The following is a 144,179-nucleotide window of genomic DNA, read 5'->3' on the forward strand; positions in this document are numbered from 1 at the left end:
TTGAGGTCCTGTGGCCTTTCTCCCATCCACTTTAGCATTCTATTGTTGTTCAGCTCATATTTATGCTGTCATATTGGTGAAAGATTCTGAGTGTAACTTCTAACATCACTAGGATACACAGTCTCATAGCAAACTCCCTGATCCTCTGGCTCTTACTTTCTCTTCTCTCTTTCTCAATGCTCCTTTGAGACTCAGATTCAGGAGATGCTTTGTATATATATCCATTGGGAGTGTGCTCCAAAATCTCCTAATTTTGATTGGTTGTGTTTTTCTGTAATGATTTCTCTGTTGCAAAGAGAAGTGTCCTTTGTAAGAGGTGAAGAAAACACTTATCATTGAGTATAAAGACAATTATTTACAGTATAGTTAGGGATTGTGCTTTTTTAGTGAACTAGTTAAGTGAAGGTTGCATGTTTCCTCCAATATCCACAATTTCATTAGCTCTGTGTTGTTGGATCGGGAAGTAGACGTGATTTCCCTCTTGTTGAGCTGATCTTAAGTCCAATTATTGAGCTTTTGGCTACAGTTAAGGTATACATGCCACTACTGTATCCTTAGATCTTTTTTTTTTTTTTTTTTTTGGTTTTTCGAGACAGGGTTTCTCTGTGGTTTTGGAGCCTGTCCTGGAACTAGCTCTGTAGACCAGGCTGGTCTCGAACTCACAGAGATCCGCCTGCCTCTGCCTCCCAAGTGCTGGGATTAAAGGCGTGCGCCACCACCGCCCGGCTTTATCCTTAGATCTTGCCATGCTGGTCATTGATATCGTTCATAGGCATTCTACCTGGGGAGGGCTACTGGTTGATTTTTCTCCTTTGGAAGCTTACATGGCACATTATGATACAATTGAAATCTAGGCCTCAGGGAGAAGCCAGTCAGGTCTGGTCCAGCTCCAGGGTCTCTGGGCCTTGGTCTGAAGTATATGGTGTCTTCAGCAATAGTGATTTACCTTCCCCCTCTGGAATCAACCAATGGCAGCAGCAATAGGCTGTATACTTTGTCCGTTTCTTGGACAATCCTGACAAATAGCTCAAAAAAGGTTTTCTCATGCTTGCTGTTGGGATTTTTATTAGCCTTCAATGAAGTACAAATGAAATTACATTAATATTATATGTTACCACTGTCACAATGGCTATTATTAAAGAAACAAATAACACAAAATGCTGGTGAGAATGTGGGTTAAAGAGAACACTTACATACTGCCTCTGGGAATGTAAATTATTACAACCAGTATGGATATCAGTTTGGATGTCCTTCCAAAACTAAAAACTGAATTCAGGCAGGAAGAACTGATTTCAGTTCCCACAAAACCAACAAAATTTCTGAGTGTACCTTTGCTCAAAATCCTTTAAACACATCAGGACTAATACACATATGAGCTCATGGAGACTATGGCATCATGCAAAAGACCTGCACAGATTTAAGTCACATATGATCCCACTACTGAGATGAGGATGTAGACAATGGATATGTGTCTTTTTTTGAATGAGAAAGCCCCTACAACATCCATAGGCTCATATTTTTGGATACATGGTCATGTTGTCAATCCTGTTCTCAACATTGGTCAGAGAAAGTTCTGCAGTAGTCAGTGGTTAATGTAGAGACTCATAACTGGTCAAAATATTAATAGTAGGTGATTGTGCATTCTTAGCACCAAGTAGGATATCTATATCAGTGTTCCACCACCAAGGCTCGGAGAATATCATGAAAGAAAGGAAGGAAGGAGCCAAAGAATGGGAAAGATTGGTGTGAAACACTATGAGTCTTTTGAATCTTCTGAATGTGACATGACTGTTGAATGCATAAACTAACATTAACTGAGATTGCCTTCACAAAAATAAGCCAGTTAAAGTCCAGCATGAATGAGGAAAGATCTCAAGAGTCCCACACCTATTTGATGAATTATTGGCAGTTGATTGTTGCTGAGGAAAAGAGAGTCATTTTTCTTTCAGACTGTGGCCACAAATAGATTGCCCATACTCCAGTGGATGATTCAATACCTAAGCACATATGGACAACACTAACTGGATCCAGTGGGCTCTAAATGTAGAAGAGCTCTTGAAGCATGGGGGTAGGGGAGAAGTACTTATTGGAAAAGTGTCCATGGAGAATGGGAGGAAATAGTATGGATATGACAAAAATATTTATTATATATGTACATGTGCATTTCTCAAAGAAAAATAGAAACATTAATTTAAAAAATCTATTAATTTTAGTTGTATACACCTATAATCCCAAACCGTGGAGATCAAGACAGAATGATCACTGGGACTTGCTGGCCTGTCACTTAAGCATAATTAGTGAATCCCATTCCAGTGAAAGACGCTGAGTCATTGGAAGTGGATGACATTCCTGAGACTGACATGCAAAGTTTCTGTCTGTCCTGTACATGCATATGCACACATATGCACTTCTACTTATATACATATGAAACTACATGCACACATCTGTACACACACCCATCCACATAAACACATACAAAAGAACAACACAGTGAAAACAGAACTACCTCATAACATAGCTACAACATTCCTAGCTATACACCCATAGAACTCTCAGTCAGTATACACAGAGATATTGCACTTTTATATTTATTGTAACACTCTTCACAGTTGCCAACTTATAAAATTTGCAAGCATATCAATAAATTCATAAATGAACAAAACCAGTGATCTTAATCAGCAGGTTGAGGTACTTGCTGTCAGTTTGATGACAAGAGTTTAATCCTCTGGACCTACATGGTAAGAGGCCCAAATTCTACAAGTTATCACCTGATCTCCACAGGTGCACTGTGACATACATGTGTTACCCATACAACTAAAATATAATAAAGATCAGAAAGATAAAATTTATATTTATACATAAACAGTGGATTTTTATTTTGTCACAAAGAAGAATGAACCCTCATTATTTGTAAGAAAATGAATATAACTGAACATTATCATAATATAGGAAATAATAAGAAGGTCAAGTGTTGAATGAATTTCTTATTTGTGTATATCCTATATTATCCTATATTTAATGTAGTATACATAAAACACACACACATGTCTGGAGAAGCAAAGGGAGTTTTCAGAACATACTCATGGGGAGAAAGTACATGATATGCTCGTACAAAAGTGTCTTTAGGAAATACATCACTATGTGCAATGTATGTATGTCAATAAAAATTAAGCAAATGAGATGTTTTTAGAAAGTAATAAAATGTGTTTGTGGCTCTTACTGCAATTGCTAGAGGGAAATTTACAAATGACTCAAAGATATAAATGCAGTTTTTCAAAACAATTATTCTGGAAAGGATAGCATTGCTTTCACTGTGTGTGTAAACATGCATCCCATTATGTGCTTGTGTTGATATACTACAAACATGCACTTTCCTTGTAGGGTTCTCCATTGTAATAAATCATTGTATGTATTCACACAAGAAATGTGACTGTCCATGAAAAGAATAATAGCTGTTATGAGAAAACTACTTTTAAACAGATTTAGACATATTAGTTTATCCACACTCATGAACTATTTCTCCATAGGCACATAGGAACTGACATAAACACTTATATATATACATCATTTTTCAATTTCTTCTGGTTGGACAACATTGTCATGCTGGAATTTACTTATGAAATCATAGACAAACCAGTGGACCTGGACATTGAAATATTATTCATATAAAGTCAGTAAAAATCATGGAAGTCTGTTTTCTAGGTTTCCTAACAGTGCTTCTCTATATGCTACTTTTTAGGAGGGGTCACAAAGTCACAAAGTGTTTGACATCTCATTTCAGAGTTCCTCTGTCGTTAGATAGTGTAAAATCTGTCTCTCTTTTGGCCAGGAGAGGGCACTAGCGGTTCTTGAGTCAGGAGCTCCGTAGTGGTAAGCTAAGGGAATTTAGAGACTTTTTAAAAAACTTTTTAAAATTTCTAGCACTCTCGCTACTTTTTACCCTCTTGGAACTTACATTTGTTATACACATGAATAGCTTAACAGGAAAACTTGGCAGGAGCTAGAATCCATTAACAAATAGTTCTGTGTGTCAATTATAAGGAAACCCTTTGTCTTGACTCATTAAGAACTCAGCCATCTACACATTTGCTAGAGTGGAAATCACATTAGATCTCAAAGGTTCCTTGATGTGGTAACTTGTTTTGGAAGGACTGAGAAAAGCCTTGGAGAAACCTGTCCAAGCTGGACTAAATGACGACATCCACCAGAGTCCTTTATACAAACAAACAAATTTTAAATGTCTTAAGTGTTATACAAGGTCTGAGTATTTAATTGGTGATTTCAAGAAAAAAGTCTGCGGTCATTTGGGGTAATTGGTCAGAGTTCAGATAAGCATTTTTCAGACTTAGCAAGACATTTATTGGCAAAGTAAAACTAGGCTTTTGTTTTTAAAAGCAACCTTTGTTTGTTTGTTTGTTTCAGATGATCTGTTTATTGTTTGACACTATGTTTCTAAATGGGTGCCAAAATCAAATTGCGCTTTATTTGACTTCTGTTATTAACCCAGTGGAAAGACACTTCAATCTCAGTCAATGAAGAATTATGAGGGTCAATAAGGGCTTAGGTGAAGTAGGCAAACAGACAGATGGTAGGATTCATGGGGCAAAAAAGCTCTCAAATCCCAATTTCTTATTATTAGAGTAATCTCTTTAGGGAATTTTCTCCAAAATTATTTCACGGAAATGTAAACATCTGAACCAGGAGAAACAGATAAGCACTCTATTAAACCATATGATCTGGCAAGATCCAAAACATATTACAACTGATACATGTAATTTTCATGAAAGGAAAATCAGAACGTGGTGAGTTGAGACCACAAGACACTGCATAGAGTTGTAAGGCCATAATTCAGCCCCCATATATAACAGGAGCATATTTGATGTTTAATATGTTTGATGCAGTACTCAAAATGAAGTTAAAGATATATTTTGTTTATAGTTGTCTATTCTTTACCCAAATACAATATTGTCTTTTAGGGAATGCCATTTTACAATGGTAACATCTACTTTATTTTCATGTGCTATGTATTTCCACTTGGACTTAGACTTATTTTTAAATGTTTTTTGTTGGATAGTTTTATCTATTACTATAATACATTTTAGTTATCTTAATTCCCATTCCCCTTCTTCATCCCTTGCCCTCCTCTGCTGAAGCCTTTCTTCTCAACATTTCCTGCTGTTACTCACAAATATTTTTTGTGTAGTCACCTATTTCATTAGAGTTTCTTGTCTGAGTGTGGGAGAAGGTTATTTATTGGAACAAGAATCTTATTAGTGGCTACATTACTGAAGAAAATGACATCTCACCCCCAACTACTATTAAATGCAAACAACCCCTTACAATATCCATCCCCCATATATGGTCTCAGGGACAGAAATCACACGAGTATCTAAATAAATAGAGATAAGGCCTTTGGCAAAACTCAAAATTCTTTCAGGATAAAAGCTATGGAGAGACTAGGAATGGGGATACTATATCTCCACTCAGGTTTACGAATGACATTAGTTTTGACAGCATAAGCTGTATTTTAAAAGCGGATTCACAAATTGTCTCAAATACTGAGTTCATGGAGGTTAACTTGTGAGATAAAATAGAAAATATTTCTTATATTTATTCCTCTTATTCTAAACCACTTAAATTTTCTGCAATTGTAACACTTTAACATTTATCAGATATATTCTTTGTCATATGTTTATGGGCTTATAAATGCTAAAATGACTGGTTAAAATTTTTAAGTTTAAAGATAATCTAAACCTTCAGTAAAAACAATTTTATTATCTCAAAATTACTAAGAAAGACCATTCATTTACTAATATTCAGACTTTTTCAGGTGTCTGTCTTACATATCTAAAATTTAATACTTTGTAGGAATAAACTAATGAATACTAATTACAATTATGGTTCATTTCTGAAAAAGATTCAATGTTAGTTTATAATTCTAATTTTAACAAGGCCTTTAAATATTACTAAAGTATAAGCAAATATGATATGGGCCATATTCCTTAGTGAATGACTATACTAATCAGAATACCACATGCTTTGTTGTGTTGTCAGTTATACTGTTATCATTTTTTGTGTATTACCATGTTTGCCTTACCTACCTTACTCTGGTGTCATAAATGAATAAAAAACAGAAATAAGAAGGAAAGGAAGCATAACTGTTACTAGGTGTGGTGGAGGAGAAAGTTCATTATAGAAATGTGGGAAAGTACAGTCAAAATCAGGGACACCTGGGGGAGTCCAGAGTGGGCATGACACTGAGCTGTGCCTTGTGGGAGAGAGGGAGGAGAAGGAAGAGGAGAGCAAGGGGAATCAGGTGCAGCAGCCAGGAGGCCCAAAAGCACAAAAGAAGTGGTAATTAACATGGTTGGGTTATAACAGGAAGAGCAGTTCAGCCCTAAGGACTGGAAAGTTTAAGATATGGGGTAGAGTATGCCAGAAAGGAGGGCCCTGTAACAGGTAGGGACTAAGGGAAACAGGAAAAACCTGGCAGCCAGGTCTACTTTAATATGTTAAATAGGCACCTCAGCCTTTTGTCCCAGGTTTGAAACCTAAAAACAATGCATACCAATGCATTGTCAACTTAGCAGGGCTGTGCCATATAAAAAGGCTATTTTGTTTCTGTGGAGGCAGCAAAGCGTGTGCCAAAGATTACAAACTATAATGTTATCTGTTAGGAGAAATCCTAAGCCGAGCCACTCGGCCAGCCCAAAGAAATCCAATCAGGTCCAATTAAACCAAATTAATATGCCCATGTTTTATTAAATACCACACTCTCCGATGGCAAGAGCATGGCAGGATTAACAAAAAACTGAGGAGCACATGCAAAACCCTCGCCCACTTAAATACCCGGTGGGAGTGGTACTGACCCTGGCATGTTGGGATTTGGAGTCCAGACCAATGCAATTCCCAGGCTAGGGGACTGGGATGGATGCCAGGGGCTGGGGTGAAGCTCCCAACTTAACATCACATTATCCTGTTGTTTTGTTTTCTGTAGGAAACATGTGCACCCCCACACACAAGAAAACACTTAGATGTAAATCCAAAATAGTGTGATAGTTGTTTTTAAGATGAGTTAGTAAGAAACCCAAGGTAAATGCAAGATCTACAAATGTCATTCTTGTGAGATATAATTTTTATAACATTGGAAAGTTTTGCTATAGCAACAAGATAATTTATTAGGACATTTATAACAAAATAAAGACCATAGAAATTGGAAATGAAGGATCTTCATATGCTTAAATTGGACCTATGTTTCTGTTTATGAGACCTAAAAAGCAGAAACAGGTACATTAGAATTGTAAGATTTTGCTTCCAAATTAGCATCTCCTCTGGTTTTTGATGTTTTTCAGTCATTGAGAAATATTATACACATTTTGGTGCGAGAGAAGAAGGCTGTAATTAACCAACTCCAATACATACTTTCCTGCTTGCTAAGCTGAGGTGGCTTGAGCTTGTGTTGACAGTTTACAAAGAGCTCTGTTAAGGCCTGTGTGCAGTAGCTGTAGATGCACAGCCATTAATCAGAGCCATCAGCTGGCTTCCTAGAGTGCTTTACAGCAGCTTTTAATGTATGTTTTGCTAATTGGACGCTGCAGTGGTGCTGTGAATTCTCAGATGAATAACTGCTTTGGAGCTGCCTTCCTGTGGATGAAAAGCCCTCTAAATTTCACTCTGTAAGTATAGCTTAAAATTGAAATATTCTCAGATTGACTTCCAAGACCCCCAAAGTTAGAAGATTATGCTATCATAAAAACAAAGCACTATGATCAGAATGTTGTAAAAAAAAAATCATACCTTTATTCATGTATTTCAAGACTTGTGTTTAAAATGTTGTCCTTAACTCTACTTAGGGCTGTGTTTAATGCATTTCTATGTGTAATTCTTTGACAGAGACTATTTTTCTTGCCTCTCAGGTGGCTCGTATAGAGATATTTATGCCTATTATGCAAAAATTCCTTGTTGTGTCACAAATGTCTAATGAGTAAAATGTCTCCGAAAGCAAAAACCTTACCCCAAGAATCAAGTCATTTTGGTCATTTTCGTTGTTTATACTTTCTTTAGCTGTGATAAAACACTATAACCAGAAGTAACTCCAGAAGGAAAGGATTTATTTCATCTTAGAGCTGCTAAGTCCATAACTGAATGAAGCCCGGCCAGAAACTGAAGAGAGTGATTGAAGTAGAAGCTATGGGGGGAGTGCTGCTTACTGGCTGGTGCCCTTCCCCAAACTCCAGTTGGCTCAGTTTGCTTTCTCCTATATCCCAGTACCACTTGCCCAAAGTGCTGGGCATTCCAACATGAATCATTAATCCAGAAAATACCTCAGAGTTTTAAAAACACAGTAAGCAAAATAAAACACAATGTCCACTGTTACTATTATTTTATAATAAAATAGAGCCCTATATAGTAGGTTGTTGCCCATACCATACCTTGTCTGACCACAAAACTTTCTAAGTTTCAGGACTTGCACTAATTTATGCAGGATAGTATACAGTTTTGTAATTTCATGAGAGAATGTCAAGAGGCCCATACAGACCTAGCATAGGAGGCCATAGCTGCTGTGAGTTTATGCTGCAATTGCTTTGTTGTGCCTAGGAGATAGTAGCACTTTTGTATCTTCTCTGTATTTTACATTATTTCCTGATCTTCTCTGAGCTTTGGGAGGGTTTGGTAAATGTTTTGTTTAGGGCCGAGCACTCCACCATCCCTTATTTTCAGTACCTTTAGAGTCATCTACTGTCATTAATTGCAAATAGAAGATTCTCTGGTTAAAGCTGATTTGATGGAGGTGGGTCTTGTATTAATCTGTTGCTTTCATTGGTTAATTAATAAAGAAACTGCCTAGGCCCATTTGATAGGCCAACCCTTAGGTGGGTGGAGTAAACAGAACAGAATGCTGGGAGAAAGAAGCCGAGTCAGTGAGTCGCCATGATTCTCCCACTCCAGACAGACGCAGGTTAAGATCTTTCCTAGTAAGCCAGCTCGTGGTGCTACACAAAATATTAAAAATGGGTTAGATCAATATGTAAGAGCTAGCCAATAAGAGGCTGTAACTAATGGGCTAGGCAGTGTTCAAAAGAATACAGTTTCCGTGTAATTATTTTGGGACATAAGCCATGCGGGTGGCCGGGTGCCGGGGACGCAGCCCCGCTGCTCTTATTACAACACTGATTGCAGCATTTGTCTATGGATACAAACAAATATTTAGATTGAAATTTGATGCCATGTCAATTTAGTTAGACTGTAGTACCAGCTCTCCTTATGCTTTTCCTCCCCCATTCCTATAACCTACTCCATCATGGACTTTTGATTGTACTAAAATTAGCATTATCACTTATGGATTAGGCCTCAAATCCAATCAGGAAGTGATTGGTTGTATCCATAACTGTCCAGTCATACCACTGTTGAACCAGGGGGCACATGTCACCTGTCAGGCTGGTATTACAGTTTGTAAAGTTTGTAAGTGGATAAGAATATTGATATCTTTTATCTTTCATCCCTGAGTAATACCTTTTTGTATCATGAAATCTACCTAGCAGGAAGAAAGCTTCCAGAACTTGTGACTTGTGGTTAATCTCTCTCTCTCTCTCTCTCTCTCTCTCTCTCTCTCTCTCTCTCTCTCTCTGTGTGTGTGTGTGTGTGTGGTGTCTTCAGCAATAGAATCTTGTCATCTAATACTGGCAGAAAATGAAGAAGAATGGCAAACTCTTATCTATATTGTTTTAGGGGTTGAATGAGCTTCCCTGATCGGGACTTCATATGGAGGTATCCCATTTCTGATAATGGTATTAGAAATTTTCTTTAATAATCTCTGACTTTTAAAAAACAGCTTTATGAAATACCTCTCTTTCAACTCTGATTTTTTTAACTCATACTTTTAGTTGACATACAAAACAGTATTTTCATATGGCTTTTTCATGAGCTGTTTATGTTAATTCACCCTCACTCCTCCCCTTATCTCTGTCCCATCCACGCACAACTCTTTTCTTGCAGGATATAGTGACGTTCCCTAATACTGATTTAGTTTGATGAATTTTGTCAGTTTATGCTTTTTTCTCAATGAAACTATTTTTTTATTTGAAATTTTACATTTGTAGATATGTATACTTCCCAGTAACCTAGTTGGCAGGCATTTTAGCCCAGTGATGAAATGTGTCGTGTCATTCCCTTCTGAGTGATAAGTATTTTCTGTTATTGTGGTATGCTTTCCTACATAAGTGATTTGACATTTATTCTCAAAAATTTTTAAGAGCCTTTCTTTTAAACTCACTGTTGGGAAGTTAATAAGAGGACATGGAGAAGTTCTTCTCTGATCATGCTGATTTGGGGAGTGGGAAGTGAATGCCCTATATGGATGACTGTATCTAATTAAAGATTTGGGAAAATTTCTTCTGTTTATTTCTCATTGAATATGTTTTCTGTGCTGTACCTTTTGCACATAGCGAGACTCCTTCTCAACATACTCATTTAAGTATATCATCTTAATGTCTCAGAGATCATGTGTGGAATTCTGATACATTCACAAAAGTGTGAAAAGTTGACTATAAATAGGCAAATTATGTTTGCATTTCTTTCCATGGGTATATTTATTTATTTTTAGTTAAAACAATTTATTTAAAAGAAAGTGAGAGAAATAGTCTTCTTCAGGGAAGCATATATCAATTTATTATCTAATAGCTAATGGTCAGTTCTAGAAACATAAAAACAAGTAATATTATACAGACTAAGCAAGTTTTATTTATATATTTAGGAAAAATTCATATACATTCACATATACATATATGTACTTAATTAATGGGGGGAAGTCCATGAATTTAAGAAAGATCAAGGAAAGGTATATAGGTTTCAGAGGGAGGAAAAATGAGGAAAGTGACTACTTACATTATAATCTCAAAAATAGAATTAAATAATTAAAAAAGAGGGAAAATTTACATATCCTGTTTGTTATGAACATACTTGATCACTGATTTTTATTTCTATACATATATTGTTCTGATTCATCACAGACAATGCAGTATAGCAAGCTTCAGGATACTCCTTTGTTGTCAAATTGTTTTCCTGCTGCTTACTCACCCTCCAGAGCTTTAATCTTCAGCTATGTCATCTTTACACCCCTGATCCAGAAGAATGTACAAGCGCCACTGTTTGATATGGTAATCATTTGTTGGCAGCAACTCACAGGTGTAAACCAATCTTTTTAAAATTATTATTACATTCATTTTAGTTAAAACAATCTTTTATCATTTTACATACCTATCCCAGTTCCCACTCTTTAAAAATATCTTACTGATATTTTGCTTGCATATTATGGTTTCCCATTCTATAGTTTTATGCTTGTTTTTGTTTGTTTGTTTTAGTGAGTGTGTGTATATGTGTTTTCTTTGTGCTATATCTTTGTTATTATTGTTTGTTATTGCTCTGGCTTGTCTGTTCTATTTTTCTGTTTGTTTTCTAAAAGAAAGAAAGAAGAAATGGAGTTAGGTCAGTGGGAAAGGGGCAAGATCTTGGAGGAGCTAGGGGAGGAGAATGGTGATCAGAAAATAGTGTCTAAATTTCTTTTTAACAAAAATATTCAATAAATTTTGGAAGCAATATGTGGATATAGATTGATGTCTCCCCTCCAAGAGCACGCGCACACATGTGTGTGTGTGTGTTTGCTATTCTGGGTGAATAAATACAGAGCAAAGCCCTTTGTTAAGGACAGAGAACACAGGCAGCAGGGACATAGGTCAGACACACAATGGACTGGCAAGTCTGACATGCCGTTAATTACCAACTACAAACAAAATGAAGGCACATAGAAATAAATGTAGAATTCAAATTTGAATTTCCTTTGGTTTAAACTGCACCAAGATGCCACATTAAAAAAAAAATTAAAAAGATGTGTATATAGCATTCACAGAATTTATAGTTAATTATAGCAAGCAGGAGATTACTGTGGGTTTATCTAAAGAATTTTTTGAATTTTTGGTTGGAACTTCGTAGATGGTAACAATTGGGAAATAATCATTTTTTTCTGGCCTGATAGAAATTTCAAAGTAAGGGATGAGTCAGGTAGGGTGGGGACCCTGGCTTCCCTGAACACTGGTGTCCAAAAGATTCAAAAATGGTTGTGGTTGAAATATTGGATAACACAGCATTAGTTTATTTAACTTAATATTTGTATTAATTTTTACAGAATTTCATACAACATATCTTAATCATATTCACCCCCTATTCATATACCCAACTGCTTCCAGAAATAATCCTCCTCTTCATTTTTTTGATTTTTAAAGTAAATTAAATTTTTTAAAAAGACATGGTGTAACAGTAGATACCTTGGTCTTGTGGGTATTACTATCTTTATGTATTTCCTCTTCCACAAAGTTCCCTGAGCTTTAAGTGTAAGGGTTGTGTTTTAAATATATTAATTGAGGTTTGGAAAATTGTCAGCTGATCTCTGTAACTTTTAGTGATTTTTTTCCCACACAATAAATTTTGATTATGATTTTGTATTCTGCAGTTCCTCACAGATCCTCTCTACCTCCCTAACTACCCACTTTTATTATGTTCTTTTTAATCCTCTCTTATAAAAACAGAGAGAAATAAAAACAAAATGAAACAAGCAAAGCATCACCAAAACACCAAAATGAAAATTAAAATAAACCAGAAAAAGACTGATAGGACAAATATACACAAAAAGCAATATAAGAGAAAATGTCTACAAAAATATGATTGGGTTCATTTTGTGTTGGCCAAATACTCCTGGGTATGGGGCCTGCCTCGAGGTGTTGTTAGAGATACCACTGAAGGAAAATAAATTTTTCTTTTCCAAAATGTATCAGATGCAATTAGCTTTCTAGTGACAGGTGATAACCGTATTCATTTCCCCTGACTGAGACTACATCTGGCTTAAACCTATGCAGATCTCGTGTGTGCTGCCACAGTCTCTGTGAGTTCATATGTGTATCAGTCCTGTTGGGTCTGGAAGATACGATTCCCTTGGAGTCATTCATCACCTCTGGTTCTTACAACCTTTCTGTCTCCTCTTCTTTATCTGTGAGCTTGAGGGGAAAGCTTTAATGACGATATCTGGTTTAGGACTGAGGCTGTAAAGTCTTTACTCACTGCAAATTGCCCAGTTGTGCACTTTGGTGTTAATTCCTATATACTTCAGGAAGAAGCTTCTCTGATTATGGCTGAGTGAGGAAATAGCCTATAGGTATAGCAGTATGTCATTAGCAGTAACATTATTACTATTTCACTTTAGCAAAGCAACAGTAGTAGGTTTTCCTTTGGGCCCATTACCAGTATCTTCTCTGATTCTTGACCATATAAAATTGAGTATTATTTTTCCAAGATCTGTAAAGAATTGTGTTGGAATCTTGATGGGGATTACTCTAATATGTAGATTGCTTTTGGTAAGATGCACATTAATGTTAATTCTACCAATCCATGAGCATGGGATTTTTCCTTCAAAGACTTCAAATGTTTTTCATATAAATCTTTCACTTGCTTGGTTAGAATAACCTCAGTATATTTATATTATTTGTGGCTATTGTGAAAGGGGTTGTTTCCTTGATTTCTTCCTCAGTCATTTTGTCATTTGTATGAGTTCTATTGATTTTTTTGAGTTAATCTTGTATATAGCCACTTCAATGAAGGTGTTTATCATCTGTAGGAGTTCCCTAGTAGAATTTTTGGGGTTGCTTATGTTTACTATATCATCTGCAAACAGTGATATGTTGGCTCCTTTCTTTCTAAGTTGCATCCCTCTTGATTTCCTTTAGTAGTCTTAGTGCTCTAGCTAAAACTTAAAATGCTATGTTGAAGAGCTATGAAGAGAGTAGACAGACTTGTCTTTCTAGGGAAAGAATACTGGGAGAAATGGCCAGAATTGGAGGGTACTTGGAGGGCAAGGTAGAAACCGAGTGCAATGGAAACTCCCAGGAATCAATGAGGGTATCCTTAGAGAAGACACCAGTAATGAGGGATATGGAGCCTGAACTAGCCATTTTCAAACAAGGCCACCAGCTCAGGGATTAGGACACCAACCCAGCCACAAAACTTTTGACCTATAATTTGTCATGCCTACAAAATGTGTTCTGGAAAACCTGGTGTAGAACTGTGGGAGTGGTCAACCAATGATGGGTCCAGCTTGAGACCCATGCCATAAGAGGAAGCCCACATCTGACAATGCCTGGAGGGCCAAGACCCAGAAGCTGGCTAGCACAGAGACCTAGGATAGAACCAATCATGACTGGCAAAAAAAAAAAGTCGAAGAAATGATTCCTAACATGCTATATTCATAGACTGGTGCTTAGCCAGGTGGCATTAGAGGAACTTCACTCAAGAACTGATGGGAGCACATGAAGACACCTACAGTCAAACATCAGGCAGGGCTCGATGAATCCTCTGGAACGGGGAGGAAGGAGCCAGATGGATCAAGGACAACACAAGAAAACCCACAGAATCATCTAACCAGGGCTCCTAGGGGTAGAGAGACTAAACTGACAGCAAGTCTGCCTGAACTACACACACATATATTATCTGTGTATATATTATGGTTGTGTAGCTCTTGTGAGACCGCTTACCAGTGGGAGCGGGAGCTGTCTCTGACTCTTTGCCTGCTTTTGGCACCTTTTTCCTCCTACTGGGTTTCATCAAGTGATCTTAATATGAGGGTATGTTTCTAGTTCATTGCAACTTGATATGCATATTTGGTTGGTATTCTTGTGAGACCTGCCATTTTCTGAAGGGAAAGAAGGCGAAATGGATCTGGAGGAGAGGAGAGGTGCGGGGAGGTGAGGAACTAGAAGGAGAGGAGGTAGAAAAAATTTTGTTTGTGATGTTATATATGCAGAGACTCTCAGAAAGGAATAAATTATAAAAGAAAATACATTTTCTAAATGTTTGATACTTTCTTTTTGTCATATGGTCTATATATGAGAGTGCCTTAACTCTTAGTAAGAAAAAGGAATATATTGGTAAATTTTATTTTGAATCTTCAACAAATCTTTATTAGGACCATTTGATCTAAACTGAAGCCTTTGATTTGTTTAAAAAAATTTGTCTGAGTAATCAGCCAATTTCTGAAAGTGGGTTGTTAATGTCTCCTTTTATTGTAATTATTAAAAATATCTTACCCTCTATTCTCTGCCTTCTACTCCCATCAAGCCAGTGTCTTCCTAACAAGTCTCCATCTCTCTTCCTGCCTTATTTTGTTTGGTTTTGTTTAACTAGCTTTCACCAGAGCTTCCAACATGGATGTAGAGTTACCAAATGGAAAATGGAAAACTCACTAGTAGTTATGTCAGAGAAGATGATTACAACCTTGTCCTATTGTTCATCATCTGCAGATAGGATCTCCACTCTTCTATAGATTCTGTAGTAATATATTCTTAGAAAAGATGAGAATAGAAAGAAAGGTATAACAAAATTATACTAACATGAATACCACTTACTTCATCCCTCCATACATTATGAATTTTATATATCATTTTCTATCTTGATATTTCATAGAGCTTCTAACATAGTAATGCACTTATTATTATTCTAAGTTGTAGTGTTTAAGAGCTGTTCATTCTGAAGATTCAAAATGTTTATGAATTATGCTTATAATATGTATTTTTATTTGTGTATTTTATTACCTTTGTCAATGAATTTAGACCTTGTTATATTTTCTTTGTATTCAGCAAGGCATCTTCAAGTCTGAGCAGCTTCTTTTATCATTTCATATAAAGAAGATATGGTGGAGGTTTTACTCTCACTTTGCTGTTATATCTTTTTCAATTTTAAATGGTAGCTTTGCTGGGTACAGTATTCTCACTTGGCAGGTATTTCTTTCCTTCATTATTCTGAAAATGTCATGCTATTGTCCTTTTTATATTTCAGTGTAAGTGCTTGAATATAAGAAGCCCTGAAATGATATTGGTTAGATTTGATTTTATTGGTGACCTTTCACTTTACCGTATTTGAATGTGCATCCTTCTCTAGTTTGGGGATATTTTGTGTTATGATTGCTTTGAGAAAGTTTGTCTCTTTTCTATTCTTTAACTCAAAAATGACAATTATATGATCTTTTAGTACAGTCTTTGATAATGCATAAAGATTGTGTGTTTTAAAGATATGAAAGAAATTAAAGTAAATAAAAATTGGGAAGTTCTCATATATGTGAAAATTAAACAATTTGATTTGGAAAGCACTTGATCATGGAGAAAATTAAGAACAAATTTGTAAATATTATGACAAAAATGAAAATGTAAGACTGCATATCAAACCACCTGGATACAAGAAAAACAGTAAAAGTTGTAACTTTACAGTCATCAATCACTTCATCTGAATGACAAATGCTCTATATATATTAAGATCAAATCATGTAGTCTAATCAGTCAGACACTAGTGTTTCTACTAAGTTAAGTCATATAATCATGTTTATAAAATTATTGCTCTATATCTCATTAACATCTGTTTCATTGCATGATACTGGTTTATCTTTATCACCATTTTCTGCAGCTTCTTTATTCACATCGTGTTGTTCCAACGTATATTAATGATGCAACTCTGCTTGTTTTCCCAAAGATTGAAACTACATGTTTGTAAAAGTCCCTATTTTCTTTATGACCTTCATTTTCATTGACAGCCACATCTTTTTTACCTAACCATGACATGTTAAATAAAGTATAATCTCAATTTTAAATTAACACAAGCCAATACGCAGCAAGCGTATTTCAGCACTTGTGTTCTGTAACATAGGCTCATAGTCCTGGCAGAAAAAAAGGCTAAAATTAGTTTCACATAACTTTTTCCTCAAATTTTCAGATGGATATTACTTAAATTATTACTCAGAAAAAATGCAGTTCAATAACTATGAGCTGAATATGAAACAAATTTATGGTAGCATAAGGACACAGATCAAAGAATGGAGTTTAAATTTTATTGATGTTATTACTAGGAAGAAGCAGTTATAAATGTGATTAGTTTGTTTGTTTTTGTGTGCATGCATATATGTGTTAATTTGGTTATACATTAACCTGGGCATGCCTATGGGAGTGTTTAATATATTAACATTTTGGCAGGATTAACAAAGTAGTTTATGGAAAATCCCCATTCAGTTGGTTCAAAATCTAAATGTAAGAAAAGTCTTATTAATAATAAAATAAATGAATCTAGACAAACATGACAAATGAAGTCCAACAGTATAAACTACAGAATACTTCATTTCTCTCATATAAATGTATTTTTCTATTTATATAATTTCTATAGCAATTCTGAATAATTCAAATTATCAATGATTACCTGATGTCAGTAGTCAAAATGTGTATTGAATCTCAATTTTTGTTGTCAAGGTTGGCTTTCTGTCTGGGCTTGGGCTTCTTCTTGGGACTATGTCTAGTTTTACGGCTCTGTTGCAGGCACTGTCTGTGTTGATAGCTGAGGCTTTTGATACCAGCAAAGGCAGAGACATTAAGGCTATACAGAGTTTGTCCCACCTGTAAAACTAGGGAGAACTGGTCCTGCCCCTCACTGACTAAAACATTCAAGAGAGTGCTACACTTCACCTAGGCAGTACAATAGAGCTGACCCTGCTCACAGGGGCATGGGAGAGCTGGTTCTGAGGGCATGAAAATGGGACAGCAGGTCGTGCCCCTCTCATCTGTCATGTGATGGTGTGGAGGAGGAAAGATGCCCTCCTCCCTTTGTCCCTTGCCACCTGCGCAGGAGGGAACCCAGACCCAACCCTTCACCAGCTGCAGCACTAGGGAGAATGAGCTCTGCCCCTTGCCTGGGCAGCACAGATGAATTGACCCTGTAGACATGGATGTGGGTGAGCCATCCCTGGGGGGTGAGAGGGCCATAGCTGGTACCATCTCCATCATCTGCAGTGTGGTGGTAGCGGTGAGGGAAAGATGCCTTCCTGTCTTGCCCCTACCACCTTCAACTGGCCAGAGAGCTGGCCCTCTTTTTTACCAGCAACAATACTCTGGAAAGCAGGCCCTCCATCTCATCTGGGCATCCCAGTAGAGCCGACACAATTGACAGTGTCACAGGTGAGCAAGCCCCAAGAACAAGACCGTGGAAGAGCTGGCTGTGCCCCTCATCTGCCATCTGACAGTGTGAGTGGGACAGAGATGGCCTCCCACCTTGCCCCTCAATGCCTGAGGCAGGTGGGAGAGCTGGCCTTGTGGTCATAAGAGTGGGAGAGCTGCCTCTTCCTCCTACTATCTGCAGCACTTAGAATAGACCCTTTCCTGGGCAGCACAATAGAGCCAACCCTGTCGACAGAGGAGAGGATGAGCCAGCCCCAAAATCATTAGCATGGGAGATATGTCACCACAACTCATCTATCATGCAGTGGTGTGAGTAGGGGAGAGGTGTTCCCTTTACCCCTTATCCCTCACACCTGCAACACACAAGGGAGCTTATCCTCCCCCTAGCCACTCACCACCTGCAACAGATTAGGGACCCTCCCCCTTACTAGTTGCAGCACTCAGGGAAGCAGGTCCTGCTCCTTGCTTGGGCAGCACAGTAGAGTTGACCCTGTTGGTACAGGAATGAGTAAGCTGGACCTGAGGGTGCGAGAGTGGAATAACTACCCACAACCCCCTCATCTGCCATGTCATCGTGAGGGCAAGGGAAAATGCCCTTTACCTCTTACCCCCTCGCACCTGTGATGGGCAAGCAAACTGACCTTCCCTCTTACCAGTTGTAGCAATTGGGAAAGTGGACCCTGCACCTCGCCTGGGCAGCACAGTAGAGCTGACCCTATTGACAGGGATGTAGGTGAGCATGAGAAAACGGTTCCCTCATCATGGTGGTGTGGACTAGGGAGAGATGCTCTTCTTCCCACCCCTTGCCGCCTATGGCAGGTGGAAGTGCTGGCCTTGAGGTTATGGGCAGGGGAGCTTTCCTTGTCCTTCAGCAGCTGCAGCACTTGGGAGAATGAGCCCTATGCTTCACCTGGGTGACACAGTAGGGCTGGCCCTGAAAGTGTATGTGTAGCAGAGAGGACCGTGAAGATATGAAAGTAGAACTGGCCCCACCCCTTGCTCACTGTTGCCACTGTCTCTTAAATTTTATCTTTTATGGAGTGCGGTTACAAGGAAGGAAAATGAACGGGATCGAGATGCATGATGTGAAAGTCACAAAGAATAAATAAAAAGAAAGTTTAAAAAAAAGATTGTACCTTGGCATTATGATTAGTCATAAACCAGCAAAGAAAAATGTTTAATGTATGAATCAATTTTAAAGAATGCAATGTTACATGTAATGCTATTACAACCAGTACTATTTTCAAAAACTGGCTAGAACACATTTGTGTTACTTTCTACAATATAATTAAAATGAATAACTTTGTCTGTTAAAGCTATAAACTTTTTAATAAAACTGAGATTAAAATAATTTAGACAGAGATAAATGAAAATAATCTTTGTATTTTGGATCAGGTATGTTTCTTTTTATTTTCCTTTTTTATGGATATTGTTTTCACCTTTAATTATTACCTTATTGTTAAACATTATTATCATAGATAAATTATATTTAATAATATAATATTTAATATTTATTTATAACATATTTAATAATATAATATATTTAATAATATAATATTTAATAATATAATATAATTTAATAATATTTTAATGAGTATATTTTAAACATATGTATTTTATGATACATCATCATCCTCTCTGATCCCCTTTTATTCCCACAAATTCGCTTCTTCTGAACTAATTTCCATTTTATTTTTTCCTAAGAAAGATCCAAGCAATGACAATGCCAATAGACATCCTAACATGGAAAGGAGAACTATCAAGGGGTCCCAGCTAGACAAAGAGCTACAGGCAACTAAGGACTGCTGAGAGAGGTACAATTAATCTTCCCCACTGATGAAGTTTTTAATTAGTTATCCAGTCTTAAGTACACATGCCTAAAAATATATAATCACATAAATGCAACCAACACTAAACAGACTCAGCAGATTACACTTATTATATATTTTTGTGTGTGTGTGTGTAACAATTAGGGAAAAATAGACACGAATTTTTGAGAGAGTAAGGATGATGATGTTCGGGCTTGGAGAGGGTATGGCAGAAATTAAATTATATAAAAATATTGTCTATTATGGTTTGATAATTTCACACATGCATATAATGTTTTGATAAAATCAATCTCTCATTCACTCCATCACAATTCTTCTCCTATCCTCTATAATTTCACATATTTATATAACATATTATTCCATATTCACCCCACATTACCCTCCTGTATTCCCCTCCTGCTCCTTTTGAGACCTTTCTTCTGAGAGAGTCTTCTCTGTCATGCCATTTTTCATGATCCGGTGAGCTCAATTAGAGTTCCTGGAATGAGCTTGAGTGTGGGATATTTGCTGAAGCACAGGCAACTTGAGTAGTTATACCATTGAAACCATAAAAGATTCCTTTCATAGAGTGAGGAGTTAACTTCCAGTAGCTTCACAAGAAGAGGTGGGTCCATATGAACCCAACTCTCATCTAGAACGAAATGTTGGTAGGCCCAATCTTGTGCTGATCTTGTGAAAGTAACCACCATTGGAATGAATTCATTATTGCAAAAGCTCTATCCTTTTTAGAAGATAGAATTTCATTGCACTCCTTTTTATCCTCAGCTCTTAATTTTTTCCAGCTTTGTTCCCTGATATTGCCTGAGACTTTGATGGAGTGATATGGAAACATCATTTAAGGATCGCTTCTCAGCAGTCATTTATTCTCAACATATTGACCAGTTATAGTCTTCATTAACCATTGCAGACTGCATAAAGAAAGTTCTCAAATAAAAGTAGATGTAAGTATTAATTTATGGTCATAAACATAAACACTAATAAGGTAGTTTGGGAACATTTTCATTTAGCAGATTAACAATAATCATACTTTGTTCACCCTAAATCCCCAAATACAAGTCATAAAAATTAAAACTTGAAAACTTGAAAATAATCAAGATGTAAAATGTATGACTTTGAAAAACAGTATTAAACTATAAAAGATATGTCAAGACATATGAAAATATTTCATAATCATATTCAATATAGGACATATGCCTAAAAGTTAAAAATATTTTCTAAATCTTAAAAGAGATGAGCAATGCTTTGTTATAAAAATAAGCAAAACCAAATCAGAATGATAACAAAAATTATTTACAACAATTAAAAATGAAAATAAGTTTGTTATCACTTACTAGAAAAATACAAATAAAGTCTCAACAAAATGAAATCTCATGCCACACAAACTACAATGACAGAAATAAAACAAATGCACACTAACAGCAATCCCACGCTAAAAACACCAATGTGTTCAAGAATATGGAAGAAATTGCAATTTTATATATTGCTTGTAAAAGTATAAAATACTACAACTTATTTCAGAAAAGTTTCTTGGGTAAATTCTTAAGAGATTAATTGAACAGAAAATATATGTTCCAAATATCACATCTCTAAATAGTTTAAAACCTATATGCAGTGCATCTTAGAATGTAAGTCAAGTTTGATTTGGAAAGTACATTTTCAGTGTACATATTAAAGGTTCAAAAATGAAAATGTCCATGGCTGAGGGCAAGTACGGATCTAATAATATTTTACTGTGAATGATATAATGCCAGTTCCCTTTTAAAGAGAAAGTCATTAGAGAAGAAAATTGTAAAAATAATGTCATATAGACATGTGCTTTAATCTTGTCTTTGCCACTTACTATCTGATATTAAGAAATTAATGATTCCTTGTCGTTCTTAACTTTTAACTGAAAGTTATGATTCTACATCTTTAGAAAGTGATTCTGAGTATTATGTAAATGGAGACTACTAGTAGCTAATATTTGTAGAGAAGTTAATACATGATTAGTATTTTGTTGAGCATATTTCACATATTATTTCATGAATATTTTGAGATGACTGTGGTGTGAGAATTACAGTTTGAGTATTGACTGATGACAGTATAAAAGGAAAGTTTTTTATTTAGTCTACAGTAGCATTGAGAAGCATCTATAACAGGGACTGAGAACATGATAAAAACAACTTTTCCCTTAGCAGCAATAATAGTTAAGTGACTGTAACTTTCACCAACCCAGGTGACATTTTTCTTAATGCATTTAGTTCCATCTCTATGCAGGTTGAGTAGGTGGTGAAGATATGAGACACTGTAAACAGTACTATTTTCAAGAAGTTTTACTAACACCATAATAAAATGTGAATTAAACCTTTCGATAGTGGTATCTGTTTTGCTAGTTTACTTCTTTCAATATGAATACAAATACTACCATACCCACTTAAGTCGTTATCAGTAATAACAGTAAGTAGCATTCTATATACAATTACCACTGCAGCTCACCTGAACCATCTCATTAAGTCATGAAGGGCAAAATTTTTTGCTTGAGGCAATGAAGACCTAGCATAATAGTTGACATATTCAAAGTCTCACAAGGAAATATATAAATGAAAGATTCATTCCTGTGATTAGTAGTAACCAAACAGATTAATTTAATCACTATCTATGAAGACCTTTAATTTTCCTGCTTTGGGATCTGGTAATGGGTAAGGAATTCAAAGATCTTGAAATAAGATGGACATAGTACTATAAGTTTGCAATCCCATTAAATGAGAGACTAGGCGACGATAATTTTAGAGTCCAAGGCCAGGCTAGGCTATACAGTAGAACTCTGACTCAAGAAAGAAAGAAAGAAAAAACCCAACAAAAGAGAACTTGATAACAGAAAAAAATTGAATTACTTTAACCATTGGAATATATTTCCTCCTAGAAGCCTGGAATTTAATTTCCAAAGTTACTTTTTAAAACATAAAACTGTCTTGACGAAATTTGCTTAAGGTTTATGAAAAGAAAAAAGTCTGTGTGCAAGTTGATTTACTCCAGAAGACAAAAGGCTAATGAAAATGGAATGAAAGCAAAGACACTGACTTGTAGAAAATTTTATTAAATAGGCGTGCTTAGGTTACTGCCTGTTCTGTACATATTTGTCTGCATTTTTAGTAGTGACTGTGGCTGGTAGACATCTAACCCTTTGCTTCGCTCTCGTTTTTCAAAATGATACAAAGATTATCTTTCTGTTGATGGGCCATTATCTCAGGCAGTCATGTTATAATATAATTGATTAGACCAAAGAGTTCTTTACATTTCAGCTTAATTATAATCTAGTCTTAAGATACACTTCGGACTGATTGACAGTATGATTCCTTGATTACAATGGCACACACTCATATCTTTTAACTATGCTCTGGTCCCCATAATAGCATAGTTACAGACATCTTTTGTTGGGAGAGGACACAGATCTTTTTCTTGTTTTCTGTTAATTCTATTAAAGGCACATTTCTGACATTTCACTGAAGTTCAGAATGTGATTCTAAATGCACTTTCTTTTTCTTCTATGTAGTGTGGGAACAATCTTTGATTAAACAATAAGGATATTTCAAGGGAACATGTAATAGAAAACACAACCAATGGAAATGTAATGATGACTAAAACACTTGCTTTTAGAAATATGCTTCAAAAATAAACCCAAGGTAATTAGTTATACTTTGCTATCTGTGACCCTTTTGATAGGATTTGTGCTTCCTTATGCTAATGCTTCCCCTTTCCTTTCGTTTTTAACTATTTGTAAGGCATTTGCTTGCTTTCTATGAAAATAGGAAGAACAAGCCATGAGAATTACACAGAAAATCAAGAATAAGCATAGAAAATCAATGTCTAAACTTATGTGCTCTGTAAACCTCTTCAAAAATGTCTTTCTCTTCCTCTGGTAGATTATCCAATCCCAAGTGATCAAACTTAAACATATGTATATATAAGTAACACTAATATACATAATTATTCTATTATAATGCATCTTATTATTATATATAATATATATAACTATAGAACAAACAGATTCGAGAGGAGAAAAGGGAGACATGCAGAATTTGGAACCAAGAGAGGAGAGGATAGAAATGATGCAAATGCAACAAACTTCAGGGAGAGAAAAGTGTAGAACCAAGCTCGTTCTATTAAATGATATTCAGTCTTAAATAAAGGGTGTCTAAGAGTGAAGAAAATAAGTAGGTGTGTCTATGGAGTGAGTTGGCAGCTTCTCACTCGGTTTCAGTTACTGGTCTTATCTCCACAAGGTCTATAGCACACTGTTCTATGGAATGATCCTTCGAAGATTTTAATTCCCTGGTTTCCTAATGCTAATCATCCAATCACTAGTCTTCCTTGGTTTATTTCCTTCCATACATTCGCTTAACTGATGTTTCACTACACACTGTTTTGTCCTTGTTCCAAGAATATAGTATTTTTCTAGCAGCATCCTTCTATGTGCCAGTCTCTCTCTCTCTCTCTGTCTCCCCCCCCCCCCATAAAATTACCTTTTACTAAAAATACAGAAGCATTTTTTTCTGAGGCTATTTCTTGATCTTGAATAATAATTTAAAATAAACTCTGCATTGCTCTTAAAGCTAAGGGAAGAAAGTACTCCCTAGTTGAGGTTGAGCCCTCGATTATCTCCCCTTCTATTCTTGTTCCAAAAGTTGAATTCCTTGCTATGGAAACCAGCATTCACCAACTCCCAACTAACTTATAGGATGAGTGCTCTGCAGCTGCCTTTTGTTCATTCCCCAGAGATTCCAGCAGTTCATGCATGGGCATTGCAGCTTCATAACTCCTAAAGTTTACTTCATTCCTTTTTATCTTTTATGTGTCTATCAGTGTATGTATTTTCACATGTGCCATGACTGACAGTTTTCTTTCAGTTATGGATATATGATTTCATTAACTGTCTTCTATAAATCTAGTCCAGTGTCTGGAATCCTGTTATTTTGCTCAAATTGAAAAGATAATCTTTATTTCCTCCTTGTTTCTGAGATAAAGCTTTATTATGTACAATATTGTTGATTATGAGTAATTTTCATTTATATGGTGGTTTTCAACCTTCTTAATGCTTTGGCCCTTTAATACAGTTCCTAATGTTATAGTGATCCCTAACCATAAAATTATTCTTTTTTTTTTTTTACTTATTTATTTATTTTTATTCTTTTTTAATTAAAATTTCCACCTGCTCCCCATTTCCCATTTCCCTCCCCTCCTCCCAAATATTGCCCTCCCCCCACTTCCCTCCCCCTATCCCCACTCCTCTTCTCCTCCCCCCACTCCATTCCCCCTCCCTCTCGATACTGAAGAGCAGTCCAAATTCCCTGCCCTGCGGGAAGACCAAGGTCCTTCTATCTACGTCCAGAAAGGTGAGCGTCCAAACAGGCTAAGCTCCCACAAAGCCAGTTCATGTATTAGGATCGAAACCTAGTGCCATTGTCCTTGGCTTCTCATCAGTCTTCATTGACCGCCATGCTCAGAGAGTCTGGAATTGCTGGTGGGAATGCAAACTTGTGCAACCACTTTGGAAATCAGTGTGGCGATTTCTCAGGAAATTTGGGATCAACCTACCCCAAGATCCAGTAATACCACTATTGGGAATATACCCAAGAGATGCCACATCAAATGACAAAAGTATCTGTTCAACTATGTTCATAGCAGCATTGTTTGTAATAGCCAAAACCTGGAAACAACCTAGATGCCCTTCAATGGAGGAATGGATGAAGAAAGTGTGGAATATATACATATTAGAGTACTACTCAGCAGTAAAAAACAATGACTTCTCGAATTTTGCGTGCAAATGGATGGAAATAGAAAACACTATCCTGAGTGAGGTATCCCAGACTCAAAAAGAGGAACATGGGATGTACTCACTCATAATCGGTTTCTAGCCATAAAATAAAAGACATTAAGCATATAATGTGTGATCCTATAGAAGCTAAAAAAATTATTCTTATTGTTACTTAACAACTGTAATTTTGCTATTGTTATGAATCATAATATAAATATCTGTGTTTTCTGATGGTCGTTCAACATGTAAATTGTTTTCGATACACAGACTGAGAACCACCGATATAATGGTATTCCAAAAATCCAAGTCTGCCCTTTGTTTTGTCTGACTAGAATATTTCAACTGACTTATTTCAGAAAAAAACTTATTCTTTCAAATACTTAAAAAATTGGGAGCCCACCAAGGCCAGCTGGTCTGGGACTGAATAAGCATGGGTTGATTCCGGACTCTCTGAGCATGGCGGTCAATGAAGACTGATGAGAAGCCAAGGACAATGGCACTAGGTTTCGATCCTAATACATGAACTGGCTTTGTGGGAGCTTAGCCTGTTTGGACGCTCACCTTTCTGGACGTAGATAGAAGGACCTTGGTCTTCCCGCAGGGCAGGGAATTTGGACTGCTCTTCAGTATCGAGAGGGAGGGGGAAGGGAGTGGGGGGAGGAGAAGAGGAGTGGGGATAGGGGGAGGGAAGTGGGGGGAGGGCAATATTTGGGAGGAGGGGAGGGAAATGGGAAATGGGGAGCAGGTGGAAATTTTAATTAAAAAAGAATAAAAATAAATAAGTAAAAAAAAAATCACCTATAACTAATGTTTTCAAGCATATTTTTTCATTGGCTAATATTGAGCCTTCTATTTCCAAGATTTTGTTTGGTTCTTTTTTTCCTTATCTGTTCATATGTGATGAATCTGGTATATCATGCAACTGTTTTTCTAATTTTATTCATCTGTTTGCCTGTATTTCCTTCATTTTCACTAGGCTTCACAATTTCCACTTGAATTCATGACCTATTTCATGTGTATCATTTTATATGTGCTCTTTTCCTGGACAGTTGTTTTCCTTTGAAGGGGTGATGTTACTCTTTTTCTCTCTTTGCATGCTTCTTGTGCTTTTACATTTACACTGACACTCGTGTATCTGATGGTTTTCTACTTATCTCTACCAACTTTATGCAGGGGTCTTTTACAAAAAATAGCTTACTAATGTGGACTTGTCTTGGGATATAAAATTAATATGCAGTGATGGCTTTGATTATGGGAATTGTGTTTTTACCTCCTATAGCTTCTTTGGTTGTAATAAGTGAATTTGGGCATTATGTAAGTGTCGTATAAAAATTATATATATATATATATATATATATATATATATATATATATATACACACACATACATACATGGTGCCCATGTATGGTTACTTTAACAGTTAGGGGTGTAAACTATTTGGGAAGTATACATTCCTTCAATAACTTCTGAGTTAGTTGTTTGAATAACATGGTTTTGTGGTGCTGACAACCCAAATAGTGGTGAGTGATTGATAAAAAGAAAACAAAAATTTAAAAAATACTATTTTTCCAGGAAATGCATATTCCTACATACTGTATATGAATAATTGGCAGTGGGAATTTGTTTTCTCCACTCTGTGGTACTCTCATTGAGCCACAGCAGTGACATGTATATGGAGACAAATCAGCAATGAGGCTATTATCCCTGAAATAAAGTAGACTGTACAGGCAGTGAAAATGAAGTCATGGGATGAAGATAGAACCTTTCGTGTTGGCAGCTATTTAAAATGGGAATGAAGCCACACAGTGGACTTTTGTTTGACCAGTGAAGGCCATGTTGGTGCCTGTGTACTGTTGCATCATTGGCATGAGTCCATTTCTTTCTGGACTTGATCTTTTCCCCAGTAGACCTTTTTCTCTCAGTTCTTGAGGAAGGCAATCTTCATTCTGTTCTGCTCTGAAATCTCTATTTTTTGAAATTATAAAGGCAAATCAAATTTGAATGCTGGTATTGCAGTTGGTCTCTTGGGTCAAGTTGCATTTGTGAAGCTTAATTCATACAATAGCCTCTGTAAATGTAGATACTTGGGCAATTATAAATATGGTCCAGCTGTGCTCTCACAGGCCTCTGCCTCTTCTCAACATTCTGTTCCAGCAATGTTCATATCTGCCCTATTCACAATAACTAGCAAATGGAAACATTTAAATGTCCTTCAACAGATGAATGGATAATGAAAATGCGGTACACACACAAAAAATATTCAGCTCTAATGAAAAATTAAGCCATTAGCTTTGCAGGTAAATGGATGGACCTAGAGAAGATTATATTGAATGAGATAAGTCAAAGCCAAAAAGAAGAATCAAATGTGAATAAGCAATGTGGAGCAACTAGAGAAAACAGAAAAGTGTAGCTACCACTCCTCATCAAAGAAGCTTCGCATTATGATTTTGAATAACATCTCTGACGTTGGTTGCCAGTCACATCAGTCCATTTTCTCTTTTAAAATAGATAATGTGACTTTTTCTTCAAAGCCTAGTTCCTAGGCCTATTATTCCAGATTCCTCCTTAATGGGACTATAAATCACGCATGTCTGTGAAACTACCTTATTTAGACTGTTATTTTCAATAGTGATGAATTTTGAATGTATTATTCCATTTATTCTTTCATTTGAAAAAGAGGATCCTGTACCCATTTAGGACATCAAGGAAGAAGGTACAAGATGCTCTGTTTTCTCTCTATGGTGTTGTCCCAGAATCTATAGTATTGTAAGCTCTAAAATTTTCATATTTCAAAATTACCTTTATTAGTTGTAATATGTTTGAGAAAAAGTAAATATTATTTGGTAGTACTTGGGCTCAAACTGAAATCCTAATGACTGCTGAACATGTCCAGTACAACATCTGGGGCTACTAGATTAATTTATTTAAGTTGAGCATTATACTAGCCTTATTCATCCACATTTTATATAAATACTCTTCCTAGTTATAAAAGTATTTCAATCTCCACCAAAGTGGAACTCAGAGCCATTAGCAATTCACTTTCAATTTCCTACTTTAATCAGTTCCTAGCAAACAATATTTTTTCTGCCTCTTCATTCATTCTGAATATTACACACACACACATATATATATATATAACTGTATAAAACCTTCTCAAATTTTTTAACTTGATTAAAGCAGATAACACAAGATCAACCAAGAAATGAGCCATTTTCCTATGATGAGGGAGACCCCAGAAGTATTTCAAACATGACAGCTTTCTATTATCTTTGATGACCCACCATAACTGTATGGTAAGACCCTATTGCTGAAGACATATCAGTGTTTGGTTATAAAATGTAGAAAAATCAATCTCAAATTGATTGAAATGTCTAATCTGCTGGCTAGCTTTCATACTGCTTGAAGGTGGTATGCAGACGACTTGAGAAGAAAAGACAATTTTACCCAGCACTGGACCATACTTCTTGCAGTACTGATCTGCCACGCAAGATGTACCCATTTTTGCAATAGTGGTATGGTTGCTGGTAAGTTCACTCCCTTACTGGCATTAGAGCCTACTTCTTCAGGTTTCTGGCATGTACTGAAGACCAGTTGAGACCACCAGCCTCATGGAATGAACAGCTATCTTTTGATAGTAGACAGCTATTGTTGGGCTAGTAGGACTACAGCCTGTGATTACATATATTCCCCATATATGAATACATACACATTCTGAAAGTTCTGTTCCTATAGAAAACTATGACTAATACAGATGTGTCAAAGATGCTTGGGTAAAAAGAAAAAACAATTGTTTTAAGATAATCCATCTAAACAAATAGGATCAAAACAAAGTTCACAAGAGCAATTCCGTAGGGCAGATTGGTGCTACAGTGCACAGTGTTTTAATAACTCTTTTAAAATTACTAATCTCATTTGAGCTTCAGCACACATACTAACTGAAATTTATTTTATGTGATTCAGATATTTCGGAAAAGTTATTCGAGTGTTATTTGCATGTTCCTTTAGATTATTTCTATCACATAATATAAGTATTTGAAAAGATTATTATTGCCTTCTTAAGATAATGTAACCCCTAAATTTTTACTTTGCTAACATATAAATAAGTACTTTTTATGTATCTATAATACAGTAGAAATTATGGAAATATAATAATTATGGAAACATATGTCTCAATGTCACAGGAGATCCATAGACAATTTTCTTACATATGAATGCTTTTTCTGGGATAATAAAAAACTATGTAGGACTATGTAGGGAACCTGCTATGGAAGGCAGATGTTGGTCTTCTTACCACCCACTAGAAATTGAAAGCCAGTTTATATGTACACAACTAATATTTTTGGAATTATGACTTTGTAGGGGAAAGATCATAGTGAATAAATAACATGATGCTGGCTTTGCAGCATTTTAACTTTGGACAATTTATAATGCTCCAACATGAGATAAATATGAAAGAAATAGACAGTTACAGTAGCATTGGAAGAGATAAAATCTACATCTCCAATGCTGTCTAAACAGTACTGAATAAACCAAATGCTGGACAAAGGCAAATGTTCATTGTTAACATTGCCAGAACAGCATTCTATGAACAAAGCCAGAAACCACAACATGTAGTAGAAACAAGATTTGATGATTTCAAGAAAGTTGGGTTATAATTCATTTCATAATTCCTCTCATTTTTCTTTCTAAATTTCAAGTAACAAATTTGACCCTTGAAGGCATTGGGACTGAATCACAATTTGTGCCAAAGTATGGCTGAGTTCCAAAAGGCTTAGGCATATGACAGAAGTGGTGGTGACAAGGACTTGCTCTTGGGAAACTGGGCAGCACTCCCTTGTAGGAGTGTTTAGTATACTGCATGTGGGAATAATCAGAAGCAGACAAAGCAGACCCAGACCTCAAGGGGAAGAAAGAGGAAAAAATGGGTCAAACTAGAAGTCGTTGCCAAGAGCTTGCTTGAAAACATGGCATTGATAGAAATTCTTTCTCTGAAAGAACAAGCAGGAGGTTTGGAAAATAGGTGGATGAGCTCCAGTTTTGGGTTCATAAAATTGTGATGGAGTACCTGGAAGTAATTAGAAGTTCTCTTTTTTGCCAGGAAAGTAGACTGGGAAGATTGTTTGAGTCTGTTTTCACATTGTGCTAAGTGTCTTATAAACATATGCAGTTGCATGTTCAGAGGATGGAGAAATAATTAATTTATTGACTTGTTCAACATTTGTTTAGTGGTTTTTCTTGTCAGTCAGCAATTAAAATATTAAGAGCTTACTCTGAACAGTGCACTGTGGCAATAAAGAAGTTTTTAAGTGGAATTTGATATGACTCTTGCATACAAGGATTTAAGGACTAATTAAAGCCACAGGAAAACATGCATATACTGTAAGCCTGTTGAATCTAGATGTCAGGAGCAGAATATAAACAGAATTTCTGAGAGAGAAAGAAAATGAGCAAAAGTATTACTTAGAAGATAAGATCAAAGAACAAATATAGATAAAAGGTTGGCAATATGTGAACAAAAAGGATAAATTAGACCAGGAACATTGTGGAGATGGGAAGAGGTATAAATAGGGTATGGGATTCAATGATATATCTAATATGATATCTAAATTTCTGAAAATTAAAATGGGAGACATGAGAAGGCTTTGTACATTTGAATTGCACTATGAAAATGTTATAGAAAAAGTTTTATGATATAGCATACAATGGAGCAAGGAAGTAAATGGGAGAGTTGGAGACAGAAAGATGTACTTGGTGATAGTTTAGTGGTTCAGACATTTGAGCTATGATCTAAGCCATAGGCATTACAAAAGAAGAGTTGGAATAAGTATGGAATACATTATGCAGATAATCATAATTTTATCCTGGACATAGATCGTAGTATTTGGAATAAGTAATCGGTGCTTTAAACTAATTTGTAAGTCATACAGATATGAGAATATGTTAAAATCCCTGAGCAATAATTTTATCACTTTAAAAGTAAAGGTGATGAATACAAAAGCCTCAAATATATTTTTTCTTCTAAAACTCAATTATTCTATAATTATACTGTACTTGGATTAAGAAAACTGAGGGGAAAAGTTATATAAATTGATTGCTAAATGCTTAATAATTTATGGATTGAATGTATTACTAAACAATATAGGGTTTACTAATTAATTGTATAGAAAAACGGTAAGTTTTTATTTGGATAAAACAAGAAAATTTGCATATTATTTTATTAAATAAGGAATAGGAAATACAGGCTTCAGATTGAGACAGATGCTGAAAATTAAAAATCAATAAAATCAGTTCTTGTTTCGCTTTCTAGGATATGAGATAATAATATTATTTGTATAAATAACAGCCAGGTATAAGGCTATTACCAATCAATAGAGAGAGTACAGTTCTTCTGTGATATTTACAAAGGAGTGATGTAACTGAGAGCCAGAAAGACAAATACCACATGTTTCTCATCTTTAGGTCTGAGCTCTGGAGGATTGGAGCATGGATGCATGGAGGAAAAAGAGCTCTAGAGAGAGCGACAGTAGGACACAGGTGTTGTGAAGGGAGAACTGAGAAAAATAAGGGTGAGACTTTAATTGGGGAGGGGAGGGTGTGTAATACACCGGGAGAGCAAGGAAAGAGAGAGGAAAACATCAAGAATATTTATTTATTTATTTATTATGTATGCAATATTCTGTCTGTGTGTATGCCTGCAGGTCAGAAGAGGGCACCAGACCTCACTACAGATGGTTGTGAGCCATCATGTGGTTGCTGGGAATTGAACTCAGGACCTTTGGAAGAGCAGGCAATGCTCTTAACCTCTGAGCCATCTCTCCAGCCCCCATCAAGAATATTTGAAACCAGTTACCCCACACTCCTGCATCTACCATTTCCCTGCCATATTATCCTCAGTTCGTGAAGCGAAAGGAAAGACTGAACTAAGATTGTCACTGGAGACGTTCCCTTAGGTGAACAACCATAGAGAAGTATTTTCTCAGGGTTAGTCACTGAAAGTACACAGAAGCCACTAGAGCTGAGGTAGAAGAGTCCTGACTACACAACACATCAGCAGAACTTGCCATTATCCTCTACATGATATTGGCTTTATAGGCATATAAAACTGGGTTTTGAATCTAATGCATGTAATGACTTTGTGGGAGCCTAGCCTGTTTGGATGCTCACCTTCCTAGACCTGGATGGAGGTGGGAGGACCTTGGACTTCCCACAGGGCAGGGATTCCCCCACTGCTCTTTGGACTGGACAGGGAGGGGAAGGGGGATGGGGGAAGTGGGAGGGAAATGGGAGGAGGTGGAAATTTTTGATTAAATAATAAAAAAATAAAGTTAAAAATTAAGCATGTTGAAAAAAAAGAGTTACATGGTCAAGAAGGTTTCAAACAAGCTTTCAGACATATGATGGGGATGAATACCCTACAAGTAATTTGTGCTGGTGAATTTTTTTTGAACATTTTATTTATTTATTTATTTATTTTTTTATTAATTAATTTATTTAATTATTAAAGATTTCTGCCTCTTCCCCGCCACCACCTCCCATTCCCTCCCCCTCCCCCAATCAAGTCTTCCTCCCTCCTCAGCCCAAAGAGCAAGCAGGTTTCTCTGCCCTGTGGGAGGTCCAAGGACCACCCACCTCCATCCAGGTCTATTAAGGTGAGCATCCAAACTACCTGGGCTCCCACAAAGCCATTACGTGCAATAGGATCAAGAACCCATTGCCATTGTTCTTCAGTTCTCAGTAGTCCTCATTGTCCGTTATGTTCAGCGAGACCGGTTTTGTCCCATGCTTTTTCAGACCCCGGCCAGCTGGTCTTGGTGAGTTCCCGATAGAACATCCCATTGCCTCAGTGTGTGGGTGCACCCCTTGCGGTCCTGAGTTCCTTGCTCGTGCTCACTCTCCTTCTGCTCCTCCTTTGGATCGTGAGACTTCAGTCCAGTGCTCCAATGTTGGTCTCTGTCTCTGTCTCCTTTCATCGCCTGATGAAGGTTAATATTCAGGAGGATGCTTATATGTTTTTCTTTGGGTTCACCTTCTTATTTAGCTTCTCTAGAATCACGAATTATAGTCTCAATGTCCTTTATTTATGGCTAGAAACCAAATATGAGTGAGTACATCCCATGTTCCTCTTTTTGGGTCTGGCTTACCTCACTCAGGAGAGTGTTTTCTATTTCTGTCCATTTGTATGCAAAATTCAAGAAGTCATTGTTTTTTACTGCTGAGTAGTACTCTAATATGTATATATTCCATACTTTCTTCATCCATTCTTCCATTGAAGGACATCTAGGTTGTTTCCAGGTTCTGGCTATTACAAACAATGCTGCTATGAACATAGTTGAGCATATACTTTTGTTGTATGTTTGGGCATCTCTTGGGTATATTCCCAAGAGTGGTATTGCTCTTATTTATTTTTTGTCATCTTATAAATAGAGTCATAAATTATATACTTTATTCTAACATTTCCATAAGCCATTAATATTGTGACTATGCAGAAGTTATACATACCTTGACAGTAAGATCATTACTGGTAACAAAATGGAGAATAGTGGTAACAATCTTTTTCTCCTCCCTTCCTCTCCCCTCCTCCTCAACCCTTTCCCCTGGTTCCCATGCTCCCAATTTATTTGGGAGATCTTGTCTTTTTCTTCTTCCCATGTAGATTAGATCCATGTATGTCTCCTTAGAGTCCTCATTGTTGTCTAGGTTCACTGGGATTTTAGCTATGACTCCCTTCCTCACTTTTCGAATGGGAACGATTATTCTGTGTCATTGTATATTAGAGTTATGTACCTTAAAGTTTTGATTTCACAGCACCTTGCATTTAATTGACCCAAGTCTCAGAAGCAACTTTAAACTTACTGTTTTGATCACTTTAGATCTTATGATTTCAGCTTCATTTTCACAGCTTCACAAATGTCCTCTCAAATATTTCAGAAATATGATTTGCCTAAGGAAATGATCAAGTGGCTCATACAGTCATGTGTAAAATATGATAATTCAATTTGATAAGGAGTAGATTTGTGATATTTGGTTTTGGTTGTTAAATGGGTGGAATTTAGGCTTATCAAGGAGATAAACCTTTGGATTTGTCTATGAGAACTTCACAATTGAGATTTAATTATGGGAAGATCAACTTGAATGTTGGCAGCACTGTTCTTTGGGCTAGGGTTCCAGTATGAATCAAAAGGAAAAATCCAGTGGTATTGTGTGACATTTTATTCCGTTGTCTTTTTGGGGAGCCCACCACCCAGTTCCCAAATAAACACAAACGGAGGCTTATTCCTTGTTATGAATGCCTGACCTTAGCTTGACTTGTTTCTTTCAAGCTTTTTTTTTTTCTTCTGTCTTCGTGGCTTGTTGTGTAGCTGGGTGGATGTCCCCTGTTGTCCTCTCCTTGTTCTCTCGTTGCTCTTTGTTCTCCTTCTACTATGCTTATATTGCTCCTGCACCACTATTAGCTGATCATCTCTTTATTGGGACCAACAGGTGTTTTAGACAGGCACAGTAATGCAGCTTAAGCTAAAGTCACACACCTGAAAATAATATTTCCCTACACAGTGACTCACCATCACTCATCTCTCTTCTTTCTGTGGATGCAATGCCTAACACTCCTGACACTGCTCCTTCTCTGCTGTGATAGCATATACTTTAAAGCTAATGTGAACTGTACTCACAAACTGGGAGCTAAAATAAACCCTTATTTTGTTAAATGGCCTCTTGCCATATATTTGTTTGGGTAATAAGAAAAGTAACTAGCTGTTGCCTCCATTAGATCCTGAAATGTGTTCATCTTGCATAAGTGCAATATTGTATACTCTGAGCAACATCTCCCTAGTTCCCCTTTTACTGCCTCTGGTAATCATTATTATATTGTGTCTAAATATGATTTTAATTTTTTATTGCTATATTCTACATAAATAAAGGATCAACAGTATTTTTTGTCCTCTGACTGATTTCACTTACCATATACTTTAAAGTTTTATCCATGTTGCTTCAAATGACAGGATCTGTATGCGTGTACATGGAATGTGATTGAGGGTTGGGGTGATGTGTGATTTGTGTGTAGTGTGTGAATGTTAATGTATCTTCCTATATTGCTCATCGCCTGTGGCCTAGATATGGTCTTTCACTGAAGCAAAAACTTACAATTTTGGCTAGGCTGACTGGCCAGTATGTTATCAGAATCCTTGTCTCTACTTTTTGATTCTGGGTCATGGACATTCACAGCAATCCTCAGTTTTTAGATGGGTGCTGGTAATTCAAACTCAGGTGCTTAACCTTGTAGAGCAAGTGCTCTTACCCATCAAGCCATCTCTTTAGCCCACAATTCGTAGTTTTGTAAGTTGAAAGTGTATTTTTCTTCAGTTACTTATTAATGTTAACAAAACTTAGTAATTTAAAATAATATTTTAAAGAAAATAGAAGTTCAGATCTCTCTATGAAGTGATAATTTCAGGTCTTTTGGTTGTTACCCAGGAGCAGAATTTCTGAGTCAAATGACAGTAATTTCCTTAATATTTTGTAGAATATTCATACTGTTTTCTACAATGGCTATTCCACTTCATACTCATGTCCCTTCATATTCATTTCTCCCTGCCATTTACTCCTTCCAAACCCTCTCATATTTCCCTCCTTGCTCTCTTTAAAATTCATGGTCTTATTTATTTATTTATTTAGAAATTTCAGCCTCCTCCCTGCCTCCCATTTCCCTCCCCCTCCCCCCACTCTCATCCCCCTCCTTCTCCAGTCTGAAGAGCAGTCAGGGTTCCCTGCCCTGTGGGAAGTCCAAGGTCCTCCCTGCTCCATCTAGGTCTAGGAATGTGAGCATCCAAACAGGCTAGGCTCCCACAAATCCAGTACATGCAGTAGGATCAAAACCCAGTGGCACTCATGGTCTCGTTTTGCATTAATTATTGTTACATGCATACATATTATATATATGTATATATATATAACAATATGTGTTTATAGCAATATATGCATATATACTTTCATAAAATAAAATAGTGCTTGTTAAGTATCCTTTTATGTGTATTTTAAGGACTGACCATTTGATGTTGGAGAACCAATTGGTGTACTCTTTCCTGGGGAAGACTTTTCTCCTACTCCGAGTATTTCTTCATCACCTGCTATTCCTATTGTGTAGGATTGAGGCCTCATGGACTTTCCCTAATCCTCTTTGCCATGTCTATTGCTATTTTCCTTCTTGAGCTCATGTTCAGGAAGTCACATTTGAGGAACTTTATGGATATATTTTCTGACATTGCTAGAGACACAATCCTATAACTAACTCCTTGATCCTCTGACTTTTGCAATCTTTCTGCACCTCTTCTTCAATGTTCTGTAAGCCTTAGGTACAAGAGTTGTTTTTATATGTGTTCATTGGATTCAACTCCATTACTTTGCCCTTTCTTTTATTCATTTTGATTTTCTGTAGCAGTCTTCATCTGTTGCAGGGAGCTGTATCTTGATGATGGGTAAGGACAATTCTTGTCTGTAGGTATAAGGACATGTATTTAGAATATATTTAGGCCTTATACTGCTATAACAAAGTATTATTATTACACTTCAAGATAAACAACTTCACTAGACTCAGGTAGTTAACTAACTTTCTAATACCAGGCATGATTTCTGTCTTGTTGAGTGGTCCATAAGTCTAATTTGAGAGTTACTGGTTATCACCAAGGTAGTATGTCACTAGTGCACCCTTAGGGTTATTATGCCATACTGGTCATTGATGTAGTTCATAGATGTCATAGCTGGGTAGGACTGGTGTTTGCTTCCCTCTTTTGTAAGCTTGCATAATACCTTCTGGTAGCATGAAAAGCAGCAGAGAGTAGGCATTCATGGAAGTTCCAGCTCAGGGCCCACTAAGCCTTGTGTATGTGGTACATTGTGTCTTCAGGAATAGGAACTTAGCTTAACCTCTGGGAAAAACCAAGGGCAATAATAAGAGCTCATTTGTTTTGGAGAGTCTCCTGGACAACCCTATTCAACAATTCAAAAGTGGTCCCTCATGCCTGGTGTTGGGATTTTTCTTAGGTGGTCTTTGACTCTTGGAGGAAGCATTGCCAGGCTGGATGAGAAAATTTCATTTACATTATACATGTGTATTTATAATGTGCCATAGGCTCTTTTAAGTGAATAATTAAGAGCATGATTTCTTATGACTATTCGAATGTCCTTATTTTTATTTTATACTCCCCAGTCTTTATGTATTTATCTCTCCCCATCCCTAATTAGTGCCTTCCTTTCCCAGCTCTCCAGTAAGATCAGTTACACCCTGTTATTCCACTCTCATTTGCTCTCCACTCTTCTATTCAGAAATGGTCCCTTTTCATTTTTTAGTTTCCGTAGTTGCTCTAAGATATGTATATATATCACACCTGAAGATTCCGAGCTAGGAACATCAGATAAGAGAGAACATGTGACATTTATCTTTCTGTGTCTGGGTTACCTTAATATAATATTTTATAGTTTCATTTATTTTTTGCAAAGGTCATGTTTTTATTTTTTTACGTCTGAGCAACATTCCATAATACATATATGTACTGAATTTTTATCATTCATTCATCAGTTGTAGGACATTTAGTTTTTTCTGTTTCCTGGATATTGTGAATAGAGAAACATTGAACATGGCTGAGTAAGTATCGATGGAGTAGCATGTTGAATCCTTTGGGCAGATGCCAAGCAGTGGTATAGGTGAGCTATATTTTTAGTTTGTTTAGAGTTCTCCGCACTGCTTTGCATAGTGGCTGCATCAGTTTGCAGTCCCACCAACAGTGAATAAAGCTTCTCTTTCTTGAGTCCCTTCCCACACTTGGTCATTGTTGCTTCTTTGAGCTTGGGCATTCTGACAGGGGTAAGAAGAAGTCTCAATGTTGTGATCTACATTTCCCTAGCTGTTAGTGAAGATGAACATTTTTTGAAATATTTCTTAGCTTTTTTTCTTCTTCTAATTACTCTCATGTCTCTGGTCCACTTTTTGACTTTTAATAATTTTCCTTGCTGGGGCCCTCTATGTGTGTCCCTTTTATGGTTTCCCTTTCTACCTAGCTTCTCTGGGATTGTGGATTGTATTTTGGTTATCCTTTGCTTTACATCTAATATTCACTTGTGAGTGATTGCATACTGTGTTTGTTTTTCTGGGCCTGTGTTACCTCACTCAGGATGGTTTTTTATAGTTCCATCATTTGCCTGCAAATTTCAATATGCCATTTTTTTTAACATTGAGTCATATTCCATTGTGTAAATGTACCACATTTTCGTTATCCAATCTTTGGTTCATAGGCGTCTAGGTTGTTTCCAGGTTCTGGATATTACAAATAATTCTGTTATTAACATAGTTGAACAAATGTCCTTGTAGTATGATTGTGCATCTTTTGGGTATATGCACAAAAATGGCATTGCTGGGTCTTGAATAAGGGGTGTTGAGATGTCTTTTTTTTTTAGCAGCTTAGTAATACTCCATTGTGTAAATGTACCAAAATGTATTTACCCATTCTTCTGTTGAGGGACAACTATGTCATTTTTGCTATGGGAAATACTCTTGTATGCTGCATGATTTGTCACTATATTGATTTAATAAAACACTGATTGGCCAGGCAGGAAATGTAGATTGGGCAACCAGACTAAGAGAATTCTGGGAAGAGGAAAGGTTGAGTCAGTCACCAGCAAGATACAGAGGAAACAAGATGAGAATGTCTCACTGACAAAAGGTACCATGCCACATGGCTAACATAGACAAGAATTGTTAGTTAATTTAAGTTGTAAAAGCTAGTTAATAATAAGCCTGAGCCAATAGGCCAACAAGTTTATAATTAATATAAGCCTCTTTGTGTTTTGTTGAGACTGAATAGCTGTGGGGCCAGAAAACCGAAACTTCCAGCTACATTTTTCCAGTTTCTGTCTATTGTGAATGATGCTGATGTGAATACAGTTCAGCAAATGTCCTTGTGGTAGTATGAAGCATCATTTGGTTATACGTACAGGGGTAGTATATCTGGGTCTTGAGGTAGATCAATTCCCAATTTTCTGAGAAACTGCTATATTGATTTCCAAAGTGGCTATACAAGTTTGCACTCCTATCAGCAATGGGAAAGTGTTCCCTTTGCCCCATATCCTCATCAGCATGAGATGTCACTTGTGTTTAGTATCTTGACAGGAATAGTATGGAATCTTAGGGTCATTTTGATTTGAATTTCCCTGATGGCTAAGAATGATAAACATTTCTTTAAGTATTTTCCTGTGGTCATTTGAGACTCCTCTGTTGAGATTACCCATTTAGATCTGTACCCCCATTTTAATTGGATTATTTGGTTTGCTGATGTCTAATTTCTTGAGTTCTTCATATATTTTGGAAATTAGCTGTCAGTCAGATGTGGAGTTGGTAAAAATCTTTTTCCATTTTAAAGGCTGTCATTTTGCCTTATTTACAGTATTCATTGTCTTACAGAAGAATTTTAGTTTCATGAGGCCCTATTTATTAATTTTTATCTTAGTTCCTTTCATATTGGTGTTCTCTTCTGGATGTTGTCTCCTATATCAATGTGTTGAGGGATGTTTCCCACAATCTCTTTGATACTCTGCTATATTTGTAGACTGGAGTCTAGCATAATCATCCTCAGAGATGCTTCATCCAGCACCTGATGGAAGCAGATGAGGAGACCCACAGTCAAACATTAGACAGAGCTTGGGGAATCCTGAAGTCGAGAAGAAGGAAGAATTGTAGGAGACAGAGGGGTCATGAACACCACAAGGAAATGGCCCACAGAATCAACTAAATGGCTCATAGATGCTCACAGAGACTGAACTGACATTCAAGGATGCTGCATAGTACTGATGTTGGTCCTCTTCATATGTGTTATGGTTGTGGAACTTGGTCTTCTGGTGGGGCTCTTAATTGTGGGAAATTTATGCCAACTCAAGTTGGCATAAAACTAGCCACCACACTGGTTCTATTTATTTACTGTGTTACATTTATTAATTTACATATAAAAACCATGCTAAAAATTCCTGAAATAAACCAATTTAGTAAAGTACAGTATTTTAGAAGTGTGGTTGAATCTTGTTTATGTGTATTTTACTTTGAATTTCTGTATATATTTTCATTAGGGAAATAGGTACTTAGTTTTTTTAATGTATTTTCTTTATTTGACTGCAACAGCCCTTCCTCTTCCAACAAAGTGTCTCCATGGATCATGGCTAGGCGAGGACAGTGGTTGCTGTGAGGGTTCTGGCTCCTGGGGTCTGCAGGAGCCATGTGTGAAAAAAAAAAAAAAAGAGAGAGAGAGAGTAGCGGCAACCAGTTCAGAAAGAAAACTGGCAGATAATTTCCTTTAATAAAGATTATCAGAATGAAAAAGGTTTCAAGGCTGTGATTGAGACTCAATGTGGGAATGGGGGTATTAAAAAGATCCAATGCAATCTACAGAGATTTTAAAATGCTTGAGACTTAAAGGAAGGAAATGCTTCATTTTAAAGCTTTGATAGGAACACTATAAAGAGTGAGAATGGAGAGTATGCCAAATCCCAAGCACTAGAACACCAAGGAGCAAGTCAACATAATTCCTAATGATATTTTGCTATACTCATAGAGCCTAGCCCAGCCGCCATCAGAGAGACTTCCTCCAGCAACTGATGGGAACACCTACAGAGAAAAATTTACAGCCAAACATTAGGTGCAGCTATGAGAATCCCATCGAAGAGGAGGATGAAGGATTTAGGAGACAGAAGAGTTTAAAGCAACCAAGAAAACACAGCTCACAAAATCAACTAAACAGAGCTCCTAGGGGCTCACAGGGCCTAAAACTGTAATTGTGGAGCCTGCCTGAGTTTGTGCTAGGTTCTCTGCAAACATGTTGTGGTTGTTCAGCTTTTTGGCCTCCTAACAGTGGGAGTTGGGGTCTCCCAGAGTCTTTTGTCTTCTCTTGAAACACTTTTACTCCTACTGGATTGCTTTGTCTAGCCCGCGTACGAGAGTATGTACCTGGTGTTATTGTAACTTGTTATGCCATGTTTGCTTGATATCCCTTGAATGGCTGCTCTTTTCAGCAGGGAAACAGAGAGAGAGAGATAAGTTCTAGGGAGAGGCACCGGGAGGGGTAGAGAGAAGAGAGTAAAATTTTAAAAATATTTTAATTAAATAAAATAGAGTAAAATTACATAATAAAATAAGAAACAAAAATGTAATATAAAGTCAACAATAATCATGAATTAAAGTTAAAATGTATCCTGACTTATTTTATGTCAATTTGACACAAGCTAGAGTCATTAGAGAGGATGCAGCTTCAGTTGAGAAAATGCTTCCATAAGATCAGGCTGTAGGAAAACCTCTAGGGCATTTTCTTAATTAGTTGTTGATGGGGGAGAGGCCAGCCCATTGTGAATTTTGTCTCCCTTTGACTGGTGATCCTGGACTCTATAAGAAGGCAGGTAGAACAAGTCTTGTGGAACATGCCTGAAAGTAGCACCTCTCCATCAATTTCTGCCTTCTGGTTCCTGCTCTGTTCGAAGTCTTATCTTGACTTCCTTCAGTGGTATAGAAGTGTAAGCAAAATAAACTCTTTCCTCTGCAAGTTGCCTTAGTTATGGTGTTTCATAAAAGCAATAGTAACCCTAACTAAGACAGGATGGAAAGGTAAGGAAAGAGACAGAGGGTTGAAATGAATGTGCAGATTCATTGAATATGCAAAACAAATAAGCAGCAAGTGATAAACTACAATCACTATACAATAAAGAATTATAATTAAACTACACAAAGGTAGTAGTGAAAGTTTGTGCATGCAAAAATATTTTAAAACTAAAACAATCTATATTTGATACCAATATATGAAAAAGTAAAACACAGACAAGAAAGAAAACAGTGAAAAAAACTCTTAAAAATGTAAAAGAATTGAAGATATATCTATCTATCTATCTATCTATCTATCTATCTATCTATCTATCTATCTATCTATCTATCCTCTAATATTAGAATCTGCCCAATACAGAGGGTATTGCACAAAAGCTGGAGATTTTTGTAATTCCTAGCATTCAAGGTAGTGGAATATATGGACTGAGGTCAGCTCAAGGGGCAATTGTCCACCATAGGACCACCACATTAATTCTGAAGATTCCGTTCTTTGCATATTTGGAGCCATTGTTCACTGCTCTGAAGTTTGCGTTTTGTGTGCCAAACAGATTCTCACTCATTCCAGATTGAGTGGTTCCTTTTGGGCATATTAAAGATAGGAGGAAGTTGACAGGGCACTAAGATATGTACTGCATGGCAAAACCAAGGGAACATATCAACTGCTTCTAGGATCCCACCTAGCAGTAAATCAATTTGAGGGAAGATGGAGGTGTTATAAACTGAGTTACTTTTTGAATGCTGAATACTCATAGTTCCAACTATAGCAAACTACATGCAGTAGGGAGGCGGTTCTGGAGTCCATGCTACTCGTTGATCATAGTCTCAGGGCTATCAGTTCCCATTCATATACAGGAAATTGTATTTGCTCCTCACCATAAAAGATGGGACCATGAAACAATTTGCCTTATACATCCAAATTTCTGGACTGCCTGATGTGGGAGTGACTTCTTTCTAATCTGTTGCTTTTATTGGTTAATCTGTTGCTGTGTTGGCTCTGATGGAACAGAAAATTAGGTAGGCGGAGTAGACAGAACAGAATTCTGGGAGAAAGAAAGTCGAGTCAGTCAGCCGCCATGATTCTCCCGCCGGACACAGACTCAGGTTAAGATCCTCCCTGGTAAGCCACCAGCTCGTGGTGCTACACAGATTATTAGAAATGGGTTAATCAAAGATGTGAGAATTAGCCAATAAGAGGCTGGAACTAATGGGCCAGGCAATGTTTAAAAGACTACAGTTTCCGTGTAATTATTTCGGGTAAAGCTAGTCGTGTGGCGGGATGCAGCCCACCACTCCTCCACACAACAGACTGCCTGAACTTCTTAGTGTGTCATGTTCTCCTATCCAACACTTTCCATTTTCAGTACCACCTCTTATACATAGCTTAGCATTCTAAGTGTCTCCAGGCTATTTGATTTGTGATTGCTAACATTATTTAGGTCCCTGTAGTGGCTCAATATCAAGGAATAAGTTCCTTCTCAAGATGCTACTTGAGTACAACGTTGCATATAGAGAATGTTAAAATGGATCTCTTCTTGAACACTGGTCTGATCCATAGGAAGTATCATTTTCTTAAATTTCCCCATTTGATTTAAGGCTCGAAACCCTGTAGTTTTGTCTGTTTTTCCAGCAGCTGAATGACTTTTCTTGTGGTGATGGCTTCAGCTTCCCCTTTCCTCTGGAGATCTGAAACTGAAGTTGTGGGCAGGTCCCTGCTTCATACCATGCCTTCTTTGTGTTTCACGTCAGCCCTATTACCTCTTTAATGATGTCTCAAGCTTTTTTTCACTTTCTCATTTCAGAATAATTTATTTCTGTTGTCACCTTGACTTTTCTTTTTCACAGATTCATCTTGTAGTATTTTCTGTCATGTCACACACAGACATATTTATTTATATATGCATCTGTGTGTGTGTGACATGTATGTGTATGTGTACATAAATCCTCTCTCTAATCTTAGTCTTAATCTCCTGGCAATACTGGAAGAAACAGTATTCCTGAGACAAAGTATATATCTCTGTGACTAAATCTGCCACAATATATAGCAGTTTCAGAGACTCAATAGTGAGGCTTTTTCAATAGGATAGAACTAAGGACATAAAGGCTCTGGGACATATTACAGTTAGGATGCCAATTCACAAAGTGATACTTCCTATAGATTCTATCAGAGCCATAATATTTCTGTCTACGCCTCTGTCTTCCCCTCTCTCTTTCTCTCTCTGTCTCTCCTCTTTCTTTTTAAAGCATTAGGCAGAGAACTCAGACTTTTTAGAATGCTAGGTAAGTGCTTTATCAAAGAATTACACCCCATTCTTTTTTTAAAAATTATTTGAGTCAGGGTCTCACTGATTTTGACAGATTATACTCACTCTACAGGCAAGCCTTAAAGTTCAAATCCCCCTACCAAAACATTATAGGTAGCTGAGATTATGGGCTTGCATCTTTAGCCTTCCCTAAATTTTATTTATACAATCAAGATTTTTAACAATTTCTTAAGAGTTGCTTTTTGAGGACCAAAATATTAACTGTAGCTACAAGTCAAAAAGACAAAACTGTAGGCTTTAGCAGTGAAACAATATTTTAAAGCGTGTATATAGCAGCTATGTTGACAATAGTCCAAATAAGAAATAGCCATCATATCTATCAATAGGATAAACACCTTGTTGATTAAGACAGTGGATATTACTCAACAGTGAACAGGAATAGATTTATACCTTTAATATCCCAGATAAATTTCAAAAGCATTATGAAGTATACAAAACATAAATTGTACAAAAATTATTGTGGTTAGAGATGAAACATTTTGATTCTTGCAACTTTAGAATGTTTTGAAAATAGATTGATGAAGGTAAATGTGTGACAAAATATATCCAACAAAATGTCAAGAGCAATATACCGAGAATGGAGATTTATGAGTTTTCACTATACAGTCCTTTCAAGTTTGTTTGTAAATGAAAATTTTCATGATAAAATTGTTTAGGATGAACTCACAATAATCAATGTTTTGAAACAATATTTTAAAATAGTTTTTGCAGATTCTTGCTCAGGTTGTTAACAATCATATTTTTACTATTGCTACACTGGAAAGATCAAACACTTTTCATTGGGTTTTATGTGCCCAACTTCTAATTTCTGATGTGCCCAATGTGTCAAATAACCTCAGACTTAAACTTGTTGGTAGACTGTGAAATAATTCTTCCTGTTGAGATTTGGCACAATCAGCCAGAATATTAAAAACAGATGAATCAAAGTGATTTGAGCACATGATGATTTTAGGGAATGATTCATAATGTTGACATATCATAACTTTAAATGCATGCTGTGCATCATCCATTAATGAGTACAGACAGAATTTAATAGATCCATTTCAATGATTATTACTGAAAATTAAAAAATCCACCCTTTAGTGTTTCTCATTGCTTCATATTTATATTTATTCTCCCCCTTTCAGTATATGTCTATTTAGGCCAATCTTGAATAGTTTTGACTCTACCAGGCTATAGACATGTAATTAGATTAGAGATCAAATTCATTCCAGAAGTCATTCCTGTAAATATATACAAAACTACAGAAAGTTGCGAGAACTGCTATTTTTGTTTTGTGACTTGTGAAAGAAGCTGATCAAAATCTCCACAGTTGAAAAATGAATTGCCAAGGGGATTATTTTCATCTAATCCATCATAATTTTTTTCTATAAATGATGGTAACTGTGTATATTAAATTTGATTATACACAATATGCCATCCTTGAAAAGAAAATTCATTCCCAATAGAATGTGTTATCTGGGCATTGTTTATCCAGACAGGGTGTTGACCATTAGGAAGACTTCAAAGAACTTGAAGGTAGCTGGCCCCCCACCCTCCTGTTTCTTTCTCCACAACACCAGAGTCACAGGAAATATGCTTCTGTGACTATTCCCATATGAGTGAATGCTAACACTCAAACTCAGGTCCCCATCCTTGTGTACTCAGCCATCCCTATATTCCCAGATTTTTATGGAAGATTTACTATGCTTGTGCTTCCAATTTATAATAAATAAAGGTATAAAACTAGTTAACAGAAAAACTGTGCTTCCTCCATTACATTCTTCAAATTACTAGGAAGAAAATTTATTTACAGTACACATTTAAAGAAGATGTTGATACTCTTGGTAGCCACTAATGTATTGCATATAGTTTCTTATACTAGAGTTATCAACAGCTTAAACTGAGGGTTGTTGATTAAACAGCTGAAAGCATTGGTATTATTCTATTGGAAACTTCTAAAAGCCAATTTTAGAACAACAACAAAAAACTAGGAAAACAAAGTAGTTCAGTTAGTATTGCTTTGGATTTCAGTAGTACAAAAATTAACAATATTACAAGCCACAAATATATCTACATGTAAAATATTTTTTTTGTTTTGGATACCATGAAAGATAGCCTCCTGATTTCTATTTTTGTATTTTTAAGTTGCTTCTGTGTTACAACTTTGTTATTAAAGTATTATTAATAAAGAAATGGAAGGGAAATTTATAGCTTTATTTCTTTAAAAGCTAAATATTGGAGAGAATTCAATTCAATCAAAGTGGATAAACAAGTCTTAGTTTTTTGTCTCTTCAATATTCAAACTCTTCCTGTGTCTCTTATGAAATGCAATTATAATTTATTAATTTTTTCATATATATTTTATTTCTCTCATAAGAAAAAAATCACTTATCTATTTTTTCTGAGTCTTTCAAGAAAAATAGAACATACTTGTTTTAGCTTTTGTGATTTCAGTGATATCAGAGAATTCAATTTAAAGGGTTCTTTGTGATTTCATTTTAACGCATGGTAAACATCATGTCCAAGAATGTTGATAGTGAAGATGACCACTACTAAAAGTTCATCTTGAAAGAAGCAGCCATAATTTGACCTAATTATGGGTTACCAAACCTTTGTAAAATCTTAGAAGTTTGCCTTGTCAGTTTAGCCTAACTGCAATTAGTTTTTTTTATTTGAGGTAAAATGTATGTAAAACCTGCACTTAAAAGGGATGTAAAACAGTCAAAGAAGCATAACACTTAACCTCTATTCATCTAAAATATATATTCCTTTGCAGAGAGAGCCTGGACAGTGTCAAATGAAACAAGCAATTAGTCGCTTTCTAACAGTGAGCAGTTCAAACTGTAACATCATGCCAGACGTGATTAAGAATGATACAGCACATCATCATTGTCAACACTATTCAGCCAATGTAAACCTTAGTTAGAAATGTACTTGTCAGAGAAAAATGCGCCTTTGATTTCTATTGCACTTTCCCAGTAATTGCTGTCATCAGTGGCAGGTTATTATTACAGTTGAATAGAGTTTCAGTAATTACTTTTCCACAGATTCTAACAGCTTTTAGATTGAAGGATATTCTGACAGTTTGAATACTCTTGACAACAATTACCTTTTTCCTGGTTAACACTGATTCAGGAAAATTAAAAATTAAATCTGTTCAGAGGAAACACTTATGTATGTCACTAGTAAGTGCGTTGATATAAAAAAATGTGTAAATTGCAGAATGACTTAGATTTTTTAAAAGTTCTCTTTCACTCAAGTATTTTTGAAAATCAGCATTTAGGGAGATACAGACTATGTTGGTTAGTTTTAAAGTAAATGATGTGGAAAGGCTGAAACCAATCCCCAATCCAATTATTAATACAAACCACTGTACTGCTTTGATAAAAAATGTACATGAGAATAGAGCAATATTATAATATATTATGCATGTCTATATCTACCTATGCATGTGTCTACATGCCTTAGGTAAATGGAGGCCAAAGTGCTTTTATATCTCTACATCTTTAAGAAAGTAAAAATATGCTTTTGCAAGTTTGCATTTTATGATATTAAAATGTCTGCTTTTAGGAAATGGAGAATAAATGTGACTAACTGGAACATTAGGATGAAAACACTTTGATTTGAGTTATTGCAAAACTATAATCGAGACCAGATAATATAGGATTTAAGGGTTCATCACTCTACTTTGTATTTAAGTTAATGAGGACATATTTAAAGATTCTTTTTAAAAAATTTCTTTTATTTTTATTAACAGAAAACAAACTATGTTTTTTTTCATTCTACATCGCAAACTAAGTTCACACTCCCTCCCCTTCTCTCATGTACTACACCTACCCCTCACCCTACCCTCATCCACTCCTTAGAGAGGGTAAGGCACATTGCTTTGGGGAAGATCAAAGGCCCTCCCTATGTTATCTAGGCTGAGCAAGGTATCCACCCAAACAGAATAGGTTCCCAAAAGCCAGTACAAAAAGTAGGGATAAGGCATGCTGCCACTGCCAGTGGCCTTATTCTGCACCAACCATACAACTTCATCCACATTCAGAGGGACTAGTTTGGACCTATACTGGTTCCTTCCTTGTCCATTTGGAATTGGTGAGCTCCCATTAGCTCAGGTAAACTGTTTTAGTGGGTGTCTTCATCATGGTTTTGACCTTTTTCCTTATAATCTCACTCCTCTCACTCACTCTTCAACTGGGCTTTGGGAGATCAGCCCAGTGCTCCATTGCAGTTCACTGCCTCAGTTCCCATCAGTTGCTAGAAGATTCTATGCTGATATTTAAGATATTCATCAGTCTGGCTACAGGACAAGGTCAATTTGAGCACCCTCTCCTCTGTTGCATAGGGTCTTGTTGGAGTCATCCCCGTGGATTCCTGGGAATGTCTCTAGTGCCAGGTTTCTTGCTAGCCCCGTTATGGCTCCCTCAATCAAAATATCTCTTTCCTTCCTTTGTCTGGTCTATCACATTCCCTCAAGTTCTCCTTCCCCCTCCCCTTCTCCCCTCTGTCCTCACTTTTCCTCTCACCCCCACGCTCCCAATTTTGTCAGGTTATCTCATCTATTTCCACATTCTAAGTGAACAATCTCACACATAAATATTGACGCAAAAATATTCAATAAAATACTAGGCAAATCAAATTCAAGAACTGTAGTGATGAGGTGAGCAGGCCTGCTTTTCATTCCGTCTGGCTCCTGCATTGTTAGCTTTACACCCAAAATAACAACACATAAATTGTATTCATTTAAATACTGCCTGACCCTCTAGCCTCTTACTGGCTAACTCTCGCATCTTGCTTAACACATATTTAGTAATCTGTGTAGCACCTGGCTTACTGGGAAGATTCTAACCTGCATCCATCTCGGAGAGGAGGGCTATAGCATCTGCCTCACTTCCCTTCTTCCCAGCATTCTGTTCTGTCTACTCTACCTATCTAAGCTACTGTCCTATCAAAGGCCAAGGCAGTTTCTTTATTAACCAGCAAAATTAACACATAGACAGAAGACCCACCTACATCAAAGAACACATCAGAAAAATCATCCACCATGATCAAGTTTGCTTCATATAGAGATACAGGGATTATTCAACATATAAAACTCTGCCAATGTAATCCACCATTTAAACCAACTGAAAAATAAAAACTACATGATCATCTCATTAGATGCTGGAAAAGCTTTCAACAAAATACAACATCCCTTCATGATAAAGATCTTGGAGAGAGCAGGGATACAAGGAACATACCTTAACACAATAAAGGCAATATACAGCAAGCCAACAACCAACATCAAACTAAATGGAGTGAAACTCACAGTGAACCCAGAGAAATCAGGAACAAGATCAGTTTGTCCATTCTCTCCATATTTACTCAATATAGTACTTGCAGTTCTAGCTAGAGCAATAAGACAACAAAAGTAGATAAAGGGGATACAAATTGGAAAAGAAGAATTCAAACTCTCACTATTTGCTGATGATATGATAGTTTACATAAGCAACCCCTAAAATTCAACCAAGGAACTTCTACAACTCATAAACACTTTCAGTAATGAAGCAGGATACAAGATTAACTAAAAAAAATCAGTATCCCTCCTTTACACAGATGATAAATAGGCTGAGAAAGAAATCAGAGAAACATCACCCTTCATAATAGCCACAACTAGCATAAAATAACTTGGAGTAACTCTAACCAAACAAGTGGAAGATCTGTATGTCAAGAACTTTAAATCTTTGAAGAAAGAAATTGAAGAAGACACCAGAAAATGGAATTATATCCTATGCTCTTGGGTAGGTAGAATTAAAATAGTAAAAATGGAGATCTTACCAAAAGCAATCTGCATACTTAATGCAATGTCCATCAAAATCCCAGCAAAATTCTTCACAGACCTTGAAAGAACGGTACTCAACTTCATATGGAAAAGCAAAAAAATCTCAGGATAGCAAAAACAATCCTGTACAATATATATGTTTTTCTTAGGGTTCACCTTGTTACTTGGCTTCTCTAGGATCATGAACTATCGGCTCAATATCCTTGGCATTGCAGCTAGTATCCATTTATGAGTGAATACATACCATGTTCGTCTTTTTGAGTCTGGGTTACCTCACTTAGGAGTTTTTTTTCTAATTCTATCCACTTGTATGCAAATTTCAAGATATCATTGCTTTTTACCATGGAGTAGTACTCCATTTTATAAATTTATCACATTTTTATCCATTCTTCAGATGAGGATCATTTAGGTTGTTTGCAGGTTCTGGCTATTACAAATAATGCTGCTATGAACATAGTTGAACAAATCTCCTTGTAGTATGATTGAACATCTTTTGGGTTTATGCCCAAGAGTGGTATTGCTGGGTTAATTTTCAATTTTCTGAAAAACCACCATACTGATTTCTAGAGTGGTTGTACAAGTTTGCAGTCACACCAGCAATTGAAGAGTGTTCCACTTACATCCTCTCCAGAATAAGCTATCACTTGTGCTTATGATCTTAGCCATTCTTACTAGTATAAGATGGTATTTCAGAGTTGTTTTGATTTGCATTTCCCTGATGGTTAAGGACATTTAACATTTTCTTAAGTTTCTTTCAGTCATTTGAGATTTTTCTGTTGAGAATTCTCTGTTTAGTTCTGTACCCCATTTTTAATTGAGTTATTTGAAATTTTGATGTCTAATTTTTTTGAGTTCTTTATGTATTTTGGATACCAGTCCTTTCTCTGATGTGGAGTTGGTGAAGATCTTTTCCCATTCAGTATGCTGCCTTTTTATCTTATTGACTCTGTCCTTTGCTTTACAGAAGCCTCAGTTTCAGGAGGTCCCATTTATTTATTGTTATTCCCAATGTCTGTGCTGCTGGTGTTATATTTAAGAAGCAATCACCTATGCCCATGCATTGAAGGTTAATTCCCACTTTCTCTTTTATTAGATTCAGTATGGTTGGAATTATATTGAGGTCTTTAATCCAGTTGTATGCGAGTTTTGTGCATGGTGATAGATATGAATCTATTTTCATCCTTCTACATGTGGACATCCAGTTATTCCAGCACCATTTGTTGCTTTGTCAAAAATCAGGTGTTCATAGGTGTGTGGATTGATATTTGGGTCTTTGATTAAATTTCAGTTGTCAACCTTTTTTTTATGCCAATTCCAAGCTGTTTTCATTACTGTAGCTCTATGATTGAACTTGATGTCAGGGATTGTAATGTCTCCATTATTGTACCTGATTGTTTTGGCTATTCTGTTTTTGTTTGTTTTTCCAAATGAAGTTGAGTTTTGTTCTTTCAAGGTCTGTGAAGAATTGTGTTGCGATTTTGATGTGGATTGTATTGAATTTATAGATTGTTTTTGGTAGGATTGACATTTTTATTATGATGATATGGAAGATCCTTATATTTCATGGTATCTTCTTCAAATTTTTCTTCAAAGACTTACATTTCTTGTCAAGCAGGTCTTTCACTTCTTTGATTAGCGTTACCCCCAAGATATTTTATGTTATTTTTGACTATTGTGAAGGGTGATGTTTCTCTGATTTCTTTCTCCCATAGCCACACTGATGAATATCTTGCATGTCACTATAGAACCTTCATCTGGCGATGGATGGAGATAGAGACAGAGACCCACATTGGAGCATCAGACTGAGCTCCCAAGGGCCATATTAAGAGCAGAAAGAGGGAGAACATGAGCAAGGAAGTCAGGATAGCGAGGGGTGTGTCCACCCACTGAGATGGTGGGACTGATCTAATGGGAGCTCACGAAGGCCAGCTGGATTGGGACTGAATGAGCATGTGATCAAACCGGACTCTTGGAATGTGGCTGACAATGAGGACGGACTGGGAAGCCAATGATAATGGCACTGAGTTTTGATTCTATTGCATGTACTGGCTTTTGGGGAGCCTAGTCTGTTTGGATGCACACCTTCCAAGACCTGGATGGAGAGGGGAAGGCCTTGGGCTTCCCCCACACCTTGACTTCTCTTAGGGCTGGAGAGGAAGGTGAAGGGAGAATGGGGCAAGTGGAAGGGAAATGGGGGGATGGGAGGAGGTAGAAATTTTTAATAAATAAATAAATTAAAAAAACAATAAAAGAAAAGAAAAATGTAGATAAAGGAGAAGAATCCCAGGTTAATAGCATAGAAGATGTTTTTCAACAGGATCATTGAAAACCACTTCTTGAAATGATGAAAATATATAATTATGCAGATACCAGAAGTATACAGAATATCAACACATACAGAACCAGAAATAAAATTATTCATGCATATTATAACAGAAACACTGAATTCCCAGAACACAGAAAAGGTATTGACAGCTGCCAGAGAAAATATGTAAGTCAAATACAAAGAAGACATATCAGAAAAATCAGTGAATCTCAATGGAAACTTTAAAGCCAGAAGAGCCTGGAGCACTACAAAAGGGAAAAATTATATAAATCAACACAATCTTTTCTATAATACCTTTAAATATTAATAACCTTAAATTACCAATCAAAAGAAATGCTCTACTGAATAGATTAAGAAATAAAATACATTGTTTTGTTGTCTAAAAGGTAATCCTTCAAGAATAGGCAAAATGAAAGGATGAAAACAATAAACCAAACAAATGAATCAGGAGGCAAGTAAGTGTTGCCATACTAATACATGTCAAAATTGTCTTTAGACCAAGAAAATCTGACAACGTAGATATTAATATGAAAGATAAAGAACACCTCATTTTGATCAAGGTGTTAATTTGTCAAGAACAATATAATCCTAAACATGTATATGCAAAACTCAATCAGATCTAATTTAATAAATATCATACTGCTGAACTTTTATTTAGAAATGAAGTTTATATATGTATACATGTATATAATTAAAATTAGTGGAAAAAAAGCCATGAATTTGAAAGAGAGCAAGGAGGTATAGATAGGAGGATGTGTAAGGATAAAAGGGAAGGAATAAATAATATAATTATATTATACTCTTTTAACAAAGAAATAATAACAAAGTAGGGAAATAATAAATAAGCAACTTAATAATACAAGTTATGAGTTTGGAAAAACAAGTACAACCAGACACAAATCAGATACACAGGGAGAAATAATAAAATAAAGTAGAGCTGAAGTTGCTACAATAGAAATAAGAAAAAAAAACACCACAACACAAAGAATCACTGAATCTACAAAAACAAAGAATGACTTAATAATGCAACTTATTAATTTGAAAAACAAGAAGAAAACACACCCAAATCAGATAAACATGAAGAAATAAAAAGAGTTGAAATTAATGTAAATATAAATGCATATTCAAAGAACTTAAAATTATATTCTGGAGAAAATAGAATGTCTTTAAAAAATGATGCTATGAAAACAGAATGTCTACATGTAGATAAATAAAATTTAATTCATACCTAACATGCTTCACAACAATCAACCCCAAATATATCAAAGACTGCAATGTAAATGAATCCCAAGATGCTGAAACTTTTAGAAGAAAACAAGTAGTACCCTACGAGATAGAGAAATTACTTTTTGATTAGGATTATATTCATTCAGGAATTAAGGCCAACAGCTTTCAGGAAAGAACAGCATGACCACAACCAAACACATATTTACAAGTTCTATTCACAATAATTATAAAATAGAAATAAAATAAAATGAAACTAAAGTCCCTAAAAATGTCTATTGTTTTGTTTTTTGTTAACTACTCCCAGGAATGGAGCCTGTTGCAAAGTCTGGCTGATATACATAGGAAGAATCCATTGGAGAAGATTGATTTTTCCCCTTGTCAGTGGGTATCAATTTCAGAAAGTTGGGAGATAATTGATTATTGGCTTTCTCCTCTAGCAACATGTAGAGTGTACAATGTTCCATGAAAAATAACCAGTAGGTGTCAAGCTTCCAGTTATTGAGTAGCTTGAAATCTCTGTTTGATGAAAATAAGTGTTGTCTTCAGCAATAGGATCTTACCATCAGATTTTGGAGAGTAATCAAGAGCCTTGACAATAGCCTGTGATGCTTGGAAATTTTCATGTATTCTCTTTGACCAATGACCATACAAGATTTAACTCATTCCAGGCACAGCACATTTTACTTGGTGGCATAAGATGCCAAGTTAGGTCATTGTCTCCGTTATTATTTGGTGATTTGGTAGAAATCTGGGCTGCTTCCAATTTCTGGCTATTATAAATAAAGCAGAAATGGACATGAATGAGCAAGTTTCTCTTTGGTAGGATGCATGGTATATGCCAAAGAAGGAATAGCTGGATTTTGATGTAGATCAATTCCTGGTTTCCAGAAGAAATCCCACAATGATTTCCATAATGGTTGTAAAAGTTTGTATTCCCACCAACAATAAATAAGTATTCTGCCTGCATCATGACTGGCACTGTCATTTATATTTTTGATCTTCACCAATATGCATGGGATAAAATGAAATCTCAAAGTTTGCATTTCCCTAGTTGTTAAGAATGTTGAACATGAATCAAAACACAAAATATACAGGTTAAATTTTCAAATGTTTCTTACACCTTTGTGTTTCCTCTTTTGAAAACTCTCTTTTTACTCTCTTGATGTCCAGTTTATTGAGCTCTTGGTATATTTTAGATATTAGTCTTTCATCAGATGTATAGTTGGTAAAAATCTTTAGACATTCTGTACCCTGACACTTTGTCCACATGATGGATTTTTTTGTTTGTTTTATTTGCCACACAGAAGCTGATCTGTTGATCTTAGTACTTATAACCCCACCGTATTATTCAGAACGTACTTTCCTGTACTCTTGAGTTTAAGTCTATTCTTAGCTTTCTCCCCCCCCCCTTTTTTTTGAAGACAAGGTTTCTGTGTATAGCTTTGGAGTTCTTCCTGGCACTTTCTCTATACACAAGGGTGGCCCCAAACTCACAGAGATCTTACTGCCTCTGCTTCCCGAGTGCTGGGATTAAAGACTTACACTACCACCACCTGGCTTCTTGACTGTCTTTATTACCAGATTCAGGCTATCTGGTCTTATGTTTAGATCGTTGATTCACCTGGTCTTGATTATTATATGTCATGAAATATTTTTTCTAGTCCTATGTATTTAGTTTATGTATCCTTCCTGTAATATTATCTGCACTTTCTTCTTTAGATTGGAAATTTTTTCTTCCATGATTATGTTAAAAGTATTTTCTGTGCCTCTGAACCATGTTTTTTCTCTTTCCTCTAACCATGTAATTTGTAGATTTGGCAATTTCATAGGGACCAGATTTCCTTGGTATTCTATGCCTGGTTTTGTTTCGAGATTGCTTCTATCTTGTTTTCAAGATCTAAAATTCCCTCTCCCAAGTTTTGTAATCCTCTGGTAAGACTTAACTTCAGAATGTTTTGACATTCTAAAATTTAATTTCCAATTTTATCTCAGTATGGATTTTCATTAGTCATTCTAATTCTATATTCATGTCTTTAAACTTTTTCATTATTCATTTAATATTTTGTGTTTTTATTATTTTATGAAGACAACTATTCATATATTCTTCTATATTCTTGAAAATATTCATTAATTGCTATTTCAAAGTACTTGTCATATGATTTAGCTAAATTGATTTCTTCAGGACCTCATACATTATAGTTACTGGATATTGGGAATGGGATATTATCTTGTCTGCTCATGTTTGTGTTATGGTCTCTGAAAAAAACATCTGGAGATATTATGTTTGAAGTGTTTCTTGTGTGGATATGTAGCTTTACCTTTGTTGGGGGTGTTTGTATTTTGGTTACTGTTGCTTGCTTGTTTTAGATCTAGAACATGTAGTGACTATGGACTCCCTAGTAGGAAGTGCTGCTGATTATGAATGGGTTATACAAAGGAATGGAATTGGGCTAAGAGAAATGATTGAGAGGAGCAGCAGGAAAAAGCTAGGGGCCAAATGTCTAACCAAGGTTGTAGAATTCCCAGGGAGTGGAGGCTGAATAGTAAGAGGCTCCTGCCAACAGACTGCTGTATGACTAAGAGTAAATCTGGAGAGACTGAAGTGGAAAACAGGAAAGACAGTGAAAATTACATACCTAGGTTCTATTCCAGTGCACTACTAGGAATTCCTGACAGAAATTGTTTATGCCTATTAGATGACAGATGAGTAGGTATAAAGTTCCTTTAATAGGGATTGAGGAATAAAGAGTATTATACAATACATCTGATAGGAAAGCTGAGTAGGTGCTGCTATGGGAAGAAAAGGGGGAAGTATTTTGAGGAAAAGATGAATGGGGGTAATGAGTGGGAAAGAATGATCAACATTAAATTAATATGTATGAAAATTCCATAATGAACTCATTAGCACATGCACAAATTTAATTAAAAGTTGCAAAGTATCGTAAGCACAACTATCAGACTGTGAAGTTTCTTCATTCTATGCCAATTACTTTCTCATACTAGATCCAATGACCCAAGAATTAATTGGACCTACAGGAATAGACAATCCTTTCATCACTGTGTCATCTCTTGGCATTGCAATCTCTTTGAGTGATTCTTCTTATGATCCTGTGATAGTTTCCTCAAGCTCATGTACAATACAGTGTATACAGCAATACAGCGTATACATCAGTAATGCTACATTCCATTTGTTAGACATGCTAACCCCAGAAATTGTTTTAAGATTGGGCCATTCTAGGCTTTCTCACCTCATCATTTGTATTGTGATGTACAAGCATTTTTCTCCTGAATGCATAAGTCACAAACAATCCCACACCAGTTTGGAATTATGATTAATAGAATGGTTATTTATTTAAGGGGGAAAAACTTACAGATCACCGTCCCAGACAACAGTCCTCTGTGCAATCAGGAAGGGAGCCTAGTCACCGGAAGCGGAGCCAGAAGCCAGAGAGAGAGCAGAGGGAAGTGGTTGCTATTTTAAAGAGAGAGAGAGACCATGCCCCAATGGGCTGGTATCTCAGCGGCTATTGGCTGAAGGAGCAGAAGGAGCTCCCACAACATTTTCCCATATGTTGTTTCCTATAAAAGTAAGAAAGTCAGTTTTTTTCATATCAATCAATGATCAAGATATTTTACTCTTGATATTAAAGGTTCTGAAAACCATTGTTTAATTTATTTGTCTTGTTTTTCATTCGTTTAATATATAAGGGAAATACTTTTCTTACTGTTGTCTGTAAACATTTGATGACTTATTTAATATTGTAACTTCCTCATTTATTATTTCTGAAATCTATTCTGTAATATGAATAGAAGAACTATCAACTTGTAATAGCAGAAGGTGGTAAAGGAGATTTAGTCAGTGTAACCACATTATGAAGTGATACAAACAGATATTAGTGAATCTCACATGTCTCTTTTTAGGGTCCTGAAGTGAGATTAAAGTTTAAATAGAAGTCCACCAATATGCACTTCTAAACAATATGAATCAAGATGTGGTCCTCACCACCATAGACCCATCATTATCTAGCCTTCAGTCTTGTTTTGTAAGGTGATTTGACAACTTATTAGAACTCTAAGGTCCCAAGGTAAGATACTGCACACAGTCTGCTAACACTTCTTATAATCTGTCCAACAATGCCAGACTGCATTTTCCCCCTCCTATAAGTTCCATATTCTGGTCTAGAACTTCAGAAGAAGACTTTAGCTTTATGAGTGGACTACTTATAAAGATACTATAATCTATACATAGAGACTCCTGTCTCTAGGGACCCAAGATAAGACACAGCCTACCACCCACTAATACTCCTTAAAACATGCCCAACTTTCTCTAACAGTCCTCTCTTCTGGGCTCCATACCTCTGTCCACTGCCATGGAATCTTTACCTGAAGTCAGACTGGTCCTAGGAACCCCAGTTAAGATACTTCCCAGCCCGGATTAATACTCCTTAAAGCCCATACAACAATCCCAGATTGTATCTTCTCCCCTGAGCTCCATATTCTGACCTACCACTTTGTAAGAAGACTTTATCTTTGCCTGAAGTCAGGCCAGATCCAAGGTCTTCAAAACTGCAGAAAAAACACCCTACAGAACCGGGAGACTCATTAGTCACCATAACCCTAGGTCAAACAGATGAGAAGGTCAGAGAGGAAACAGAAAACAAGGAATAAAACACCCATTCAACAAAGACAAATAGGAACCAACACCTAAACCTATAATCATCCGAAATCAAGATGCCTAAATTCCAGTGTAAGAAAACAATAGCAAAAAGGGCAATATGACATCATGAGAATTCAGCTATCCAATGACAACAAGACCTGAACATTCCAATGCAGCTGAAGCATGAGAAAATGACCTTAAAATAACTTTATGAAGATGACAAAGAGGAAATAAAAATACTTTAGAAAAATTAAAAAAAAAAGATAAACAGAAATTTGGAGGAAATAAAAAAAACCTAAAAGAATGCCAAGAAAACCAAGATGATGTCTCAGTTCTAAACATCTATACCCAAATGCAAGGGCAATCACATTTATAAAAAAAAGCATTCCTAGAGCTTAAATCACACATTGAACCCCAAACTTTAATAGTGGGAGACCTCAACAACTGAATCTTACCAATGGAAAGGACATCCAGACAAACACTTTACAGAGAAATAATGGAACTAGCAGGTGTTATAAATCAAATGTGCCTAATAGATATCTACAGAATATTTCACCACAAAAGAAAATAATATACCTTCTTCTCGGCACTTCACTGAACCTTCTCCAAAATTGACCATATACTCAGTTACAGAGGAAGTCTCACCAGATACAAGAAAATTGAAATAAGCCGCTGTATCTTATCAGAACACTGTGGGTAATAGTTGGCTTTCAAAAATAACAGAAAGCCTAAAAACTCATTGAAACTTAACAACTCTCCACTGAATTACCACTGTGTCAAGGAGAAAATAAATTAAAGACTTCCTAGAATTCAATATAAAAGAATACATAACATATCCATGCTTATGAGACATAATGAATGAAAGAGCTGCTAAGAGGAAAGTTCATAGCACTAAGCACCTTTCGATAGAATTTAGAGAGATTTCATACTAGCAAGTTAACAGCACACCTAAAATCTGTAGAATAAAAGAATCTAATACACCCAAGAGCAGTAGAAGGCAGGAAATAATTAAAACTCAGGGCTGAAATCAATAAAATAGAAATAAAGAGGAGAATACAAAGAATCAATGAAACAAAGAGTTGCTTCATTGATAAAACCACCAAGATAGACAAAATGGCAGAGAGAAAATATCCAAATTAACAAAATCAGAAACAAAATGGGCAACCTAACAAGAGAAGCCTAGGAAATCCAAAGAATCATTAGATTATACTTTAAAAGTATGTACTCCACAAAATTGGAAAATTGAAAAGAATAGACAAATTTCTTGCTAGATACCACTTACCAAAGTTAGATCATGATCAGAAGAAAAACAATATAATCCCCAAGAATACAGAAGTAGTCAAAAGTTTCCCAACAAAAAAAAGTCCAAGGTCAGATAGCTTTCATGCAGAATTCTGCCAGACTTTCAAAGAAGTGTTAATATATTATTATATATATTATTATACACAATTATAAATTATTATACAAAATTATTATACAAAAATATAAATAGAAGGAACATTAACAAATTGTTATTATGAGGCCACAGTCACTCTGCCACACAAAGACTCAACAAAAAAAGAGAATTACAGAGCAATTTCTATCATGAATATTAATGCAAAAAACTCAATAAAATACCTACAAACTGAATCTAAAAACATGTCAAATATCATCCACAATGATTAAGTGGTCTTCATCCCAGAGATGCAGGGTTAGATCAGCATAGGAAAACCTGTCAATGTCATCCAGAAACAACAACAACAACAACAAAAACAAACCCACTCATGCTTGTCTCATTAGATGATAAAAATCTTTGGTTCTTTGAGAATATCAACAAGACAGACACACCACTATTCAAACTAACTAAAAGACAGAGAGAGAATATCCAAATTAACAAAATCAGAAAAAATGGAGACATATTAACAGACATTGAGGAAATACATAAAATAAATAGGTCATGCTTCAAGAACTTGTACTCCATAATTAGAAAATCTAAAAGAAATAGACAAGTTTTGTGAATGATACAGCATACAGAAATTGAATCAAGATCGGGTAAGAAATTTAAATTGACTCATAATCCCTAAGGAAATAGAGTTATTAAAAGTTCCTCATTCAAAAAATACAGGGCCAGATGGTTTTAGTACAGAATTCTACTAGATTTTCAAAAAGAGTTAATGTCAATATTCTTTAAATTACTACACAAAAGAGAAACAGAAGGAACATTGCTAAATTGTTTTCTGAGGCCACATTTACTCTGATACCAAACAACACAAAGACTCAACTAAATAGAATTACAGAGCAATATTCCTTATGAACACTGACACAAAAAAATACTCAGGAAAGTACTCACAAACCAAATCCAAGAACATATCAGAAGATCATTTAATATGATCAAGTCAGCTTCATCCCAGAGATGCAGGGGTGATTCAACATGGGAAAATCTGCCAATGTCATCCACCATATAAACAAACTGAAAGGCAAAACCATATGATTACCTCATTAGATGTTGAAAAAAAAAAACCTTTGACAAAATTCAATAACCCTTCATTATAAAAGTCTCGGATATATGTGAGACATGTGTAAAAATAGTAAAGCAATATACAACAAAGCCAATAGCCAACATTGAATTTAATGCAGATAAACTTAAAGCAATTCCACTAAAATCAGAGAAAAGGCTTTTCACTCTCTTCATATCTATTAAATATAGTATTTGAAGTTTTAGCTAGAGCAATAAGACAACTAGAGGACATCAAGGGGATACAAATCGGAAAGGAAGAAGGAAAATTAGCCTATTTGAAGGTGGTATGAAAGTATAATAAATGGCCCCCAAAATTATTTTCTGAGAAAATACCATATTGATTTCCAAAGTGGTTGTACAAGTTTGCATTCATACCAGCAATGGAGGAGTGTTCCCCTTGCTCCACATTCTCTCCAGCATGAGCTGTCACTTGTGTTTTTGATCTTAGCCATTCTGACAGGTATAATATGGAATCTTAAGTCAATCTGCTTTACATTTCCCTGATTACTAAAGATGTTCAACTTGTCTTTAAGTGTTTCTCAGTCATTTGAGATTTCTTTGTCTTAGATCTGTCTTAGTTAGGGTTTCTATTATCCGGAAGAGATACCATGACCATAGCAACTCTCATAAAGGAAAAATATGCAGCTAAGTAATACTCCATTGTATAAATCTCCCTCAAAACCCAGACAATCCCCTTTTGGGAATATATACTAAAAGTACAATCAAGCATACCACAAGGACCCTTTCATAACCATATTTATAGAAGCTTTATTTGTAATAGTCCCAACCTGGAAACATCCTAGACATCCTTCAACCAAAGAATGGATAAAGAAAATGTGGTACAGTTACACAATGGAATGTTACTCAGCTGTTAAAAACAATGACATTATGAAATTTGCTGGTAAGTGGATGGAACCAAGAGATTATCTTGAATAACCGGGAGCAAGAAAGACAAATGTGGTATATACTTACTTACAAATAGATATTAACAGTAAAACACGACCATGCTATAATCCACAGGCCCAAAGAAGCTAAGTAACAAGGAGGGCTCAAGTAGGGAAACATGTGAAGGAGAAATAGAATTGACACCGCTGGTGAATGTGGGGAGGGGTCTAGATGGGGATGTGGATGGGAACAGGAGTGATTAGGTGAGGGGAGAATGGAGGGACTGAGTGCTGGGAGAGACAACTGGAGTCAGTGGGCATTTCTGGGAAGACTCCTAGCAATGGGAAATATGGATCCTGAACCTGCTATCTCCTGTAATCAGGCAAGGCTTCCAGTGAAGGGACTGTGACTCCAAACAAGCCATACTACCTTTGTCCCACATTTATCCTGCTTATAAGATGTGCTGGGGCAAAGGTGGTGCAGAAATTGTGAGTTGTCAACCAGTGACTGTTCCAGATTGAGACCCATTCCTTGAGAGGTAGATTACCCCTGACAGTGCCTGGAGGATAAGGTTCCAGAGGCTGGAGAGACCAGACACATAGGATAGAACCAATCTTGACCAGCAAAAAAAAAAAAAATCAATGAAATGATTCCTAATGTCATTCTGCTGTATTTATAGATTGGTTCCTAGCACAATGGTCATCAGAGAAGCTTCAACCAGGAACTGATAGAAATAGATGCAGAGACCTACAACCAAACATGAGGCAGAGCTGTGGGAATTCTGGGGAAGAGGGAGAGAATGGATTGTAGGAGCTAGAGGAGTCAAGGACACCAAAAGAAAACCCACATAATCAACTAACCTGGCTACAAAAGGGCTCATAGAAACTGAACCAAAAACTAGGGGGCATGCATGGGACTGAACTAGACCCTCTGTATATATGTTATGCATCTTGGACTTTTTGAGGGACTCCTAACAGTGGGAGCAATTTCTAAAGAGAAATTGGAGAAGAGGAGTAGATAGGGGCGATTTGGAAAGTGGGGTAGGGAAGGACTGGGAAGAGAGGAAGGAGGGGAAACAGCAGTCAGGTTGTAAAAAAAATTGAATAAAAAGGACTGTAAGACACTAAATGTTTTACATAAATGTTTTACTTGCGTAAGAGGGCTTAAAGATGTCAGAGATTTATGGAGTATTGGACTTTCACAGGTTAGCTATTTTGAGTAAAAAAAAATCTCACAGGAAAAATGCTACCCTTCAATTTCTGCATTTGATAGTTTCATAGAGAGGTCTTTAGGTTTTCTTTGTCTTCAGTTTCCTTTCAGCCTGCTGAGGCCTCAAAGAAATTGGAATTTTCATGGGAATCTCATGCTTGGAGAAAGAAAACATCTTATTCAAAGCAGTTCCCTGAAAGAACTTTTCAATGATCCATATTTAGGATGGGTCTTTTCATCTCAAATTTTCAAATCAAGAAAATCCCTCACTGGTAACCAAGATCCCAAAAGACAATTACTGTATGCTTTCTCTTGAGTAATTGTTAGCTTTTAAGTCTTTTATAGACATGCTACAATAAATATAACCACAGAGGTTAGGTAGAGAATAAAGGACTTGGGGGGAGGGGAAGATCTCTCAAGGAAGGGAAAATAGAATGTTTTAAACAGAGGATTTTCTGTCCCACCCAGACTCACAGCTGTTTCTAAATAATCACTCAGAGGCTTACATTAGTTAATGATCAACCAATAACTCAGGGTTATTACTAGCTAACTCTTACATTTAAAATAATCTATATTTCTACCTTCATTTTACCACATGGCTCAAGGTTTGTTAGCTTACTTTCTCCATGTCCTGCTTCTTTGGTGGCTTGCTGGCACCTCACTCGATTCCCTTCTCATTTGACTTCTCAGTTTGATAGTTCTGCCTAACCTTATCCTGCCTGGCTATTGGTCAACAGCTTTTTATTACTAACAAATTAGAGGAATACATATTCACAGCATACAGAAAGATCATTCCACAATATTTCCCCCTTTCTGTCTAATCAAAAAGGAAGGTTTAAACTTTAACATAGCAAAATCACAGGCAATAAAGGAGTGATAAAGTAAGAATTAAAGTTATAATATCTAGTCTATTTGTACTTTACAAAATTAGAGAAAGTACTTAATTATCTAACATATCTTGGTGTGTTTAAGGTTTTATATATAATTTACCTTTTATCATACCTAAGAAAAACTATAACTACATTTATCTAGTCTTAAACTCCATCAAAGACCCGAGAAGGGAAATATTACCCGGGTAAGCAAAGAAGTGCAGGCAAGCAGCTTCCAAACATTGCTAAGAATGATAGAAACAGCTGGCTGCCTGGAAAGTCACTCAAGGTTTCTCTGCAATGTTGGGGCATTCCAACTTATATGCCTAGAATATCTGACAGACTCTTTTCAGAAGCAGGAAAAATTGAAGGCCTGACCTTACCCAGTCTTGGCAAAGTTCAGAAGTGAATTTTCTTATTGTCCTGCTTGTCCAGACTGAACATCATACTTACTGTCAGCAGTCAAGGCAAGAACAGTTTCTTGCCCAAAATGTATAACTTTTGCCATGAAGAAAAACTCCACACAGTTTTTTGATGCACATGATCCTTTCTGGAGTACATTGATGCTACCAGAAGCAGACATGTCTCACTGTCATGAAAAATTAGTTATTAAAACCTTTTAAATGCCATATTCTATAGGTTTTGAAATGTTTGAAGGATACCTATATATCTGAAATATTTCTTTGTATATATATATATATATGCTAACTAAAATGACTATACATTTGACTGTTATAGATGACTGTGTTGTAAATTTGTATTTATTTTACCCAGTCTGACTATTAGTGAAACAGATTTTATTATCAACCAATGAGAGGAATATATAGTCACAGTATACAGAGAGATTATTCCATAGCTGAATGTATAGTTTTTAAGAGTTGATTTTGGGATGTTACAGTAAGAGAGTTAAATGAGGATGGGGATGAAAGAGAAAGGTAAGGGAGGGAGTACAGGGAGGCCCAACTAACACTAAGGGCTATTTTAGGAGTCAAATGTAAACCTATTACTGAAGCTTCTTAATATATATATATATATATATATATATATATATATATATATATATGAAGTAAATATAAGTGAGATCATCAAATACCAGAGGAGACGATGCCCCAAAGAGACACCATTTTCCACCCTATGAAACCTCTAGTGATAGTAGTGGTTTATATCTAGTTGTCATCAACCAAAAGGGACTCATGGTAATCCCTAAATACCACAGGATATCACCCTTAATTATTCTCCACAACTGATAAGACCCTATTTCTTAAAACAACACATATATCATTTTGGAGAAGTTGAACTAGTGTCTAAGTAGAGCCTTCACCCCTACTGACTGGTGTTCATTGTACAGAAGGGTACTCTTCAGGCTACTAGAGGAGAAAACCACCAACCCATCCACAAATTCTGTGACCTACAAAAGCGACCCGTCTGTGAGATATGCTGGTGCAATAGTGACACAAACTTTGGAGTGACTTACCACTCTCTGATTGGATTTGAGGGCTCCTCCATGAGGTGCATCCCATGTCTGACACTGCTTAGGTAGCCAAGAACCTGAGTCTGGATAAGACATGAGCCTAGGGGAAAACCAAATGCTATTTCTCTGCTAAAGGAGCATAGCAATAACATAACTCCTAATTACATAGTACAATACTTATAGATTAGCTTTAATAAGAGAAATTTCTTACTGTAGATGACAATCACCACATTGACCCACAACTGGAGAAGTGTACAAACAGTGAGAAATTTTGGAACACTCACTACTAAATTGGATGTCTTCATCAAACCTTCCATCAGGGATCAGAGAACTATGCAGAAGAGGAAGCTGGAAGATTTTAAGAGCTGGAGGTAAAGGATGACTCAAAGAAACAGCATCTTCCAGACACAAAAAGACAGATGCACATGTGAACTTCCAGACTATGGCAGCTTGCACAGAAACTACACAAATTCCATTAGCAATATCCCAACAGAGATAACCACTCAAATACAGTTTATAGTTTATAGCTAGCTGGGACTATACCTAGATATTCAGGAACCTAGGAATGACATTTATTGTGTAGAGAACAAGAATTTTGAAGGCAAAAAAAATGTTCTGCCATCTCAGTCAGCAGTTCTTGTGAAAGTGCTTGGCAGAAGAAAGTAGTTTAACAGAAGCTAAGATAAGCAAGCAGTTAGTTGTAGGAGGTGATGTGTAGATATGCTAGGGTAAGTGAGCTAGAACATCCTGATCTTGGGTTGAGGATGTTTAGGGTTCCATCTCTAACCAAGAAGCTATCTCAAGTTAACATCTGCTTCAAAGTGAAAAATTAGCTCTTTCCAGTGAAGTTTCAGTGGGAATATTAACCATGCATAAAGGTAGGCATCATGCCCATCAGTAAACTGCTAACACAAAACTGACTCCATGGTATTTTTGTAGATTCTTGGTCTCGTATTTCTTTGTTGGAGCATTTTTTGTCTCTTTGCTTGAATATTATAATTTTTTGTTTATTGTTATGTTTTTGCATATATGTCTCTGTGTGCTTCTTGTGGTTATCTTTTATTAGTAGTGCTATTGTTCATTTGTTTGTTTGTTTGCTTTGTTTACAAATTTGTTTTCAAAAAGAGAGAGGAAAAGGGTATGGAAGTGGAAGGGTGATCAGGTGGGAATAATTCAGGTCAAGGGAAGCTGTGATTAGAATATATCCTGTGGAAAAAAAAATTAACAAGAAAGAAAATTCCTGATAGGTATTCCTTGCTACTTTTTTAAAAGTTTATTTCAGATATAGTCAAAATTCAGTCACAATAAAAGAAAAGGATGTCATGACTTGTTTGTATTAAAGGTCACAGATTAACATGGAGGGAAGTTAAATCAGGAAATCAAGAGAGAGACCTAGAAGTAGGATTTGAAGAAGAGGCCATGAAGGAAAGATACTATCTTGCTCCCTATGGCTTTCTCAGCCTGATTTCTTATTCCACTGAGGAAAATCTTCTTAGATTTGGCACAATCCACAGTGGGCTAGGTCCTCCCACATCAATATAAACAGTCAATACAAGCAAACAATATAGGCAATATGAGAGAGGTATTTTCTTAATTGAGCTCTCTACTCAGATAACTCTTGATTTTTTGTCATGTTGACAAGGTAGACATATTATGTTATTTTATCTATTTTACTACATATTGTGTATAATGTATTTTTTAAAGAATATAGGGGTTGGAGAATTGGGTCAGTGGTTAAAGGCACTGACTGCTCCTACAGAAAACCTGGGTTTGATTCCCAGTACCCCACATGACATCTCACGGCTGACTATACCTCCAAACCCAGGGAGTCCAGTGCCCTTCTCCAGCTTCCACAGGCACTACATGAGCATTATTGCACAGACACACATGTAGACAAGACACTCATACATATCAAATAATAAAATAATATTCTGATATTTATTTTAAATTATGTGTCTGTGTATATGAGTTCAATGCCCAAGGAGGTCAGAACACGACATCAGATTCTCCTGAATTGTCTAAACCTGGGGTTACAGGAAGCTATTAATATCCTGATGTGGGTGCTGGGAAACAAATCTTCATCCTCTGCAAGAATAACAAATGCTTTTGTTACTGAGTTAACTTCCTAACCCCATCCAAAGACAAATAAATGCTTTTATTTGAATTCCAAATAGTCAAAGTTTAATCTGTACATCTTTAGGTCTACTGAATAGCTGTCACATGATCTACTTTCCTGAGCATCATTGGAATTCTTTCTGCATATTTTCTCAGTAAATTTTGTTTCCTTCTGAATACTTTGATATCATCTTTATTCACCTTCTGAAATTCAGAGGATTTTTTTCTGTTATCATAGAAAGTACTAATTTTATGAAAATTCACAAATCTGAAGCATGTTTAGACACTATAGTTTCATGGTTTGAACACAATGATTTATATTAGAAATACTTTTATCAAATTTGGATGGTTGTTTTTTTATTCTAAATTTTACTTCTAGAATAACATTGAGAAATCTACTATTCTTGCCTGTGTTTTGTAGAATAGGTTTAGTTTTCAGTAAGGGAATTTACAGTTATCTTTCTGTAAAAATATAAAGAATGGCACATATTTATATATTTTTTTCCTTTGACTGTTTTGCCTTTTACATAGGTAGCAATCTTTTGTAGATGTTTTTTCTATTTTTAGTGTTTATGGTTGTGAGTATGTGACAGAGTGAAAATGAAATTGAAAACAAAATTGAGACTGAAAGAAAGTACATACAAAAGAGGAGAGGGAGAGAGAGCTATGCTTAATTAGCTGTTTTTTTCATTTTTTATATCATTGATCCTAGATGTTGTTGAGCTTTATTAATTAATAAATTTATTATATTTATGATTTTTATTTGTCTATGTGTTTTTGTCTTTCTTTTCTATACTATAAAGATGCCTGTATTTTAAATGTCATTTTGTTATATGTGTTTAATTTCAGCTATATTTTTATGTTTATGTCTTTTAAGAGTATCCTTTCATCTATGGATATAATATTTTAAGCAATTTTTCCATACCATAACCAAAATACTTAATCATTTGCTGAATATATTTATAGTTTTATTATCCAATTGCTTTTTGCATTTTTGAATGAGTTCATTTAATAAAATATTTTAAATTATATAATAAATAAAAAACATTGTAGCAATTATTTTGCAAAGAACACATGCTTTTCATATTTACTATCAGGTTTCTGTAAAAAATTAACATTTCTTTAACTTGTTTTAGGAGTTATGGTTATTGTAGAACCAAATCTAGTTAAAGATATCGCAGGAAAGCAAAATGCTATATCATTTTTTCCATCATCATAAATGCTATTAAAACATAAATGTGTGCTGATATTAGGTGTGTATAAAATTGTTTATACACAATGCCAGTTAAGATTTATCCCTAGAATTTAGGATTGGTTTCAGAACTTACATTGAATTAATACAAGTAATGTCATATTTTATCAATGTGAATAAATAAATGAATGTGGCAAAGAAAGACTATGGCTGAATAAAATAATTAAGTGATCATCTTACAGACCCACCAATTTGAATAGCTGTGTATAAATGAAACAACCTTCACAATAAGTAGAGAAGTAAGGTCAGAAAAGTCATGATTTTAGTGTAATAAGTAAAAGCACACTGAAGAAATAGGAAGAAAAAAGTGAACCATGCTATTACTCTTTTAACCCCAAGAAACATAAAAAGCAGTTGTTCCTTATTGGGGGATAATGAGTACATTTAATTCCAGGCTTTAGATTGAAGCCAAATCCACAGTAGGAAAAGTCAGTGCTGAGCATTGATGCATAATTAATAAAAACTCAGGGACAGATATCAGGGTTCAACCTGAAACACCAGAAAAACAAAGTAGTCAGCCACTGGCTCTTACTTCAACCTCAGTCAGAAAATGGTGCTCCTGCCTCCTGGAGTCTCAGAATGAGACAGAAACTGAAAGCTGTCTCCTCCCATTTTACAATCCTTCTAGTTCTAGAATTAAGGCCATGCACCACTACCACCCGGTTTCTATGGCAAGCTAGTGTGACTACTGGGATTAAAGATGTGTATCATTCCTGCCAGGTAGGTAAGGTCAGCCAGCATGGCTGTTTTACTTTTCTGATTTTCAGGCAAGCTTTATTTATTAAAATAAAAATGAAATGCTACTATATTTCCCCCCTGTGTCTAATATAAAAAAGAAGGCTATAACTAATATATAAAAACTATATACAATAACTACAAGAACTATATACTATATATATAGGCAACAAATGCATCAACAATGTCTAGTCCATTTGCATTTGATAAATTAGAGAAAATACTCTGTATCTATGCTCTCTTGGTGAGTCCAAAGTCTTGTACTTAATTTACTTTCTATAACAATTTGCTTTCTACATTAGATAAGCAAGAAAACTATAACTATCTACTCTTCAACTCTCTCAGAGACCTGAGAAGGAAATAGTATCAAGTAAGTAAGCAGGAAGTGCAAGCATGCATATTAAAAAAATGTGAGCAATGATAGAAACAGCTGTCTGCCTGAACACTCACCCAAAGTTCCTCTGCAAATTTGAGTCATCCATCTTTGGCTTTCAGGACTAGCATATCTGACAGACTTTTCTGTGAAGCAGGATATTTTGAAGGACTGTCTCTTCTTGTCTTGACAATGTTTGGTAATCACTTTCTTTTGTGTCCTGCTTGTCTAATCAGGACAGCATACTGTCAACAGTTGAGACAAGGGCATTTTCTTGCCTAGTGGCTTACATTTGCCACAAAGAAAGCAAATTTCAGGTGGGATTTCTTCTATGCCCATTTTCTTCTTTGAAGTAGTTTTGTGCTGCCAGAAGCAGGCATGTCTCATTGTCATAAAAAGATCCTATGTTATTAAAACACTTTAAATGCCATACTCTGTAGATCTCTGAAATGTTTTAAGATGACTTTTCTAAAATATATCTTTGTTTGACCTTGAAACTAAACTTAATGTTACTACAAGTTTAATTATATTAGGTAACTAATTACTAATCTGCATTTCCTTATTATCCTAAACAGTTGGTAATAGTAGCTTTCAAAGACTAGAGATTTGCACGACATTGTTAATGTGCTGTATAAGTACAATACATTGAAGAAGATTAGAAATGTATGTATAGTATGCTTTAACAAAATTAATTTCAAATTTGTATAAATATACAAAATTTGTGTATAATATACAAAAGTCCAATCCAATATAAAATATTTAAAACTAGTAGTTGCTTTTAAAATATAGATTAAATAATCTACCTTTTTATCTTGTTGTACCTATATCCTTTCATTTTTCTTTTCAGAATAGATTCAATAATCTACCCCTTTATCTTATCATGTCTTTTTTTTTCAAGAAAAGAACTTTGAATCTGATTTCCTTTGGTAAGCTTTTTTCTTGACCATTATCCATAATAAGTTGTAACCAACACACTAAACAAAGGCAAACATCCATAATCTATTTTTTGGGAATGTGGACATAGTTTTCTAAGGTACTTCCTGCTGATTGGAGGCTCAGATAATCAAACGTGGATCTAAAGAAAATTTAAGATTATGGTCAAGTCCTGAGTGGAGTATTCTGTGAGGCTGGATCATCTCAGCCAGCAGTCTTGAAGCTGTTCTAGATGTAGAATGCAAAGGAAAATGCAACAGAGGTACTCTGAAACCTTAGATCATCTGGGCCATCTGCTTCTATCAAAGATTTTTGAGGGTGTCATTCTTGATCAAACCTTATTTTTCTTAACCCAGAATAAATTAGAATATTCTCACTTTTTCTGAAAACAATGGCAAAACCTTTTCTCCAAAGCAACGTATCTTTTGACTTAAATTGAAGTCAAGCCATTTTCAAAATATATAGGTGGAATTAATACAACCTTTATAATCAAATGTCTTTTAGCAACTGTTGCTTCTTTTTCAGCAGTCAAACAATTCAAAGACAACATAATAACATACAGTATCCAGATTCTCTGTGTGTTTCCCATCATTACTTGGAGGCTAAGCTGGGGTAGATGGTGGTTGGGAGTGCTAGTTTTTCTCCCAAACCCAGGTAGCTCAGTTTTGGTCTGGCTCTGGCCTGTGCTGATGGCTAAAAAGTCTCAAACAAATGGCTTTTCTTGTAAATTTGTAGACCAAAAGTTGGCCACCAAATTATGCTTGATTAATAAAAACTCAAGGACAGATATTGGGGTTCAACCTGAACACCAGAAAAACAAAGCAGCCAGCCAAAGACTCTTACCTCAACCTTAGTCCAAAAATGGTGATCCTGCATCCAGGAATCTCAGAATGAGACTGAGACTGAGAACTGTCTCCTCATATTTTGTGATCCTCTCTAGTTCTGGGATTAAGGGCATGCACCACTACTGCCTGGTTTCTATGGCAAGCTAGTGTGACTACTGAGATTAAAGGTGTGTATCATTGCTTCCTGATCTATAAGGCTGTCCAAGTGTGACTCTTTTACTTTTCTGATTTTTAAGGAAAGCTTTATTTTTTTAAAATACAAATGAAATGTCACTATAGAGTATGGCCCCACAATTCTTACCTACAGGCTTTACCTCTGAAACCACATTGCAAGTTAGTGATACTGTATCTACAACTACTTTACAACTCTTGGTAGAGTGAATAACAAAACAACCAATTAGGCAGCACTGTTTGAAATTTATCACATTTCTTTGTTTTTGTAGGACTTTTTTTGTGGTTTAGCTGTTCCTGAATCAATCATGTTCCTTATAGCAATTCCCAACTACCATGGAAGACTAATGGCTACCCTTCTATATGCTAATACAAGAAGCAAAATAAGATTTAAAGAGAAATCACTCCAAATATAGAAAGACAAATGGGTCATCAGAAATAATTTCACAATAGAAGCTAAAGGATACCTGCATTGGGCAGAGGAAAGGATATGCAATTCCTAAACACAGTTTTAGCTGCATACTTTCCTGGCAAGAGTTGGGGAAACAGAATGGGCTTACAAAAGGCAATACAAGATAAAAGAGGGCAGTATCAACCTTTGAATAAGCCCAGAGATGTTATGAGTCTCAAATTTAGTTTAAATTTTAGCTAGATACAAATTCCATTGGCAAAAGAGTGTCAGTAGAGAAAAATCACATTTTATCCCACTGTACAACACCTGGGTGCTATCTGGTTTTAAAACTGTTCTACATTCTGGGTCTAAAATCACAGTACAAACACATATCAATTTGGCCTGACATATATCTTGGGTTAGATGAAGCTCAAAGTGTGTAGTTGTAGTGTGCAAGTAAATTGCATATTAGCAAGTCAAAGAATAGAGGTGGCAGTATGTTATGTGTAGGGTAGGAAGTCTGTAAGGAAATATCATCATCATTTATGCTTTGGCAATGCTTAAGCCTACATGGGTAGTCCGTTTATGACAGTTCTCCAGTTGTTCCTATTCCTAGGCAGTCCTAGATGCTTGTGTTATTGTCATACCCAAGGTTCCACAGTCCTCCTTTATGCTGCCTATCCAGCATTTTTGGGCCTTCCTCGTCACCTTACCCCGTGCATTCCTCATAGTGGTGCTGTCTTTGGGTATCTGATATTATTCCTTCTCAAAACATGGCTGAAGTATTTCAATTACCATTGCTGTCTCCTGAAGTTTACTTCCTTCTTAGATGGAGTTGTTTCTTAATATCATCATTGCACAGTCTGATGTAGGAATGCCCTATGTGTGCTGTGATGACCATTAATGAATAAAGAAATTGCTTTGGACCTAAAGGAAGGCAGAACTTAGGCAGGGAAAGCTAGGTTGAATGCTGGGAGAAAGAAGGGCGGAATCAGAGAGAAACCATGGAGCCATCATCGGAGACAGATGTGCTAAAACTGTGCTGCTAGGCCACAATCTTATGGTGATGCACAGATTAATAGAGATGGGTTAAATTAATATGGCATCTTAGACTCCAACCATCTGGAATCATAAGCCCAAGTTTCTATAAGTTTCTTTGGCCATGGTGTTTCATCACAGCAATAGAAAACTTTCAAATACAGATGCAAAAAAGCAGATTAATTCAGTCCAGGAGCACCATCATAGAGAAAAGTGTTAGCAAACTGAATGAGAACAATATGGGTGCACACATAAGCTATGTGGAAAAAAAAGTTTACCTTTATGTTAGAATACAGAGTTTAAATCTTCAGAGATCTTTAACAATCTATGTTGTGAGAATTCATCAAGAGCTCTGATTAACCCCATGCTTGAATTATGACCCTGGCACCCACACTCTCAGGAACCATTAATGAACTTATCTTTGTTCTCTATTACTAATTAAATATCAAGTATAGTATTACTTCAGGAAAACAACAAAATGGCAATTCCATGAGATCAAGAGGAAAAGAAAGTTGTCTATGCTTATCATGTCTTTTCATCATTATCATGAGTCCACAAATATTAAAACATAACAATTATTGAGGTCATATAGAATTGAGTGGAAGAAGAAAATGTATTAAATTACAGAATATTCAATAGTGTACATAAAAATACAAAGACATCACCAAATCTATTTTAACTTTAAAATCAACTCACATGTATTAGATCATGTATCTGTTCTGGCCAGTATTCTACAAGGCTAGAAATATAGAACAAGAAAAACAATGGCAATCAAGCAACAATACAAAAATAAAAGGTTTTATATTCTTTTCATTTGTTTATGTTTGATAATGAATAGTTATGTGATAGCCCAAAAGAATTACTAAGAAATTGAGTGAATATATGAAAATTACTTGTAAGAAAAATATTTAAAGCTGAAATATGTTTTGGTATCAAACTATGCTGATGGCCAAGTGAAAAAGAGTGAAGTAAAAGAGGGAGGTTTATAGCAATAAACTCCTAATTCAAGAAACAAGAAGCCCTAAATTAGCAACCTATTGCTGCACAGAAAGAAACTGTTTCTTTTCTTTTCTTTTTTTTGTTTATTTTTTTTAGTTGTTGAAAAAAATTTCCGCCTCCTCCCATTTCCCATTTCCCTCCCCCTCCTCCCACACATCGCACCCTCCCCCCAACTCCCTCCCCCTCCCCCCACTCTATTCCCCCTCCCTCTCAAGACTGAAGAGCAGTCCAGATTCCCTGCTCTGCAGGAAGTCCACGGTCCTCCCACTTCTATCCAGGTACAGGAAGGTGAGCATCCAAACATGCTAGGCTCCGACAAAGCCAGTTCGTGCATTAGGATCGAAACCTAGTGCCATTGTCCTCATCAGCCTTCATTGTCTGCCATGTTCAGAGAGTCCAGTTTCATCCCATGCTTATTCAGTCCCAGTCCAGCTGGCCTTGGTGGGCTCCCAATAGATCAGTTCCACTGTCACAGTGTGTGGGTGCACCCCTCGTGGTCCTGACTTCCTTGCTCATGTTCTCCCTCTTTCTGCTCCTCATTTGGACCTTAGGAGCTCAGTCTGGTGCTCCAATGTGGGTCTCTGTCTCTATCTCGATCCATCGCCAGATGAAGGTTCTAAGGTGATATGCAAGATATTCATCAGTATGGCTATAGGATAGGGTCATTTCAGGTTCCCTCTCCTCAGTTGCCCAAGGTACCAGCTGGGGACATCTCTCTGGACACCTGCGAGCCCCTCTAGAGTCAAGTATCTTGCCAACCCTAAGATGGCTCCCTTAATTAGGATATATATTTCTCTGCTCCCATATCCACCCTTCCTTTATCCCAACCATCCCATTCCCCCAAGCTCCCCCCATGCTCCCCTTCTCACGTTTCTCACCCCATTTCCCCTTAGCCCCATGCCACCTCACCCCCAAGTTCCCAGTTTTTGCCCGGCAATCTTGTCTACTTCCCCTATCCAGGCAGATGACTATACAATTTTCTTTGGGTTCACTTTCTTATTTAGCTTATCTAGGTTCATAAATTATATGCTCAATGTCCTTTATTTATGGCTAGAAACCAATTATGAGTGAGTACATCCCATGTTCATCTTTTTGGGTCTGGGATACCTCACTCAGGATAGTGTTTTCTATTTCCATCCATTTGCATGCAAAATTCACAATGTCATTGATTTTTACCGCTGAGTATTACTATAATATGTATATATTCCACACTTTCTTCATCCATTCTTCCATTGAAGGGCATCTAGGTTGTTTTCAGCTTCTGACTATTACAAATAATGCTGCTATGAACATAGTTGAACAAATGCTTTTGTAGTATGGTTGGGCATCTCTTGGGTACATTCTCAAGAGTGGTATTACTGGATCTTGGGGTAGGTTGATCTCGAATTTCCTGAGAAATCACCACACTGATTTCCAAAGTGGTTGCACAAGTTTGCATTCCCACCAGCAATGGATGAGTGTACCCCTTACTCCACAACCTCTCCAGCAAAGGCTATCATTGATGTTTTTGATTTTAGCCATCCTGACAGGTATAAGATGGTATCTCAAAGTTGTTTTAATTTGTATTTCTGTTATCGCTAAGGAGGTTGAGCATGACCTTAAGTGTCTTTTGGCCATTTGAACTTCTTCTGTTGAGAATTCTCTGTTCAGTTCAGTGCTCCATTTTTTAAATTGGGTTAATTAGCATTTTAAAGTCTAGTTTCTTGAGTTCTTTATATATTTTGGAGATCAGTCCTTTGTCTGTTGCAGGGTTGGTGAATATCTTCTCCCAGTCAGTGGGTTGCCTTTTTGTCTTAGAAAGAAACTGTTGAAACAAACTGAAACCCACTGTATAATTAGCTTAATGAAGAAAATGTTAAAGATCACAGTGAAACTAAATGAAAATTGAAAGAAAAAGTACAAAAATCAATGAAGCATATGAAGAATATATCCTCAGATGGTCTAACTGAGAAAACAAGACAGTGAGGAGTCAAATAGATTTAATTAGAGATGAAGATAAGAGAAATTACTAGACAGCAAAGATAGACAAAAGTTCTCCCAGGCATGATAGCTCAAGCTTGAAATCCTTGCACTTCAAAATTTGAAGCAGGAGGACAAGTCAAAAGCTTTCCCAGTTTACTTAGCTAGACATTATCTTAAAATAATTAAATATAACATTTCATTCAAATATTATAAATAGCTACATGACAACACATCTTATAAACTCAAATAAATAGACAAATTCCCAGACAAATATGTTCTACTAAGAAATAGAAAATCAGCGCTCAAGCCAGGGAAGCAGGTAGCCTAACTTACTTCTTCAGCTCTCCCTCCTCTCCTCCAAATCCAATACCCAGCAATCATTTCCAGCTCTGTAACAGACCACTTGGAGTAGCCTACCCTACCTCTCTAACCCCATCTCCAGTGAATCAACTAGACCTCCCTTTCAATCTTCCTCCCCTCAATACATTACATTATCTGAACCCCAAACATTAGCATATATTCCTGGGGAAACCATGGCCAGGCAGCCAGGGAAGGAAGAGGACTAACTATGAGTTTTCCTGTCTCCTTCTTCTCCAAATCCAATAGCTTAGTCTCTCCTTAGTTCTATAGCATACCACCTGATGTTGCTTCATCTCCCCACATCCCTATATCCAGTGGATCATACAGATCCTTCCCCCCAATTTTATTTATCCCACTTAATGATTTATTCCAGGCCCCAATCCAGCAGGCATTCATTCCCTGCAAATCTAAAGGTCACACCTCCCATGGAAGAAGGTAGGCTAGCCTCAGAGCTTCACCCTTTTCTCCTTTACAACAAATTCAATCCTCCAGTCTCATCCACAGCTCTGTGGTAGACCAGCCATTGTGAACTCTCCTCTCTCATTCCTCCCATCTCCAGTGGATCATGCAGATCATCCTTCAACATCCCTTTCTGCTACTCATTGCTTTATCCCAGACCCCAGCTTCAGCAGACATTCCCCAGGAATGTGCAGGTCACTCCAGCAAGGGAAACAGGTAGCCTAATTATGAATCCTTCTCTTTCCCCCGTCTTCTTTAAAATCAAAATCCCTGTGTCTTCCCCATTCTTGTAGCAGATCGTCTGCTGCAACCTCCCCTTCCTCTCTGCCATCTCACTCACATAAATCTCCTCCAACATTCCTTCCCACTCATCCTGTTGTCCCATCCCCCAACTCCAACAGGGACTCCCAAACCTGGCAAAGAAGCAGGGAAGAGAGCTTCTGATCTCTAGTCTCTCTCTTCTCCTGAGCATCCAAACACTTAGTTTTCTTCCCAGATCTGTAGCAGACTAGCTGTTGTGGCCCCTCCCAAATCTGCCTCTACTTCCAGAGGACTAAGAAGACCCTGGTGAAAACATCCTTTCTTCATCACTCCTGTGAACCCCCTCAAGCCATCCCTCCTAGACCATCCCCTTTTCAAGTATCAGCCCCTAATACATAGAAGCGCGTTTTACTCTGAACTCCCAGTGACCAGACCTAAAAGAATCACCGAAGAATCTCCACTAGATATCACACAGCTACCATAACCCCCCAAGAAACAGAGAGAACAACAGAAACCAAGAAACAAAACACCAACCAACAAAGACAAGATTAGATACCATCACCTAAAATTACAATCTTTCTAACCCCAGACACCTAGATGTGAGCCTAGAAACACAATTAATAGCAGTCATGGTATTGTGTCTCCAATAGATCCTAGCCATCCTACAACAGAAGGACCTAAATTTTCCAACATAGATAAGGCACAACAAAAATACCTTAAAACAGTCTTTATAAATGTTATGTAGGTCCTTAAGGAAGAAATGAATAAATAACAAGTAAATCTATACAAACATAACCGAATGGTGGAAGAAACTGAGTATAAGAGATCAAGACCTAAAGATAGAAGGAAACTCAATAAAAAACAAAACCAAATGAGTAAAATATGAAAATTAACATAATTTTTTCAATAAAATATTTGCAAACCTAATCTAAGAACATATCAAAAAGATCATCCAACATAATCAGGTAATCTTCATCCCAGAGATGCAGAGATGGTTCGACAATTAAATTGGTAAATATTATCTGCCAAATTAGCAAACTGACAATAAAAACCACATGATCATTTCATTAGATGCAGATAAGGCCTCTCATGAAATACAACACCCCTTCATAATAAAGGTCCTAGAGAGATTAGGGATACAAGGGACATACCTAAAAATAATAAAGGCAGTTTACAGCTAGTACATAGTCAACATCAACCTACCTGAAGACAAATTCAAAGCAATTCCACTAAAATTAGGAACAGGAAAAGGTTAGCAACTCTCTCCATACTTATTCAACACAGTACTTAAAGTCTTAGCTAAGGCAATAAGACAACTGAAGGATCAAGGTATATAAATAGGAAAGGAAGAAGGCAAAGCATTGTTATTTGCAAGTGATATGATAATATACATAAGTGACTCTAAAAACTCTACCAGTGAACTATTTCTACACCTGAGGAATACTTTCACAAGAGTAGCTGAATACAAAATTAAGTCATGAAAATAAGTAGCACTTCTATAAAGAAATAAATGGACTGAGAAAGGAATCAGGGAAACAATACCTTTTATAATAGCTCCTAATAATATAAAATATCATGGGGTAACTCTAATCAAACAATCAAAAGACTTTCATAGTAGAAATTTTAAGATGTTGAAGAAGGTATCAGAGGATAGAAGGATTTCCCATTCTCGTGGATTAGTAGGATTAATATAGTAAATGTTCCTACCTTGCCAAAAGCAAAGGAGTACTACTTCAAATTAGGGATGGTAATACCTTCAGCAGTTTTTTATTATTCGGGATTGTTTTAGCTTTTCTTGATCTTTTGTGTTTCCATATTAAGCTGATATTGTCATTTCAATTTCCATGAAGAAATGTGTTGGAATTTTAATGGGGATTTCACTGGATCCTAAGATTGCTTTTGGCAATCTATATATAACCTCTATGATTCTATAGATTTTAGCATCATTATCAGTTACATAACAGGAAATATCTACAAATACACACACACACGCACACACACACACACACACATATATATATATACACACATATATATATATATATCACCCTATTTTTCCAGGTTGGGTTATTGCACTCAGAATGATTTTTTTTCTAGTTTCATCCATTTACCTGTGAATTTCATGATTTTAATTTTCAAATAGCCAAGTAATAATCCATTGTTTCAGGGAAATCTAGACTGTTTTCAATTTCTGGATATTATGAATAGAGCAGCAGTAAACATGGTTGAGCAAATGTCCCTGTAGTAGCTTCAAACACTTATTGGGTACATCTCATCATGTGTTTTTTGTGGCTAAAACAATCCTGTACAATAAAGGAAATTCTGGAGGTATCACCTTCCCTTACTTTAAACACTACTATAGAGCTATAGTAATAAAAAGGAAATTGGTATTGGCATAAAAACAGACATGACAATCAATGGAATTGAGTCAAAGACCCATAGGTATAAATCCACATACCTATGAACAACTGATTTTTTTACAAAGAAGCAGAAATTATACAATGGAAAAAACGATAGCATCTTCAACAAATGGTGCTGGCATAATTGAAGGTTGGCATGTACAAGAATGCAAATAGATCCATATTTATTGCCCTGCATAAAACTCAAGTCCAAGTGGATCAAAGACCTCAACATAGATCCAGTTACACTGAATCTAATAGAAAAGTAAGTGGAACTAGCCTTGAACGCATTGCCACAGGAGACTACTTTCTGAATATACCATTGGTAGTACAGACATTGAGCTCGATAATAAATACAGCTTTTTCTATAGTAAATCCTTTATGTGTATCTAAGGAATAATATTGCAGAGTAATATCAAAAACAGCTTTTGAAGTCTGTGCATTGATTTCCAGAGTAGTTGTATCACTTTACAATCCTAACAATCAGCCGGGCGGTGGTGGTGCACGCCTTTAATCCCAGCACTTGGGAGGCAGAGGCAGGTGAATCTCTGTGAGTTCGAGACCAGCCTGGTCTACAAGAGCTAGTTCCAGGACAGGCTCCAAAGCCACAGAGAAACCCTGTCTCAAAAAACCAAAAAAAAAAAAAAAAAAAAAACAAAAAACCAAAAAAAACAACAACAACAACAAAAAAAACAGTCCTAACAATGGTGAATGATGGATGATGGCCCCCCTTTCTTAAATCTTTACCAACATTTTGTTATGGCTTGTTTTCTTGATTCTACCCATTCTGACTAGGATGAAATGAAGTGTGAAATATTTCTAACTTTCATTTCCCTAATTGCTAAGGATACTTAACGCTCTTCAAGATATGTTTTGACAACTTCTGTTTCTTCTTTTGAAAACTTTGCTCAGATCCATATCCCATTTTTAATTGGTTTGTTTTCTTGACTCTTTGTTATTTGTGTTCTGTGTATATTCTGGGTGTTAATTCTTTACTAAATGTTCAGCTAGTAGAGTAATTTCTTTCAATTTCTGGGCTTCCTCCTTTCTCAGTTAATTGCTGTCTTTTCCTGTACAGAAGTGTTTTTTGTTTAGTGAGGTCCTGAGAGAATGAGGTCTTACTCAGAACATTCTTTCCTGCTCCTGGTTCTTGGCACTTATTTCTAACATACAGATTTGCAATTATGAGTTCCCCCTAAGTAAAGTTTTCATTTATCTCAAAAAGATTTTTGTATATTGTTCTTATTTATCTTATTTGTTTAATTATTGGCAATTTCACACATTTATATAATGAATATCAGTCATTTCTCAAGCCCATGTTTTCTTTACTTTACCCTCAAAAATGGACAAGTTGCACATCTCTCTCCCTTCTTTATTTAATCCTGACTTAAATTAAAAAATGTTCCTTTTCTTTCATGTTTAGACAATTTCATTTTAATATGTATTCCACATAACCAAATATAATGCTCTCATCTTGACATTCACGTAAACTAATGTTTGTCAAGTCCCATGACTTAGAAAATTAACATAATGAAACATCATTCTATCTACAACAAGATTTTTTTCCTGGGAATGCTTTTTCTATAACTTTTTAAAAGATCACAAAGGACAGGGAAATAGTGATTTGGATCTTTCCTATATTTTCATTCATAGCTACTTTGTTTAAAATATTTAATGTAAGGATACCCACCCAGAACAGTGAGTGCCTGACTAGCCGGCAGGCCTCAAGGTCCCCGACAGGGAGCTTGAGACCCTGCTGCTGGGGCTGCAGGGTCTGCTGTGCTCTCCTGGACCCACCCTGCCTGACTCCTTCTTCCCTTGGTCCCTGGCTCATTGGGCTACCAGGTGTCCCTGTGTAGGTGCTGAGAAGTTCCATCTGGATGGCTGAGTGTGTGCTATTCAGGGGCAGACTGTCCCAGAAGAGAGCACAACCCCCCCTCCCCCAGCCCCTGCTGCAGGGCTTTCTTTCCTACACACACGCCACCCCCCAAGCCTGCCTTGTCTGCAAGGTTCTTTGCTGTGGATCAGCTTCCTGCCCCTTCACTAAGCCTACCCACCCAGAGCAGTGAGTGCCTGCCTACCAGGCCGGCCTCAACAACCCCAAAAGGGAGCGCAGGCACCTCCAGCTTGTGCTGCAGGGTCACCTGTGTTCTACTCGACCCCGCCCTAACCCCTGCATTCGCCCTTTTGTCTGCGGGTCATTGGACTACCAGGCGTCCATGTTTTGGTGTTCAGGAGTCCATCTGGAAGGGAATGGTTCCTGCCCCTACACTGAGGAGATACACCCAGAGAGTTAGTCACAGCAAAGACTGGACCAAGACACCAGGCCTCTCCTGGCTCCATTTGAAGGAAGAGATGGGCAGGCGCCAATGCAAGAATTCCTCCAACAACCTGAAAGGCAATGTGACATCACCAGAATCCAGAAATTCCGAAATAAGAAGAATTGTACATCCTATTCCAGAAGAATTAGAAGAATCCGACTCAAAAGTGAATTATATGAAAATAATAGAGGACCTTAAACAGGAGGTGAAAAACTGCCATAATCAATTAGAGATTACAAACAAAAAGGTAGAGGAAATGAATAAATCTCTCAAAGATACCCAAGAAAACCAAGAGAAACAAGAAAAAGTAATCAAACAGGTAAGGTAAACGGTTCAAGACTTGAAGAATGAAGTGGAAGTAATAAAGAAAACACAAGCCGAGGGAAGGATGGAGATGGAAAATTTGGATAAACGAACAGGAACTACAGAGACAAGTACTACCAACAGATTACAAGAGATAGAAGAAAGAATCTCAGACACTGAAGATACCATAGAGAAAATAAACACACTGATCAAAGAAAACAGCATAACCAACAAATTCTCATCACAAAACATTCAGGAAATCTGGGACACAATAAAAAGACCAAACCTAAGAATAATAGGGATAGAAGAAGGAGAAGTACAGCTCAATGGTCCAGAAAATATATTTAATAAAATTATAGAAGAAAACTTTCCCAATCTTAAGAAAGATATTCCTTTGAAGGTCCAAGAAGCATACAGAACACCAAATCGACTGGATCAAAAAAAAATCTTCTTGTCATATAATAATCAAAACACAAAACACACAGAATAAAGAAAGAATATTAAGAGCTGCAAAGGAAAAAGGTCAAGTTACCTATAAAGGTAAACCTATCAGACTTACAACTGACATCTCTATGGAAACCATGAAAGCCAGAAGGTCCTGGATAGATGTACTGCAGAAACTAAGAGACCATGGATGCAATCCCAGACTACTATACCCAGCCAAGCTTTCATTCACTATAAATGGAGAAAACAAAATTTTCCAGGATAAAAACAAATTTAAACAATACGTAGCCACAAATCCAGCCTTACAGAAAGTAATTGAAGGAAAATCACAAACCAAGGAGTCCAACAATGCCCACAATAACTCAGACATCTAATGACACTTCACCAGCACAACTTGAAGAAGGGAAACACACAAACTCTACTACCAAAAAAAAGAAAGAAGAAAAGGAAAAATGACCATAGTTAACAACCACTGGTCATTAATATCACTTAATATCAATGGACTCAACTCACCTATAAAGAGGCACAGGCTAAGAGATTGGACACGAAAACAGGATCCAACATTCTGCTGTTTACAAGAAACACACCTCAACCACAAAGACAGGCACCTACTCAGAGTAAAGGGCTGGGAAAAGGCTTGTGAAGCAAATGGACCTAAGAAACAAGCAGGTGTGGCCATACTAATTTCTAACAAAGTTGACTTCAAACTAAAATCAACCAGAAGAGATGGAGAGGGACATTTTTTACTCAGAACAGGAACAATTCATCAGGATGAAGTCTCAATCCTGAATATCTATGCCCATAATATAAAAGCACCCACTTATGTAAAGAAACATTACTAAAACTCAAGGCAGTCATCAAACCACACACACTAATAGTAGGAGATTTCAACACTCCTCTCTCACCAATGGACAGGTCAATCAGACAGAAACCTAACAGAGAAATAAGAGGATTAAGGGAGGTAATGAATCAAATGGACTGAACAGACATCTATAGAACATTCCACTCAAATAGGAAAGAATATACCTGATTCTCTGCAGCTCATGGAACCTTCTCGAAAATAGACCACATACTCGGTAACAAAGCAAACTTCCACAGTTACAAAAAAATATCGGTAACCACCTGTGTCTTATCAGATCACCATGGATTAAAGTTCGAATTCAACAACAAGGCTTTCCCCAGAAAGCCTACGAACTCATGGAAACTGGACAGTCAAATACTTAACCACACCTGGATCAAGGAAGAAATAAAGAAAGAAATTAAAGTCTTTCTTGAATCCAATGAAAATGAAGACTCAACATACTATGGGACACTATGTAAGCAGTGCTAAGAGGAAACTTCATAGCATTAAGTGCCCACTTAAAGAAAACGGAGAAAGCACACATTGGAGAATTAATAGCCCACCTGAAAGCTCTAGAAAAAAAAAAGAAGCAGACTCACCTAGGAGTAGAAGCCTGGAAATAATCAAACTGAGGGCTGAAATCAACAAGATAGAAACACAGAAAACAATCCAAAGAATCAATGAAACAAAAAGCTGGTTCTTGGAGAAAATCAATAAGATTGATAAACCCCTATCCAAACTAATCAAACGGCTGAGAGAGAATACACAATTTAACAAGATCAGAAACGAAAAGGGAGACATAACCACAGACACAGAGGAAATTCAGAGAATCATTAGATCTTACTACAAAAGCCTGTATGCCACAAAATTGGAAAATATTAAAGAAATGGACACTTTTTTAGATAAGTACCATATACCAAAGATGAACCAGGACCAGGTGAACAATTTAAATAGACCTGTTAGTCACGAAGAATTAGAAGTTGTTATCAAAAACCTCCCTACCAAAAAAAGCCCAGGTCTAGATGGCTTCAATGCAGAATTCTACCAGAAATTCCAAGAAGACCTAATACCTATACTCCTTAATGTTATTTCACAATATAGAAATAGAGAAGTCATTGCCAAATTCCTTTTATGAAACTGCAGTTACTCTGATACCAAAACCACACAAAGACACAACCAAGAAAGAGAACTACAGGCCAATCTCACTCATGAACATCGACGCAAAATTCCTCAATAAAATACTGGCAAACAGAATCCAAGAACACATTAGAAAAATTATCCATTATGATCAAGTAGGCTTCATCCCAGAGATGCAGGGCTGGTTCAACATACGAAAATCTATCAATGTAATCCATCATATAAATAAACTGAAAGAAAAAAAACATATGATCATTTCATTAGATGCTGAAAAAGCATTTGACAAAATTCAACATCCCTTTATGATAAAGGTCTTAGAGAGATTAGGGATACAAGGGTCGTACCTAAGTATAATAAAAGCTATTTATAGCAAGCCGACAGCTAACCTCAAATTAAATGGAGAGAAACTCAAAGCTATTCCACTAAAATCAGGAACACGACAAGGCTGTCCACTCTCTCCATACCTCTTTAATATAGTGCTTGAAATTTTAGCAATAGCAATAAGACAACATAAGGGGTTCAAAGGGATTCAAATTGGAAAGGAAGAAGTTAAACTTTCATTATTTGCAGACGATATTATAGTGTACATAAGCGACCCCAAAAACTCCAGCAAAGAACTCCTACAGCTGATAAACACCTTTAGTCGTGTGGTAGGATACAAGATCAACTCCAAAAAATCAGTTGCCCTCATATACACAAAGGATAAGGAAGCAGAGAGGGAAATCACAGAAGCATCACCCTTCACGATAGCCACAAATCACATAAAATATCTTGGGATAACTCTAACCAAGGAAGTGAAGGATCTATTTGACAAGAACTTTAAGTCTTTGAAGAAAGAAATTGAGGAGGATGCCAGAAAATTGAAGGATCTCCCTTGCTCTTGGATTGGGAGGATCAACATAGTAAAAATGGCAATTCTACCAAGGGCAATTTATAGATTCAATGCAATCCCCATCAATGTCCCATCAAAATTCTTCACAGATCTTGAGAGGATAATAATCAACTTTATATGGAAAAACAAAAAACCCAGGATAGCCAAAACAATCTTATATAATAAAGGATCGTCTGGAGGCATTACCATCCCTGACTTCAACCTCTATTACAGAACTTCAGTATTGAAAACAGCTTGATATTGGCATAAAAACAGGGAAGTCGATCAATGGAACCAAGTAGAAGACCCTGATTTTAACCCACAAACATATGAAAACCTGATTTTTGATAAAGGAGCTAAAAGTATTCAATGGAAAAAAGAGAGCATCTTCAACAAATAGTGCTGGCACAACTGGATGTCAACCTCTAGAAGAATGAAAATAGATCCATATCTATCGCCATGCACAAAACTCAAGTCCAAATGGATGAAAGACCTCAATATCAGTCTGAACACACTGAACCCGATAGAAGAAAAAGTGGGAAGTACTCTACAACATATGGGTACAGGAAATCACTTCCTACGTTTATCCCCAGCAGCACAGACATTAAGGGCAACATTGAATAAGTGGGACCTCCTGAAACTGAGTAGCTTCTGTAAAGCAAAGGGCACTGTCACTAAGACAAAAAGGCAACTCACTGACTGGGAGAAGATCTTCACCAACCCTGCAACAGACAAAGATCTGATCTCCAAAATATATAAAGAACTCAAGAAACTAGACTTTAAAATGCTAATTAACCCAATTAAAAAAATGGAGCACTGAACTGAACAGAGAATTCTCAACAGAAGAAATTCAAATGGCCAAAAGACACTTAAGGTCATGCTCAACCTCCTTGGCGATAAGGGAAATGCAAATTAAAACAACTTTGAGATACCATCTTATACCTGTTAGGATGGCTAAAATCAAAAACACCAATGATAGCCTTTGCTGGAGAGGTTGTGGAGTAAGGGGTACACTCATCCATTGCTGGTGGGAATGCAAACTTGTGCAACCACTTTGGAAAGCAGTGTGGCGATTTCTCAGGAAATTTGGGATCCACTTACCCCAAGATCCAGTAATACCACCTTTGGGAATATACCCAAGAGATGCCCTATCATATGACAAAAGTATCTGTTCAACTATGTTGATTACAGCATTGTTTGTAATAGCCAGAACCTGGAAACAACCTAGATGCCCATCAATGGATGAAGAAAGTGTGGAATATATACACATTAGAGTACTACTCAGCGGTAAAAAACAATGACTTCTTGAATTTTGCATGCAAATGGATGGAATTGAAAACACTGTCCTGAGTGAGGTAAGCCAGACCCAAAAAGAGGAACATGGGATGTACTCACTCATATTTGGTTTCTAGCCATAAATAAAGGACATTGAGCATATAATTTGTGATCCTAGAGAAGCTAAATAAGAAAGTGAACCCAAAGAAAATCGTATAGTCATCTGCCTGGAGAGGGGAAGTAGACAAGATTGCTGGGCTAAAACTGGGAATTTGAGGGTTAGGTGGCATGGGGCTAAGGGGAAATGGGGTGAGAAATGTGAGAAGGGGAGGATGGGAGGAGCTTGGGGGATTGGGATGTTTGGGATATAGGAAGGGTGGATATGGGAGCAGCGAAGTATATATCCTAACTTAGGGAGCCATCTTAGGGTTGGCAAGAGACTTGACTCTAGAGGGGCTCGCAGGTGTCCAGGGAGATGTCCCCAGCTGGTACCTTGGGCAACTGAGGAGAGGGAACCTGAAATGACCCTATCCTATACTGATGAATATCTTACATATCACCTTAGAACCTTCATCTGGCGATGGATCGAGATAGAGACAGAGACTCAATTTGGAGCAATGGTCTGAGCTCTTAAGTTCCAAATGAGGAGCAGAAGGAGGGAGAACATGAGCAAGGAAGTCAGGACCACGAGGGGTGCACCCACCCACTGTGACAGTGGAACTGATCTATTGGGAGTCCCAGTTGGACTGGGACTGAATAAGCATGCGTTGAAACTGGACTTTCTGAACATGGTGGACAATGAAGGCTGATGAGAAGCAATGACACTAGGTTTTGATCCTAATACATGAACTGGCTTTGTGGGAGCTTAGCCTGTGTGGATGCTCACCTTCCTGGACCTAGTTAGAAGTGGGAGGACCTTGGTCTTCCCGCAGGGCAGGGTATTTGGACTGCTCTTCAGTATTGAGAGGGAAGGAGAATGGAGTGGGGAGAGGAGTAGAGGAGTGGGGGTAGGGGGAGGGGAGTGGGGGGAGGGGGCAATATTTGGGAGGAGGGGGAGGGAAATGGGAAACTGGGAGCTGATGGAAATTTTAATTAAAAAAGAATAAAAAAAGAAAATAAAAAAGAAAATATTTAATGTTCATTTTTAGAAATTTTATTTATTACTACACTTGTTATAAGTTTTTGAGGCAATGGAGTAAGATCCTAAGCCATCTAAAAAAGGCCTATAGCTAAATATTTGGAAATTATGAATGTATTTTGAATAGTAATCAGTATCTTTTGAATTCATTTCCTTCCAAAATTGATGTTTTGGAAGTTCAATCTTCAAATTTACATATTGATAATATTTGGAAATAGATTTTTTAATTTTATTTTTTTTTCTTTTCTCACATATTACATCCCAACTGAGGTTTCCCCTCCCTCCACTCCTTCCTGTTACTCTTTTCACCTCCCCTCTCCCCAAAATCCATTCTTCTTCTTTTTCTCTACATAAAAGAACTGGCTTCCCAGGAATTTCAGCCGAATGCAGCATAACAAATTCCAATAAGACTTGGCACAAACCCTCTTATCAAGACTGGAGGAAGCAATCCAGTAGGAGAAAAAGCTTTTCAAGAGCAAGTGAAAGAATCAGAGACATGCCCCACTCCCACAAAAATACCCAGCTAAGCTGGGCGGTGGTGGCACACGCCTTTAATCCCAGCACTCGGGAGGCAGAGGCAGGCAGATCTCTGGGAGTTCAAAGCCAGCCTGGTCTACAAGAGCTAGTTCCGGGACGGGCACCAAAGCTACATAGAAACCCTGTCTTGAAAAACAACAACAAAAAAAAAACAAAAAAAAAATACCCAGCTAAACAACTGTAGCATATATGCAGAGGACCTAGACTCACACCCATATATGTTCCATGATTGTGGCTTTAGTCTCTGAAACCCTATGAGTCCTGCTTAGTTGATTATGGGGAATGTGTTCTCTTTGTGTCTTTGACTTCTCTGTCTCCCACAATCCTTCCTCCTCCTCTTCTGTGGGGGTTCCCTGAGCTGTGCCTAATGTTTTGGTGTGGGTCTCTACATCTTTTTCCATCACCTGCTAGATAACAGCTCTCTGATGACAATTGGGTTAGGCATCAATCTATGAGTATAGCAGCAAAACCTTATGAATCATTTCAATGACCATTTATTCATTTATTTGTTTATTCATCCATTCATTTTCCAGTTGTGATTGTTTTGATCCTAGGTCTCTGGGCTATCCAGTCTCTGGTTCCTGGCTACTCAGACAGTATCAGGTGCCAACTGCCTCTAATGGTGTGGGCCTCAAATTGAACTAGTCATTGGTTGGCTACTCCCACAAATTTTGCTCCATTATTACCCTAGCATATCTTACAGGTAGGACAAACTGTAGGTGAAAGGTTTTGTGTCTGGGTTGCTATCCCAGTCTTACCACTGGAAACCTTGCCTGGTTACTAGAGATGGCTACTTCAAGCTCTGTTACTCCTAGTAATAGTAGTCGTTGTTTGGGTCACCTTCATAGATTCCATGGAGTTTCCACTGCATTAGGCATCCACATCACCTCTGTAATGTCCCCAGTTACAGTCATCTCTCCCGGTATTCTATTCTCCCATTCTCCCATTTGATCTCTCTTATTCCCATCCCCACTTGCCCCTAGTCAATGCACAAAATCTATTCTATTTCCCTTTCCCAAGGAGATCCATATAGAAACTCTTTGAGCCCTCGTTGTTTTGCACCTTTCTGAATCTCTAGAGTGTAGCATGATTACCATTTACTTGAAAGTGAATACACATCTTGTTTGTCTTTCTTGGTCTGGATTATCTCACTCAGGATGATCTTTTCTAATTCTATCAATTATTCTGCTAATTTCATGATGTCATTTTTAAACATCTGAATAATGCTCCATTGTGTAAACCATACTTTTTACCTTTATCTTTTAAATTTTTAAAAATTTACTTAGCTTCTCTAGGATCACAACTTATAGGATCAATGTTCTTTATTTATGACTAGAATCCACTTATGAGTGAGTAAATACCATATTCATCTTTTTGGGTCTGGGTTACCCCACTCAGGATAGTGTTTTCTATTTCTATCCATTTGCATGCAAAATTCATGATGTCATTGTTTTTTACTGCTGAGTAGTACTCTAATGTGTATATATTCCACATTTTTTTAATCCATTCTTCCATTGAGGGGCATCTAGGTTGTTTCCAGGTTCTGGCTATTACAAATAATGCTGCTATGAACATAGTTGAAAAAATGCTTTTGTAGTATGGTTGGGCATCTCTTGGGTATATTCCCAAGAGTGCTATTGCTGGATCCTGGGGTAGGTTGATCCTGAATTTCCTGAGAAACCGCCACACTGATTTCCAAAGTGGTTGCACATGTTTGCATTCCCACCAGCAATGTATGAGTGTTCCCCTTACTCCACATACTCTCCAGTAAAGGCTATCATTGGTGTTTTTGATTTTAGCCATTCTGACAAGTGTAAGATGGTATCTCAAAGTTGTTTGGATTTGCATTTCCCTGATTGCTAACATATAGTTATCCTCCTGGATATTGGAAGTAGACTAGATTGCCAGGCAAAAATTGGGATCTTGGGGGTGGGGGTGGGTTGGGGGTGAGGTAGGGGTAAGAGGAGATGGGGAGAGAAAAGTGAGGAGGGGAGGATGGGGAGACCCTGGGGGAATGGGATTGTTGGGATGGAGGAAGGATGAATATGGGAACAGGGAAGAAGATATCTTAATTAAGGGAGCCATTTTAGGGTTGGCAAGAGACTTGACTCTAGAGGGGTTTCCAGGTGTCCAAGGAAATGTCCCTAGCTAGTTCCTTGGGCAGCTGATGAGAGGGAGCATGAAATGGCCCTATCCTCTTGCCATACTGATGAATATCTTGCATAACACCATAGAACCTTCATCTGGCGATGGATGGAGATAGAGACAGAGACCCACATTGGAGCACTGGACTGAGCTCCCAAGGTCCAAATGAGGAGCAGAAGGAGGGAGAACATAAGCAAGGAAGTCAGGACTGCGGGGGGTGCACCCCCCACTGAGACGGTGGGACTGATCTAATGGGAACTCACCAAGGCCAGCTGAACTGGGACTGATGTAGCATGTGGTCAAACCAGACTCCATGAACGTGGTGGACAATGAATGCTAGCTGAGAAGCCAAGGACAATGGCACTAGCTTTTGATCCTGCTGCATGTACTGGCTTTGTGCGAGCCTAGTCTGTTTGGATGCTCACCTTCCTAGACCTGGATGGAGGGGGGAGGACCTTGGACTTCCCACAGGGCAGGGAACCCTGACTGCCCTTTGAACTGGAGAGGAAGGGGTAGGGGAAGTGGGGGCATGGGGGAGGGAAATGGGAGGAAGGGAGGAGGGGGAAATTTTTAATAATAATTATAAAAACATATTTAATAAAAATATTTAATGTTAAAAAATTAACTAATTTTACATCTTGACTGCAGTTTCAACTCCCTCCTTTCCTAGCATTCCCACCCCCATTTCTGCTCCCCCATCCACTCCTTCTCCTTTTCTGTTCAGAAAGTGACTGTTCTCTCATGGATATCAACCAAACATGGCATATAGTGTTGCAGTAAGGGTCCCCTAAGTCAGCAAAAGAGTTAGAGGTAGCCCCTGTTCCCACTGTTAGTAGTCTCATAAGAATACCAAGATAGAAAACTGTCACATATATGTAGAGGGCCTAGGTCAGTCCCCTGAAGATTCCCTGGTTGACAGTTCAGTTTCTGTGAGCTTCTATGAGCTCAGGTTTGTTTATTTTATGGTGTTTCTTATGATGTCATTGACCCCTCTCATTCCTACAATCCATCTCTCTCTTCAGCAGAATTCTCCAAGCTTGCTCTAATGTTTGTCTGTGGGTCTCCGCATCTGTTTCTTTTAGTTACTCTCTGAAGGTAATTGGGGTAGGGACTAAATTATAAGTATAGCAGAGTATCTTTAGGCATCATCAAATTGACTTTTTCTTCACAAATCATGATTGCTTCTATCCTAGGTCTCTGATCTAATCCAACCTCTGGTCCTGGCACTCCCTGCAGTGTCAAAGTAGGCTTTCTCTTGTGGTATGGGTCTCAGGTTGGACCAGTCTTTGGTCACAATCTCTGGGCCACTCTCACCCAAGCACATCACATAGGCAGGAAAGACTGTAGTTTGAAGGTTATATGCCTTATTTGGTACACAATCTCCTGGAATACTTGCCTGGCCATAGGAAATGGCCAGTTCAGTCAACATATCTGTTATTGCTAAGAGTTCTAGCTGGAGTCATCCTTGTAGATTCTTGGAAGTTTCTCTCATACTAGGTTTCTACCTAACCTCAAAATGGCCCCCCTTTCCAGTCTTCTCTTTTAGTATTTTTCCACTCAACTCAGCCCCCAACCTTATTTCTCATATTTTCGTTACCATCTTCCCCCAGTTCACCTATGAGATCTTTTCTATTTCCTCTTCCCAGGAAGATTCAAGCATCCCCTTTTTGAGTTCTCCTTGTTACTTAGACTCTCTAGTCTGTGAATTGTAGCATGGATTCTCATTACTTTATAGCTATTATCTATTTATAAGTGAGTATATACATGATTGCAATTCTGGCTCTGGGTTACCATATTCAGGATGATTTTTTTCTAGTTCCGTCTATTTGCTTTCAAATTTTATGTCATTGTTTTTAAAAGCTGAGTAATACAAAATTATGTAAATGTACTGCATTTTCTTCATCCATTGTTAGGTTTAGGGCCATGTATTTTTTTTTTCAGGCTTTGGCTATTATAAATAAAACTGCTATGAACATAATTGAACAAGTGTCCTTGTGGTAGGATAGAGTGTCTTTTGGGTATATGCCCAAAAGTGATATAGCTGATTTTTGAGATAGATTAGTTCCCAAATTTCTGAGAAGCTGTCATATTTATTTCCAAAGTTGCTGTACAAGTGTGCACTCCTACCAGCAATGGAGGAGTGTTCTTGTTCTGCATCATCACCAGCATGAGCTGTCACTTGTGTTTTTGATCTTAGCCATTCTGACAGATATACGATGGAATCTCAGGGTCATTTTGGTTTGCATTTCCCCAATGGCTAAGGTCTTTTAACATTTCCTTAAGTGTTTCTTGGCCATATGAAATTCCTGTTGAGAATTCTCTGTTTACATTTTTACTCATTTTTAAAATGGATTATTTGGTTTTTTGGTATATAGTTTCTTGCGTTCTTGAGCTCTCTGTTGGATGTGGTATTGGTGAAGATCTTTTCCCATTCTGTAAGCTGCTGTTTCTCTTACTGACAGTGTCCTTTGCCATACAGAAGCTTTTCAGTTTCATGAGGCTCCATTTATTAGTTGTTCATTGCATTGTCTGTGATACTGGAGTTCTATGCAGGAAGTAGCCTCCTGCTCCAATGTGTTCAAGGGTATTTCCCATTTTCTCTTTTACCAGATTTTGTGTAACTGGATTTATATCGAGGTCTTTTATCCACTTTGGCTTGAATTTTATGCAGGTAATACATATGAACTTATTTGCATTGTTTCATTTTCTGAAATCCAGTTATGTTAGCACCATTTGTTGAAGATTTTTTTTTCACTGTATAGTTTGGGAAACTTCGTTAAAATTCAGATGTCCATAGATGTGTGGATTTATGTCTGGTTCTTTGACTCGATTTCCTTGATTCATCTGTCTATATTTTAATTCAATACTTTGCTGTTTTTATTATTATAGCTCTTTAGTAGAGCTTGAAATCAGAAATGATAATACCTCCAGAAGTTCTTTTATTAAACAGGATATTTTTTAGCTATTTTGGATCTTTTTGTTTTACCATATGAAGTTGAGTATTGTTTTTCAAAGTCTATGAAGAATTGCATTGGGATTTTAATGAGTATTGCATTAAGTCTGTAGATTTAATTACCAGAAGTAAGATGACAATTTTTACTATGCTGATCATACTGATCCATGAGCATGGGAGATCTTTCCCTCTTCTGAAATCTTCTCCATTTTTTTTCCTTAAAGTTCTTGTTATATGGTTCTTTCACTTGCTGAATTAGAGTAACCTAAGATATATTATATTATTTGTGGCTATTGTAAAGGATGTTGTTTTCCTGATCTTTTACTCAGCACACTTGTCATTTACATATTAAGATTTCTTTGAGTTAATTTTGTATTCGGCCACTTTCGCTGATAGTGTTATCAGCTCTAGGAGTTTTCCAGTATGATTTTGGAGGGCTCTTATGTACAGTATCATATCATCTGCAAGGATTACTACTTTCCCTTCTTCCTTTTTAATTTGTATCCCTTTGATCTCTTTTAGTTGCCTTATTGCTCTAGCTAGAACTTCAAGTACTATATTGAATAGACATGGAAAGAGTGGACAGAATTGTCCTGTCCCTGATTGTATTGAAATTGCTTTAAGCTTATCTGCATTAAATTCAATGTTGGCTATTAGCTTGCTGTATATTGCCTTTACTATGATTACACATGAGCCTTGTATCCTTAATCTCTAAAAGACTTTTATCATGAAGGGTTATTTAATTTTGTGAAAGGCTTTTTCAGCATCTAATTAGATAATCATGAAGATTTTTTTTCTTTTTTTTCCTTTTTGTTTATATGGTGGATGACATTGAAAGATTTTCCTATGCTGAGCCATCCATGCATCTCTGGGATGAATCCCACTATCTATTGGTGAAAGTGCAGTGCTGAAGTCACTTTTAGTGTGTGTGGATCAATGGGTGATTTAAGATTTAGTAATACCTCTTTTACAAATGTGGTTATCCTTGCATTAGAAGCATAGATAATCAGAATTGAAAAGTAAACTAGGTGGATTTTTTTTCCTTTGATGTGTATGAAATATCCTTATTCATTTCTTTTGATTAATTTTTGTTTGAAATCTCTTCTGTTAGATATTAGAATAGTTATACCTGGTTGCTTCTTAGGTCTGTTTCAAATTTTTTTTTCAACTATTCACTCTGAAGTAATGTCTTTCTTTGATGCTGAGGTGTTTCATGCATGCAGCAGAAGAATGGATCCTGTTTTTATATCCATTCTGTTAGCCTGTGACTTTTATTTTTGGGGGGGTTGTTGAGACAAGGTTTCTCTATGTAACAGCTCTAGCTGTTTTGGAACTAGCTCTTGTAGACCAGGCTGGCCTCAAACTCACAGTGATACACATGCCTCTACCTCCCAAGTGCTGGGATTAAAGGCATGCTCCGCCACTGCCCAGCTAGTCTGTGACATTTTATTGGTGAATTCAGTCCATTAATATTAAGAGATATTAATAATCAATTATTTATTTTTCCTGTGAATTTATGGTGATGGTAGTGGGATGTGTGTGTGTGTGTGTATGTGTGTGTGTTTGTGAATGTTTGCTTTCTTTGGATTTTGTTGGTGCAAAATAAGGTATCATCTGTGTCTTCGTGGGTCTATCTAGCTTACTTGGGTTGGTATTTTCCTTCAGGTACCTTCCGTAGGACTGTATTTGGGGATGGATATTATTTAAACTTGACTTTGCCATGAAATATCTTGTTTCCTTCATCTATTGTAATTGAAAGTTTTGTTGGGTGTAGTAGTCTGGGCTGGCATCCATGGTTGCTTAGTGTCTACAAAATGTGCCTCCAGGACCTTCTGATTTTTAGAGTCCCCATTGAAAAGTTGTGTATATGTCTGATAGGTGTGCCTTTATATGTTACTCTGCCTTTTCCTTTTGTAGTTTTTTAATATTCTTTATTCTGTATTTTTAATATTCTGATTATTATGTAGCATGGAGACTTTTTTCTGGTCAAGTGTGTTTGGTGTTCTATAATCCACATGTACATTTATAGACATGTCCATGTTTGGGTTGTGAAATTTTTCTTCTATGATTTTGTTGAATATATTATTGGGCCATTAAGCTGGGATTCTTCTCCTTCTTGTATTACCATTATTCTTAGGTTTCATCTTGTCATAGTGTTCAAGATTTTCTGGAGAGTTTGTGTTAGTAATTTTTTAGATTTAACATTTTCTTTGACCGAAGAATTTATTTTCTTTATCATATCTTCAACACCTAAGATTTTCTATTCCATCTCATGTATTCTGTTGGTGATGCTTATATCTGTAGTACTGTTTGCTTATCCAGATTTCCTTTTTCTAGAATTCTGTTCATTTGTGTTTGTTTTATTGCTTCTAGTTCCATTTTCTGGGCTTGAACTATTTCTTTCACCTATTTGTTTATTTTTCTTGCCTTTCTTGGCTTTTTCTAAGAGAATGTTTTATTTTTTCCATTTTTGTTTGTTTGTGTTTTCCTCAATTTCATTAATGAATTTTCCTCATTTCCTCTTTAAGGACCTCTATAACTTTCATAAAGTTATTTTATAGATCATTTTTTGTGCCTCAGTTTTGCTAGAATGTTTAGGACTTGCAGTGATAGGATAGCTGGGTTCTGGTGGAGCTATATTACCCTTTCTGTTATTCATTTTGTTCTTACATTGGCATTTAGGCATCTAGATGTGGGATGATTATAGGCCTAAATGTTGATTCCTGCATTTGCATCTGTTGGGTGGCTGTTTTGTTCCTTGGTTTCTGTTTTCTTTATGGTCTTCTGGCCTAAGTGGTCAAGGTTTCTGGTTACTAGTGAGTCTTCAGGTCCAGTAGGATGTCTCTCTTAGGGTTGGTTACCCTGGGTTCTTAGAATGTCCTGGCCTAAGAAATCTTCTTCTAAAGTTATAGGTCAGAATATGGAGCCCAATGGAGGATTTGCAGTCTGGGGGATGTTCAGTGAGCTTTAAAGAGTTTTATCAGGTGGTGAATGGTATCTTACCTGGGACCATATGATCAGCTGACCTACAGTAAAGCATCAGGGCCAAAGTACTGAGCCCAGCAATGGGAGTACCTGGGTCCTTACATCTGGTTTTGCTTCTGGTAAATCCTAAATCTTCTTCAAAAGTTGTAGGCTAATATGGATCCCAGGGAATGGGGTGCAGTCGGGGGATGTTGTATGGGTCTTCACCATATTTTTATCCATTCTTTATCTGAGGAACATCTCCATTGTTTCCAGTGTCTGGCTGTTGTGAATAATGTAGTTGAGCCAGTTTCCTTGTGGTAGGATGGAGCATCCTGTGTGTACATGCACAGCAGAGATAAAGCTGGTTCCTGAGGTAGATTGATTTCCAATTTTCTGCTGAGCCATCATATTAATTTCCATACTCCCTGTATGTGTTTGCACTTCCACCAGCGATGGAAATACTTCTTGTTCCACATCCTTATCAGCATAAGCTTTCACTTGTGGTTTTTATCTTAGCCATTCTGACAGTTATAAGATGAAATATCAGATTAGTTTTGATTTGTGTTTCACTGATTATTAAGGATGTTGAACATTTTTAAAAATATTTCTCAAACATTTGAGATTCCTCCATTAGGAATTCTCTGTTTAGTTATGTACCTGATTTTTATTGGATTATTTACTTGGTTTATTTATGTCTAGTTTCTTGAGTTCTTTATATATTTTAGATATTATCTCTCTGTCAGATGTGGAATTAGTGAAATTTTTCCTTTTCTGTAGGCTGTCATTTTGTCCTATTTACAGTGTCTATTGCCTTACAGAGCTTTTCATTTTCATGAGATTCTATTCATTAATTGTTAATTTTATTGCCTGTGGTACTGGTGTCCTGTTTAGGAATTTGTCTCCCGGGCCAGTGTGTTCAAGGTTATTTCCCACTTTCTCTTTGACCATATTCAGTGTATCTGGTTTTATGTTGAAGTCTTTTATCCACTTGATTGAGTTTTGTGCAGGGTGATAGATATAGATCTATTTTCATTATTTTATATGCAGACAAAAAGATGTTTTCTTTTTCCCATGGTATAATTTTCAGTTCTTTGTCAGAAATCTGGTGTCCACAGGTGTGTGGATTTAGATCAGGCTCTTTGACTCAATTCCATTGATCCCCCATCTGCTATTTTGCCAGTATCATTTGGTATTTATTACTATAGCTCTGTAGTAGAACTTGAAATCAGGGATGGTGATACCTCCGTAAGTTCTTTTATTGTACAGAATTGTTTTAGCTACCTGAGTTTTTTTTTGTTTTTCCATATGATGATGTTAAGTATTTTCTTTTCAAGCTCTGCAAATAATGGAAGTAATGTCAGAAAGTGTCTTAACAAATGAGGAACATCCTGAGCTGTTATTCCCCATTGTTATTACAAAAAAAAACTCTCATAGATTCCATCTCCTTTCTATTTTTTTTCTAGCCTGAAGAACTATAAAAAATAGTTTTTCTTCACAGAAACCTACTCTGTAGTATGCTGTCATGAAATATTAAGAAGATTAAGTGAGTGATTGTTGTACAAAGACCCACATGACTCAAAAGCTTTTATAATAAGTTGATGTAGGGAGCTTTCTAGGAAGATGACATCCAAATAATTATGAAACACAAATTCAAGTATTAAACATTACTGTTATGATGCTTTGATTCTCCCAATAGTTCATTCATTATACACACATTTTTGAGAGAACATTGGCATGTTATGTGATATGCTGTTTTAGTAACAATCTCAGGTGAAACGTAGTTGCTATCTTGGCATTTTTTTATTAAAAAATGAGATTCTATGATCACTGAGAGACCTATTTGGAGATTTTTGGATACTGTATTCATTCCTCTAAGGGGAAATATTTATTGGTGGTTCAGTGTTCAGTAAAAATTTAAGAATAATTTTTATTTAAGAATGATTTTTAAATAATTATTTACAATTGAATTTACTAACCAAGGTGTGCTTATTTCTACTGTATCTTTTACAATTTTTATAATAATTATTTCAAATCATGAGGAGCTTTCAGACTCTCATAGCGAACATTGATTCCTGTATATACTCTTCTTGACAATTAAATATGGAGTAAACTTTTTTAATTAATTTATTTATTTATTAAAGATTTCTGCCTCCTCCTCGCCACCGCCTCCCATTTCCCTCCCCCTCCCCCAGTCAACTCCCCCTCCCTCAGCAGCCCAAAGAGCAGTCAGGGTTCCCTGCCCTGTGGGAAGTCCAAGGACCTCCCACCTCCTTCCAGGTTTAGTAAGGTGAGCATCCAAACAGCCTAGGCTCCCACAAAGCCAGTACGTGCAGTAGGATCAAAACCCAGTGCCATTGTTCTTGACTTCTCAGCAGCCCTCATTGTCCTCTATGTTCAGCGAGTCCGGTTTTATCCCATGCTTTTTCAGATCCAGTCCAGCTGGCCTTGGTGAGTTCCCGATAGAACATCCCCATGTCTCAGTGTGTGGGTGTACCCTTCGCGGTCCTGAGTTCCTTGCTCCTGCTCTCTCTCCTTCTGCTCCTCATTTGGATCTTGGGATTTCAGCCTGGTGCTCCAACTTGGGTCTCTGTCTCTGTCTCCTTTCATCGCCTGATGAAGGTTAATATCCAGGATGATAACTATATGTTTTTCTTTGGGTTCACCTTCTTATTCAACTTCTCTAGGATCACAAATTATAGGCTCAAAGTCCTTTATTTATGGCTAGAAACCAATTATGAGTGAGTACATCCCATGTTCCTCTTTTTGGGTCTGGCTTACCTCACTCAGGAGAGTGTTTTCTATTTCCATCCATTTGCATGCAAAAATCAAGAAGTCATTGTTTTTTACTGCTGAGTAGTACTCTAATATGTATATATTCCATACTTTCTTCATACATTCTTCCATTGAAGGGCATTTAGGTTGTTTCCAGGTTCTGGCTATTACAAACAATGCTGCTATGAACATAGTTGAGCATATACTTTTGTTGTATGATAGGGCATCTCTTGGGTATATTCCCAAGAGTGGTATTGCTGGGTCCAGGGGTAAGTTGATCCCGAATTTCCTGAGAAACTGCCACACTGCTTTCCAAAGTGGTTGCACAAGTTTGCATTCCCACCAGCAATGGATGAGTGTACCCCTTACTCCATAACCTCTCCAGCAAAGACTATCATTGGTGTTTTTGATTTTAGCCATTCTGACCAGTATAAGATGGTATCTTAAAGTTGTCTTGATTTGCATTTCCCTGATCGCTAAGGAAGTTGAGCATGACCTTAAGTGTCTTTTGGTCATTTGAACTTCTTCTGTTGAGAATTCTCTGTTCAGCTTAGTACCCCATTTGATAATTGGGTTGATTAGCATTTTACAGTCTAGTTTCTCGAGTTCTTTATGTATTTTGGAGATCAGACCTTTGTCAATTGCGGGGTTGGTGAAGATCTTCTCCCAGTCAGTGGGTTGCCTTTTAGTCTTAGTGACGGTGTCCTTTGCTTTACAGCAACTTCTCAGTTTCAGGAGGTCCCATTTATTCAATGATGCCCTTAATGTCTGTGCTGCTGGGGTTATACGTAGGAAGTGGTCTCCTGTGCCCATGTTTTGTAGAGTACTTCCCACTTTCTCTTCTATCAGGTTCAGTGTGTTCGGATTGATATTGAGGTCTTTAATCCATTTGGACTTGAGGTTTGTGCATGGTGATAGATATGGATCTATTTTCATTTTTCTGCATCCAGTTATGCCAGCACAATTTGTTGAAGATGCTCTCTTTCTTCCATTGTATACTTTTAGCTCCTTTATCGAAAATCAGGTGTTCCTAGGTTTGTGGGTTAAAGTCCAGGTCTTCTATTCGATTCCATTGGTCGACTTCTCTGTTTTTATGCCAATACCAAGCTGTTTTCAATACTGTAGCTCTGTAATAGAATTCAAAGTCAGGGATGGTAATGCCTCGAGACGATCCTTTATTGTATAAGATTGTTTTGGCTATCCTGGGTTTTTTGTTTTTCCATATAAAGTTGATTATTGTCTTCTCCAGATCTGTGAAGAATTTTCCTGGGATTTTGATGGTCATTGCATTAAGTATGTAGATTGCTTTTGGTAAGATCTCCATTTTTACTATGTTAATTCTACCTACCCAAGAGCATGGGATATCATTCCATTTTCTGGTGTCCTCTTCAATTTCTTTCTTCAAAGACTTAAAGTTCTTGTCAAATAGATCTTTCACTTCCTTGGTCAGAGTTACCCCAAGAAATTTTATGCTGTTTGTGGCTATCATGAAAGGTGATGCTTCTCTGATTTCCCTCTCTGCTTCCTTATCCTTAGTGTATAGGAAGGCAACTGATTTTTTGGAGTTGATCTTGTATCCTGCCACATTACTAAAGGTGTTTATCAGCTGTAGGAGTTCTTTGGTAGAGTTTTTGGGGTCGCTTATGTATGTTGAATGCTTTTTCAGCATCTAATGAAATGATCATATGTTTTTTTTCTTTCAGTTTATTTATGTGTTGGATTACATTGATAGATTTGCGTATGTTGAACCCACCCTGCATCTCTGGGATGAAGCCTACTTGATCATAATGGATAATTTTTCTAATGTGTTCTTGGATTCAGTTTGCCAGTATTTTATTGAGAATTTTTGCGTCGATGTTCATGAGTGAGATTGGCCTGTAATTCTCTTTCTTGGTTAAGTCTTTGTGAGGTTTTGGTATCAGGGTGACTGTAGCTTCATAAAAGGGATTTGGCAGTGACTCTTCTTGTTTCTATATTGTGAAATACATTATGGAGTATAGGTATTAGCTCTTCTTGGAAGTTCTGGTAGAATTCTGAATTGAAACCATCTGGTCCTGCGCTTATTTTTGCAGGGAGGTTTTTGATAACAGCTTCTAATTCTTCGCGACTAACAGGTCTATTTAGATCGTTCACCTGGTCTTGGTTTAACTTTGGTATACGGTACTTATCTAAAAAATGTCCATTTCTTTAGCATTTTCCAGTTTTGTGGCATACAGGCTTTTGTAGTAAGATCTAATGATTCTCTGAATTTCCTCTGTGTCCGTGGTTATGTCCCCCTTTTCATTTCTGATCTTATTTATTTGCGTGTTCTCTCTCTGTCGTTTAATTAGTTTGGATAGGGGTTTGTCGATCTTGTTGATTTTGTCCAAGAACCAACTTTTTGTTTCATTGATTCTTTGGAATGTTTTCTGTGTTTCTATTTTGTTGATTTCAGTCCTCAGTTTGATTATTTCCTGTCTTCTACTCCTCCTAGGTGAGTCTGCTTCTTTTTTTACTAGAGCTTTCAAGTGTGCTGTTAAGTCTCCAATGTATGCTTTCTCCGTTTTCTTTGAACTTTTAAAAGGATGTGTTTCCATGAATTTTTGCATTATTTTCATCTAGGGAGTCTTTATCTCCAGTTATACAACGTCAGTATATAAAATTATATTTGTAAGTATAATAGAATAATTGATATATTTTATACATATACTTATAAATGAATGTGTATTTTATTTGACAAAGAATGTAGTGCTGTCTGGCTGTGAACTCAAGATTCTTTTCCTTCTGCCTCTCAAGTTCTTGGAATAAAATTGTTTGCTATTTTTTCTAATAAAGGTCTTACGACATTTAAAGAAATTACACAAATAACCTAATAGTGTCTTGTTCAGGAGAATCATTTTCTTACCAGTAATTGATAACACTGTTGCAACTGGAATTTTGTTGATATGTTTATGTGTTGCAACTTTCCATGAAACAGTTAGTGAATATTTTAATTTTAATATCTTAATTTTTAACAAAATATTATGTCAAGACAACTTTAATGATATAATATCATATTTTATGCCAGAAGTACTAAATTGCTGTTAGTGATGTTCAGATTACACAAGTCCCCAAGAAGAGTTATAAAGTCAGCCTTAATTTTATCTGTCATCTTTACATTAAGCAATGCAGCCAATATCTACTTAACAACAATATCAAAAGCAAGCACACAAATTTCATTAATTGATTGAGGCATAATTGAAATATCCTTTATCAGAGTGAATTGATAGTGTATTATCTACAGCTATAGATTTTACTATAGTTCTAATAGCCTCCTTAATAAAATAATAATGAAACACCATAGCATTAGCACACATGAAAAGTCTACCAGTGCTGTGTATGCGTTTTCATGGATTGCAAATTATTTCTCTCTTGTTAGATAAAATGAAAATGGTTATAATTACAAGACTACTGCAGGATCAAAACTCATTCTTTCATGCTTGTCTTTTGTTGGCTTTAAAAATAATTAGCCATTAGTGATTGCCTGCTTTGTAATGAAATAACAATTTTTGTTCATTAATATTATTATAAACTTGCAGTTTAGTTGTATAGTTTGTCAAGATCATTTATATTAGTATTGTACAGACTCTATAAAAGCAAAATTTAGTCTTTCCTGAGAGGTGAATGGAATCACTCTCTTACATGACAAACCTAACATTATCATATGTAAACTTCATTTACTATGGAATGTCTCCCTCTTTCCAGCTCATTAATTGAGTGAAACCCATTTTCACAATTTACTAGGCAGCAATGCTTTCCAAATAATGGAATGGCATCTTTAGAAAAGTAGGGGCTGGGGTATGGAATGGAAAGCTAATGGAAGTAATTCTCTGAAAGGAGTGCAGAGAAAATATACTGATAGAAATAGCAAAGCCACAATATTATACTAAGTTGTGAAATATAAAATTTGTAGGCAGAAGTAGGATTTGCTAAAATCTACTAAATATTTAATAATAAGAAACTTAGATGGTTTTTCTCTACTGAATTCAATTTTCTCAAATGGAAAAGAGAAATGGTGTTATATGGACATCAAAAGACTAATTCTGCTCCTGCCATTTCCTTGTATGATGAGAAAATCCTAAATTCCTTTGGTTTCACAATAGACACACCAGGCAATCTATATATAGATCAGCTGTGTAAAAATGTATAGTTATCTAACCACAAGGCATTTGGATATATCAGACAAATTCTCATCATGTATTTCATTCTAACACTCCATAACAAAGTTCCAGAGTTTCAGTGTTTACAATGATGTTTACAATGACAGTAACCTATGAACTTTATGCAGACCCAAGTAAGAATGAGAGGAATAAGCTTTAGCTTCATTTACCCACAGCAATAGTTCTTCTTTACTAAATGCTATTTTAAAATTCATTTAAAACTTCTTTAATATATAAAAACAGGCTAGAAAATATAAATTATGTTTTATAGAAAGGTAAAGAAGAGCACACATAAAGAAAATAAATTGCTGGGGAGAGAAAGAGGTGTTGTATACCACTGATGTCAATGGTTACAAGGATGATGGCTTACATTTACATAACATAGTGTTTTGCATATGTTATCTAGATTGCTTTGGAACCAACAACCACTCTATACCTTTTCTCTGGCAGGATTAACCTGCTTATGAAAACAAAATTACCTGAAACAATGCAGTATATTAGCCACATTAGCATAAGAAGTGTCTCTTAAATCATTACACTCTGTCTATATAATCTGTTCAGTCTAAGAAAGAAAGAAAACTCTTTTTTACACACAAGGTCAGGAGTATAATGCTTAGTAACTGGGAATTACTTTGGCCATCTATTGTGGTTCTGTTATCCAGACATTTCTATACACCTTTTTTACAGTAAGGTATAATTTAGACCCATTTTCTTACTAGATGTTCTGTGTTATTTTATCATTAATCTACTAGGTAAATAAGTGGTTCTTATTTGTCTTTTATTGAAATTTATAATATAGTTACACAATTGAAATGCAGAATTAAAGGAGGAAATGAAACCATTCTCCCTCCCATCCTCTGAGATACTGCCACTGAGATCTCATCTTCTGAAGATGTTTTGTATTTTACTTTTTGCATACATTTTGAACTCATTAATTGGTTCATTTTTATCTGTGTAAGTATTTTCTGCATGCTCTTGGGCAATCAGAAGATGGAAGAGAGTGCCAAAACCCTGGTATTGACATTACAGATAGTTGTGGGCCACTATGTGGATGCTAGGAACCAAAACACAGTCATCTGTAAGAGCAGCAAGTGCTCTTATACACTGATACATCTTTACAGTGCCTTTGTGACTTTTATTTTTTAAAATGTTAACTATTAGGTTATTCCAAGTAATGAGTTATTCCTACTGTGTAAAACAGTGGCCTATCAGTCTGTGCCATTCCTGAAAACTATTTTGCCAGCAACTTTGGACTCCATTCTGAGGGTGGAGGGTGATTGACCACCTATGTGGGTCTGCAAACAAAATCAACTGTCTTGTATCCATGCAATAAAGACTGATAAATGACAGATTCCTTGTAATAGAAAGGTTGCCATCATGTAAATTTATTTTGATAAACTGAAACTGTAGGGCCACAGAGACATATTAAAATCATATCATGGAAATAAGACTCATGGATTTATGGGATCTGTCAGGCAAGGATTGTAAACTCCCTTACCTAGCACATGGTACCAGTGATCTGTCACTTGACACCTGATGTGCATACAGATCAAGGTCTAATAGAGAACTCCCAATTTTCCTTGGGGCTTCAGCTGAGTTTAGAATTCACTGTTGTTGCTTCTAAAAAATATTACCAAGTAATTTATTTTTATTGCTATGTGTATGTGTGACTGCCTGCATACCTGTATGTTCACATGGAGGACATAAGAGAATGTTGGGTCCCTTGGAACAGTAAGCAAAGGAGTTTCTGAGATGTACGATATGGATGCAGGGAGTCATTCTGTATCTTTGGGTATATAGATGATAGATAATATATTAGATGAATAGATAAACAGATATAGTTAATGTGTGTAGTGTTGTACATAATGTGAGAGTTAATATTAGTAATTTAGACTGAGATAAAAGAACCTGCCTTAGCCTCAGATTACCATGGTAGGTATGATGATTTGACACATGGCTGCAGTCGAAACTTCTGCATCTTGTGAAATTATTGTTTCTAAACAAGTTACAATATTGTGGAAAGATTCAGACATATTCATATACACTTATGGCACAGTACAATGACATCAAAATAGCATTCTACTTTGAAAAAATATTTATATAGTACCTCCTAGGATTGCCAATACAGATAGCTGATACAAAACACCTGTGGCTATTGAATAACTGTGGTTTACATTATATGAATCTTGTTCTATAAATATGAACACTTACCTGATTTCAGGGTTTGTATGTAAAAATACAACAGAGGCAATATTTCTATGTGTAGAACATATGTATGTTTTAATTTACTTTATTATTGAACTTACAAGTTTCATTTCACTTGTTTTATTAACTCTTTACTTTTTGAGGTAACAATTGTCAAAGATGATGTTTATTTCAGTAGAACTATTTTCAAAATACCATGAATAAGATAAAATATTGACTTGATGCATACAGAGTTGAACATTTTATCAGTAGTATGTATGACCTTGACTGTAACTGATTTAATTTTCAAAAGCAATTTATCTAATGAAACAATTTTTCATAGCTTAAATTCTTGCTGATAGCATTTATTGCTCTAAACAATCAGGGATTTAATAAAGATATAAACATATTGTAAGACACTGCGCAGTTCTGTCATTTCCTAAATGTGACTGAAAAGTCAACTTGGTTTCTAGGAACTTGTGTTTTTTCTCTATATGTGAACGCTTGATCAATGTTGAATGAGATAATTAAACATTTGGCACCATGACCAAACTAGAGTAAGGAGTAAGGTGATAGACATGTTTCCACTCAAATATATCCAACAGATTGAAAACTACTATCTTCTTCTTCTTCTTCTTCTTCTTCTTCTTCTTCTTCTTCTTCTTCTTCTTCTTCTTCTTCTTCTTCTTCTTCTTCTTCTTCTTCTTCTTCTTCTTCTTCCTCTCTCTAAGATCTATGACTTCCCTAGCCCTGGCTAGTTGGTTAGCTTTACAGAATCAGGCATAATTTCCCATTTGTTGAGATGATTTTAAGCCCATTTAGAGGGCTGCTGTTTAACATCAAGGTATGAATACCACCACTGCACCCTTAGAGTTACCATACTATGTTGTCATTGTTGTGGTTTGTATACATCACAGCTAGGTCAGACACAAAGTAGGATACTTCCATGCTTTGGAATATTGCATGAAAGCTTTGGAACCAAGAAAGACAGTCTTAGGAATGAGGCTTTCAGGTCAATTTTTGTGCAGGGGCCATAGAGATCCTGCATCTAAAATGTATGGTATCTTCAGTAATGGGTACTTCAGGAAGGCAATCAAGGGCAATAAAATTAATCTTTGCAGTTTGGCATTCTCTGGGACAAACCTGACCAATGTATCAAAAGAAGGCTTCTCATGCTAGTTTTCTGGTTTTCTTAGATGGTCTTTGGCACTTGGAGGTAGCACTGTCTGCCGAGATGAGAAAACTTTATTTAGACTATATATGTCTATTTATACACATTCTTATATGTATTCTTAGTGTGTTTTTGCTAGAAAGTTAATAGTGTGGTTCCTTATGACAGACTTATATGTATTCTTAGTGTGTGTTTGCTGGAAAGTTAATAGTGTGATTCCTTATGACTTTTTCAGACAAAAGGCTTATACTTTTTTCCAATTATAGTGAATAAGGTAGCAACAAACAAGAATTCACAAGCACCTCTATAGTATGTTAGTGTAGGGTCATATAGACATGGTATAGGAGGATCGTATAGCAGCTTCCATATTAATTTTTGAAGGCACTTTCATACAGATTTCTATAATGCCTAAACTAATTTGTACTCTCAATGAATAAGGGTTCCTTTTTTCCATATTTTCTCCATTATGTTTTGTCAGATTTCTTTATGCTACCTATTCTGGCTAGGGTAACGTGTTATCTCAAAAAGTTTTAATTTGTTTTTACCTGACAACTAGGGATGGTGAACACTTTTTTTCAATAATTACTGGCCACTTGTGATTTTTTTCTGTTGATAACTGTCTTTTTATTTCATTAGCTTATTTGTTGATTAATTGTCTTATTTCCTTGATGTCTAATTTTTCAGCTCTTTGAAAATGCTAAATATTTCCCCCTGTTGATGTAGTTGGTAAAGATTTTCTCCCATTCTATGGGCCATCTGTTTGGTCTATTGATAGGTATTTTTGCTATGCAGAAACTTTTACATTTTTTATAGCCCCATCTGTTCCTGAGGCTACTTCTTGTGCTATTGTCTGTTCAGAAAGTTCTTGCCTATATCAACATCTTGAAGAATATTCCCCATGTTTTTCTCTAGAAGTTTGAGTATCTTACTTTTATTTTCATTTTTATTATTTAAAACAACTTTTAAATTTAAATATATTTTGATAGATTCTTTCCTTCAACCAAGTTCATCCATGTTCTCCTTCTCTTCCCTACCCATAAAATTTTATGTTCTTTCTCAAAACCAAACCAAAAACACAATATAACAACATGCCCAAAACATAGAAAACAAAATGCAACATTGTCCCCCCCAAAAGAAACAAACATAAAACAACAACAACAAAAACCATCACACTTTAACCAAACACACAAACACAACCCATGGACTCCTTTATTTGTTGATCAACTACCTGTGACCATGAGATCTGCCCTGGAGTGGTTGATATACCCAGGGTCATTTCATTGAAGAAAATCAATTTTCCCTCTCCTGACAGGTATAAATGATAGTTCTACTACTAACCTTTACTGTAGTGGTGTTGTAATAAGAGCAGCAGGCTACGTCCCCGGCACCCAGCCGCCCACATGGCTAGCTTTATACCCGAAATAATTACACGAAAACTGTATTCTTTTAAACACTGCCTGGCCCATTAGTTCCAGCCTCTTATTGGCTAGCTCTTACATATTGATCTAACCCATTTCTAATATTCTGTGTAGCACCACGAGCTGGCTTACCAGGAACGATCTTAACCTGCGTCTGTCTGGAGTGAGAGAATCATGGCGACTGCCTGACTCGGCTTCTTTCTCCCAGCATTCTGTTCTGTTTACTTCACCCACCTAAGGGTTGGCCTATCAAATGGGCCTAGGCAGTTTCTTTATTAATTAACCAATGAAAGCAACAGATTAGAAAGAAATCACTCCCACATCTTTTCCCCTTTTTCTGTTTAAACAAAAAAGAAGGCTTTCATTTTAACATAGTAAAATTACATATAGCAAAACAGTTATCAAGCAAGAATTACAGTTACAATATTTATATCTATTTTATCTTTTATCATAACTAAGGAAAACTACAACTATGTATCCATTCTTCAACTCCATCAAAGACTCCAGAAGGATATAATATTACCTAAGCAAACAAGAAATCCAAAACTCTAGAAATGACAAAGACATCTCGCTGCCTGTACAGTCACCCAAAGTTCTTTTGTACCGTTGGGGCATCCGTCTTCGACCTCAGGCCCATAGTGTTCAGCAGACATTTCCATGAAGCAGGAAATTCCAAAGACAGTTCAGTCACTTTCTGCTGTGTCCTGCAGAGTGTCTCACAGACTCTTTCATGACTCAGGAACCCCGAAAGATCATCTCACCTTAGGCAAGTCCAGCAGTCCTTTCTCTGTGGGTTCTCTGTGTCCAGTTTATGCAACAGTCCAGGCAAGGACTATTGCATAAACTGGCTATCAAACTCCATAAGGAGCCTCTTCAATGCCCATCTTCCTCTTGAAGTAGATTGGTACTGCCAGGAGCAGACATGTCTCATTGTCATGAAAAACCCTAAGTTTTTAAAACATTTTAAATGCCATATTCTGCAGTCTTTGAAAGATATGAAGAATGCCTATCTAATATCTAAAATATATCTATGTATATCTAGAAAATCTAACTAACATGACTACAAGCTTGACTATTGATGATTATCCATTAGCAACCTATATTTCCTAATTATACATTACATTCTTAAATGAACTACACAATCACAATACCTTAATCAAGATCAGAAATACACATACATATAACAAAATTGACCTTAAAATCCATACCAATGCAAATTATTCATATTTATATCATATCCCCCTTTAAATGTAAAAGAACATTTATAAACAATATTTGGGAACATGGGCGCAGTTTTTTCTCTCCAAACTGCTTCCTGCTGAATGGGGGCACTGTTATTTAGGTCTTTTATGGGATAACCTGTCTGCTATGTTCATCTCAGTCGGCAGTTGAGCAAAGTAATTTTTTGAGGGTGTTCACAGCAACCTTTCAGGAGGGCGTGGTCTATCATACCATATTGGGATAGAAGTGATCCACAGGGTCTCGTCCTCTGTGAAAACAAAAGAAGACCCTCTCCAAAGCATCATATCCTTAGACCCAAATTCTGAAATCATAATATCATTATGATATCCATTCTGGTTCCGCTTGGCAGCCCATATGATAAAATGTCTCTCTGTACTTAGCTCCTTCACAGTCAAAAATTTTAAACAAAACACAATGTACCTAATCCAAACTCTCTGTGAATTTTCCATTGTTATGTGGCTTATTTTTCTTTATTTCTTTTTTAATCTATAACTATCTATACTCTGTCTCTTTAAAGACTTTACCCTTTTGTTTTTTAAGGGCATTAACTTTATTCTCTCTCTATTTTTTTTCTCTCAAACCTAAGTACACTCATCCAAGATTGTGATCCATTTAGTGGTCTGAATCTGTCCTATTGTGAATCTGTAAGTTCTTTACTCTCCAGGAGCATTTCTTAAAATGTTAAGCACTTCTTAAAAACTTAAGTTGCACCATGTATGGGTAATACGGTACTGCCTGTTTACTGCCAGTCTAAACCTTAACTGTGTTGTTTTTATGGTAATTATGATCATTCCTGCCTGAGGTCAGCACAGTTCAGCTTGGAGCAGCCGCTTCTGCCTCAGATCCATTTGGTGCCCCTGAGCTGCGCACAGTTCCAGGCACATAGTAAGTCCACAATGGAACCACACTCAGCAGTTTAACTCTGAGTCTGAGCGTGCAGAACAGAAACTCTTTTCATCCAAGTTACAGCCAAATCTGATACGCAGAGCACTGTGCAGTCTGAAAACACCTCTCTGTATGGTGGCAGGAATCCGCCATGCTCTTCCGCCTACCTAAGCCTGATTCTGCTGTCTTCCCAGGTGCAGGCGGGGAGCGCTAAGCCAATGATTGGCACGGTCTCAGTGCACTCTCCTTCTGATCCCAAGCAGGAACACAAACATCCAGTCCCACAAAAGCCATTGAAATGCTTTAAAGCCAGAGTTCACGCTGGCAGCACAGCCCTAGGAAACCGCATTTTAAAGCCTGCAGCTTTTTTCCTGCTGAGGCTGAGTCAGGAAAATTTCTTCGCAGCACACTCTAGCAAACAGCAAAAAGCTGTGGTAAACTCTGCTTAAAATTAAGCCCTCTAGCCGGGCGATGGTGGCGCACGCCTTTAATCCCAGCACTCGGGAGGCAGAGGCAGGCAGATCTCTGTGAGTTCGAGACCAGCCTGTTCTACAGAGCTAGGTCCAGGACAGGCTCCAAAGCCATAGAGAAACCTTGTCTTGAAAAACCAAAAAAAAAAAAAACCCAAAAAATTAAGCTCTCTCAGGTTTTACGTGGAGTTAATCACATTGAGCCATTGAGCGCCACTCTGCTGTAATAAGAGCGGTGGGCTACGTTCTTGGCACCCGGCCACCCGCACGGCTAGCTTTATATCCGAAATAATTACACGGAAACTGTATTCTTTTAAACACTGCCTGGCCCATTAGTTATAACCTCTTATTGGCTAGCTCTTACGTATTGATCTAACCCATTTCTAATATTCTGTGTAGCACCACGAGCTGGCTTACCAGGAACGATCTTAACCTGCGTCTGTCTGGAGTGGGAGAATCATGGCGACTGCCTGACTTGGCTTCTTTCTCCCAGCATTCTGTTCTGTTTACTCCACCCACCTAAGGGTTGGCCAATCAAATGGGCCTAGGCAGTTTCTTTATTAATTAACCAATGAAAGAACAGATAGAAAGAAATCATTCCCACATCATAGTGGCTAACTTTATGCTCATTCATTCATTTTTTTAAAATAAAATATAACACAGTCAATATGATAAAATGGCAGCCAACAGAATGGAAAAAGATCTTCACCAACCCCACATCAGACAGATGACTGATCTCCAAAATATTTAAAGAACTTAAGGAACTAGATGTCAAAATATCAAATAATCCAAATAAAAATTAATTAAAAATGGGGTACAGATCTAAACAGAGACTTCTCAACAGAAGAATCTCAAATGGCTGAAAGACACTTAGGGAATTGTTCAATATCCTTAGCTATCAGGGAAATACAAATCAAGAGGACTCTGAGATACCATTTTACAGCAGTCAGAATAGCTAAAATCAAAAACACTGATGATAACTTATGCTGGAGAGGGTGCAGAATAAGGGGAACACTCCTCCACTGCCTGTTGGAGTGAAATCTTGTACTGCCACATCAGAAATCAGTATGGCTTTTTCTCAGAAAATTGGGAATCAATCTGCCCAGCAATACAATTCTTGGGCATATACCTAAAAGATGAACACACAAACCAAAAGGATATTTGCTCAGCTATGTTCATAGCAGCATTACTCATAATGGCCAGAACCTGGAAACTACATAGATGCCCATCATTCAAAGAATGGATAAAGAAAATGTGGTACATTTACACAATGGAATATTACTCAGCAGTTAAAAAACAATGACATCTTGAAATTTGCAGGTAAATGAATGGAACTAGAAAAAAATATCGTGAGTGTGGTAACCCAGACACATAAAGACAAACACGGTATATCCTCACTCATAAGTGGATATTAAATGTAAAACAAATGATAACCAGTCTATAATCCATGACCCCAGAGAAGCAAGGTAACAAAGAGAACCCTAAGAATAACATAAATGGACCCCCCTTGGACGGGAAAATAGACAAGAACTGAGAAAATTGTGAGCTTTGGTAGGGTGTAGAAGGGAGAACAGAGGGGGATGGGGAAGATAAAAGGGGAGAGAAGAGAACAACATGATTGAACAGGATGGTCAAAATGGGGGAAGAACAGAGAAGGAAAACAATGAAAGAGATTTCTTTATTGAGAGAGCCACTATGAGGCAAGCAAGAAACCTGGAACTAGGAAAATCCCCGTAAGGATGACCTTAGCCTTAACACCCTAAGCAATAATAGAGAGGGTGCTTGAACTGGCCTTCCTCTGTCATCACATTGATGACTACCTTAATTGTCATCATAGAAACTTCATCCAGCAACTAATGGAAGCAGATGTAGAGATCCTCAGCTAGCACTGAGCCAAGCTCTCAGAATCCCATCAAAGAAAAAGAGGAAGGATACTATGAGGAAAGGGATCAAGACCATGATAGAGACCCACAGAAACAGCTGATCTGAGCTAGTAGGAGCTCACTGTCAGTGAGAGAACCTGTATAGTCCCAAACTAGGACCTCTGATTGTGGCTGACAGTTGTGTGACTGGGGAAGTCTGTGGGATCACTGACAGTGGGACCAGGATTTATTGCTAGTGCTTAAAGTGGCATTTTTGGGCCCATTCTTTTTGGAGGGATATCTTGCTCAGGCTAGATATAGTAGGGAGGGTCCTGCCTTAAAATTATGTGTCAGATTTTGTTGTCTCCCCATGTGTTGAAGGAGGCTGCTTGTTTGTTCCCAGCTGCTCAGCCCCAAGATAATCACACAAAAAACCACACTATTTGCAATACTGTTTGGTCAATAGCTTAAGTGTATTTCTGGCTAACTCATATCTTAAATTAACCCATCTCCATTAATCTATATATCACCATGAGGCTGTGGATTACCAGGTAAAGTTCTGGCATTTGTCTCCAGTAGTGTTACACGGCTTCTTCCTGACTCTGCCTTCTTTCTCTCAGCGTTCAGTTTAGTTTTCCCCACCTAGTTTTGCTCTACCCTGTTACAGGCCCAAAACATCTTTTTTATTAACCAGTGGTATTCAAAGCATACAGAGAGGAATCATACATCACCCCATGGGAAGCCTTACCCTCTCTGAGGAGTGGATGGGGGATAGGGTAGGTGGAAGTTGGGATGGGGGAGAGGGAGGAGATGAGGGAGAAAGAACTGGTATTGGTATGTAAAATGAGAAAAGATTGTTTTAAAAATAAATAAAAAGAGAAAAGTGATACAGTAAGAATACAAAAATAAATAAATAAAAATAAAATATAAGACAAAACAAAAACTAACATATTGAACTTGACAAGGTAGACCAACAGAAGGAAAAGAGTCCAAGAGAAGGCACCAGAGATCCACTTGTTTATACGCTCAGGAATGCTATAATAACACTAAACAAGAAGCCATAATGTAAGTGCTGAGGACATGATATAGACATCTGCAGGTCCTGAGTATGCTAATTCAATCTCTATGAGTTCATATGAGCTTTGCTAATGTTGATTTATAGAGCCTTCTTTTATTGGTGTCCTCCATTCTCTATGGCTCTTAAATTCTTTTTTGTCTCCACTTCTATAGTGTTCCCTAAGCTCTAAGGGTAGGGATATGATGGAGACACCCCATTTAGAACTAAGTGTTCCAGGTTCTCTCACACTCTGCATAATGTCTGGCTGTGGGTCTTTATTTTCATTTCTTAATACTTTTTAAAAATTTTTATTACTTCTTTGAGAATTTTGTAAATGTATTTCTTATGTATAAAATTATCAGGTTTTAATTTTAAAGTGCACATTTTTTATTTTCTTAATTTTATATATGTATGATTACATACTGATCACTTTCTCAACTCCTATCCCTGTCCACCATCTCCCCTCCCAATCATTCTTCCTCTCACATTCATGTTTATTTATTTTATTTTGTTACCAATATTAGACACATTCATGTTTACTTTATTTTGTTACCGATATTAGACATTTGTGTGTCTGGGTTTGGAGCTATACACTGGAGCCTGGTGAGCTCATAATACATGGTCATTACCACCACCAGTAGTTAGCAAATAAGGGAAGACTGGATGTCCAACAATTGATGAACCGATAATGAATATATGGCACACATACACAATGGAATATTACTCAGCTACAAAAAATAAAATTTTCAGGGAAATGGGTAGAACTGGAAAAGTTTATAAGTGATATAATCCAGGCAGAAAAATACAAACACCATGTAGTTTCTCTCATACAAGGAACCTAACATCAACTTCTTAGTATGGTATGTCTAACATGGAGTGTCTTTGCAATTCAGGAAACAGCAAAAGAAATAGGGAAAACAGCTTAAGAGATGGCAAATAGTAGAACATAAGTAAAAGAAAAGTAAGGAGGAAATACTGTGGGTGGAACTGGGGAGATGAGTGTGTTGGGTGGGGAAGATTAATTAGAATAAAGGAAATATGAAGAAACTGGAAAGCAAGACATGCTCATTTGTATAATAGTGGCTTGACCCTTGGCAGGGAGGCAGCATAATCACCCAGTGAATGGACTCAAGATCCACTACAAGGGGCAAAAAGTGTGTCAATGCCTGGTGTTATAAGTCTTTTTAACTTACATCAGGGGAGGCAGTAGGCCCATGCAGGGATGTATCTCTAATGGTTAACTAATGTGATAGAAATCAAACTGCCTTTGAGATACCCATGCCTATACTCATATATACAAGGTGGTTTGCAATATCCGTGCTTATATTCGTATATACAGGTGGTTCAAAATCCCCATGCATAAACTCATATACACATGTTGTTCTTGAATTTAATCAGAGAGAAATTGTCCTTACAATGAACATTGGCAATTGCAGAGACTGACTGCCCAAGGTGAAGAAAATAAGACATGAATATTGGCTTACCTCTAAAAAAGCATTTATATCAAACCCGCTAAGTGTTAGGGGACATTGAAGAACTCGAGGCAGGATATATAAAATCTGAAGATAGGGTGTAGGACTAGGAAACACTATACTTAAAACTTTATACTGCAGCTGTAATCAATGAATCACAACAACTTTAGCTACCAACACTGGGCTCAAAGACCAGACCCATCAACAAGCAGTCAAGGAAGGAAGAGGAGCTCACCATCCCCTAACTTATACTTCAGAACTATTGGCTGTGGATAGATTCTGGGTGAAGGATAACCACTCTCTGCAGCTGAGTTTCAGATTTTAGTGACATTATTGAAACACTTTGAATTGATTTTTGTAGAGGGTGAATGGCAAGAATCTAACTCTGTACTTATTCTTTTAGTATGCTTACTAGAATTATTTAAATTGTAAATGCTACCTACATTACATATTTTATAATACATTATTGACTTATTTAACCAATTTTTAAAACTTGTGTTTCTTTTCTATTTGCTATTATAACTAATTTCACAATAAAAGTTATTAAAAACTACCATTTTGTTTATCAGATGGAATTTGTAAAATAAAATATATGTTCATATTATATTTTGATACATGTTGCTAACCTGTCCTCCACTGAGGTTTTGCTTTTCTTCAAGTCTGTTAAAAATGTTTGCATTTGCCGGGCGGTGGTGGCGCACGCCTTTAATCCCAGCACTCGGGAGGCAGAGGCAGGCGGATCTCTGTGAGTTCGAGACCAGCCTGGTCTACAAGAGCTAGTTCCAGGACAGGCTCCAAAACCACAGAGAAACCCTGTCTCAAAAAAAAAAATGTTTGCATTTATCCTGATTTAAAAAAAAAAACAGTGACAGACTTCCATGTTTCCTACATTAGGATTGATATTTGTATTTTGGTGATGTTAACCTACATATTTTTATTTTGACTGACGTTAAATGTACTTCATAAGTTTGAGTCATTTATATATTCATGTTTTTTACTTCATTAGTTGTTCAACCATTTATTGACTCTATTTGATTTAAAGCTTGAGTTGCAGCAAAGAAAAGATATCCTCTCACATTATTTAAAATCTAGTGGAGATAAACTGTCTCATTATGTATACAGATGTGTATGTATTTGTATAGTGTCTTATGAAATTGTCAAATAATAAACTCAATAAAAATCTTTGTTAACTAAAACAGCAGTGGTGGCACACACCGTTAATCGCAGCACTACTGAGGCAGAGGCAGGTGGATCTCTGAGTTTGAAGCCAGTCTGGTATACAGAGTGAGTTCCAGGACAGCCAAAATGGTTACACAAAGAAACTCTGTCTCAAAACAGCAACAGCAAAACCAAAGAGCAGCAAAAAGCCTAGCTTTGTTTACTAATCAGAAAGAAGCAATAGAAAAAAATAGAATATTGTAAATGACCTGGGAATGCAAAGAGGGTATGAGATATAAACTTGTTTTAGTATTATCCCAATCTCACACACATGCGTGAGCGCGCGTACACACACACACACACACACACCTTCTATGTGTTAGCCACATAAGTACATTAGAGTATTAGAGTTCTAGAGTTTCACGGTGTGAGTCTATGTCCATCACAGTGAGGTGCATGGCAGAAGAGTGGCAAACATGATGTTGGAACAGTAACTGAGAGCTCCCCTCCCATCTGGAAGCATGAGGCAGAGAGAGAAAGAAATAGCTAGACATGGTATAGGCTTTTAGAACTTCAAAGCCCACTCCCAGTGACATACTTCCTCCTGTAAGACCACACATCCAAGTTCTTCCCAAGCAGTTCACCCCACTGGGACCCAATATTCAGCAATAACATACACACAGGGTCTGACATAAACCCTTGTAGGCCCTGTGCTTATTGAGGAATTGAGATCACTGATATTGAGAAGTATCAGTAACAAAAGACTGTGAATTCTTATTTTGTTTTTGTTGTTGCTGTTTTTGTTGTTGTTGTTGTTGTTGTGGTGGTGGTGGTGGTGGTGGTGGTAATGTGTATGTTTCCCTTCTTTTGATTTGATGGTCTGGAATTATTTATTCTTTGTGTTTTCTTCAGTGTGTGTAACCACTTTAGGTTGGATTTCTCTTTCTAGCACTGTTTCAAAAGCTGGATTTATAGATAGATACTGCTTAAATTTGGTTTCATCATAGAATGTCCTTTTTCTCCTCCTATGATGATTGAAAGTTTTACTGTGTATAATAATTTGAACTGGGATCTGTGGTGTGTCATAGTCTATAGCACATTAGTCCAGGCCCTTTTGGTTCTTAGAATCTCTATTGAGAAATCAGGCGTAATTCTAATTTGTCTGCCTTTGTATTTTATTTCTTTTTCTTTTGAAGCTTTCAATATTCTTTCTTTGTTCTGTGTGTTTAGTGTTTTTTTTATTATTATGTGGAAGGGGTTTTTCTTTCCTGTTAAAATATATTTGGTATTCTGTATGCTTCTTTTACCTCCTTCTTTAGATTAAATTTTTTTCTATGATTTTCTTGAATATATTTTCTGGGTCTTTGAGCTGGTCTTCTTCTCCTTCCGCTATTCCTATTATTTTTAAGTTTAGGTTTTTTTATAGTGTCCTAGTTTTCCTGGATGTTTTGTTCCAGGAGTTTTTTGTTTTAATATTTTCTTTAACAGATACATCTATTTTTCTAGGGAATCTTTAATGCCTAAGATTTTTCTCTTTAATCTCTTATATTCTGGTGGTGAAGCTTGTCTGTAGTTCCTGTACACAATCCTAAATTTTCTATTTCCAGAATTCTTTTAGTTTATGATTTTATTCTGCTTCAAATTTCTATTTTCAGTTCTTGAACAGTCTTATTCCTCCAATTGTATGCTTTATTTCTTGACTTTCTTTAAGGGATTTATTAACTTCCTCCAATTATTTGTGTTTCCCTGGCTTTCTTTGGGGGATTTATTAATTTCTTCCACCAGTTTTGTCATTTTCCTAATTTCTTTAAGTGATTCATTTATTTCTTTTTAAAGTATTTGTATCATCTTCACGTCATTGGTTTTAAGGTTTTTTTTTTCCTTGTGCTTCATGTATATTGGAATATTCAGGTTCTGTTGTCATAGGATAGCTGGGCTCTGACAGAGACATATTTCCCTTGCTGTTACTGATTACATTCTTATGCTGGCATCTATACATCTGGATTTGGGGGGATTATAGGTCTAGGTGCTGGATTCTGGGTTTGTGCTTGTTGGATGGGTGTTTTGATCCTTGTTTTCTGTTTCCTCTGGTTTTTAAGAGTGTGTTAGCCATGTGTTACCTGCTTTTCTGGCCTGTTCCACATAGTGTTCATGTACTTGCTGATATTGGAGAATGGGGGAAGAGTAGGACAGGGGCAACGGTTTGTGAGAGCCACAAGAGACATGGATATTGGAGAAGGGAGGCTGCAACTGTTTCTCTGATGCTTCACTAGGGACAACCCAGAGGACTCAGTCTGGAGGAGCTGAGAGTGTGAAGAAGGTGTGGGCAGCCTACCTTCTGGCAAGCATGGCCTGTGCTTGATCAGGGAGTGTCTGCCCAAATTGGGAGCTGGGACACAGCAAAGAGGGCATGCAGGAAGGCCAGGAAGAGATGGTCTGTTGGATCCACAGGAGGAGTGAATGGGGAAGAGGAATCCGTAGGCATAGCCTGTGTTGACAATTTTCGTAACTAATTTACTTCTAGCACAAAATTTAGTTTTTGTCATGTATTTTACCCAAGTTATAGATAAAAAGCATGAAAATCAGAAGGTAAGAAGCTAAAAATTAAAGAAATCAGTCTTTAAAATAAGCATGTTTAAGTCTGGTTGCTTTAGAAGTTCTTTCCACACACTGTCTTTTTCTTTTACTATTTCTTTATAGCATTTGTTTTGTGAACCTCAAGGTATTTTTCATTAGTTTTGGTTTATTTTAGAGGTTAATTAAGTTTTACCTGAGAATTCCTCTTAAAATTCATATTGCCTTAGCTGTCAATGCTGATATTCGACATAAAAACTTTAGAATAGTTTATTATATAAACCTTTCCCACTTGATAGTGGTAAACTCCCTTAAAAGCATTGTCTACTGATTCAGTATTCCTTCATTTTCTTATACTCTATTATTATTCTTCATATTCTCTCTCTTTTTTAACCATATGTATGTGTGTACCCCTATGTGTATGTGTGTGTTTGTGCACATGTATAAGTGTATGCAAACATTTGGAGGCCAGAAGTTGACATCAGGTGTCTTCCTAACACTTATATATTGAGACAGAGTCTCTTTGAACCTGAATCTCAATGTCTCCGTAGTCTGACTAATTAGTTTGCTATGAGGAATTCCATAAGGTTGGATTGCAAACTTCTACAACAATCACCCATCTTTTTTGTGGGAATCTGAACCCCACTACTCATTCTTGCAAAACAAATGTTTTACTACTGAGTTCTCTTCATTGGCACGGATTATTCATATTTTATAATCAATGGTTGTGATGCACAGGTTGTGATGCACTTATTTTCATATTTAGTAATTTCTTTTGTTAGCATTTGTTTATCCATTTGTAGTCCTGTAAATTGTGAGTAGAGACATACTACTTAGCCCAGTAATCGTTCCACAATGAACTACACATCCAGGGATGAATTGCTTCTTTTAAAATTAGATTTATGGCAAGTGGAAGACTTGTATGACAAGAACTTTAAATCTTTGAAGAAAGAAATTGAAGAAGACACCAGAAAGTAGAATGAGCTCTCATGTTCCTGGGTAGGCAGAATTAACATAGTAAAAATGGTAATCTTACCAACAGCAATCTACAGACTCAATGCAATGCTTATCAAATTCCCAGCAAAATTCTTCACAGACCTTGAAAGAACGGTACTCAACTTCATATGGAAAACCAAAAAACCCAGGATAGCCAAAACAATCCTGTACAATAAAAGAACTTCTGGAGGCATTATAATCCCTGACTTCAAACTCTACTCCAGAGCTACAGTCCTGAAAACAGCCTGGTATTGGCATAAGAACAGACAGGAGGACAATTATAATCAAATAGAAGTCCCGGATATCAATCCACACATTTTTGGACACCTGATTTTTGACAAAGAGGCAAAAAATATCAAATGGAAAAAAAGAAAGCATATTTAACAAGTGGTGCTGGCGTAACTGGATATCAGCATGTAGAAGAATTAAAATAGACCCTCTATCAATCACCATGCACATACCTCAAGTCCAAATGGATCAAAGACCTCAACATAAAGTCAGCCACACTAAACCTTATAGAAGAAAAAGTGGGAAATACACTTGAACGCATTGGCACTGGAGACCACTTCCTAAATATAACTCCAGCAACATAGACACTGAGAGAAACAATTAATAAATGGGATCTCCTGAAAGTGAAAAGCTTCTGTAAAGCAAAGCACGTGGTCAATAAGACAAAATGACAGCCTACAGAATCGGAAAAGATCTTCACTAACCCCATGTCGGACAGAAATTTGATCTCCAAAATATACAAAGAACTCAAGAAATTGGTCACCAAAATAACACATAATCCAATAAAAACAATGAAATACAGACCTAAACAGAGAACTCTCAACAGGGAAATCTAAAATAGCTGAAAGACACTTAAGGAAATGTTCAACATCCCTAGTCATCAGAGAAGTGAAAATCAAAACAACTCTGAGATTCCATCTTACACCTGTAAGAATGGCAAAAATCAAAAACACTGATGACGACTTATGCTGGAGAGGTTATGGGGAAAAGGGAAAACTTCTGCATTGCTGGTGGGAACATACAACCCCTTTGAATGTCAGTGTGGTGATTTCTCAGAAAATTAGGAAACAATCTTCATCAAAACCCAGTAATACCACTTTTGGGTATATATCCAAAGGATGCTTAATCATGCCACGAGGACATGTGTTCAACTATGTTCACAGAAGCTTTGTTTGTCATAGCCAGAACCTGGAAACAATCTAATAGCCCCTTGACTGAAGAATGGATAAGGAAAAATGTGATACATTTACACAATGGAGTACTACACAGCAAAGAAAAACATCTTGAACTTTGCAGGAAAATAGGTGGAGCTAGAAAACATTTTGAGTGAGGCAAACCAAACACAGAAAGACGATTATCACATGTACTCACTCATAGGTAGTTTTTATACATAAAGCAAAGAAAGCAGCCTACAAACCACAATCCCAGAGAACTTAGACAACAATGAAAACACTAAGAGAGACTTACATAGATCTAATAGACATGGGAAGTAGAAAGTAGAAAAAGACAAGATCTCCTGAGTAAATTGGGAGCATGGGGACCTTGGAGGAGGGCTGAAGGGGGGAGGGGAGACGCAGAGAGGGGAGCAGAGAAAAATTTAGAGCTCAATAAAAGTCAATAAAAATGAAAAAATAGATTTATGGAGGTTTAATTATTTTCTTATAATATGTAATATAATGGTGTTTAGTAATTCACAAGTTATACAACCGTCATTAAAAATCTAATGTGAAAATATGTATGATAACAAAAAATACTTCAGAAATATTACAGGACGCATTTATCACTCCATACTCTATATCCCCAAACAATCACTGATCTATTTTACAATTTTATGGATTCGTAAATTCAGAATACTTTTAAAAAATGGAATAATACTATGTTTAGTTTTGTGATTGGCCTCATACAATTAGTGAAACTCTTCAAGGACTCATTTAAACTGTAGCATACATCAAATCAATATTTTAGAAATTTTTGTAAGACAGTTTTAGTAAATAATTATATTCATTTATTTCTTAAATATAAGAGCCAAGCATATAAATGTATAAGAAAGAAATGAATCAGGAAAATTGAATAGGTAACACTATTAGAAACATTCCCAAAAGTATATAATTTAAGAGCAGAAACAGACAAATAGGATTTATTCATATTTAATATCTAAATGGAAAATGGAATAACACATAGATTAAAAAACAAGATGTTCAGAAAGTATTCATCTGACAAATCATTGCAGACCAGAATATACTTATAAATTGAAACATGAACTCCCAATAATAGCTAATTAATTAAACCTAGTTAAAATTTGTGAGAGAAATAGACACTTTTCAATATAGAATATAAAGTGATAAAAATACACAAAGAATTTCAACATTAATTATCAATAATGAGAAGAATGCAAATCAAAACTAAAGGGAGATATCACCTCATGAGTTATTTACATTTTATATTAAACACTGGATATATAATTTGAAATGCATTCTCCCATTTCATAAGTTTTCTTTGTCTTTTAATGTTTGTTTCCATTAATGTTTAGAAACATTTTATGATATTGTCCCAATAGTTTATTTTTACTTTTGTTGCTTGTGTCTTGATACTACATACAAAACACAGTTTTATTTATCAATGTTATGGAACCAACAATGTCACTAATTACCTCATTACATATTATCATAAATTTTACACATTCAGTATTACACTTATGTTTTTAATTCATTGATTATATTAATTCCTGTGGTACAAAGTAAGAATCAAATTTCTCTCTTTGATTATATGTATATTAAGATTTTCTAAAACCAATGAGTGAAGTGAATGTCTTAACTGTTAGATATTTCTGGTGAACATGAGCATTGTCAAACTAAAGCCCACTGAATTGTGTATTTTTACTGTATATTTTATTAGTATATACTTACTGTACAGAGGGATTTCATTTGGATGTTTTCATATATATATGTATACACACACACACACACACACACATATATATATATATATATATATATATATAGAGAGAGAGAGAGAGACATTACTTATTAAATTAATTACACAGTCATTAAGACAAAAAGGAAACCTACTGAATGGGAAAAGATCTTCACGAACCCTACATCAGACAATTGTCTGATTTCCAAAATATATAAAGAACTCAAGAAAGTAGACATTAAAATTCTAAATAACCCACTTAAAAATGGGGTACTGAACTGAACAGAGAATTCTCAACAGAAAAATTTCAAATGGCCAAAAGATACTTAAGGACAGGTTCAACTTCCTTAGCTATCAGGGAAATGCAAATCAAGGCAACTTTGAAATACCATCTTACACCTGTCAGAATGGATAAAATCAACAATACCAATGATAACCTAGGCTGGAAAGGATGTGAAGTAAGGGGAACACTCATCCATTGCTGGTGGGATTGTAAATTTGTGCTAACTTATATTTCTTTTTTTAATTAATTAATTAATTAATTAATTTTTACTTAAAAATTTCCACCTCCTCCCCTCCTCCCATTTCCCTCCCCTCCCCCAATTCCCCTCCCCCTCCCTCTTCAGTCCAAAGAGCAGTCAGGGTTCCCTGCCCTGTGGGAAGTCCAAGGTCCTTCCCCCTCGATCCAGGTCTAGGAAGGCTAGCATCCCACAACGACTAGGCTCCCATAAAGCCAGTAAATGCAGTAGGATCAAAACCCAGTACCATTGTCCTTGGCTTCTCAGTCAGCCCTCCTTGTCTGATATGTTCAGAGAGTCCAGTTTGATCACATGCTCTATCAGTCCCAGTCCAGCTTGCTTTGGTGAGCTCGCATTAGATCACCCCCACCGTCTCAGTGGGTGGGCGCACCCCTCCCGGTCCTGACTTCCTTGCTCATGTCCTCTCTCCTTCTGCTCCTCATTTGGGTGTTGGGAGCTCAGTCCAGTGATCCAGTGTGGGTCTCTGTCTCTAGCTTCATCCATCGCCAGATGAAGGTTCTATGGTGATATGAAAGATATTCATCAGTATGGCTATAGGATCGGGCCATTTCAGGTTCCCTCTCCTCAGCTGCCCAAGTATATAGCTGGGGACATCTCCATGGACACCTGGGTACACCTCTAGAGTCAAGTCTCTTGCCAACCCTAAAACGGCTCCCTTAATTAAGATATCTACTTCCCTGCTCCCATATCCACCCTTCCTCCATCCCAACTGTCCCATTCCCCCAAGCTCTCCCCATCCCCCCTTCTCACTTTTTTCTCCCCATATTCCCTTACCCCCACCTTACCCCAACCCTCAAGTTTCCAATTTTTGCCTGGCAATCTTGTCTCTTTCCAATATCCAGGAGGATACTATATGTTTTTCTTTGGGTTCACCTTCTTATTTAGTTTCTCTAGGATCATGGATTATAGGTTCAATGACCTTTATTTATGGCTAAAATCCACTTATGACTGATTATATACCATATTCATCTTTTTGGGTCTGGCTTACCTCACTCAGGATAGTGTTTTTTTATTTCCATCCATTTGCATGCAAAATTCAAGATGTCATTGCTTTTTACCGCTGAGTAATACTCTAATGTGTACATATTCCACACTTTCTTTATCCATTCTTCCATTGAGGGGCATCTAGGTTGTTTCTAGATTCTGGCTATTACAAATAGTGCTGCTATGAACACAGTTGAACAAACACTTTATAACAATCATTCCTAAATGGAATATCTTCAACAAACCTGTCCTCTCTGGCTTTCATGGAGCAATATGAAAGATGAGGGAGAAAAAACTGTAAGAGACAGAGAGATTGGATGACACCAAAGAAACAGTGTTGTCCAGAAACAACAGGACAGACAGAATATATATGAACTCAACAAGATGGGCAGCATGCACAGGCTATGCACAGTCTTATGCCAGATATGGTCCTAGCCTAGAGAGGGGGAAGCAAACATGATCTCCTATCCCTAACCAAGAAACTATCTCCAGTTGACAAACACTTTCAAAGGAAAAACAAATCAGTTTTCTCCAATGGGGTCTCACTGGGTATAAAAACTACACTTAAGGGTAAGTCCCATGCCTAAGAGTAGATGGGCAACACAAAATGAACCCAATGGTGTTCTGCTTGTGCTTTTTTTTTTTTAAAAAATCTTACCAGTCTTTTGCTGGTATATTGCAGTTCTCAATAAAGTGTTTTATGGGCTTTGCTTTTTTTTTTTTTTTTTGATTTTTCGAGACAAGGTTTCTGGGCTTTGCTTTTTTGTGTGTGTGTTTCTCATACATTTTTGCTGGTCTAGTTGGTTTATTTTCTTTAGTCCTGGATTGTTCACTTTTTTATTTGTCTTTTGTTTTAAAGAGAGAAAGACAGAGATAGAGAGAAAAGGAGAGAGGGAGAGAGAGAATTTAATGAGTTGGATGGGTGGGGGGGTGGAAAAGATCTGGGAAAATCAGCCATGACCAGAATATATTGTATGAATATTCAATAATAATAATATAATATCAACTAGCACAGAATATTTGCAGTTTGGTGTTTAATATTTTGAGATTGTTCCACATTCTGCATATCGAATGAGTATATGTCAATGATGTTTTCCGATTTCATAGGCTGACTCTTTACTGTGTTGAAAGAAGTGTTTTACTTTGTCACAATTTAATTTATTAATTTTGCTAATATTTTCTGAGCTTTGGAATCTTCTCTAGAAAGTAACTATGTATAATTTCAGAACTTGAAGAGTTTCCATTATTTTTACTCACTAGTTTCAAAGATTCAAGAACATTATTTTGCTTATGATCTGTGTATATTGACTTTTCTATAAGGAGAAAGCAGGGATGTAATTTCAATCTTCTATATGTGAATATTTAGTTTTATCAGTGCCCCTGTTGCTGAGGACATTACATACATATGTCAATGACTCAAGTGACTTGAACAGCATCTAACCTGAAACTCCTGTTTCTATGGCTCCAGAAAACACTATGCAAACCACCAAGGCAGGGAAACAATTAAACTCCTATTCAGTTGCAATGTCTATGAACTACAAAAATGATGATCATGGCAAAATATCTATAACGTTTTAATAAATGAAACTCATATCTCAGTGATAACCAACAGCTGTCTAATAATACTTAATACCCACTCAACAGAAGGGAAATCATGTCTGGTACTGGAAACCGAGCTTGCTTCCAGGGACTAGTGAGTTCTTGGGCTGTAGGAAAGGTCTGCAAACATGGTTGATAGACTAGCAAAATTCCAACTACATTCTGTTTTTTTCTTTATATTCATAGATAATTGTTGCTATAACTGCTCTTCAAGGAAACCCCTCTTTATGCCAAATTGAGATAATTACAGAAAATCACAACAGGACACAAAGCAAAGATGAATGGATTGTGGCGAGCCAAGCTCCACTGGATACATTTATAACACAACTCAGGGGACATCAAAGACAGCAAGGTGGAATGGTTATAACAACTAAAATAGCAAGAAGTTTGATGTGAAACCATGTCTCTTAGAAATGACAGCATTAACTAGGCCAGAATTGTGACAATGTTAAGGAACTTGCTAAGGGCAGAGGGGCAGTTATTACAAGGCCCCAAATCTAGAAAAAGACCATGGAAAATCAATGACTACTGGGAGAAAAAGAATTAATCTCTGCCATGAATTATCTCCCTTACAGGTTTTCCAATGTAGAGTTGTCAGCATTGAAATCATATCCACACAAACAAACAAATAAAAAAGACTGCCTTAGTTAGGGTTTTACTGTTGTGAAGAGGCACCACAAGCATGGCAATTCTTATAAAGGAAAACATTTAATTGGGTCTGGCTTACAATTTAGCAGTTTAGTCCATTGTCATAATGGCGGGGAGTATAGAGGCACGCATGCAGACATGTAGACAGGCATGGTATTGGAGAGGAGCTGAGAAGTATACATCCAGATCAACAGGCAGCAGGAGGGGACAGCAACATTTGGCTTGGTTTAGGCTTCTGAAACCCCAAAGTCCACTTCCACTGACACACTTCCTAAACAAGGTCACACCACCCAATAGCACCACTCCTTATGAGCCTATTGGGGTTATTTTCATTTAAACCATTACAATGCTTAGCAGGTTGTATATATGCATATATTTGTACATACTTATATATACATTTGTATGTAGCAATAATAATAAAAGAAAAAGTGGTGATCAACTTGAGATTGAGGAAGACATGGAAGGGCTTGAAGGGAAGGTACCTGGGAAAATGAAAGAATGGGGAGTGGAGACTGATGTCTGTTTCAATTAAACACATAGTTAAAAAGTTTATCCCACAAGGTTTTGTGCCATCCATGCAAATTTAATTGGAGTTCCTCTTTTAATTACATTTTCATATATCATATTATTGATTCATAGAAGTTTTTTTTTATTTTCAGGTTGATTTTGAAACCTACAAAATTGTTGAATTTACTAGTTCTTAAAAAACAGTGCCAATAGACACAGAGAGCAACTGTCACTAAATGGTACCTCCTGAATCTGAAAAGTTTCTGTAATACAAAGGACACTGTAAATAAGACAAAATGGCAGCCTATAGAATGGGGAAACATCTTCAACAACCCTAAATTTGACAGAGGACTGATCTCCAAAATATGTAAAGAATTTAAGAAACTAGACATCAGAACACCAAATAACTCAATTAAAAAATGGGGTACTGATCTGAAAAGAAAAATTTCAATAGAAGAATCTCAAATGTCTTGAAGATATTTAAGGAATTGCTCAACAACCTTAGTCATCAGGGAAATGCAAATCAAAACAACTCTGAGATACCACCTTACATCTGTCAGAATAGCTAAGGTCAAAAAGAAAGATGATAGCTATCTTGAAAAGGATTCAGAATAAAGGTAACATGCTGCCACAGCCGGTGGGAGTACAAACTTATACAGCCAGTTTGGGAATCAGTATAACTATTTCTCAAAAAAAATTGGAAATCAATCTACCTCAAGATCCAACATTACTAATTTGGGGCACATACCCAAAAGATGCTTAATCATACTACAAAGACTATGTCCATAACAGCATCATTCATAATAGCCAGAACCTGGAAACAACCTAGATGCCCCTCAACAAAAGAATGAATGAAGAAAATTGTCACATTTATACAACAGAGTATTACTCAACTGTTAAAAAAAGTGATATCATGAAATTTGCAGGCAAATGGATGGAAGTAGGAAATGTCATCCTGAGTGAGGTAACCCAGACCCAGAAACACAAGAAAGGTGTGTTTGTATGTGGATACTAGATGTAAAACAAAGGATAACTAGACTATAATTCGCAGGTCCAGATAAGCTAGATAACAAGGAGGAGGCTAAGAGGCATGTCTGGATTGCCCTGGGAAGGGGAAATAGATGAGATCTCTTGGGTAAACTGGGAATTCGGGGATGGTGGAGGGTAGCAGATGGGGGATGAGAACAAGAGGGGATGAGAGGGTCAATTTAGGTGAGGGACAGTGTGGGAGAGCAATGAAAGCGATATCTTGATAGAGGGAGCCACTATGTAGTTAGTGAGAAACTTGGTGCTAAGGAAATTCCCAAGAATCCACAAAAATGATCATAGGTAAGACTCCTAGCAATAGTAGAGAAGGTGTCAGAACTGGCCTTCCCATGTAATCAGTTTTGTGAATACCCTAACTTTCATAGAACCTTCATCCAGTAACTGACAGAAACAGATACAAAAATCTATAGCCAAGCACCAGGCTGAGCACTGGGAGTCCAGTCTAACAGAGTGAGGAGGTATTATATGTGCAAGGGGGTGGTCAAGATCATGGTGGGGAAATTCACAGATATAGTTGACTTGAGCTCATGTGAGCTCATGAACTCTAGATTACAGCTGGGGAGCCTGTACGGGACCAAACTATACTCTCTGAATGTGAGTGACAGTTGTATAACTTGGTCTGTTTGAGGGGCTCAGCCTTGATGCAGGGGAGGGGAGCTTGGTTCTGCTTTAATTTAATGTGTCAGGCCTTATTGACTCCCCATGGTAGGCTTACCCTTTCAGAAAAGTAGATAGGGGTTGGTGACAGGGAGGTGGGAGAGAAGGAGTAGGGGGAAATGTGGTTGATATGTAAAATGAATGAAAAATTTAAAATTAAAAAAGTACCAGATGACCAGCACTGAGCATATATACAAGTAATATTTTACCAATTGAACATGTTACAGTCAAGGATATATATATATATATATATATATATATATATATATATATATATATATATATGTGTGTGTGTGTGTGTGTGTGTGTGTGTGTGTATGTGTGTGTGTATACATACATACACACACATATATGTATATATATGCACACACAATCAAAAACAGTGGAATAAAGGCTATAAATTTGAAGTAGATTTGGGAGGGGTACACAGGAGGATTTGGAAAGGAAAAACATGCTTTACTTAAATCATAATCTGAAAAAATAAAATTAAAAAAATTATTATATGTGTTTATTTCAGTCTTATGTTTATAAAATCTAGTTATCTGCAAAGAGATGAATTTATTCATTTCTTTTGAATATTTTAGTTACTACATCCCCTAAATGTATTTTGTTATCTAACACTAATTCTAATTAGGACTTCCCATAAATTGTTGAATAACAGCTACAAAACTTATTATCCTTACCAGATTCCTGATATCTGAATAATGGCTTTAATGTTTTAAACAACTTTGTATGCTGTAATTGTATGCTTGTGATATATGTCCTTAATTTTGTTAAAGTCAATTTACTTCATAGTTAGAATAATGAGCATTTTTTTCATGAAAGGATATTCATGTGAAAAGTTTGGCACAATTAGGAAAATATATTTTGAGATACTACTATTCCATATAGCCCTGGATTATTTGGTATTCACTTGGATGCCCATGTTCACTTTGAGACCAGATTTGTGGCATTATTTCTGCCTCATTCCTGTTTTTGATTAAAAGTATGTGCTACTATATGCTCAATCTTGTCTATAAGTGTTCATATAATTTTATGTCAAGCCCTTGTTTTGTTAACATGAAATTAGCTGATTTCACTGATTTATGTATTCTCTTCTAGTCTTCCACTTGTGGGTTAAATGCTTGTTGATCAGACCACATTTTTTTATATTCTAGGTATTTACTCTGCTTGAGAAAAAATTTCCTGAAAATTTTACATCTATGCTCAATCCTCAGAGCTACCAGTTTTCATTTTTCATTTGTTGTAATGTCAGAGTTTGACTTTGGTATCAGAGAAGTAATGACCCTCATAAAACTATTTTGTAACTTTTTCATAATTTTCAATTTGGGGGATGAGTTTCTAAAGTGATACCACAGATCCTAGTAGATTTATTATTATTTATTTATGATAGGATTTTTAAGATTATCAATTTAATCATTTTATTTAATCCTGGCTGGTATACTGAAATTCTTTATAACTGCTTTTGGTTCTTGGGATTTATCTACTCTTTCTTGGTTTTCTAATTAGATGATGTATACTCATTTATTAGAGTCTTTTGTAATTCTTTTTAAATAATTATTCTTTCATGTCCTGCAGACTCCTTAATGAAGCAGGAACCTTGAAGGACAGTCTCAGCTTTTGACAAGTTCATCAGTCATTTTTCTATGGGTTCTTCATATCCAGTTTATATAGTATACTGTAAAGAAGTTCAGCCAAGAGAAGTTTCTCACCTGAATGGCTAGTGTGAAGACGTAAATGAACGCAGACAGATTATAAAAATATATACAGCTTCAATAGGGAAATAGACTTACAGGACCACAGGTTCCCGTGGAGAACAGGAAAAGCAGAGAAAAGGGGCTGCTGGGATCACGCCCAGCAGATTTATCAGTAAACATTAGCCCAAGGCAAACACGCCCCCAATGAGTGGGGCTTATCCCTACAGGCTAGCAAACTCCATGAGGAGCCTCTTCAATATCCATCATCCTCTTGAAGTAATTAATTAGAATTCCAGAAGCAAGCATGTTTTACTGTTCAGAAAAGTCTAAGTTCTTAAAACATTGTAAATGTCTTTGAAGTGTTGAAGAATATCTATCTAACTGAAATATATCTCTATATATCTAAAAACCTAACCAACATGACTACAAATTTGACTATTAAAAATGACTGTTAGTAGGTGTGGCATTGGTGGAGTAGATGCGACCTTTCTGGAGGAAGTGTGTCACTTTGGAAGTCTCCTATGCTCAAACTCTGCCCAGTATCACAGTACATTTCTTGTTGCTGGCTGATCAGGATATTGGACTTTAAGCTCCTTCTCCAACACCATGTCATTCTGCATGCTGCCATGTCCTGCCGTGTTGATAATGGACTAAACCTCTGAACTATAATCCACCCCAATTAAATGTTTTCCTTTATAAGAATTGTTGTGGTCATGGTGTCTCTTCACAACAATAGAAACAATAAGACATTAAAAATCTTTATTTATCATAGGTATACACAATGTTATATTTCCTACTGAGCCAATTTCAATATTTTTTATTTATGTGAACAAATTTTTCTAAAGGTCTAATAAGTACACAAAAAGATTACTCAACATCTTTGGCTAGCAGGACTGCTAAGAATACAAACTATTGCTGCCATGAAAAAAATGGTATAAAGGTTCTTAAAAATGAACAATGAACTACTCTATGACCATGCTATTCCATTTCTGCATGTATGCCACCAAAATCAAAGCAACATTACAGAAAGATTTTATACCGCTAGGCATAAAAACATACACTTTTAACTCCAGAATCCAAAAAGTATAGGGAAGCGAGTCTCTGAATTCCAGGTTAGTGCTGTCTACTTACTAAGTTCCAAATCAGTTTGATCTTCATAGTGAGATTCTATCTTAAACAGTAAATATTTATACAACAATGCATATCACCCTACTATTTACCATAGCCAACTCATGGAGTCATCCTTGAACTGATACTATGTAATGAAATGCAACATATATACATAATAACATTTCTATTTTGAGTATGATGATGATGATAATGATGATGATATTTGTGTGTCTGTGTGCACATATGCATATTAGAGGCCAGAGGAGGACATATTCAGTCCTGACTTATTCCTTTGAGAAAAGATTTCTAATTAAACCCAGAGTTAGTCTCATAGTGGTCTACAATTTTAAGTAATTCTCCTGTCTCCACCACCCACAATATTGGGTTATAGGTTCATGCAGCCACTTTAAATATTCTACATGTGAAGTAAGTACTTGAACTCAGACCCTAGTACTTGTGCAACAACCATTCTTACCTACGAAACCATCTCCCCACCCATAATAATATTATATCAATCATAGGGAGATGAAATTACATGATTTTCAAGAAACTGGAAGGACTTTGGTTTATGACATTAATCAAGATATTCCACACTCATAAAAATAAGTATCATGTACTTTCTTTTCATCTCTGATGTTTTCATTGTAAATTAATGCATTGAAAGTAAACAGTAATGGCTAATAGAGATGTAGAGGAGGATATGAAACTCACAGCATGGGGATAAGAATGGGTTCAAAATGAAAAGTTCTAAAATATGATTAAAATGTGGTATATTGTTGTAGATTATTATTTTAAGAAACATTACATTTGTTAATGCTATGGAACATTTGTTTAATGATGCAAAGGTGTGCTGTACTCTTTTATGTTGCATTCATTTAATTCTGTGAAGCTGTGATACTTTACTTGTCTAAAATACCTGGTAGTCTAATAAAGAGCTGAATGGCCAATTATAAGGCAGGAAAAAAGATAGACAGGGCTGGCAGACAGAGAGAATAAATAGGAGAAATCTGAAAGGAAGAGAAAAATGAGCAAGAGCTCAAGGAGTGAGAAAAGAAGGGGCCAGCCACTCAGGCAGCTACAGAACAAGAATAAAAGTAAGATTACAGAAGTAAGAAAAGGAAAAATCCCACAGGCAAAAAGTAGATTGGATAATTAGTTAAGAAAAGATGTCTAAAAATAAGCCAAACTAAGGCTGGGCATTTATAATTAAGAATAAGTCTCTCTGTGTGTGATTTATTCGGTAACTGGATGGTGCACCCCCCAACAAAGCCAAAAGAATAAAAAAATTAAAATACGTAACAACAGTATATTCTTTTTTTTTTCCCTTTGGTTTTCGAGACAGGGTTTCTCTGTAGCTTTGGTTCCTGTCCTGGAACTAGCTCTTGTAGACCAGGCTGGCCTTGAACTCACAGAGATCCGCCTGCCTCTGCCTCCCGAGTGCTGGGATTAAAGGTGTGCGCCACCACCGCCCGGCACAACAGTATATTCTTGTAAAAATATGACAATAAAACGATTTTTGTCAAGTTAACACATAGTAATCAAATAAAATACAAGAAGGAAAGAGTGAATTAATCATATCTAATCCTGAAATATGCTATAAATCTGTTTTATTCAAAACAGTGTGTTATCGAATAAAGAATGCAATGAAGGTCATTTGAAACTGAATTTGAGTTTTACAATAGTTCAAAGTGAACTGAACAATAAATAAGTGATATTTGAATAAGTATAGATTGAATAAAAATTTATAACACATACAAATTTAACTCAATAGATTACAAGTCTTTATTTAAAGAGTGAAGCTGTGAAACTTTTGAAAGACATGTTTCTGGCCATATTTAAAATAAGTGATGTCAAGAAAAGTATTCTACATGGAAAATATACATATTGATTTATTTGTAACTAATTTTTTCACTATAAAACAAACTAATGTAAATAAAAAGATGAGAAATACACTGGAATAAATCCTTTCTAAATAGCATATCCAGAAAAGATAATCATCTTGAATAATATAGAACTCTGAAAACTAACAATAAGTCTAACAAACAAAAATCAGTAAGGAGACGAGTAAAGGACTGGAACAAGATCTTCACCAGAGAGGGTAAAAAAAAATATCCAATAGGATCAATAACCTAATCAGCTTCTTGAGAAATTAATATGTAGATACTTTTACATATTAATTACAATGATTGAGTGTTTTAGATGACAAAAGAATCACAACTAAAAATTTGAAGTAAATAGAAGCCATGCATATTGCTTGTGAAGATGAAAACAGCGCTGATACTCTAAAATAGTGGAATTGTTTTTTACAAAAAGCGAACAGCCATATAGCATATAAACAAAGGGTCAGGTGCAGACCCTTGCACCACGTGTTGCCACTTTAGTCTCTGTGATCTTATTTAAGCTGTGCTTAGTTAATTCAGTGGACCATGTTCTCCCCGTGTCTTCCATAACCTCTGATTGCTAAAATTTTCTTCCCCCTTTTCTGCATGGCTCCCCAAGCTCTGAGGGAAAGGACCTGAAGGAGAAACTGCTAATTTAGAGACTCCCTCTGTACAATGTCTGGCTGTGGATGTCTGCATCTGCTCCCATCTGCTTCTAGAGAAAGCATCTCTGATGAGGACAGGTTAAGGTACTGATTGATCTATGAGTAAAGAAAACCATCATTAGGAATCATTTCATTGATTTTTTTTTTTTAGAACTGTTGTATTTTGTTCTACCCTAAGGTTCTGGGCTACAGAGCCCCTGGTTCCTGACCAATGGGGCAGTGCAGGGCATGGGCTCCTTCTTATTGCATGAGCTTCAAGTTCAATCAAATATTAGTTGCCCACTCCCACAAGTTTGCAGCAGTGTGGCCCCAGCATATTTTGTTATATGACACAATTAACATTACATTTCATTCTAAATTTACTTATAGTATGTCCCTTTATGTAGTTATAAAGGACTGAGATGCTTTCACAACCTGTCTTGGTCATTGGTAGGATATGGTCTTGAAACAGTTTTTAAAATTTTTGATTCCATTTCTCTTGAGTTTCCAACCTCGTTCAGGTTTTACATACTCTCCTACTATTCTCTCCAAAACTCAACAACTTTATCACTGGATTCTTATAGCCTATTCAATGAAAAATATTCGTTTATTGTGTCTCTTCAAATTGTAAATAATATCTCAATAGAAAGTGTTATTAATAACACAACCTCAACATGTCATACTTTAAATACATAATAGCAATAAATGCAGGAAGAAATTGAGTTTTTAAAGACCTAGTTGAACAATAGCAGCAGTCATTTGAATCTTTTATGAAATAACTCACTGTATAAATATATTAGTTGTTAATCCCAGATTCTACCATTTTTTTGGCAGTGACATGTGGTCTTCAAACACAGTCCCATCCAAAGACTGATAATGTCCTGAGTTACCCAAATTTTAATTGTTTAGCATAGTAATTTTGCTGTGAATTTCTCCTGTCAGAGGAAGAAGAGAATAATGATTTTTTTAAATTCAGCTTCCTTCCCCCTTTTTATACCATCCAGAATCCCAGCCCTAAAAATGGTGCCATTCACAATATTTAGGTCTTCCTAGCTCAGTCAAAGTAACCAAGATAATTTTCCAGAAACATAACCAGAGCCTTGACTTCTAGGTGACTCTAAGTATAATTAAATTGACTTGACAATTGAGATGAGCATCACAATAAATATTAGATAAACTACAGAAAAAATACTCTTAACCTCTTAAATTGTATCAGCACTGTTATCTTTTTATGCAAAGAAGAAAATTCTAATGGAAATGAAAGTTAATCTTGAAAATTTGATCTCATAATAAAAAAATAGCCAAGGGCAGAGGGTGGATATCAAGGGATGAGGGCAGATATGAAGGGACAGGGAAATGAATGTGGAGATACAAGATGTGCAAGATACAAGAACTAAATAAAAAGAAAATAAAATATAAGGCATTTTCATTATTAAAACTAATTGTTCTTGGAAAGATGACTAGAAAGAATGATGTTCAATCCCAGAAGCCCCAGAATTAGCAGGAAGACTCATTTTTATTTGTACTCAGTAACAGAAGATGTAAGGTTTCATTAAAACATGAACCTATTTCTATAGGATCAAAAATGATTGAGAAAATTAGTGGTGAATATTAATGATTACCATCATTTGTGATTTTAAAATAATCATTACTATGATAATGACCTGAGAGAATTATAATTATGAAGCACCAGGTATAGGTTGCTTAATACTTTCTAACAAGTTATACAGGAACCAGTTCAAACTTGACAATATAATTCAATTGAATATTGAATTTCAATTCTTTCATGCAGCAAAAAAAAGTTGAAGAGGCCTATACTTATATAAAACCTAGAGACAATACAATATCCTCATTAAATCAACTTAGAAAATGCTACATGTATCTGAATATTTGTGGTTTTGACATTTATTTAAGGAGGGCTAGTAATGAAAAGTTAGCCAAGGTAGCTGAAATCAAAACCAGGCTGGGGGAAAGTTATGTAGGCAGGTGTGTATTTACATGGGCCTGGACATCAAATATAAAGTGGGAAACTTGTGCTACTATCATTCTTTAAAGTATAGAGTAGGTTAATAATATCTGCTAGTCTCATTTTTTATCCTTAAATTATAAATACATAAATAATCTCTCATTTCTTTTCTCTTTGAATTTAACTGAATTATAAGCATATAAAATGTTTAAATTTATGCCATACCGTGTGATTCTTTTAGTATATGTGTATATCAAATCAGATATATGAATAGACTCTAATTCTTGAGGCAATGTTTATATTCTGAAAAAGCATCTTGAACTGCCTTTTTTTGTCTTTCTATTTTATAAGTCTAACTTGTTATTATAATTCTCTTGGTTTTGATTTAAAAGTATGCTATATTCACTAAAACAAATTTCATATTTGAATCTATTGGAAACAGGATTTCAAATAAATTGTGGTGATATAGTACTATGTGGACAGTTGTTTACACATGAAATTTAAAGGTGACAAGTGTTCATTTATCTTTTTGCCAACTATTCCCTAGTAGTTTTCTGTTTAAATGTTTATGTGTTTGAAATATTTGATTTTTATAATTTCCTGATTCAATTGTAAATATTTTTTGTTGCCTATAAAAGTTTCTATCATTCAGTAATCAAGTAAGTTTAGAAAATTAGCTGGTAGACACTAGATTAAAAAGAACAGATGGAATTTGTTTGCAGGGTAAATAAGAGAGGTGAAATGTACATCAATTAGTTAGAAGGGTTGAGTGTGGGATGGGCCATGAGAATGCCTGGACAGCAGGAAGGCAGAATGAAGGCTTTCAGTTCTTGGTGGGTGGGTTGATGGGGGCTGGGGAAGGCAAACCAGGGCATTGAAAGAAAAGATGGAAAGCATGGAAAACAAAAGTCTTCTATTCCCAATTTTCTTCATGCTAAACCTGCTTCAGAAATTTCTGAAAGTAGACATTTGCATCAACAAAGCTTTTATTAGACAAAAAGGTCATATTTCATGTTCAATCCATTGAGAAAACCAAAGAATTTAGCAAGTGTCCCCACCTACAAAGGTCCTTCAAATGCAGCATTTTCCTGTTAACCTAATCTTATCGTGCAACTTTAGCTAGAAATAGAAAGGAGAAAAACCTCATAAAACTACTTTTGTAAACCAAACAATCCAGGGTCCACTTAAGGTAGAGCAGATCTTATAACCTACAAATTCCCATTTCATTAGTCTACTAGGGAAAACAGTGCTAAAGTGCCCTTTCAGTGACACTGGAGCTGTGAGGGGTTTCCTGACTTGATTGCAGACCTTTCTGTTAATTATTAGTAAAGAGCTTTTCTCACAAAGGCTGCTGTCCAGCTGTCCAGGCTGAGGAGCTTAGGCAGTTTGGATATAAGAGCTCTCCCCAATTGGAAGCGCTTACTTCAAACATCTCATTCAAGGTTTAGAATCTTTTGTTGCTAGGTAGGAAAGGTCTCTGGGCTCAATGTGGAAAGACTATCATGAACTCAAGGGCATGGGGCTTTTAGAATTAAAGCTCCGAGACTCCATCTGGCTCACATCAGGGTGAGAAGTTTCTTTTAACCCTCTCTGTATCTTCCAATTCAGTTTAGCAGTATCTTTTCAGTTATATTGGCAGATTTTTTGTCTACCACACACGTAGCCTTATTTTACTGTATTTCTCTAAGTATACTTAAAAAAATGTTTTAAAATTTAATATTATTCAACACAATTGGAAAATATAAAGACTTGATAGGAAAAATCAATTTTTCTCAACATTTTTGATGTAGCTTTGAGAAACTAATGTTTTCAAAATGTTTTCTTCTCCCATAGTTTTTATACCTATAACTAACACACAAACACACACACACACACACACACACACACACACATTGGTTCTCTGTAAACAATGATGTCTAGACAACTACCTACCTTGGCACAGTTGTGTATTATTAGAAAACTTAATCCCAATGCCATTATCAATTAACGAAGTTTTTAAACCATAATGAACGTTTGAAAAACTAAAGGTTCATCTAATATTGAGAAATACCATTTTGCATGTTGTTTTTGGTTTCTTTATATTATATGACAGTTATCAGTAGTCAGACTATGTGGCTTCTATGTTTCTGACCTTCAATTGTTAATATTAAATTTTTTCTTATATTTATTGTTTAACACTAAAATTAATACTGCAATGATATGTACTTCTATAGGTTCTATAGGTTCATTTTTTTTAGATAAAGGTGACTTCAGAGAGAGATTCATTTAAAGCTATCACAATTAAATCTCAGACCTTTTGTTCCTAGTCTAGAAACTAAAAGTTTATTTCCTGCTTTTAACAAAGTTTTCTATTTTGATATTTAATTATGAAGCATAGTTTGAGTTAAATCTTGTAAGGTAGTTATTCAAAATTTGGGCTAACTTGTGTGTTCCTCCTATAGAAGTCTAATTGTTTTAGCACTGTTTCTTTAAAAATTTACTCTTTTGGCTCTTAATGAAAGCTCAAGGCAACAAGTGTAATAGTACATGCCTATATTTCAGAACATAGGAAGCTGAAGCTCAGTTCCAGGTTAGCCTGTCCTAAACATTAGAGATGCTTTCCTCATTGCCAGACATTTTTAAATGTAATTTATTTTGAGGGTCTTACTATCTTATGTCTATCTTTTCACAAATATCAGCCTTTATTACTGTGTTATTACTAAAGGTGTTAATGAAGTAAATTGCTTCATGTTACTGTAATCTTTATCAACTTTAATGGGATATTTTTAGTGTTTTAACTGTAGAAGAGTCTTTGCTTCTTTAAAAATATTTTATATTAATTGATGTAAATATTTATCTCTTACTGTGTGTGTGCATGTGCGTGCGCGTGTGTGGGGGTGTTCACAAAGGTCAGAGGTGTCAGATCATCTGGACTCACAGGCGGTTGTGAGCCACCTGACATGCGTGCTGAACAATCCTTGCTGTTAATTACTGAGATTTCTATCCTGTCCCTTTTATACTTTCTTTTGTATGGTTAATTATACTGTTTTATGTTGACTCAGTCTTTGATCTTTCTATCTTTTGATTTCTTTATCTTGTTTTGTTTTTCAAGGAAGTTGGACTTTCCATTGTTTCATTTAAGATTAGTCTTATCTTGCACACTTACAAAATAAGTTTCTCTGCAATATTGAACTAAAATTTCCAATAGTTTTCAGGATTTTTGTGTATAAGATTATGATATATATTGGTGTGAAATTATTTTTTCCTTTTTACACTTTTCACCTGAATTTGTTATTAGGGTATTTTAAAACTCATAAAGTGATTTTCAAAATCTTCTGCTTTCTGTTTGAAGCAAGAGATTGTCTAAACTGATTGTATTTTATTTCTCAAACAGATGCTGTCTTAGGAATGAATGGAGTAAGATTTGTACCTATCCTTTTAATTCTGTGTTATTTTCTATCCATATAGTTTTGTACAAATGACTTAAGTTAGTTCTTTTTATGATCGGATAAAGCTCTAATATATATATAGTACATTTTATTTATCATTTTTTATCATAGATTCTTTTTATTTTTGTTTATTAGTTCAAAATGAAATGATTACTGATAATACCAAAATATTCATAGATTCAGATACCAAAATTATAATATTATATTTATATCAGCAGGTAGATGGTAAACATAAATTTTATAATACTGTATGGCACATCTTGGGTTGTTTGACAAATACAAGATGTATATGGCATTAAATTCATGTCTTATATATCAAGAATATTGACATAGTCAAAAGAATGATCCATGGTAGACAATGTCTGGGGACCTGAGAGAAAGGATCCAGGGAAAAAAGCAGAGGGCCTTTTATTTCAAGTATGTTTTGTTTCCTGAATTGTTCTTGGATATGATTTCTTGACTCCTGTGACAATCATTTACCAATAAATTTATAAGACATATTTAGTCTTGCTGGATGTCATATCATAGTTATAGAATCCTATGGTCAGTGTACCCTGAATCTGGATATGGCCTTCTGCCTTGCTTTCATGCCTCCCTAGATATAATCTGTATTATGTGTCAGGCAATTCTATCTAAATTGGTCTGTCCTGAGAAAATTCTGGGAAAGTGCTGCTCTGTTAATATTTAGTATATGCTTACTGAGATTTATTTATGTTTTTCTGATCAGAATTTTCTGAACTCAAACAATTTTCCTTGGATCCTTACTTTCTTTGTTACGTGCATGTATAAAGTACACTAAAACTGAAGTAAGGTCGTATACAGCATTAGACTATAGTCAGCATCATTCTTTTAGGTCTTCAGATCCAGGTATTGCACACACAGATCTACATAGGTCAGTGAAAGTTGAAGCAAGAGCATGAAGAAATGCTTGAGGCAACTTTCTTAAAATAATAAAAAGATGAGTATCTATAGTGTTAGGGTCGAACCTCGATGAGTTCATACATTCCCGATTAAAGGCATGAGGATTAAAAATTTTAACAGAAATCTTTAATAAATAAATAAACAATAAAAAAATTTTAACAGAATATACAGAGAAACAAAAGAAATACAGAGACATAGTGTAGTACCAGGAGAGCAATTCAGTGAATACTGAATACTGAATCTGCCCACGTTTATTTTCCATATGCTTTTATACCCCAATCTAAAGAGGGAGAAAGAAGGCAGAAGACTGCTTTAACATGACACAAAGCACAACCAGAACAATTACTTGCTTCAATACTTGAGATATCAGGACACTATTTCCTGAGTTAAACATTCTGGTGTTTTGGGCAGGATATGCAGCCTATATACCATAGACCAACTCTTTGATAGACACTCTTTCCCTGGGTCAACCCCCCTGTTTTAAAATGAAGGATCATGAATACGTTTGAATTCTCTGACCTTTGGTCAAGTTGGAGTGTATCCACCTCCATGCGCCATTTTAATGTCCAAGGCACCAACAAGTGACACCCTAGGGTCAGGATACCTTGTTTGTAGTGACACCTGTTGCCAGCAACCTTGAAAGATTAAAAATAAGCTCAAACTCTCTGACCTTTAGTTAAGTTGGAACAGGACTCACATCTGTGGACCTCCACAGTATAGGTGATTCAAAGTTAAAGGCAAGAATCATTTGTTTATTTAGTATATGGAGGAACAAAAATTGACTGTTCTTCACAAACATAAAATTCCAGATGAAGGAGAAACTGAATATGCAAAAGAAAAAATAATAATTTATCATAGAAAATTCTACACGATAAAGAAAACATGAGATTAATAGAAGTGCTTGTGCCAGCTATTTCTTTGTCAGCTTGGCACAAGCCATACTTATCTGGATAGAAGTACCTCAATCGAAAAAATATCTCTATCAGATTGCCTGTAGGTAAGTATTTGGGTATTTTATTAATTAATTATTGATGTGGGAGAACCCAGTCTATGATTTTTGGTGCCATCCCTTGGCAGTTAGTCCTGCATATATTCCAAAAACATAATGACATATATATTTCTCAATGGAAACTTTAAAAACCAGAAATTCTGAAGCAATGCATTCTAAGTCCTAAAAGACTATGGTGATCAGCCTAGACTAACATATCCAGCAAAACAACCCACAAAAATTGAAGGAGGAAGAAAAATTTTATGAACAGTCTAAGTATATATAAGCAAATGAAATCTAAACAAAATACAGAAATCAACATCTCAGGCTGAAGAAAGAAATGAACATAGTAGAAACACAAAGGAAAGAGATGTGAAGTAGTAATTACTAAAACACAAATGATCACTGAGAATAAAAACAACACTAAATTTCAACAAAACACTGATCAAAATTAACATACACAAACTTCGTTAATTTCTTTAAGTATCAATAGCCCCAATTCTCCAATAAAATGATACTAGATGAGTGAATCCATCAAGAAACAAAATTCACCAACCTGTTGTTTATAAGAAACATATCTTAGCTTTAAAAGTAAGTACCACCTTACAGTGAGAAGGTAAACAAAAATAATCAAATGGGAATAGGAAACAAAGGGACATCACTATCCTAATATCAAAGAAAACAGACTTCAAACTAAAACTAAGCAGAAGAGATAAAGATGGGCACTTCATTTTAATAAAAAAAGTTGTTAATGAAAAAGGCATCACTAGCCTAAATATATAGTTTCAAACTCTGATGTACCAAATTTCATAAAAATTTGCTACTTGATTTAATTACAGAGAGTAATATCAACCCATTAGTTGTGTGTGGTTTCAATACCCCGTTTACTCCAATAGACAGATCTTCTGGACAAAAAAATAAACAGATATATCAGAATTAATAGACATCATCTATTAAATGGGATTAATAGATTATCTACAGACTATTCCACCAAAGTACTAAAAAATACACATTCCATTTAGCAGCAAATGGAAGTTTTTCTAAAATAAACTACATTCTGAGACATCAAATAAATGTTTACAAATTCAAAAGGACTGAAATAACTCACTGCATTTCCTCTGATCACAGTTCAATAAAGCTCAAAATTGACACTAAGAAAGACTTACTAAATACACACAATCATGGAGATTAAAGAACTCTTTAGTGATTGATTAATGTGTCAAAGAAGATTTCAAGAATGAAATTTAAAGACGCATGGGAAAAACAAGCAAGAAGACAAAATATAAAAACTGAACAAACAAAAAAACAAACCCCTGGGACACATTGGAAACATTTCTTTGCATGGGTTTTGATCCTACTGCACTTACTGGCTTTGTGGGAGCCTAGGCTGTTTGGATGTTCACCTTACTAGACCTGGAAGGAGGTGGGAGATCCTTGGACTTTCCACAAGGCAAGGAACCCTGACTGCTCTTTGGGCTGCTGAGGGAGGGGGAGTTGATTGAGGGAGGGGGAGGGAAATGGTAGGCGGTGGCGGGGAGGAGGCAGAAATCTTTAATAAATAAATAAAATAAAAATAAAGGAAAAAAAAAAGAAAAATCCACAACCAAAGTCATCTTAAATTGAGAAAAGCTTGAGGCAATCCAATTGAATTCAGAAGTGAGACAATGTGCACTATTGCCAGACCTTTTCAATATTGTGTACTAGCTGGAATAAGAAGGCAAGAAAAACAAATTAAGTGAGATAAAAAGAAGAAGCCAAAATATTCTTATTTATATATGCCACGATTATATACATTACAGATGCCAAAATTTCAACCAGAAAATTTCTAGAAATGATAAAAAATTCAAGTATTTCAGGATACAGAATCAACTTGCATAAATCAATAGCTTTCTATACTCCAACAATAAACATAAAGAGAAAGATATTATGGATGCACTCCCATTAACAATAGTCTCAAATAAATAAAATTAAAAAAAAAACTGGGAATAACCTAACCAAGGTAGTGAAAGGCTTTTACAATGAAAACTTTAAACCTCTGAGGAAAGTTATAGAAAAGACACTAAAAAATGTCTACGATGGTGAAGGCAATGAAGGGCACTAGGAACAAAGTCTTCCTCAGTCTCCCATGCATCCTTAATCCTCAGGGACTGGCTTATGTTATCAAACAGAAGTTGAAGGATGACTAAGTTGCTCAGCTCAGGAAGAATATGGACACCCTGTGGAATATTCAGGAAGACATGAAAGACCTATGACTGCCAGGTTCTAGGCTGTAGGAATCCAGACCACCAATGAACTTTTTAGTGTTCAGCCTTGTATCTAGGTCACTGTTTACTTTTTCCATGACTTGTGATCTGAGCTTACAGATCACAATTCAGGCTATTTGATGTCTGCATTAGGAGCTCTTAAACAAATAAAGTTAGTTAAGCA

Source organism: Chionomys nivalis, chromosome X (genome assembly GCF_950005125.1).
Source record: "Chionomys nivalis chromosome X, mChiNiv1.1, whole genome shotgun sequence".
Lineage (NCBI taxonomy): Eukaryota > Metazoa > Chordata > Mammalia > Rodentia > Cricetidae > Chionomys > Chionomys nivalis.